This window comes from Salvelinus namaycush, chromosome 12, assembly GCF_016432855.1.
Source record: "Salvelinus namaycush isolate Seneca chromosome 12, SaNama_1.0, whole genome shotgun sequence".
In the NCBI taxonomy this organism is placed as follows: domain Eukaryota; kingdom Metazoa; phylum Chordata; class Actinopteri; order Salmoniformes; family Salmonidae; genus Salvelinus; species Salvelinus namaycush.
Genome location: NC_052318.1, coordinates 11,197,438 through 11,319,333, shown reverse-complemented (window position 1 = coordinate 11,319,333; position 121,896 = coordinate 11,197,438). Strand labels below are relative to the sequence as shown.

Sequence of the window (121,896 nt, the reverse complement as noted above, 5' to 3'; positions counted from 1 at the left end):
TTCGGATATAGCCACACTACACATTAGATCCAATGACAACTGCTTTGGGGGACATTCTGATTTACAGTAATGCCTTTAATCTTGCAAAGTAATGGAGACTCTGACAACAAGCTTATGTGTGTATCCTCACTCTCCGGGGGTAGAAAGGTTTATCATTTTATACACATTAATTCCACTTGATTAAAGTGGGATTCCTCTAGGCTCAGACAGTGAGGTCTGGTCCACCAGTCACCAATGGACTCAGCTTCAAGCCATCTGTCCAGCGAGAACCACGGTATAGAGAGAACCCCTGTGGTGAATCTTTACCATTAGTAAGACTGTGCCAGATGTTGGTCTAGTGGTCAACACAGCCGCTGCATATGCCCCCCAGCAGTGGTAGTTTGAATCCCTGTTGGGCCAGTTTCTGAGTGTGTAAATATGTATGTTTGATATGTTCTCTATGTCTAATAGGACTTGTCTCTATTCCAGGAGCCTCACATGGTGACTTCTAATGTCCTGGAATAAACCGGAAGCTGAACCATGGTCATTCTGCAACAGGTAGAATACCTTATTTCTCACTTGTTCTCTCTCTCAAACATACACTCACACACACAAACACACACCCACCCTGTGGACGACCTTTGCAAGTGAGACACAATTTAAATGCTAATAAGATAGGGGCTATGGTGTGTTATCAGCTGGCCCACCAGAGGACACAGTGACACGTAGCATGAGATAACATGCACCCTCATTCTCCGATCATCACCCCCCGTCACACTATCAATATATTTTCATCTGGGCCCATGGTTCTGGAGAAGGTTAGTCAGACAGGCTTTGTGGGGCTTTGAAGGTCACTTTATCTGTGTTTTTAAAGGGATAGTTCATCGATTACATTTTTGGGGTTTGGAGTGGGTAGTTTAACAAAAATAAAGTGTGAATTGCAGTCACTTCTTGTCCATAGACTGATTTCAAGGTAAGGAAACAAATGTATAAATATGTCAAATCTGTAAACTATCCCTTTAAGGAGTACCTCAATGTCAAGAGACTAGTCATGAATCATGCATTTCATTCCATCAGCAAGACATCTGTGTTGTCAGACTAGTAAAGCCTCTGTAATGCCTGAGTCTAGACAGGGAGGGATAGTGACATGGACGTTTCACCTCAACCTGGATTAGAAATGGATACTTTTTTCTTGCTGATGTTTTTGAGTGCTAACTGCATCCTTTTCTAGCAAAGCTGGTACCTGGGTTTTGGGTTGTCAAAATCATTCTTATTGCACTTCAATGCACATTTGGTTTAATTTACTCAATGAAACAATGTTTACAATGTTCGAAAAGAAAGTCGACTCCATATAAACATGTTTTTGTGTAGAGCAAAACTCATATTTTTTACTTATTCTGGAAAATGAATGGTGCTTTTTTTGATTGGTTCAGTCCTAAATATGTTGTTGTTGTCCGGTTTATTGCGTATATATGTGGTTAGGTGGTTTGTGAGAGATGGAATAACAGCACGGTCAAAGTGTGTCCAGCGTGTTACAACAAAACAAAAACAACATGGCAGCTTAACACTGGGAAGTGACAAAGCCCATTCTCTGGCTGGGCTGACTTCCTGAATCTCACCTTGATTGACAGCAAGGATTTCCAATAGGCTCCTCCCCTTAACCCTCTTATAAGGTTCTGTTTATCTGTTTACTTTGACTCCCCAACATTGGAGTAATTACTGATTTTGGCAAGGCAGGTTTATAAAGTGGCGTAGGCCTTGCTTTCACCGGTCATCATTTAGAGTAGTGATAACAAGGACAGAAGAAGGGAATGATGCATTTTCTAAATATTCAAACCTTCTTGAAACAGCACCACCTCCTCCTAGCAACAAGTGACAAGTTACATCACTTCCTATAAAGTCCGCAGTTGGACGAGGCTAAGCCTACATCAACCTAATTCCCCTTATTGGATGGACTGGCAGTCTTCAAAGTAGCCAACTTATTTCATGCATATCAATATGTGACTTTTTTATATCGATTGAACCTCTAATTTTTTATTGTTTTAGGAAGTGCACAGAAAATAGTTTTAATGTAATAAAAATACAATTGTGTCAGAAGGAATTATGAAGTGTATTAATTGTGAATTTTGCTCCACTAGTAGAATTAACATGACCTTAGACCAGACTGTAGGCAGAGTGAGATTTTATTGTATTACTATTGTGTTTGAGAAAGAAGACGAGTAGGCGGCCAGTACGTTGCAATAAACTTTAGTGAACTATTAACAGAATATATTTTACAAAGAATACATATAGGAGCAGTCAGCATAGCACATCAGGACGCACAACTGCAACGAGTTTCGACTATTAGAGTTATCCTCAGGCAGCTGCAATTTAGGGGCCTACCTTCCTACTGCCCTCATTACTATTGTTGCAATGTAATTTAAACACATTCCTCCCAAGTCTGTACTTCAGCAAACACAAATAAAGCTGGTTTGAAATGCATTTTCAATTTGCAAGTATATTGATGGCAGGTCCAGGGTGTAACGTGAGTCTTAAAAAATAAGCACATCCCGTCCTGGACCTAATGGACAATATATTGAAATCATGTGCTTAACATATTGGAATGGCAAATGTAATGTATTCAACTAGTAAGAAAATGGTAACACTTCATTTTAAGGGGTCCTTATTACAGTGTAATTACATGTGTAATTACACTAACAAGCATTGCCGTTAATTGTAATAACTCATAGTTAGACTGTAATAACATGTAACCGGTGGTAAATGCAGTCTGTAATTACAGAGGTGTAACAACAAATGTTTGTTACCATGCTTCTTAAAAATGTGCAAGCTTCCACTAAATTCACCAGTTTAGTGTTTTGGTTCTTCTCAGCACATCCAATTCAATACAAACTATCACAAGGTTGTAATCTCTTGTGGACAGATGCACTGGGTGTCCCGAGATTACATAGGCTCTAATGAGTAGGTAGTCATTTTAAATAAGAATTTGTTCTTAATTAACAACTTCTTAGGGCTAGGCCCCTTTTTTCTCAATTTCTGCCTGAATGACGTGCCCAAAGTAAACTGTGTGTTGCTCAGGCCCTGAAGCCAGGATATGCATATAATTGGTACAATTGGAAAGAAACACTTTGAAGTTTGTATAAATGTTTAAATAGTGCAGGAGAATATAACACAATAGATATTGTAAGAGAAAATCCAAAGAAAAACCAACCAGAATTTGTTTTTGAGAGACCATCCTCTTAGAAAATCAAGTAAAATGTCATAATGAAAATTAGCTCCCTGTGTGCAATTCCTTTGGCTTCCACAGGGTGTCAACAGTCTATGTTCAAGGTTTCAGGTTTGTAACTTCAAAAACGAATAAGAATTATCAGTTTTAGTACAGGGACAGTCTTGGAAATTCGTGTTTGCGCGCGCCATGAAGACAGGACGCACCTGCTAAAATCAGTTTCCTACTTCTTTCTGTAAGAAATATTATAGTTTGATTACATTTTAGGGTATCTGAGGAGTAAATAGAAACATATTTTGACTTGTTGAAACAAAGTTAAGGGGTAGATTTTCGGATTCCTTTTTCTGCATGTTGTATGAGTGGATTACTCAAATCAATGGCACCAACTAAACAGACTTTTTGGGATATAAAGAAGTATTTTATCTAACAAAACGACACTACGTGTTATAGCTGGGACCCTTTGGATGACAAATTAGAGGAAGATTTTCAAAAAATAAGTGAATATTTAATTGTTATTTGTGAATGTATGAAACCTGTGCCGGTGGAAAAATATTTTGATGTGGGGTGCTGTCCTCAAACAATCGCATGGCATGTTTTCGCTGTAATAGCTACTGTAAATCAGTTAGATTAACAATAATGTAAGCTTTCAGAGGATATAAGACACTTATATGTACCGAAATGTTTAATATCCATAATTTTTATGATTATTTATTTGAATTGCGCGCCCTCCAGTTTCACCGGAAGTTGTCCCGCTAGCGGGACGCCTAGCCCAAACGGGAACTGACTTGCCTAGTTAAATAAAAAATATTTAATAATAATCATTACCTACCTATGAATGCGCACTTCAAAATGTTCACTTAAAGTTGTTGGTAGCACTTGCCCTCAAAAAGTGTACCATCTGGGTTGAGTTTACTAAAACAGATCAAATGTAATTCAACCTCACTGATTAGGGTCTTCCATACAAGTGTCATCTTCAAGTGGGTGTCATCCTCAAGTGGGAGGATAAACAAAGTACACCACAGAGTACATGTACAATTTGCATAAATTGTAAAAACTTAATTACTAGGTGTTACACAGGATTAAATTTGTTAAAATCAAGTGTATCTTGAGAGGTACTTACTTGTCATTAATGTGTACTTAGATAGTACATTACCCATCCTGACAACCTGACCCTAATTGCAAAGCTTCTGAAAGCACCATCCAAGTGAGAGACAAAAACACACTAGTACACTACAGAGTACATGTAATATCTGCATAAGTACAATGTAATTACTAGGTGTTACACAGGATTAAGCTAGTTAAAATTAAGTGTACCTTGAGCCGTACTTAATTGTAATTGTAATTGTGTACCTATAAAGTATGTTACCCATCCTGACAATCTGATCATCAGCTAACAAATGTGCCATCTAAGTGAGAAAATAAACACACTAATACACCACAGAGTACATATCTGTAATATCTGCATTAGTACAAGGTCGTAACACAGGATTTTGCTATTTAAAGTTGTGTAACTTTAAAGTTACCTATGAGTAATTTCAATATAATTACATACTGCTCATTATCAAGGGGAAATACCTACAAACAAAAGATGAGATTTTCTTTTAGTCAACTTTATTGCAACATGTAAAAAGATCTTACATTTCTTACACAATTACAACCATTTTTATTGTTACATTAATAATCTGATTACTTAGATTAAACAAATATATAGGCCTATTCAATAACATAAAAATAACTATTCTAGTGCTGGTGAGTACTAGTCTAGATAGCCAATTTAGAAAAACGTGATTATCTTTTTCTTCCCTTTTAACATTACAAGTAACAATGGAAATCAACTCTGTAAGCATTTTCCCCATCCTGGAGCAGACACGGTAAGGACAAAGATTCAGCAGGAGGCAGGCAGGTAGAGGTGCAAATGAGTGTTGGATTTATTTACACAGCGCTGGTGTTTCAAAGATGAAGCTGATATTTACAAATATAAATACAAAGTTCTGACTTCAAAATGTTAGCTTTCAAAAGAAAAAGCCTCTCATCAGGAAAAACCTGTCTTAACCAATAAAGCGCAGCTGGGGTCTACCAGGCTCAGATCAGTGGTGGTCGGTGCCATTTAAGATTAGAGAGGATTTTTTTTATGAACATGACCTTATTTATTATTATAATTTTTTATTATATTTTTTATTTATTTATTGAATATTCGAAACATACAATATACTTGCATTGAAGCAGCTCAAGAACTACATCATACCAGTCATCCAACAGATTCCCATTCAGAGCAACACACAGAAGCATCCAGGGTTAATGCCCTGCTCAAGGGCACGTTGACGAATCTACCACCAGGCCACAAAACATGAACCCAAACCCTCCAAGATCCCCCCACAGTTCCCCAATAGCTGTCCCTCAACCATTCGAGACCCCTCCCACAGTTACATGTATGTGTGTGTTCTTGTATGTGTTTATTTGAATGAGAGTGTGTGTATCTGCATGTGTACAAACACCTGCACGGCATCAGCCTCAGGCAAACCGGCATTAGTTGTAAAAACACTGCCACTTAGTGTCATTCAAATGTACTTTTATTATGTTTTATTTGGACTTTTTTCAATTTTTTATTTTTACTTTTGTCTTTGACCATCATTCTATCTCCCACACAGCAACTCCACTCCCACTTGTCTCCAATTCCACATACCAACGCTCAGCTTCCCTCAGCCAATTTCTATGTTTGCCTGGTATGGTTCCCAATCACAGGCAGATGTTTATCGTTGTCTCTGATTGGGGATCATATTTAGGCAGCCATTTCCCCACTGGTTTTTGTGGGATCTTGTTTGTGTGTAGTTGCCTGTGAGCACTCACGTTTCGTTTGCTGTTTATTGTTTTTTGTGAGTTTCCTTTATTAAACATGTGGAACCCAAATCACGCTGCACGTTGGTCTGAGTATAATTCCAGTTCGTACGACGATCGTGACACAAACAATGTTTCCACTTGGAAAATTAGAATAGTATGAATGTATATTATAATTTTCTATAACCAAACATTCTAAATTAATGGGGGAATATGTTGTAATTACAGTAACTCCACTGATAAACATTGACAAACAATTGACACAATGAAGCAAATAGTGTGCACGAATTGGCGGGAGTCAGTGGCAGTAGTGGAGAGAGATGTACAGCGCGTCTTCGCCACACATCCCTCCCCTATTTTTGTGGTCTCTGCATTTGAAATTAAGCTCAAGACACGTTCGTTCCACATAAACAGCAACCTCATAAACATTGTCAGGACGTAGCAGTCGTCCCTTCAACTGAAATCATTACGGTTCAGTATTTCAACCCACCCCCCTTAAACGCACACAGTACCCAAACTAATGCCAGAATGGCACATTCCAAATGAGCACTGGGTACATGATACATACTGTATTGACCAACATGTTATGTCCATTTGTTAAATGTAGATTGGCAGAGCAAATAAAGGAAAATCCAGTGGAGGCTCCTAAGAGGAGGAAGGGGAGGACCAGCCTCCTCAGTGTATTTCAGATAAATGTCAATTGTTAAACATTAAAAAAGTTATAATTTTTTGATAAAACTATACTAAATATATTCACGTCACCAAATAATTTATTAAAACACACTGTTTTGCAATGAAGGTCTACAGTAGCCACAGCAGCACTCTTTGGGGTAGCACCATGGTGTAGCCAGAGGACCGCTAGTTTCCGTCCTCCTCTGGGTACATTGAGTTCAATACAAAACCTAGGAAGCTCATGGTTCTCACCCCAATCCATAGACTTACACAGTAATTATGATGACTTCCGGAGGGCGTCCCCCAACCTATCAGAGCTCTTGCAGCATGAACTGACATGTTGTCCACCCAATCAAAGGATCAGAGAATGAATAAAGTACTGAAAGCATAAGTTACAGCTGACTAGCAGTGCAGTGCATAAAATGTGGTGAGTAATTGACTCAAAGAGAGAGAAAGACAATAGTTGAACAGTTTTGATCAAATGAATTTCTTAAATTAAAGACAATGAAGAGAGAGCTAGCTATATTTCGTTGTATTTTTTTTAAACTTTCACTTTCACTTACTTAGCTAGCTAATGCAGCTCAAACAACCAGCTCAACCAGAGAGGTATGCTATGTTAGCCAGCTGGCTAAGGCTATCCAACACTAGAACTCTTCCAAGTCAAAGTAAGCTTTCGGTTTTATAAATTTATTGCCACCGGAGCCCGCCGGTGTAAACTGCTTGCTGTACACTGTACTGCATGATTGTAGTGGGTTTACTAACGCGCTATGTTGACTATGACGTTAGCTAATATGGAGACAGTGATGTAGGCTGTGTGTAGCGGTTATGGTATGAAGGTTTGGCTTGGAAAGGTTTTTTCACCTGGTCACAGCCAGCTGTTGTGTTGTGCACTTAAGTCCACAAGCGAAGGGAGAAGGTGAGAGGAGGAGAGCGTGTAGATGCAAGAATGAATTATACAACAAGTAAAGTGATCATGCTGTTTGTATGTGGCTGCTATGAAAGAGAACTGTGTGTGCGGGTGATCAGAGGTGTATTCATTCTTTCGATTATGTTGAAAAAACTTTTCTTAAACGGAAGCAAATGAAACATGGATAAACATACCTGAATTTCTCCAATAGAAACTCTCGTTTGCAATGGTTTGGACTAATGATTACACTCTAGATCAGCTAGATGCAGGCAAGAGTGTGCAAGGTGGTGTTGAATGTATCACTGTCTGTCACCTTAATTACTAAAACTTTCCTCTCGACCTGTGCACTTACGTTGTAAACGTTAATTCGTAGGTTGTAGCAACCTCATGATGGGTATAGGGAAAATTTGAGTGTCATGTAGTTGCCTAAACCTATCGAGCTGGGTGAATGAAATATGAATGACAGTCATCCAATATGCTGTAATAGAAATAAGGCCATGCTCATAAAATGGGCCTTTGTTGAAGCAGGTAAGAGAGCATTCTCTCCCGGACAATGCACAGTGGACACCAGGGTGGTTTCCAGACCCTCCAGCAGTGACACAACTTCCGTGCTACACCCAGAAAAATGTTGTGGTGCAGTCATTTTCTCTCCAAGCCTGCGGAAAGTGTCAGAGCACATGTTCTCCTCTCCAGGCTCCGGAGAGAGCTCTGTCATAGTCAATTTAGTGCCAGTCAATGTCAGGATGAAAACCTCTCACACCCCATCATAGGGAAGACACTCCTGCAGAGTGCCCCCATAGGAACAGCAGAGGAGCAAGAAGGAGACAGTTCGGCCTCCAACACGGTGTCCTCACCAGGGCCCGACTGGTAAACTTGACACCACACTTATAAATCCAAATCAAATATTACAAGCGGAGGTTTATCATGTTATTCACTTAGCCTTCCACAAAGATGAGAAATGCTTTTTCCTGATTTTTATGGAAACCCAAAGGAGTCATACCTAACCGTCCCAGTGGCCTTCCATAGCTTCCCTAAACACACCGCGGCGCACTCTGTCCATTGTGCTGACACAGCGCACTAGAGACACTGATTTTTTTTGCACCAACCTGTCACTCAGTCGTTTGAACTTTTTTATTTTTATATAGGGACATAAAACTAAAACTAAGGTGGCACAAGTTTCAACTGAGGGGGCTTAGACCCCTTTAGCCCCCTCGTGGAGCCGGGTACATCCTGAAGTCTGAGACCTTGTGGGAATCTGTGTTAGAGAAGAAGTATGTAGCTATAACAATTTACATTACCCTATACCAGTTATCATCATGATTTCTATAGTTTAGGCCTGCTACCTAGCTAGTTGTTGTCTTGTCCAGCTAACAATAACAGTGCTTGCTAACACTAAGTTAGCTAGTGTTTATCTACATTGAAAAGGAACTAACATTCTTCATAGTCTGTTGACACAAGTGGCTAGCTAGCTAGATAACGTTAACATGCTGGATGTTTCTCATGTAATACCCTTGAGGTATGGATACCTTGAGAACAAGGTTCAGGGAAGATAAGACCATCGAGCCCAGCTAACATTAGCTAGCATGGAAAACTTACTTTCTAACTCCTGTGTTGATGTTTTTTTCCTTTCATGGCAGTCTCTCATGTCTGCACACTGACCTTCTCGACATGTTCTTTGCGCACTGTCACATGACGTTAGTCTCCACAAACCCCTCTGAGCGTATTGTGCAGACGGGTAGATGTTGACATGATGCCTTAATTTCTGTGATAAATAAATCATTTCACTGATCCAACAGTGAAACACTTGCAAGGTTACATGATGGAATAAGAGTTTGTCCTATGAACATTTTAAGTGCATTTATAAACCATTATTTTACCAAGATTAATAGGCTTACAATTTGTCAAGCATGAATGACTCTCACAATTTTAACCATAACTGTTTATTAATGTGTCTAATAATGTTTAATTTATGGTTAAGTAAATGCATGGTTAATTTATTTAACAATTTAATGTATTTTTTGATGTCAACCATTTGCGAACTCGTTCATGCCATCGGGCCTGAGCATCAGACTACAGAGCCCTTTATTGCAGAATTGTGTCAATGAGGTGGTCGGTTTTATTAAATTAACTAACACTTTTCACATGGTTTGTGCAGGCTGAAATATGGTGAGTTGGGATATGGTTGGGAAGCTATCGGAAACTTTAACATTTTTAACAAGCATTTGTTGTTACACCTCTGTAATTAGACTGCAGTTACCTCCAGTTACATGTTGTTATTACAGTGTAACTGTATTATTACAATTAATTACAATACTTGATACAGGGTCATTCCATATGGAATTACACTGTAATAAGGCCCCTTAAAATTAAACATTATCAAGAAAATCTTTGTATGGGACTACAGCTCTTGAAAAAAAACTAGCACATTAACTTGCTGAAGGAGTTTCCTGAGAATTCCTTCCTGATTGCTGATTGTGTTTGTGGTTGCTTTCTAGGGGGACTATGTCTGGTTGGACCTTAAGACGGGCCGGGAGTTCGATGTCCCGGTGGGAGCCGTGCTCAAGCTCTGTGACTCGGGACAGATCCAGGTGCTGGATGACGAGGGGAGGGTAAGTCCACACGAGATGAGACGTTGACGGGACGTTGACACTACTTTGACAAGACGACGAGACATTAACAAGATTTTGACGAACAAGACTTTGGCCCTGTTCAAATGCATCCCTCCTTCCTCCCGTCCTTGAAGTAATCATGACATGACATTACTGGTAAAAGCAATGCCATGGAAAGCTTGCCTACACCTATCCATTCATGTTTTATCAGTGATTACTTAATGGAAGGAAGAAAGCAAGGAAGGGGAAGGAAAGGAGGATGCATTCAAACAGGGCCTTAAGCTTAGTCTAACAAGCCCACATGGACGCACAGTAGCCTATGACACCATAGTTCCTCAATGGCTGTGACTGTACTGTAACTGTTCTCCCATCAGGAGCACTGGATCTCGCCCCAGAATGCCACCAACATTAAGCCCATGCACCCCACCTCCATCCACGGTGTGGAGGATATGATCCGCCTGGGAGACCTCAACGAGGCTGGCATCCTGCGGAACTTGCTCATCCGCTACAATGAGCGTGTCATCTATGTGAGTCCCCCCTGCAATACTGGTCTTCTCGCTTTGGTACCACTAGAAGACCATCATTTTCAGTGGTGTAAAGTACTTATGTAAAAATACTTTAAAGTACTACTTAAGTTTTTTTTTTTTTTGTATCTGTACTTTACTTTACTATTGATATTTGAAAATGGTCAAATTCACAAATTTATCAAGAGAACATCCCTGGTCATCCCTATTGCCTCTGATCTGGTGGACTCACTAAACACAAATGCTTAATTTGTAAATTGAGTATGCCCCTGACTGTCTGTGAAAAAGAATATATATATATAAAGTCATGACGTCTGGTTTGCCTAATATAAGAAATATGAAATTATTTATGCTTTTACTTTTACTTTTGATATTTATGTATATTTTTGCAATTACTGTACATTTACTTTTGATACTTAAGTATATTTAAAACCAAATACTTTTAGACTTTTACTCAAGTCATATTTTACTGGGTGACTTAATTTTACTTGAGTAATTTTCTATCTTTACAATTGTATGACAAATGGATACTTTTTCCACCATTGATAATTTTACAGCGTATGAGTCCTTCAAATAACAAGGAAGTATGGTTTAGAACATATTCTATGAAACATAGTGACCTTGTTTAGTGACATGTAGCTCATGTTGTTGATGGACTGTTATAGGGTTTTCCATGTCTGTGTGGTTATTTTACTTACTTTCTTGGTTATACTGACATGTTATTTCCCCTGGCCTCCACAACCCCCCAACACCACTGGTTCCTTATCTTCCCTGCCTGGCTGTGGCTCAATAGTTTGAACCAGCTTCTTCTCCTCATATCCTTTCCTCAGTATCACTGCTCTGGCAGGACACATGATGGAAACGTGTTCAGTCCGTTGTGATATATGTGGTACTGGTGGTTAAGGAAGCTGTTATAGAGTATTGAGACCTAGCCCCTGTATGTCCCCCCCCCGTCCATTCCCTCATCAACTTGTGCCTGTTTTGTGCTTTTTCCTTATACCTCTTTCCTCTCCCTCTTCATCCCCCTCCCTATCTCTCTGTATAGACAAATTGTGGGGGAAGGGTGAGTACAAACTACAGAGACAAGCATGCTCTTTCCTATTTCTTTTTTTAAAGCTAAAAAGGAACACGCTAACAAGCTAGCCCATGACATTAATGCTAGCACTTCCACTACTTTCATTTTCTTCGCTGTCACTGAATGAATGGCTATATATAATCTCTGCTAGGCTGAAGGCCGAGCTCTGCTTCGTGCTTATCCTTTGATCCAGCTTGTTACGTGTGCTTTGACCATCGAAGCGTAAATGTTCAACACACGTGAACCTTTAGAACACACCACAGCTTTGGCCTGCAGGCTTGGAAGTACAACAAATCATGGGTTATTATGACTGATTATTATGTCTAGATTATGCACATTAAGGGGATTTTCAATCTCAACTTCCAATGATTTTGTAGTTCTAAATTTAAATGATCAATCTTCATCAGGCTCACAATACATTATCTCAGTGATCACGAGCCTAGTGACTAGCCTAATCACAATCCCAGTGAAAGAAAGTGACAAATTGTGCTATCGCTAGCAACAAATCATGCTATCACTAGCGACAAATCAAGTTACCGCTAAATCCTCAGGGAGAACATGGTTGCCCTCATCTTGGCATTTCACCTTGACCATTTCACCTTTTGACTTTGACCTCTGCCTGCAGACTTACACAGGGTCGATTCTGGTGGCGGTAAACCCTTACCAGCTGCTGCCCATCTACACTCCAGACCAGATCCGCCTGTACACCAATAAGAAGATTGGGGAGATGCCACCTCACATCTTTGCCATAGCAGACAACTGCTACTTCAACATGCAGAGGAACAACAAGGACCAGTGCTGCATCATCAGGTTAGTGTATTTGTGTGTGTGTGTGTGTGTGTGTGTGTGTGTGTGTGTGTGTGTGTGTGCGTGTGCGTGTGAGTGTTTGAGTGAGTGTTTGAGTGAGTGTTTGAGTGAGTGTTTGAGTGAGTGTTTGAGTGAGTGTTTGAGTGTTTGAGTGAGTGTTTGAGTGAGTGTTTGAGTGAGTGTTTGAGTGTTTGAGTGAGTGAGTGACTGAGTGAGTGACTGAGTGAGTGACTGAGTGAGTGACTGAGTGAGTGACTGAGTGAGCGAGCGAGCGAGCGCATATGGGTTTCTCTATTTAAGTGTGCATGTGTTTGAGTTTCTGTATTTACATGTGGGTGTGCGTGCATGCGTGTCTGTCTGCCTGTCTGCCTGTCTGCCTGTCTGCCTGCTTCTATACATAAAGTATTGCATCTCCTCCTGTGTTCCTCAGTGGTGAGTCTGGGGCAGGTAAGACAGAGAGCACCAAGTTGATCCTGCAGTTCCTGGCAGCCATCAGTGGACAACACTCCTGGATTGAGCAACAGGTCCTGGAGGCCAACCCCATACTGGAAGGTCAGACTCAACATTGAGATGAGACACTAGAATGGGCTATTAATGGCAGCCATCTTGGTCAAATTCCAAACCAGTTTAATTGAAAACATTTCCTGACCAAGATGGCTGTCTTGTAGTTATGTTTCCATGGAATCCAATGTCCATACCAGTATTCTATTGAATTTTGTGAGACTAACTACAGTATATCCACTCAGCAGCACTGATGAAATGTAATAGCTAGGGTGCTTGCTGTCTGTCGCTGCCTTAGCCAACTTGCCCTCATGTTACTTGGCAAGGCAAATGTGGTGTTGTGTAGAATACAGAGATACTGTACACTCGCTCCAAGCTACCTCAGGGGCAGGTTTGGGGTTTGTTTATGATTTGTAGGCTAGAATCTTAGAAGCTGTGTAGGAAAAGCTGAACTTGGGATGCATTCTTCAAAGAGTCCTTAAAAGACAGCTTCATGACTTGCGTGCTTTCCCTGGAACAAGTACAGGGATGAAGGAAACACCTTCCAGGCCATGAGTAGTGATCTGACAATTTGGTGTACAGCTTAAGTCAGGCAGGGCATTCATTCACCTGTCTATGCCAAGCTGGCATTAACACCTGGTGTGACCCGGAAATAACAAAACAATTGGGCCTCCTATCCATGTCTAAAGCCTCATTTATGTGGACTGTATTAGCTATGTCTCTGTTAGCTAATGTGACTATCTGACCAGGGTTGGAAACCCTGGTATACTGCATGCCACAATACTCTTCAGGTCTCAGGCAAGGTGGTTCATCATGTAAGCATTGTTCACTGAACTGCATCTGTTACACTAAGTCTGGACTTTAATCTTTCATCCATGCAGCGTTCGGGAATGCTAAGACCATCCGGAATGACAACTCCAGTCGCTTTGGGAAATACATCGACATCCACTTTAACAAGAGAGGTGCAATCGAGGGGGCAAAGATAGAACAGTATCTTCTGGAGAAGTCCAGAGTCTGCAGACAGGTAAGGGTCCAGGGAGAGGGGCTATAGGGTCTGCAGAGGTAAGGGTCCAGGGAGAGGGGCTATAGGGTCTGCAGACAGGTAAGGGTCCAGGGAGAGGGGCTATAGGGTCTGCAGACAGGTAAGGGTCCAGGGAGAGGGGCTATAGGGTCTGCAGACAGGTAAGGGTCCATAGGGTCTGCAGACAGGTAAGGGTCCAGGGAGAAGGGCTATAGGTTCTGCAGACAGGTAAGGGTCCAGGGAGAGGGGCTATAGGGTCTGCAGACAGGTAAGGGTCCATGGAGAGGGGCTATAGGGTCTGCAGACAGGTAAGGGTCCAGGGAGAGGGGCTATAGGGTCTGCAGACAGGTAAGGGTCCATAGGGTCTGCAGACAGGTAAGGGTCCAGGGAGAGGGGCTATAGGGTCTGCAGACAGGTAAGGATCCAGGGAGAGGGGCTATAGGGTCTGCAGACAGGTAAGGGTCCAGGGAGAGGGGCTATAGGGTCTGCAGACAGGTAAGGGTCCAGGGGGTGGGGCTATAGGGTCTGCAGACAGGTAAGGGTCCAGGGAGAGGGGCTATAGGGTCTGCAGACAGGTAAGGGTCCAGAGAGAGGGGCTATAGGGTCTGCAGACAGGTAAGGGTCCATAGGGTCTGCAGACAGGTGCGGGTCCAGGGAGAGGGGCTATAGGGTCTGTGCAGACAGGTACGGGTCCAGGGAGAGGGGCTATAGGGTCTGCAGACAGGTAAGGGTCCAGGGGGGAGGGGCTATAGGGTCTGCAGACAGGTAAGGGTCCAGGGAGAGGGGCAATAGGGTCTGCAGACAGGTAAGGGTCCAGGGAGAAGGGCTATAGGGTCTGCAGACAGGTAAGGGTCCAGGGAGAGGGGCTATAGGGTCTGCAGACAGGTAAGGGTCCATAGGGTCCATGGAGAGGGGCTATAGGGTCTGTGCAGACAGGTACGGGTCCAGGGAGAGGGGCTATAGGGTCTGCAGACAGATATGGGTCCAGGGAGAGGGGCTATAGGGTCCAGGGGGAGGGGCTAAATGGTCTGAAGACAGGTAAGGGTCCACGGGGAGGGGCTATAGGGTCCAGGGGGAGGGGCTATATGGTCTGAAGACAGGTACGGGTCCAGGGGGAGGGGCTATAGGGTCCAGGGGGGAGGGGCTATAGGGTCTGCAGACAGGTAAGGGTCCAGGGGGAGGGGCTATATGGTCCATGGGGAGGGGCTATAGGGTCCAGGGTGGAGGGGCTATAGGGTCTGCAGACAGGTACGGGTCCAGGGGGAGGGGCTATAGGGTCTGCAGACAGGTAAGGGTCCAGAGAGAGGGGCTATAGGGTCTGCAGACAGGTAATGGTCCATGGAGAGGGGCTATAGGGTCTGCAGACAGGTAAGGGTCCAGGGAGAGGGGCTATAGGGTCTGCAGACAGGTAATGGTCCATGGAGAGGGGCTATAGGGTCTGCAGACAGGTAAGGGTCCAGGGAGAGGGGCTATAGGGTCTGCAGACAGGTAAGGGTCCATGGAGAGGGGCTATAGGGTCTGCAGACAGGTAAGGGTCCAGGGAGAGGGGCTATAGGGTCTGCAGACAGGTAAGGGTCCATGGAGAGGGGCTATAGGGTCTGCAGACAGGTAAGGGTCCAGGGAGAGGGGCTATAGGGTCTGCAGACAGGTAAGGGTCCATAGGGTCTGCAGACAGGTAAGGGTCCAGGGAGAGGGGCTATAGGGTCTGCAGACAGGTAAGGGTCCAGGGAGAGGGGCTATAGGGTCTGCAGACAGGTAAGGGTCCAGGGAGAGGGGCTATAGGGTCTGCAGACAGGTAAGGGTCCAGGGAGAGGGGCAATAGGGTCTGCAGACAGGTAAGGGTCCATAGGGTCCATGGAGAGGGGCTATAGGTTCTGCAGACAGGTAAGGGTCCAGGGAGAGGGGCTATAGGGTCTGCAGACAGGTAAGGGTCCATGGAGAGGGGCTATAGGGTCTGCAGACAGGTAAGGGTCCAGGGAGAGGGGCTATAGGGTCTGCAGACAGGTAAGGGTCCATAGGGTCTGCAGACAGGTAAGGGTCCAGGGGGAGGGGCTATAGGGTCTGCAGACAGGTAAGGGTCCAGGGAGAGGGGCTATAGGGTCTGCAGACAGGTAAGGGTCCAGGGAGAGGGGCTATAGGGTCTGCAGACAGGTAAGGGTCCAGGGGGGTGGGGCTATAGGGTCTGCAGACAGGTAAGGGTCCAGGGAGAGGGGCTATAGGGTCTGCAGACAGGTAAGGGTCCAGGGAGAGGGGCTATTGGGTCTGCAGACAGGTAAGGGTCCATAGGGTCTGCAGACAGGTGCGGGTCCAGGGAGAGGGGCTATAGGGTCTGTGCAGACAGGTACGGGTCCAGGGAGAGGGGCTATAGGGTCTGCAGACAGGTAAGGGTCCAGGGGGGAGGGGCTATAGGGTCTGCAGACAGGTAAGGGTCCAGGGAGAGGGGCAATAGGGTCTGCAGACAGGTAAGGGTCCAGGGAGAAGGGCTATAGGGTCTGCAGACAGGTAAGGGTCCAGGGAGAGGGGCTATAGGGTCTGCAGACAGGTAAGGGTCCATAGGGTCCATGGAGAGGGGCTATAGGGTCTGTGCAGACAGGTACGGGTCCAGGGAGAGGGGCTATAGGGTCTGCAGACAGATATGGGTCCAGGGAGAGGGGCTATAGGGTCCAGGGGGAGGGGCTATAGGGTCCAGGGGGAGGGGCTATATGGTCTGAAGACAGGTACGGGTCCAGGGGGAGGGGCTATAGGGTCCAGGGGGGAGGGGCTATAGGGTCTGCAGACAGGTAAGGGTCCAGGGGGAGGGGCTATATGGTCCATGGGGAGGGGCTATAGGGTCCAGGGTGGAGGGGCTATAGGGTCTGCAGACAGGTAAGGGTCCAGGGGGAGGGGCTATATGGTCCATGGGGAGGGGCTATAGGGTCCAGGGTGGAGGGGCTATAGGGTCTGCAGACAGGTACGGGTCCAGGGGGAGGGGCTATAGGGTCTGCAGACAGGTAAGGGTCCAGGGAGAGGGGCTATAGGGTCTGCAGACAGGTAAGGGTCCAGGGAGAGGGGCTATAGGGTCTGCAGACAGGTAATGGTCCATGGAGAGGGGCTATAGGGTCTGCAGACAGGTAAGGGTCCAGGGAGAGGGGCTATAGGGTCTGCAGACAGGTAAGGGTCCATGGAGAGGGGCTATAGGGTATGCAGACAGGTAAGGGTCCAGGGAGAGGGGCTATAGGGTCTGCAGACAGGTAAGGGTCCATAGGGTCTGCAGACAGGTAAGGGTCCAGGGAGAGAGGCTATAGGGTCTGCAGACAGGTAAGGGTCCAGGGGGAGGGGCTATAGGGTCTGCAGACAGGTAAGGGTCCAGGGGGAGGGGCTATAGGGTCTGCAGACAGGTATGGGTCCAGGGAGAGGGGCTATAGGGTCTGCAGACAGGTAAGGGTCCAGGGGGGAGGGGCTATAGGGTCTGCAGACAGGTAAGGGTCCAGGGAGAGGGGCTATAGGGTCTGCAGACAGGTAAGGGTCAAGGGAGAGGGGCTATAGGGTCTGCAGACAGGTAATGGTCCATGGAGAGGGGCTATAGAGTCTGCAGACAGGTAAGGGTCCAGGGAGAGGGGCTATAGGGTCTGCAGACAGGTAAGGGTCCAGGGGGAGGGGCTATAGGGTCTGCAGACAGGTAAGGGTCCAGGGAGAGGGGCTATAGGGTCTGCAGACAGGTAAGGGTCCAGGGAGAGAGGCTATAGGGTCTGCAGACAGGTAAGGGTCCAGGGGGAGGGGCTATAGGGTCTGCAGACAGGTAAGGGTCCAGGGGGAGGGGCTATAGGGTCTGCAGACAGGTATGGGTCCAGGGAGAGGGGCTATAGGGTCTGCAGACAGGTAAGGGTCCAGGGGGGAGGGGCTATAGGGTCTGCAGACAGGTAAGGGTCCAGGGAGAGGGGCTATAGGGTCTGCAGACATGTAAGGGTCCAGGGAGAAGGGCTATAGGGTCTGCAGACAGGTAAGGGTCCAGGGAGAGGGGCTATAGGGTCTGCAGACAGGTAAGGGTCCATGGAGAGGGGCTATAGGGTCTGTGCAGACAGGTACCGGTCCAGGGAGAGGGGCTATAGGGTCTGCAGACAGATATGGGTCCAGGGAGAGGGGCTATAGGGTCCAAGGGGAGGGGCTATATGGTCTGAAGACAGGTACGGGTCCAGGGGGAGGGGCTATAGGGTCCAGGGGGAGGGGCTATAGGGTCCAGGGGGAGGGGCTATATGGTCTGAAGACAGGTACGGGTCCAGGGGGAGGGGCTATAGGGTCCAGGGGGGAGGGACTATAGGGTCTGCAGACAGGTAAGGGTCCAGGGGGAGGGGCTATATGGTCCATGGGGAGGGGCTATAGGGTCCAGGGTGGAGGGGCTATAGGGTCTGCAGACAGGTACGGGTCCAGGGGGGGGGGCTATAGGGTCTGCAGACAGGTAAGGGTCCAGGGAGAGGGGCTATAGGGTCTGCAGACAGGTAATGGTCCATGGAGAGGGGCTATAGGGTCTGCAGACAGGTAAGGGTCCAGGGAGAGGGGCTATAGGGTCTGCAGACAGGTAATGGTCCATGGAGAGGGGCTATAGGGTCTGCAGACAGGTAAGGGTCCAGGTAGAGGGGCTATAGGGTCTGCAGACAGGTAAGGGTCCAGGGAGAGGGGCTATAGGGTCTGCAGACAGGTAAGGGTCCAGGGAGAGGGGCTATAGGGTCTGCAGACAGGTAAGGGTCCAGGGAGAGGGGCTATAGGGTCTGCAGACAGGTAAGGGTCCAGGGAGAGGGGCTATAGGGTCTGCAGACAGGTAAGGGTCCAGGGAGAAGGGCTATAGGGTCTGCAGACAGGTAAGGGTCCAGGGGGAGGGGCTATAGGGTCTGCAGACAGGTAAGGGTCCAGGGGGAGGGGCTATAGGGTCTGCAGACAGGTATGGGTCCAGGGAGAGGGGCTATAGGGTCTGCAGACAGGTAAGGGTCCAGGCGGAGGGGCTATAGGGTCTGCAGACAGGTATGGGTCCAGGGAGAGGGGCTATAGGGTCTGCAGACAGGTAAGGGTCCAGGGAGTGGGGCTATAGGGTCTGCAGACAGGTAAGGGTCCAGGGAGAGGGGCTATAGGGTCTGCAGACAGGTAAGGGTCCAGGGGGAGGGGCTATAGGGTCTGCAGACAGGTATGGGTCCAGGGAGAGGGGCTATAGGGTCTGCAGACAGGTAAGGGTCCAGGCGGAGGGGCTATAGGGTCTGCAGACAGGTATGGGTCCAGGGAGAGGGGCTATAGGGTCTGCAGACAGGTAAGGGTCCAGGGAGTGGGGCTATAGGGTCTGCAGACAGGTAAGGGTCCAGGGAGAGGGACTATAGGGTCTGCAGACAGGTAAGGGTCCAGGGGGAGGGGCTATAGGGTCTGCAGACAGGTATGGGTCCAGGGAGAGGGGCTATAGGGTCTGCAGACAGGTATGGGTCCAGGGAGAGGGGCTATAGGGTCTGCAGACAGGTAAGGGTCCAGGGGGAGGGGCTATAGAGTGGAATAGAACAGTACATACTGGAGAAGTCTTGAGTTTGCAGACAGTTTCCCGTTTTGACAGTTTTCTTTTGTTTTTTACCCTATGAACTCAACCCTGCTGTGTTATTCTCCCCTCCAGGCTGCGGATGAGAGGAACTATCACATCTTCTACTGTATGTTGCGGGGCATGGCCCCAGAGCTGAAGACCAAGCTGGGCCTGGGCCTCGCCACTGACTACTCCTACCTCACCATGGTGAGTAGTGGGTGTGAGCGGGGTGTGTGTCCATGCGTCTAGCTCCTACTGTATATGTGTATACCGGTGTGTGTGTGCTTGCGTGTGTGTGCATGTGTTTATTTATATAACTCACAGTATATATCAAATCCAATGTTATTTGTCACGTACACAGTTTACAGCAGGTATAAAAGGTGCAGCAAAATGCTCATGAGCTAACTTCCTCAATATTGCAGTACAATAACCAATATCAATAGTAAAGAGTTTAATCAAAAATAATGGCTGTGATGACCTAAAGGATTACTCCAGCCTCCTGTCGGCCATGAAGGTGCTTATGTTCACAGAGACAGAGAACTGGGAGATCTCCAAACTACTGTCGTCCATTCTGCGCATGGGCAATAATGAATGTACTATACAGTATAGATAATGAATGTGCTATACAGTATAGATAATGAATGTACTATACAGTATAGATAATGAATGTACTATACAGTATAGATAATGAATGTGCTATACAGTATAGATAATGAATGTGCTATACAGTATAGATAATGAATGTACTATACAGTATAGATAATGAATGTGCTATACAGTATAGATAATGAATGTGCTATACAGTATAGATAATGAATGTACTATACAGTATAGATAATGAATGTACTATACAGTATAGATAATGAATGTGCTATACAGTATAGATAATGAATGTGCTATACAGTATAGATAATGAATGTACTATACAGTATAGATAATGAATGTACTATACAGTATAGATAATGAATGTGCTATACAGTATAGATAATGAATGTACTATACAGTATAGATAATGAATGTACTATACAGTATAGATAATGAATGTGCTATACAGTATGATAATGAATCTACTATACAGTATAGATAATGAATGGCTATACAGTATAGATAATGAATGTACTATACAGTATAGATAATGAATGTGCTATACAGTATAGATAACGAATGTACTATACAGTATAGATAATGAATGGCTATACAGTATAGATAATGAATCTACTATACAGTATAGATAATGAATGTGCTATACAGTATAGATAATGAATGTGCTATACAGTATAGATAATGAATCTACTATACAGTATAGATAATGAATGTGCTGTACAGTATAGATAATGAATGTGCTGTACAGTATAGATAATGAATGTGCTATACAGTATAGATAATGAATGTACTATACAGTATAGATAATGAATCTACTATACAGTATAGATAATGAATGTGCTATACAGTATAGATAATGAATGTGCTATACAGTATAGATAATGAATGGCTATACAGTATAGATAATGAATGTGCTATACAGTATAGATAATGAATGGCTATACAGTATAGATAATGAATGTGCTATACAGTATAGATAATGAATGGCTATACAGTATAGATAATGAATGGCTATACAGTATAGATAATGAATGTGCTATACAGTATAGATAATGAATGGCTATACAGTATAGATAATGAATGTGCTATACAGTATAGATAATGAATGGCTATACAGTATAGATAATGAATGTGCTATACAGTATAGATAATGAATGGCTATACAGTATAGATAATGAATGGCTATACAGTATAGATAATGAATGGCTATACAGTATAGATAACGAATGTGCTATACAGTATAGATAATGAATGGCTATACAGTATGTGTATGTCCCTCTCCAGGGGAACTGTACGAAATGTGATGGCCGTGATGACCTAAAGGATTACTCCAGCATCCTGTCGGCCATGAAGGTGCTGATGTTCACAGAGACAGAGAACTGGGAGATCTCCAAACTACTGGCGGCCATCCTGCACATGGGCAACCTGCGCTACGAGGGTGGGCAGAGGTGGCCATTTTGGAAAGAGAGTGTTGACGCACAATACAATGCCTTCAAACTCGACACAGGAGCTGGGCAACTATTTATAAAAAAGGCTTATATTCATGCACTGTTTGCTGCTCCCACAAGTGATCTTTTAAATATTGAAAGTGTTATAAAAGATCACTTGTGGGAGCAGCAAAAGTGAGGGGATATTACCCTTGAGGAAGTTGTTAATCCCTCTCTTGTTCTCACTTGAATTTGGTTACAGGTTTACAGAGGGGTAGTCTTCCAAAACTGACACGTGACTACAAGTTAGCTATTGGGTTAGAAGTTATAAATGCACTTGGATAATTGACTTGAAGGGTTTCATTCCAAAATGCTATATATCCATTTTCAGAAATGTTGGTAAATTAGATTGCTTAAAGAAATTATGAAAGAGATTGGTGTTTTTTCACTAACTAATCATGACATGGGGATGTTCAATGACAGACATGTATTTGTTTAAAATCTATCACTTGATGGTTTCAATTCAGAGAGACAAATAATCATGTTTTGTTGCAAAACACTATATATCCGCCTCACTAACAGATTAATAAGTAGTAGTGCTAGGTTTTACATAGCTAAATGTGATAAATAACTACATTTGTAATAAAGAACTGTACAAATGATACATTTGTGTCATCAATAAAATGTGTTTATTTTTTCATGAATCAATATAATAATATAAGATCCGTATGTAAAATATTTACATTTTAGTCGTTTAGCAGATGCTCTTATTCAGAGCGACTTACAGTAAGTGCATTCATCTTAAGATAGCTAGGTGACAACCACAAATCACAATCAAATATACAGGATACGAACATTCCATTCCAGCTAAACAATTGATATATAGCGTTTTACAACAAAACCCATTTTAATACACATCTGAAATGTAGAAATAAGAAATCTGAGAACAGTAATATTTTACACAAACATGAAGGTACCCATAAGAAATAATTTGGGATGAAAAAATACAGATGTGGTGGATATAACGTTTTGGAATGAAACTCTTCACTTGCTTTCCCCCTTTTCTCCCCCTTGCAAACACACACTCCAACAGCCCATACCTATGACAACCTGGATGCCTGTGTGGTGGTGCAATCTCCAGACCTGTCCACTGCTGCATCTCTGATGGAGGTGGGTAGTAGTAACTTACACCATCTCTGTGCTGGGTTTGTACTGTAGAGTTCATCACAGTGTTTGAGTATTGTATTGTTGTACTCTACTACAGTATGTTGTTGTATTGTTGTGTAGGTGGACCCTAAGGACGTGATGTCATGTCTAACCACGCGTACCCTGATCACCCGGGGCGAGAGTGTGTCCACTCCCCTCAGCATGGAACAGGGCCTGGACGTCAGGAACGCCTTCGTCAAGGTCAGGACCCTCACACACACGCATGCAATGGAACACGCACACATTTTAGTATCAAAGTGAGAACACACACTCTCACACACACACACTACTAAATCTGTTCCTTCACAGAAGGTTAATGTTCCTTCCTGTCTAATGAAAACTGTCTCTCCCAAAGTATCTACGGGTGCTTGTTTGTGTAGACACACACACACACACACCACAACAACAACACACACACACAGTGTAAATGAAAATGGTCCCTCCTGTCCCAGGGTATCTATGGGAGGCTGTTTGTGTGGATCGTGGACAAGATCAACGCGGCCATCTTCAGACCTCCGTCCTGTGAGAGTAAGATCGTAAGGAGGTCCATCGGCCTGCTCGACATCTTCGGCTTTGAGAACTTTACTGTCAACAGGTGGGTCCTCTCACTGACGCAAGCTTTGGGGATGTTTTGGCATTTGTTTCAAATTCTAAAGTCTAAAAGCTTTGTTGTCCATTTAGGGTACATTAGAACTGAACATGACATACCATGACATAATCATTGTTATGAATTCCATTCTCTGTTGAAAAATTGGATGACAATAGTATGTGCCCGACTAAAGTCAGATGAAAGCGACAGCCTCTTTATTTGATTTGGCGGTTGACATGTTCACTGCATGGTTTACCAGTATAGCTGAACTCGATTGGCTGTCCAGTGACCGGCTCTGGCTACATTCCTTCCCTGTTGCTTTGAGAAGCTGTGCATCAATTTTGCCAACGATAATCACACACAACCTCACACACACTTGAATCACACACACACTGACACGTTTTACTATCAAAGTGAGGACACACACACAACCCTAAATGAATTGGCTGCAGAATGACCCGCTCTCGCTATGTTCATTCTTCCCTGAAGCTTTGAGCAGCTGTGCATCAACTTTGCCAATGAGAACCTGCAGCAGTTCTTTGTGAGGCATGTGTTCAAGCTGGAGCAGGAGGAGTACAACCTAGAGGACATCAACTGGCAACATATCGAGTTCACCGACAACCAGGATGCCCTGGATATGATCGCCAATAAACCCATGAACATCATATCTCTCATAGACGAGGAGAGCAAGTTCCCCAAGGTACAGTACCAATATGGCATCTTACCATTGTCGGTCAATTCATATGCATATTGAGTTTAGGTATTGTAAGAGGGGGTGGACAGTTACAGGCACTATAAAGTATTTTTTTAAACCCTGTAACAAGGTACCGATTTTGTGACAGATTATCGCTAGGAGTCATGCAGAGAGGATTGCCGTATTGCATACCAAGACCACGGTGCAACTAAACATTTCAATTGTAACCTGATTATGACTTTGCCCTTGAATGGGTTATAAAGTGCTATTGAATTTTTTTTTTTTTGTGGTCACAAACTTTAAGGGTGTGTCCGAGATAGCACCCTAATCCTTAGCACCCTAATAATATAATATACCATTTACCAATCACTTTTATCCAAAGCAGCTTACAGTCATACATGCATACATTTTACGTACGGGTGGTCCCGGGAATCGAACCCACTATCCTGATGTTGCAAGCGCAATGCTCTACGAACTGAACTACATAGGACCATATAGGGAAGAGGTTATAATTTCAGACGCAGCCTAAATGTTTTTTCTCTGTTTGTGTCTCTCAGGGAACAGACGCCACCATGTTGTATAAACTCAACTCTCAGCACAAACTCAACACCAACTACCACCCTCCTAAGAACACCTACATGACCCAGTTTGGCATCCAGCACTTTGCTGGGGTGGTCCATTACGAGACCAGAGGTAGACCTATTCTAAGGCATTGGCTTCATACTCAACCCAATGCTTACATGTATACCTCTAAGTCATTGCAATCACATAAGAAAGTCACCAACGCTCCATGTAGTAGGATTTGGTTGGTTAACGGTCAGAAGAAAAAGTATTGAACTCCAGCAATCTACTAGTTGGTCAAATGCTCAATATCAAATCAAGCCCTAGCCCCTACACCATAGAAAGGATCTGGCAGGTGGAACCCCTAGCCCCTACACCATAGAAAGGATCTGCCAGGTGTAACCCCTACACCATAGAAAGGATATGCCAGGTGTAACCCCTAGCCCCTATACCATAGAAAGGATATGCCAGGTGTAACCCCTAGCCCCTATACCATAGAAAGGATCTGCCAGGTGTAACCCCTAGCCCCTATACCATGGAAAGGATCTGCCAGGTGTAACCACTATACCATAGAAAGGATCTGCCAGGTGTAACCCCTAGCCCCTACACCATAGAAAGGATATGCCAGGTATAACCCCTAGCCCCAACACCATAGAAAGGATATGCCAGGTGTAACCCCTAGCCCCTATACCATAGAAAGGATCTGCCAGGTGTAAGCAATGTGGTAATAGCTCCCCGTCGCCCTCCTATAGACTCCATGTACAGTTTCTCCACAAGTGCATAGGTAAGGGGTCGAGCTAGAGGTTGTTTTGGAATTGAGCATTACTGACTCCTGTGTTGTTTCAGGCTTCTTGGAGAAGAATCGTGACAGCCTCCATACTGACATCATCCAGCTGGTACACTCCTCCAAGAACAAGTTCATCAAGCAGATCTTTCAGGCTGATGTCGCCATGGTGAGAGATAACATGTCTGGTGGTCGCATAGTGATGATGTTATGATGACTCCTTGAATGTATTTTCCCCACTCACTCCGCCAGGCTGTGTCTACTAAGCAAGAGGGAGAAAGACTAAGAATAGGCCATGAAAGCAAATGGTAGAATTCCAGACAAGATTTCGACCATAGAATACAATAACTAGAATGTGCCTCCCCAGTCAAGTCAATGGGTCTGTAGTGGTTAGACCGGTGGCCATTTTATAAGTCTACTCACTTCTTTCTCTATGGTTATGACATCTTTTGTGGCCCATAGTCAGGGGCTTCCTGTTTCCCAGTGATGATGTCATCAAGCGATCACTCTCGATTCTTTCTCTTCTTTACTATTCTTCTTTCACATACTGTAGCATTAGGCATGGCTAATACCACCGCTCCCTTCTCTTCGTCTCTCAATCTTCCTCTGTCATTCTCTCCATTTCTCTCTTTGTGGTTGTGTTCTATGTTTCTGTCTGGCCTCAGTTTCTTTGTGGCTATCTGCCGCCCACCACTCCTCCTCCAAAGGTAAACAACGGCCATTCCTACTGTGGTAAAACCCAGATCCCACTGCTGCCACCAATGTCAAACCTTGTGTAGATTGTGCTTACCCCAAAACCCCCTCCATCCATCCATCCTCTGTGGAACTCAAACCTTTCTGTCCCTCTTTCTTTTCAGTCTTCACCCCAGTGGTACTAATATTAAAACAGTGATTCTCAAATATTTTATCCTGTGGCCACATCATTTGACACTGCAACCAAGCATGAACTGGCCACAACCCGCCAGGGGGTTCTGACCGACTATTTGAGAAACACTGTTATTTAAAGTGGCGTTTAGAGTTTACACCTACATTTAAACAATCTGTAGGATTCCCTGCTGTAAAACGTTCATTTAAATGTATGGTATACTGTATACAGTACTCATTCAAGGGTTTTTCTTTATTTTTACTATTTTCTACATTGTAGAATAATAGTGAAGACATGAAACAACACATATGGAATCATGTAGTAACCAACATTTTTTTTAAACAAATCAAAATATATTTTATATTTGAGATTCTTCAAAGTAGCCACCCTTTGCACACTCTTGGCATTCTCTCAACCAGCTTCATGAGGTAGTCACCTGGAATACATTTCAATTAACAAGTGTGCCTTCTTAAAAGTTCATTTGTGGAATTTCTTTCCTTCTTAATGCATTTGAGCCAATCAGTTGTGTTGTGACAAGGTAGGGTTGGTATACAGAAGATAGCCCTATTTGGTAAAGACCAAGTCCATATTATGGCAAGAACAGGTCAAATAAGCAAAGAGAAACAACAGTCATAGTTTTGATGTCTTCACTATTATTCTACAATTTAGAAAATAGTACAAATAAAGAAAAACCTTGAATGAGTAGGTGTGTCCAAACTTTTCACTGGTACTGTAAATGTGTGTGTGTGTGTGTGTGTGCGTGTTCGTGTGTGTTTTGGCAGGGTGTGGAGACCAGGAAGCGGTCCCCTACTCTGAGCAGCCAGTTCAAGCGTTCTCTGGAGCTGCTGATGAGAACCCTCAATGCGTGTCAGCCTTTCTTCGTCCGCTGCATCAAACCCAACGAGCTCAAGAAACCCATGGTGAGTCCAGCCTGAGGAACATACTAGCATGAAATATTGTGTGTTTGTGTGTGTGTGCGTGTGTACCTGCCTGTGTGTGTACATGCCTGTGTATCTGTGTGTTTGTGTGTGTGTTCGCATCCATGCTTGTGTGTGTCACGATGTTCGTTTACCATTCTCTTACGGCTGTTCACTTTGTTAACTCTGTCCGTCTGTCTGTCCATCTAGCTGTTTGACAGGGAGCTGTGTGTGCGTCAACTGAGGTACTCTGGGATGATGGAGACCATTCGTATCAGGCGCGCCGGTTACCCCATCAGATACACCTTCGGAGAGTTTGTAGACCGCTACCGCGTTCTCATGCCCGGAGTCAAACCTGCAAACAGACAGGTGAGCAGAGCTGGACCCTGTTGATTAGGCACCAAATGAAAGAAACCAGACTGAAACAGGGAGGGCCTCCTGGACTTGTCCAATAAGAAAATGATATTACTATGTTCTGTTACTCTACTTCAGGATGGTTATTGGTTGAGAGAGGTGTCATTCATCCCCTGCTGTTTTCTCATAGGAGGACCTGAGAGGGACATGTCAGAAGATAGTGGAGGCAGTTCTTGGACGAGATGATGACTGGCAGATTGGGAAGACCAAGATCTTTCTCAAGGTGTCTGGATTTTATAGATTGCAAATCGACATGCTTATCTGGTTGATAAACAACATATTTTCACCTACATTATTACACAAATTACGTATTACGATAAAACAATGCTCTCTCTCTCTCTCCTCTCCCCCCTATCCTCTCTATGTCGCTCCTCCCCTCCCTCTCCATTTCAGGACCACCATGACATGCAGCTGGAGATAGAGAGGGACAAGGCCATCACCGACAAGGTCATCCTTATTCAAAAGGCTGTAAGAGGAATGAAGGAAAGGTGAGGAAGAAGGGGAGAGAGGGGAGGGTTGAAAGTGAAGGGTACAGAGAGACAGGGGGAGAGGAGGAGGGAGGAGAAGGAGAGATGGAGGAGGGGTGGGGGACAAGGGGGAAAGGACAGAGGTGGGGAGTGAGGGAGGAGAAGAAGAGGGGAACAATGGAGGAAGGGAGGGTGAGGAGGGGGAGAGGGGACAGGCGGTGGGGGTGGAGAGCAGAAGTGGTGCAGTGAAGGATCCTCTTCAAGCTGATAACTTTATTTTGTTTATCCATATTTTATGGACATTTTTAAAAACTTTCTTCCTAATAATTCTAATTCAGATACTGCCGTTGAATTGACTGGACATGTTAATGCACATACTGTATGTTGCGGTTGAGCACTACAGAATGCTATCATATGTTTTTATATGCACCTCTCCCTCTCTCCCCCCTGTGTGTTTTCCAGGACTAACTTCCTGAGGGTGAGGAGGTCAGTGACACTCATTCAGAAGACATGGCGTGGCTATCGGTGCAGGAAGGACTACAGTGCAGTGAGTTCCTCTATCGCCATGGTTACTGACATTTCACAATCATCCATTTCCTGGACGGTTCACTTGGACGTATCCCTGGCCAGGAATGACATTCATTGGACGTTCCTTAAAAGCATGTTCCATAGTTATGGGTTGTAGTTATGTTGCTATAACGTTATTGTTGTGTTATATTGGTGTAGTTATGTTGTTAGAACGTTATATTTGTGTTATATTGGTGTTTGGTGTCTCCTATCCAGATGAGAGTGGGCTTCCTGCGCCTCCAAGCCCTCTATAGGTCAAGGAAACTTTTTGTCACCTACCGATTGGCCAAAACACACGTCACCCAAATACAGGCCCGTTGCCGTGGTTTCATGGTGAGGCGGTCCTTTTGGCGGCAGCTGCATGCGGTGATCACCATCCAGGCATACGCCCGGGGCATGATCGCGCGGAGGGTTACCCAGAGACTCAGGGCAGAGGTAAGATATTACACTACTCACATGCATACTCATACACACAGAGGTAGACACACACACAGCAAATCAACAGGGCTAAAGTAAGGCAGGAGGGGCAAAATATAAGACTCATACTGTATGTCCTATAGTGTAACAGAGCAGAAACTCAGTGACTGAAAACACACAGATATCTTTAGATTATTGTACTTTCATGGACTCAAGGCTATTTTATCTAAGCTCCTTCGCTTCTGCTTTTTCAATTTACTGAATATTTTGTTACCTGTTTACTTCCTGTTACATTACTTTGACATCTAGGAATATTTAAAAACATTTAAGAGATTTTGTAAGTAATTAAACAACTCTTGCCCCTTTCTCAGCACCGGCGGCGTCAAGAGGCGGAGGGCCAGCGTCTGGCTGAGGAGGAGCGCCTGATGAATCAGATGACGGCGCGGCGGGCGCGGGCTGAGGCCGAGAGGAGTCACCAGGAGCGCCTGGCCGAGCTGACCCGTCAGGAGGAGCAGAGGGAGAAGGAGGCACGGGAGGAGGCACGACGGAAGAAGGAGCTGGTGGAACAGGTATCTGAAGCAGCTAATTGGTTACTTAGAGGTGAATCTTAACTTCTACTTTAGACAAATGTTCACTTATTCATGCATTGGTGTCAATGAACCAAAATGGACTGTAATGTGACAATGACCATAGATGTGGCAAGACAGCACAAACAGGTCAATCTGGGACCAGGCTACACATACTGGCGCTACCTTGGACAATATCAAACATATAACACATTGTTTGTGTTAATAACTCAACCCAACAGGTGGAGCGGGAGAGGCAGCAGCCAGTGGACCACTCAGACATGGTGGACCAGATGTTTGGCTTCCTGGGGAACACAGGGGCACTGCCCAACCTGGAGGGACAGGGGCCGGCCGGCTTCGAGGTGAGTAGGGGTGTAGATGTAAGGTGTGTGTGTGTGCCTTGGTGTATAGGCTATGTCTGTGTGTGTGCGTGGGTGGGTGCACCTGCCTGTCTGCCTGCCTCCATGCATGCCTCTGTGTCTCTGTGCCTGCTTCCTTCCCTCCTTGCATGCCTCTGTGCCTGCTTCCCTCCCTCCGTGCATGCCTCTGTGTCTCTGTGCCTCCTTCCCTCCCTCCGTGCATGCCTCTGTGTCGCTGTGCCTGCTTACATGGGTGTGTTATAGGACCTGGAGGTGGCTCCACGGGCCGAGGGGGAGGAGGAGGACTTGGACGAGGCTCTCCCTCTGCCTGACGACGAGGAAGAAGACCTGTCGGAGTACAAGTTCTCTAAGTTTGCCGCCACCTACTTCCAGGGCACCAACACGCACACCTATGTGCGGCGCCCGCTCAAACAGCCGCTGCTCTTCCACGAGGACGAGGGCGACCAGCTAGTGAGTTGACCTGACTTTTGACCTTTGACCTATCGTGTGTTTTCGCCATTGTGGTCCTACAGCTTTTCACATGAGCCTGAGTCATGAGTTTCTCATTCAACATTAACACAACCCCACAAAAGCTACCCCCCTTACAAATGAATTATTAATATCCCCCAGAATTAGCATGTTTACATTTCCTGCACAAATCTTCATGGAGTTACACAATCAATTTCAGACACATTTAGATAAGTGATAACTTTCTGGGACAAAATACAATCTGAGATCAACCGCTCAGAATTTTTTGAAACATGACCTAAAAAACATAAGTCCATGAAACATTAACCAATTAAAAACTGCTCTGTAGCAATGAGGTTTGTGCACTAGGCTATAGGCCTAATACATAATCACTGCATGTTGGCTTTGCTTGAATTGCCCTGCCAATGTTGTTGTTCCAGACCATTTTGAAATTATATTTCAAGATTGTTGGTTTATCAAATCAAATTTTATTCGTCACATACACGTGTTTAGCAGATGTTATTGCGGGTGTAGCGAAATGCTTGAGCTTCTAGTTCCGATAGTGCAGCTAACAAGTAATATCTAAATCTAAGTTAAGAAATGGAATTAAGAATATATAAATGTTTGGACGAGCAATGTCAGAGCAGCATATACTAAGATACAGTAGAATAGTATAGAATACAGTATATACATATGAGATGAGTATTGCAAGATATGTTAACATTATTAAAGTGAGATTATTAAAGTGACTAGTGTTCCATTTATTAAAGTGGCCAATGGTTTCAAGTCTGTGTGTATAGGCAGCAGCCTCTCTGTGCTAGTGATGGTTATTTAACAGTATGATGGCCTTGAGATAGAAGCTGTTTTTCAGTCTCTCGGTCCCCGCTTTGATGCACCTGTACTGACCTCACCTTCTGGATGATAGCGGGGTGAACAGGCCGTGGCTCAGGTGGTTGATATCCTTGATGATCTTTTTAGCCTTCCTGTGACATCGGGTGCTGTAGGTTTCTTGGAGGGCAGGTAGTCTGCCACCGATGCTGTTGTGGGCGGTGCAGTTGCCGTACCAGGCGGTGATACAGCCCGACAGGATGCTCTCAATTGTAAACTGTAAAAGTTTGTGAGTATTTTAGGTGACAAGCCAAATTTCTTCAGCCTCCTGAGGTTCTTCACCACACTGTCTGTGTGGGTGGACCATTTCAGTTTATCCGTGATGTGTACGCCAAGGAACTTAAAACTTCCCACCTTCTCCACTGCTGTCCCGTTGATGTGGATAGGGGGGTGCTCCCTCTGCTGTTTCCTGAAGTCCACGATCATCTCCTTTGTTTTGTTGACGTTGAGTGACAGGTTGTTTTCCTGGCACCACATTCCCAGAGCCCTCACCTCCTCCCTATAGGCTGTCTCGCTGTTGTTGGTAATCAAGCCTACTACTGCTGTGTCATCTGCAATCTTGATGCTTGAGTTGGAGGCGTGCTTGGCCACACAGTCATGGGTGAACAGGAAGTACAGGAGGGGGCTGAGCACACACCCTTGTGGGGCCCCAGTGTTGAGGATCAGCAAAGTGGAGGTATCGTTTCCTACCTTCACCACCTGGGGGCGGTCCGTCAGGAAGTCCAGGACCCAATTGCACGGGGCGAGGTTCAGACCCAGGGCCTCGAGCTTAATGATGAGCTTAGAGGGTACTGTGGTGTTGAATGGTGAGTTGTAGTCAATGAACAGCATTCTTACATATGTATTCTTCTTGTCCAGATGGGATAGGGCAGTGTGATTGCGATTACATCGTCTGTGGACCTGTTGGGGCTTTAATCGAATTGAAGTGGGTTTAGGGTGGCATGTAAGGTGATATGATCGTTGAATAGTCTCTCAAAGCATTTCATGATGACAGAAGTGAGTGCTACGGGGCGATAGTCATTTAGTTCAGTTACCTTTGAATTCTTTGGTACAGGAACAATGGTGGCCATCTTGAAGCATGTGGGGACAGCAGACTGGGATAGGGAGCGATTGAATATGTCCGTAAAAACACCAGCCAGCTGGTCTGCTCATGCTCTGAGGATGCGGCTAGGGATGCCGTCTAGACAGGCAGCCTTGCAAGGGTTAACACGTTTAAATGTCTTACTCACGTCGGCGTCGGTATCACTGTGTTATCCTCAAAGCGGGCAAAGAATGTGTTTAGCTTGTCTGGAAGCAAGACATCAGTGTCCGCGATGTGGCTGGTTTTAAATACATACGTCTCGTGTCTGAGCCGTTGAATTGCAACTCCACTTTGTCTCTATACTGACGTTTTGCCTGTTTGATCACACTTGTAATAGATCATGTGTGGTATTACTTGTGAGGCACAGCAGAGTGAGCATAATAATTCGCTTTTTTTTTACTGGACTGATAGCCTGCATCTGGCGGTCAGTCTGACGGGAGGGAGCAGCGTGAGGCCGCCTCTAACCTGACTCACCTTCCCTCCTCTTTCCCTCCCTCTGTTGAGAAAAGGGGACACAGTCTTCCAGCTGATGGCGAAACTTAAGTGGCACTGCATTATTTCAGCCTCATGCACCAATTCATGTTGTTACTCCTATGATCAGAGAAAGGTAAATATTCCTTGATTTAAAGAGACACAACCCGCAAATAATAACAACACAAGCTTATTGAAACCCTGCTATACTGGTTGTTGCAGCCAGTGTGAGTGTAAGTTGGGAGAAAGTGCATTTTATGGCTTATAAAAGTGTTGAACAAGGTGTTGACAGTGCTGAATAACAACTTAAACATGAACTTACTTAAAAACAACAGCTCTTTGCTGTATTCGTTTAGTCTCTCTCTAGTCATGGTTTTGAAATCTTAAATGATCACTTTGCTGTGCATTCAAGGATTATTTTTACAGCCTATTTTCTTTCAATTAAGTCCTAGAAAACCAGATGTGGGGAGTTCCTTACTAATTTGTGACCTTAATTCATCAACCAAGTACATGGGAGGAGCAAAAACCTGCAGACACTCGGCCCTCCATGGAATGAGTTTTACAAGTGGTCTATGGCGTTAGGAAACTGTGTAGTCACGGTGATCTAAGCTATCTTACTGTCTAGCGATAGGCCTATAAGTGCACTTTGGTTTGCTCTATGGGCCTGCCCGATAGGCAGAGTTCTAGCTTCAGACATATGAAATGGTTCAAAATGGAAACACTTTGCATTCCCGGCGCTAGGGCTGCTTAATCAAGTGCACCTACCACCAACAGCGCAAAACAAATAAAGAAAAATAACAACGCAAGGCTTTATCGTTGGTTTTTTACAGAAATGTTTGGTGATCGACTAAGAATGCCTTTGAGATCGATCAACCGCTTGGTGACCACTGTTTAAGATGATTTGGGCGGGAAAGAAGTGGAGGGCGCTCAACCAATGTGAGTCGAGGTGCGACCACAGAAATAGATTATCATTGAAAAGGCGCAACACTCGCTCACCTTTAAAAACTCAGTTTTATTTAAAGTGGAACTGACAGCGTTTTAGCAACATTAAATCTTATTCAAATCTGTTCATATACACCCCCAGAAAGATTACCTTGTTTTACATTTTCTGACAAGCCAGCACTTGTCAGAAAATTCATAGAATGTTTGGGAATGATGTAGAGTAAAGCATTTGTGAAAAGTCTGTAGCAATATAGAGTGGGTAAGCGGCCGTGCTTTTGGACAATTAATAGAAACTGCAGTAATTAACATTTTATAAAAACTTCCGTCTTGTCCAGGACCAGAGTATGCAGACCGGTGCCATAGCCAATCAGAGCTACAGTAGGCCGATATGCTAATAAGCCATTTGCCACACAGGCCTGCCATCATTCAATTTAAACTGGACTGTGTTTTTACAGGCAGTAGCAACAGCACGACTTTAGAATGCATTCGCCAAAAGCCACCTGAATGGATTTCTGCAAATATGTAAATACCACGGGAGACATTTGGGAACTTCACAGTCCTATTGTTCAAACAATCATGAAAAGGTAGGATCTCTCTCCCTCAGTTGCCTAAGCACATCAAAAAGAGCAACAACTAAGGCTATCCAGACTGAGATTAGCTAAAATCCAACGAGGGAACATTAGATAAACCCTCTCAAACTTTTTCAGCAAGTTGGCCGTGAAAAATTGCACTGATAAGATGGGGAATAGTAGCCTACTCATCCTTCTGCAGCTTGCCTGATAATGCATACTTGTACCAACCCATGTTTTGACAACTGAATGGGAACTTGCCTGCCCGCACATTTGGTCAATGCCAAATACATTTGATTGACAACTAAGAGATATGCTAACTGTGGATAAGTCGTTCAAGTTCAGCATAGCTAGCTAGCTAGGAAAGAGATTCACATTTCTTGCTAACTAACGTAAACTCGTACGTCGCCTTGTTCCGTACAATTGCCCTTATTTTAGCGCCCCAAAACGTAATACTTCCAGATCAACTGTAATGTCAATACCATTGTAAAGCACAATTTCTCCCCTTTCCAACAAAATCAATTACATGACCTAAACACTGCCCGTTTCTGCATAATTCAAGCAGGCAATGAGCCCCGTCGGGTCTTTTTAAAAATGGCGGGTGGGGAACTAATATAACTAATGTAACTAATGCGTTATAGTGAGAAGGACAGATGTCGTGTGGGAAAATTGCTTTTTTCACTTGATCTGTCCAATTTATCACCTTATCGCCTCTAAAATGTAAATAAAACACTATAAAGAGTTTATATAATGTGTCATTACATACCTCGAATTTGAATCGGGTTTTTAGGGCGGTGCTAAAGTGATCTTAGAAGTAAACAGAGGCTTTGAGAATGATGATCGCATGCAATGATGACGAAAAAAATGACTAGGTATCCCCCCTTACCCCCGTCACTGTCCATTTCTTGTTTTTAAACGATGAGAGAAGTGCTACACCTGGTGGAGAGAGATTGTAAGACAGAAATAGTTGCTTTATGCGTGCTGTACGTTACGACATGACACGTCAAGATGTAACGGAGGGTCAGTTTTTTCAACCTTTCTCCAATACTATAGAGCCATTACCATGTCGATCAACGCTTGAATAGAAACCTAGTTCACACCCCCGATTTTGAAGTCAACACAGTCGCTACAGTCGCATTAGTTTTCTTTGTAGCCTCGTTCGAATGTCGCGGTTACGCACATTTGTACGGAATGGGGTGAGTTTACGTTAACCAAATGACACCTGCATCTTTAGCTGTAGCCACCAAAAAGCTATATGAGGGAAAAAAGTTGGTCACTCACCCACCCCTCCAATGACATCATGATATTCTCCCAGCAGCTGGCTAGCTAACATTACCTCCCAGCAGCTAGCTAGCTAACATTAGGCTCCGTGTTTTTAGCATGCTAAATAAATAGCTAACGACATAAATAGATACGCTAGCCCAGGGGTGTCAAACTCAATCAGAGCACGGGCCATATTAAAAAAACACATCGAGGCCAGACATAACCTATTTGTTTTACAAAATAACATGCAACTGCGATGCAAACTGGCCATTGTTCTGTTAAAAAGAATATAGCCCTTTATAATGTCCGCCTACATAGGATTCTGTGCATAGCATTTTAACATATTATGCACATCTGCAAGCATAGCAGCAAGGCTGGACAAATATGTTATTTTGTTTTAATATTGTAACGACCCTGGGTTTATAAGCGCGGATATCGTGTCTGGGCTCGACACGATAGTGCGCCCGGGCTCGAAGGTCGAGGGTTCGAGACCTGCTCCTTGCTGTTTCATTACATTGCTATCGACTGTGCCGCAAAAGCATGCTCGAGCGGCAGACTCGATATTCACGCTTATAACCCCAGGGTCGTTACACTATTAAAACAAAATAAGATATTTGTCCAGCCTTGCTGCTATGCTTGCAGATGTGCATAATATGCTGTGACCCTGATCAGAAGTATTTAGTAACTCCAAATAGCTATAGGTTGTTGTACCATTTAAACTTAAAACATATTTTACCTTTTTCTGCACTTCAAATCAAATGGTATTGGTCACATACACATGGTTAGCAGATGTTTTTGCGAGTGTAGCAAAATGCTTATGCTTCTAGATCCAACAGTGCAGCAGTATCTAACAGGTAATATCTAACAATTCCACAACAAAACCTAATGCACACAATCTAGTAAAGGAATGGGATAAGAATATATAAATATAAAATATATGGATGAGTAATTACAGAGCAGCTAAGATGCAACAGATAGTATAGAATAGATAGTGTAGTATACAGTATATACATATGAGATAAGTAATGCGAGATATGTAAACATTCTTAAAAGTGCCATTATTAAAGTGACTAGTGTTCCATTTATTAAAGTGGCCAATGATGGTTGTTTAACAATCTGTATATCACGGATCACTTGTGCGGTTAAATGCAGCTGTATGGTGTACTCCATTGTTTTTGTAGTTGAGTAGCCAACCTAGACTACTGCTCAAATGTTGCTTTAGTAGTCCTACATGTTTCTCCTTGCATGTTGTTTTGTTGCAGGTTTTGGTTGTTCATTGTCAAGCTTTAAAAACCGAAGCCAGACTGCAACATTTTAGTAGCCTAGCTAGGACTGTGGAATGTGTCGGTACACTTTCCCTCCGCTGCCGGACACACGAACGCAGCGCAATTGAAGTTGAATACACCGATGCGAGCGCATCAGGCTGTAATTTCCTAAAGTAAATAACTCAAATGTTGACTCATTTATACTCGCTTGTGTGTCCTATTCGGCCGGCAAGCCTTGTGTTTGACACATGTGCGCTAGCCTATTAGCCACGTTATGACTGACTTGTGATCATTGCCCTTGCTAGTTTGATTGTATTGACATTCCTGGCCTTAGTTACAAGTCATCCATTTTTGTTCAACATACTGAGTCATTGAAACTGAAACGGTGCATCCAGAATGGATGCAGGCAGCAAACAATGTACCAGCCCAGCTGTGATTTACAACCGGATAGCAATATTTTTTTAACTACCAAGAAATGTATTGGTGAATTATATTAATCATTCATTGAACTGCGTCCATCTATTCTGCCAACAATGCATTACTGTATGTCATGGAATTTTGAGTCAATATAACCTATTTTTAAAACCTCTTATAAAGTTGGTTTTGAAGCATAAATTAGGCTCCCGAGTTGTGCAGCGGTCTAAGGCACTGGATCTCAGTGCTAGAGGCATCACTACATACCCTGGTTCGATCCCGGGCTGTATCACAACCGGCCGTCCCATAGGGCGGCTCACAATTGGCCCAGTGTCGGCCGGGTTAGGGGAGGGTTTGGCCGGGGTAGGCCGTCATTGTAAAATAAGCATTTGTTCATAACTGACTTGCCTAGTTAAATAAAGGTTAAATAAAAAGTTAAACGCTGTCAGTTCCACTAAAGCTTCACATTTCATCCCTCAATGGCCTTCATCTGGTTCAAATGAAGGCCGTTGATGACCGAACTGTCAAGCTTTTTTTTTTTTACTTCGCTTAAATAAAACAATTTGTTTTTAATGGCCAGCAAGTGTTGTGCCTTTTCCTTTTCAAAGATGATTTGGCAGAAAATTAAGAACATGCTAATTTGGGGGATATCAAATTGTTTTTTGGACAAGCATACTAATGTTAGCATGTGACCGCAGCCAGCCAAACAAAACCAAAGATTGCTGTCAGTTTTAGTCTAAAGACTGCATGTAATCAATATGTAATTTAGCAACTTGGGCGAACAACCCCCCCCCCCCCCCCCCCCAGGCAGCGCTGGCAGTGTGGATCACAGTGCTGAGGTTCATGGGGGACCTGCCTGAGCCCAAGTACCACATCGCCATCATTGACGGCTCTGAGAAAATCCCTGTCATGACCAAGATCTACGAGACGCTGGGCAAGAGGACCTACAAGAGAGAACTACAGGAGCTCCAGACTGTGGAGGGAGAGGTGAGGGAAGGGAGAGAGGAAGAAATAGGTCCTACAAGAGAGAGCTGCAGGAGCTCCAGACTGTGGAGGGAGAGGTGAGGGAAGGGAGAGAGGAAGGGGAGAGAGGAAGAAAGAGGTCCTACAAGAGAGAGCTGCAGGAGCTCCAGACTGTGGAGGGAGAGGTGAGGGGGAGCTCTGGAGTGACGCTTCCCGTAGGTACAGATCCAGGATCAACTTCCCTTCCCCCAAACCGTGGTGAGAGAGGGGAGTAGAGAGAAGGGAAGGGATAGAATGTAGGTGGGAAGAGCAGGGGAGAAAGGGAGGACCTGAGAGGATGTGGAGTTGAGGAGTCGGGGGAGGAGTAGTAAAGTGTGCTTTTGAGGTATTCAGAGTAAAATGGGACAGGAGAAGATGTGACTTGGAGGGAGAACGTAATAGGAAGTGTTTGAAGCCTAATTTATACAACAACACAAATACGCAACATAAGAACGCAATTAGCCACGTAAAATGGCGTAGTTGTGTTGCTAATTGCATTCTTGTATTGTTTACTTATGTAAGGTAAAATTAGGCCTAAGTCAGTGTTTCTCAATCCTGGTCCTGGGGATCCATAGGTGTGTCCATTTTTGGTTTTGCCCTAGCACTCAGACACCTGATTCAACTAATCAACTTATCAAGCCTTTGATTATTGGAGTCAGGTACGTTGGTGCTACTGCAAAAAAAAAAAAAAAAGTGCACCCCTTTGGGTCCCCAGGACCAGGGTTTGAGAAACACTGGCCTAAGGGAGCGGTTAAGGAGATTAGCAGGAGGGCGTTGGTAGAATGGGTGGATTTTTTGTGTATGCCATCCAGGACACAGACGGACAGACCAGACAGACAGACAGACAACATAAAGCTCATCTACACCCCTCTCTCCCTCTTACAGAACAGCTCAATTGAAGGTGGTGGGCAGAAGAAGAACAGTGTGAGACACAAGCTGGTCTCTCTCACCCTGAAGAGGAAGTCCAAAATCACTGAGGAGGTTTGTGTCTCATTATAGCTATCATCATAATATACAGTATATTATAATAATATATATCAGTTAGCAGCGTCATGCTACCACCAACTGAGCCACACAATCCCAAAGATGGTGGGTTAGACCAACATTCGTGTTACTGCTTATGGATATGCCCATGCTAATATTTGACAGATTATATGGGTCATCTGATTTGTTATAGGAGTGTTCAGAATCTCTGGGCACCCCTGTAATTCAAACCCCGATGCCAACTCAGCATTTACCAATACCAATAACTTACAGAATGGAAGGAATCACCAATGACATGACTGTTCCCTGTTGGCCTCGCCTCTTTCTCCTCTATAGGTGACCCGGCGTTTGACTGACGGCGATTACAGCCTACAGGGGAACAGCATGCTGGAGGACCGGCCCACATCCAACCTGGAGAAGCTGCACTTTATCATTGGCAACGGCATCCTAAGGCCCGCCCTCAGGTGACCTACAACCCTTTGACTTATTCTACCAAATACTCAGAAAGACTCTTTCGCTTTCTCAATCTGTCCTCTCCATGCTCCCTTCCTTCATTTATGATCTGAGCTTCCACCATTTTGTTTTCACCCGTCACAAAAAAAGATTTAAGTAATGTATTGGACTTGTATTCTGAGTGGTATGCTAGTTTGGATATGGGGACACTAAACATCATCAGTATGTGTCCTGGTTCTGACTTACTACTTATGGTCCGTGTGATTGGCTTGTGGTTTTTGCTGCTCATGATCTGATGGTGGCTGTGATTGGCTGGCTGTTGTGTCCTTCACCAGAGATGAGATCTACTGTCAGATCTGCAAGCAGCTGACCCAGAACCCGTCAAAGAGTAGCCATGCCCGTGGTTGGATCCTGCTCTCTCTCTGCGCTGGCTGCTTCGCTCCCTCTGAGAAGTTTGTCAAAGTAAGATCCTCGTCTTTTTGATAACACACACACAGCGTATACACACATGTGTTCATACACATGTGTGCGAACACACACACACATGCACACACGCACATACACACACACTTACAAACACACACCACTCATCTGTCTAGGCCAATTTCTGTTGAATTCGAAGTAGATCCACTGAATATGCCCCAGAATGTCTCATTGATGTTAACTTTACCCCCTGACACTCTCCCCCCTCTCTCTCCCTCTCTCTCTCCCCTTTCTCTCTCCCCCCTCCACCCTTCCTTTCTTTCCTTCAGTATTTGCGTACATTCATGATCAGTGGTCCGCCGGGCTACGCTCCATACTGCGAGGAGAGGTTGAGGAGGACCTTTGTGAATCGCACCAGAACCCAGCCGCCATCTTGGCTCGAGCTGCAGGTACGCACAGATCTAGGATAATTGAACCACGGGGGAAGTTCTAAACCTGATTATTAGGGGCAAAACTGACCTTAAATCAGTGTCTAGGCCTCTAGAGGAAGCTTCGTTCCACTCACGTGTCTGCCATTATTCCTCTACCATCATATTCTGCTTTCGACTGCTATGACGTCTTGGCCCGAGACCTAAATACAGATAATGCCTTCGGGGAGCGGCGCAGATTTTTTGTTAATTGAAATCAATTTGCATGCCAGAAAAAGGGCAGTTATTACCAGATATACAGTATAGGTCATTTCTACATACTTTCTATCTCGTATCTTAGACTTTCAAGTGTAGCCTGGAGTTGTTTTTTAATCCAAAATAATCATCCCTCGCTTTCAGGCCACTAAGTCGAAGAAGCCCATCATGTTACCGGTAACCTTCATGGATGGTACCACTAAGACCCTGCTGACCGACTCAGCCACCACGGCCAGCGAGCTGTGTAATGCCCTGGCAGACAAAATCAGCCTCCAAGACCGCTTCGGTTTCTCCCTCTACATCGCCCTGTTCGACAAGGTACTTGACTGGACCTCACACACACGTATACATGCAGCCACGCATTCACTCACTCACTTTCACTCATTCATACATACACACACGGTCACAAACTTGTTTGAGAAGCTATCGAGCCCAATGTCAAATGTCGATCCATCCCCCCAGGTATCCTCATTGGGGAGCAGCAGCGACCATGTGATGGACGCTGTGTCGCAGTGTGAGCAGTACGCCAAGGAGCAGGGAGCCCAGGAGAGGAATGCCCCATGGCGCCTGTTCTTCAGGAAGGAGATCTTCACTCCCTGGCACAATCCTGGCGAAGACAGCGTGGCCACCAACCTCATCTACCAGCAGACAGTCCGTGGGGTCAAGTTCGGCGAGTACCGCTGCGAGAGGGTTAGTGGGGCATAAGGGCAGAGGGATGAAGGCATGTATGAGGAGAGAGGTTATTGTGGGGGGGTCAGATTTAGGGAATTTCACAACTATAGTTATTTTTAGTCTATTGGTCTATTTTCCACTCGTCCTCTCTCTGTGCTAGGTTGATTAATTATGTGAGATGGCGTTTTTATGTGAGATTCATTTCATGCTGATGTACAGTATGAAAGCACATTCAGGCCTAATGTTTTTGTAAAATATGAAAGTATTAAAGCTCCTTCCCCTTCTCTCCCACTCCATCTACCCACTCTCCCTCTCTCAATTTCCCTCTCTCTCGGTCAGGATGAGGATCTGGCAGAGCTGGCATCTCAGCAGTACTACATAGACTACGGCTCTGGGATTCTCCAGGAGCGCCTCCTCAACCTCATCCCATCCTACATCCCTGACCGCGAAATCAGCTCTGCCAAGACCAATGACAAGTGGGCCCAGCTAGTTGTCGCCGCCCACAAAAAGGTAGGTGTACCCCAAGGATCAGTTTCAGCGCCTTTCACTTTCGGACCCAAAATCAGTTTCAGTGCCTGTCTCATGCTCTTTGTCCTATGAACTATTTATCATTATATTCAGGGATGTAGTGGAGGGTAAACATGCATAAATGCTGTTTCCACAGTGAATAGCATTTAAACATCTACTGAGCCAAATTATAGTTTCTGAATTAGCTTTTATGTTAATCGCCACCCGTCATCTCAATCGGCATTCAGTGTTTACCCACCTTTGTTTTTTACCACTACAACTTGACTATATTGTCCTATGAACAGTACACACCCTCTCACACACAGTTCTCAAATAGTTTCGCTAACCCCTCCACTCCCCCAGGGAGTCTACACCCAGAAGAGGTTGGACCCTCAGAGGGTGAAGGAAGATGTGGTTGACTTTGCTCGTTTCAAGTGGCCTTTACTCTTCTCACGCTTCTACGAGGCCTTCAAATTTTCAGGTAAGTCTGTTGATATTTATGGCCAATGTACTGCAATGGATGTAACACTAATGATATTTCTGAGAAATACCTGTATCGTATCCATAATATCATGACTAAATGTAGGTTGAAATGACCTCTAAATCACTTTTGAACCCGTCAGGGCCCAGCCTGCCTAAGAATGACGTCATTGTGGCGGTGAACTGGACCGGGGTCTATTTTGTGGATGAGCAGGAGCAGGTCCTTTTGGAACTCTCTTTCCCAGAGATCACTAATGTGTCCAGTAGCAGGTAATGCTGCTACGATTCCTCTCTCCCAATAGACTGTAGTCATTATTTGTCAATGATAATTAGATATGTTTTCATTCACTTGGTTGTTACTACTATTCATTGATATCTTGTAATTATTTAAAACATAATTCAATAGTTTTTATAGTTTTTCCACAGTTGTAATGTACACAGCAACTGAATATATATACACTGCTCAAAAAAATAAAGGGAACACTTAAACAACACAATGTAACTCCAAGTCAATCACACTTCTGTGAAATCAAACTGTCCACTTAGGAAGCAACACTGATTGACAATAAATGTCACATGCTGTTGTGCAAATGTAATAGACAACAGGTGGAAATTATAGGCAATTAGCAAGACACCCCCAATAAAGGAGTGGTTCTGCAGGTGGTGACCACAGACCACTTCTCAGTTCCTATGCTTCCTGGCTGATGTTGTGGTCACTTTTGAATGCTGGCGGTGCTTTCACTCTAGTGGTAGCATGAGACGGAGTCTACAACCCACACAAGTGGCTCAGGTAGTGCAGCTCGTCCAGGATGGCACATCAATGCGAGCTGTGGCAAGAAGGTTTGCTGTGTCTGTCAGCGTAGTGTCCAGAGCATGGAGGCGCTACCAGGAGACAGGCCAGTACATCAGGAGACGTGGAGGAGGCCGTAGGAGGGCAACAACCCAGCAACAGGACCGCTACCTCCGCCTTTGTGCAAGGAGGAGCAGGAGGAGCACTGCCAGAGCCCTGCAAAATGACCTCCAGCAGGCCACAAATGTGCATGTGTCTGCTCAAACGGTCAGAAACAGACTCCATGAGGGTGGTATGAGGGCCCGACGTCCACAGGTGGGGGTTGTGCTTACAGCCCAACACCGTGCAGGACGTTTGGCATTTGCCAGAGAACACCAAGATTGGCAAATTCGCCACTGGCGCCCTGTGCTCTTCACAGATGAAAGCAGGTTCACACTGAGCACATGTGACAGACGTGACAGAGTCTGGAGACGCCGTGGAGAACGTTCTGCTGCCTGCAACATCCTCCAGCATGACCGGTTTGGCGGTGGGTCAGTCATGGTGTGGGGTGGCATTTCTTTGGGGGGCCGCACAGCCCTCCATGTGCTCGCCAGAGGTAGCCTGATTGCCATTAGGTACCGAGATGAGATCCTCAGACCCCTTGTGAGACCATATGCTGGTGCGGTTGGCCCTGGGTTCCTCCTAATGCAAGACAATGCTAGACCTCATGTGGCTGGAGTGTGTCAGCAGTTCCTGCAAGAGGAAGGCATTGGTGCTATGGACTGGCCCGCCCGTTCCCCAGACCTGAATCCAATTGAGCACATCTGGGACATCATGTCTCGCTCCATCCACCAACGCCACGTTGCACCACAGACTGTCCAGGAGTTGGCAGATGCTTTAGTCCAGGTCTGGGAGGAGATCCCTCAGGAGACCATCCGCCACCTCATCAGGAGCATGCCCATGCGTTGTAGGGAGGTCATACAGGCACGTGGAGGCCACACACACTACTGAGCCTCATTTTGACTTGTTTTAAGGACATTACATCAAAGTTGGATCAGCCTGTAGTGTGGTTTTCCACTTTAATTTTGAGTGTGACTCCAAATCCAGACCTCCATGGGTTGATAAATTTGATTGCCATTGATAATTTTTGTGTGATTTTGTTGTCAGCACATTCAACTATGTAAAGAAAAAAGTATTTAATAAGAATATTTCATTCATTCAGCTAGATGTGTTATTTTAGTGTTCCCTTTATTTTTTTGAGCAGTGTATTTACTGTGGCAGACCAGGGGGTTTGATCTAGACGTTTACACAGATCAGACATTGACACACCTCAGTTAAGGGTGTTTATTTAAAACAATAAAGAAAAAGAAACAGTTCTCCTCCAGGAGACCTCTTCCGGATTACTGCTTTCTGGGCACCGGGGAATGCTGTCTCCTCTGGGGTAGAACACCGAGCCCCTCAATTCTATCAGACTGTGAGTAAGTCTATCTGGTAGCAACCTCTCACTACCTACAACCCTCCTCTGGTTGTTCACCAGGTGAGGTTGGTTCCGGCGCCCCTCGGACCCCAACTTCGGATCCGTAGACACGGGGTTGGCAACCGCTTGCTTCCGGGCCGCGTGCGACGGTCCGTCCCCGCTCTCGTCGGTCACCGGCATTTGTACGAGCGTTACCACACTCCCGGAATCCAACAGAGTGTGGGGGTCGTGACCAGCGACTTTCACCGGGACCGTGGGTGCTAGTCGTTCGCTGTGGGCCCAACAGAAGATGACATAGTTTACTCCTGCGCCCAGCTTGTCTTCTGGGCCAGCTGATGGCATCAACTCTTCTCGACCCGGGCAACTCCATGTGAGGTGCCCCCGGGCGCCACACTCAAATCACCTCCTTTGGTCTCCGTCCACCTAAGGTTGTCTGCAGCAGGTGGACTCTGCCTCGGCTGTCTCTCCGTGGGTCTGCAGTCCTTTAGCCCGCCTGACTGTCAGATTGGGGAGTACGTGGTGGGGTTGTCCTTTCGTCCCCACCGACGGCTCTCGGACTCGGCCTGCGTCCCCTTCAGCAGGGCCTCAGTATTCTGGTGCATCTCCATGGCTCCCAAGAGGTCGTCCAAGGTCTGGGGCATACGTAGGCTTGCCGCCCTCTTCATGTCGTGAGGTAGCGCCCGTAAGAAGCGATCCATAACCACTTTGTTGACGGGGATGGCTACGTTTGTTAGGAGCCATGCCCTGGTGATGCACAGTAGGTCGCTCATCTGGGCTCGGGGGGAAGCTTCAGCCACGAACCTCCAGTTGTGGACCAGTTGGGCCCAATGGGCCAGGCTGTACCCGTAGCGGCTGAGTACCTCCCTCTTGAGACAGTCGGAGATATCCGCCTGTTCGGTGTTGAGGTCATAATGTCTTTTGAGCATCTCCAGACAGAAACGGGGCCAGCAGACTTGCCAACTTCACCTTGGGCCATCCTTCCCGGAGTGCTGTCCATTCAAATGTGCAGAAGTAGGTCTCGATGTCGTTAGCTTGATGCGACTCGGTCTGCGTTTCTCCTCGCAGCTTGCGGACATTCTTTAGACGCTGTTCTTCCAGCGTTGGTTCCTGAATGTCCTGTTGTGCTTGTTGGGCCCAAACAAACTGAGCTATCAACTCATCCATGAGTAAACGTCAACCCTGGTCTGACCACATTGTCAGATTGCCCGCATTCTCCACCACTTGTGGTAGACCAAGGGGTTTGATCTAGATATTTACACAGATCCGACACGGAGACACCTCAGTTTCAAGGGTGTTTATTTAAAACAATAAAGCAAAAGAAAAGAAACAGGTCTCCTCCAGGAGACCTCTGCCGGATTACCGCCTTCTGGGCTCCGGGGAATGCTGTCTCCTCTGGGGTGGAACACTGAGCCCCTCAGTTCTAGCAGACCGTGACGACCTCTATCTGGTAGCAACCTCTCACTACCTACAACCCTCCTGTGTGCTGCCCTTCTGGCAGCTTTATGGGCCCCGTACGGCTGGTGAGCAATCAGCCCTTGATTACTCACCAGCCTCAATCAGCCCCAATTAGTCCTGGCCGGAGGACCCGTCGAGACCTGGCACGTCCAGCAGAGGGAGCCACTGCCACGTGATGAGTCTCCCCCTGGTGGCTTGTCCGCGGTACGCCACAATATATACACATGTAAAGACCTAAATAAGATATAAAATATATATGAAATTATATTTTAATTGTGACATTGTTTTGATATTGTAAGAATCATTTCCCTTGACAGAGGTGGTAAGCTCCAGGGCCAGAGCTTCTCGCTGGCCACCATCAAAGGAGACGAGTACACGTTCACCTCCAATAATGCCGAGGACATACGCGACCTCGTCGTGACCTTCCTGGAGGGCCTCAGGAAGAGGTCAAAGTTTGTGGTGGCGCTGCTGGACTGCCCCAACCCCGGTAAGTAACCTACTAGCTCTTATTTACTTTATCCTATTAGGTTAATAAACAGGGGCAATGCACATTGGTCCACAATGGCAACACTTTTCAATTAAGAACAGGTCATGTCTTCCAAGTATGGTAAATTACTGTGATCTTGTAGGTGTTTTCTTATACAGACTACAATATGAGAAGCAACTCTGTGTAATTTTTATAATGTATGTCTCTTTTTCAAAGAGGGAATGGCTCCATTTCATGTTTTATCTTCTAAACCACAGCAGTGAAAAAAGCTATATTAATTGTGTTGTAATTGTGTGTTGATATTGATGTTTTAGGGTTAATCTGCTCTAACCCGCTGTATTTTTATATATATACAGTACCAGTCAAAAGTTTTAAAACACCTACTCATTCAAAGGCTTTTCTTTATTTTTACTATTTTCTACATTGTAGAATAAAGGTGAAGACATCAAAACTATGAAATAACACATATGGACTCATGTAGTAACCAAAAAAGTGTTAAACAATTCTTCAAAGTAGCCACTCTTTGTCTTGATGACAGCTTTGCACTCTCTTGGCACTCTCAACTAGCTTCATGAGGTAGTCACCTGGAATGCATTTCAATTAACAGGTGTGCCTTAAAAGTTAATTTGTGGAATTTCTTTCCTTCTAAATGCGTTTGAGCCAATCAGTTGTGTTGTGACAAGGTAGGGGGGTATACAGAAGATAGCCCTATTTGGTAAAAGACCAAGTCAATATTATGTCAAGAACCGCTTAAATAAGCAAAGAGAAATGACAGTCCATCATTACTTTAAGACATGAAGGTCAGTCAAAACGGAAAATGTCAAGAACTTTGAAAGTTTCTTCAAGTGCAGTCGCAATAACCATCAAGCGCTATGATGAAACTGGCTCTCATGAGGACCGCCACAGGAAAGGAAGACCCAGAGTTACCTCTGCTGCAGAGGATAAGTTCATTAGATTTACCAGTCTCAGAAATTGCAGCCCAAATAAATGCTTCACAGAGTTATTTGGTCTGGAGTCCAAATTAGAGATTTTTGGTTCCAACCGCCGTGTCTTTGTGAGATGTGGCGTGGGTGAGCGGATGATCGCCGCATGTGTATTTCCCACCGTAAAGCATGAGGAGGAGGTGTTTTGGTGTGGGGGTGCTTTGCTGGTGACACTGTCTGTGATTTATTTAGAATTCAAGGCACACTTAACCAGCATGGCTACCACAGCATTCGCAGCGATACGCCATCCCATTTGGTTTGGGCTTAGTGGGACTATAATTGTTCAACAGGACAATGACCCAACACACCTAAAGGCTGTGTAAGGGCTATTTTACCAAGAAGGAGAGCGATGGAGTGCTGCATCAGATGACCTGGCCTCCACAATCCCCCGACCTCGACCAAATTGAGATGGTTTGGGATGAGTTGGACCGCAGAGTGAAGGAAAAGGCGCCAACAAGTGCTCAGCATATGTGGGAACTCCTTCAAGACTGTTGGAAAAGCATTCCAGGTGAAGCTGGTTGAGAGAATGCCAAGAGTGTGCAAAGCTGTCAAGGCAAGTGGTATTTGAAGAATCTCAAATATAAAATATATTTTGATTTGTTCAACACTTTTTTGGTTACTACACGATTCCATATGTTATTTCATAGTTTTGATGTCTTTACTATTATTCTACAATGTAGAGAATAGTAAAAATAAAGAAAAACCCTTGAATGAGTAGGTGTTCTAAAACCTTTGACCATTAATGTATATATATTTTGTATTCTTTTTTTATTTTACCCCCTTTTTCTCCCCAATTTCGATCTTGTCTCATCGCTGCAACTCACCAATAGGCTCGGGAGGCAAAGGTCGAGTCATGCGTCCTCTGAAACATGACCCGTCAAACCATGCTTCTTAACACCCGCCCGCTTAACCCAGAAGCCAGCTGCATAAATGTGTCGAAGGAAACACCGTTCACCTGACTACCGAGGTCAGCCTGCAGGCGCCCGGCCTGCCACAAGGAGTCGCTAGATCGCGATGAGCCAAGCCCTAACCTACTATGTTTTATCATTTAATGGACTGTTTTTAACTTTGAAATTGACTTATTGACCATTTATACAACGGTTGCGTCTTATTCTGAATGCTGATTGGTTAAAACCGCATTCCAGCCAGTGTCTATTCCACAAGTTACCACAGGCTAAATCTATGACCTTAAAATGTCTATTTACTCTGTTCCATCTGACTGCGCAATCCACTGTCTCATCAGCCCAGCCAGGCAATTTCTAAACTTTTTTTTATTTTATTTTATTTTTTATTTCACCTTTATTTAACCAGGTAGGCTAGTTGAGAACAAGTTCTCATTTGCAACTGCGACCTGGCCAAGATAAAGCATAGCAGTGTGAACAGACAACAACACAGAGTTACACATGGAGTAAACAATAAACAAGTCAATAACATGGTAGAAAAAAAGAGAATCTATATACAATGTGTGCAAAAGGCATGAGGAGGTAGGCAATAAATCGAATAATTACAATTTAGCAGATTAACACTGGACTGATAAATCATCAGATGATCATGTGCAAGTAGAGATACTGGTGTGCAAAAGAGCAGAAAAGTAAATAAATAAAAGCAGTATGGGGGTGAGGTAGGTAAATTGGGTGGGCTATATACCGATGGACTATGTACAGCTGCAGCGATCGGTTAGATGCTCAGATAGCAGATGTTTAAAGTTGTTGAGGGAGATAAAAGTCTCCAACTTCAGAGATTTTTGCAATTCGTTCCAGTCGCAGGCAGCAGAGAACTGGAAGGAAAGGCGGCCAAATGAGGTTTTGGCTTTAGGGATGATCAGTGAGATACACCTCTGGAGCGCGTGCTACGGGTGGGTGTAGCCATCGTGACCAGTGAACTGAGATAAGGCGGCACTTTACCTAGCATAGCCTTGTAGATGACCTGGAGCCAGTGGGTCTGACGACGAACATGTAGCGAGGGCCAGCCGACTAGGGCATACAGGTCGCAGTGGTGGGTAGTATATGGGGCTTTGGTGACAAAACGGATGGCACTGTGATAAACTGCATCCAGTTTGCTGAGTAGAGTATTGGAAGCTATTTTGTAGATGACATCGCCGAAGTCGAGGATCGGTAGGATAGTCAGTTTTACTAGGGTAAGTTTCGCGGCGTGAGTGAAGGAGGCTTTGTTGCGAAATAGAAAACCGACTCTAGATTTGATTTTGGATTGGAGATGTTTGATATGAGTCTGGAAGGAGAGTTTGCAGTCTAGCCAGACACCTAGGTACTTATAGATGTCCACATATTCTAGGTCGGAACCGTCCAGGGTGGTGATGCTAGTCGGGCGTGCGGGTGCAGGCAGCGAACGGTTGAAAAGCATGCATTTGGTTTTACTAGCGTTTAAGAGCAGTTGGAGGCCACGGAAGGAGTGTTGTATGGCATTGAAGCTCGTTTGGAGGTTAGATAGCACAGTGTCCAAGGAAGGGCCAGAAGTATACAGAATGGTGTCGTCTGCGTAGAGGTGGATCAGGGAATCGCCCGCAGCAAGAGCAACATCATTGATATATACAGAGAAAAGAGTCGGCCCGAGAATTGAACCCTGTGGTACCCCCATAGAGACTGCCAGAGGACCGGACAACATGCCCTCTGATTTGACACACTGAACTCTGTCTGCAAAGTAGTTGGTGAACCAGGCAAGGCAGTCATTAGAAAAACCGAGGCTACTGAGTCTGCCGATAAGAATATGGTGATTGACAGAGTCGAAAGCCTTGGCCAGGTCGATGAAGACGGCTGCACAGTACTGTCTTTTATCGATGGCGGTTATGATATCGTTTAGTACCTTGAGCGTGGCTGAGGTGCACCCGTGACCGGCTCGGAAACCGGATTGCACAGCGGAGAAGGTACGGTGGGATTCGAGATGGTCAGTGATCTGTTTGTTGACTTGGCTTTCGAAGACCTTAGATAGGCAGGGCAGGATGGATATAGGTCTGTAACAGTTTGGGTCCAGGGTGTCTCCCCCTTTGAAGAGGGGGATGACCGCGGCAGCTTTCCAATCCTTGGGGATCTCAGATGATACGAAGGAGAGGTTGAACAGGCTGGTAATAGGGGGTGCGACAATGGCGGCGGACAGTTTCAGAAATAGGGGGTCCAGATTGTCAAGCCCTTGATCTCCAGAGGTTGATCTCCACTATAAAAAGCATCTAGACATTACCTCACATTTCTTTTAAACTAAGATTTTGTTTTAAACAGCGGATATTTGTATAATCTTTGCTGTCTGTCTCTCTGACTTTTGCAATATTGTTTCAGTATTCAAATTCGATCTCGAGCTGTCCCCTAGTAATGAATGTGTGTCTTGCATTTACCATTGTAGATAAATCTAACTTTTATAACTCCCGCACACGCGATACCTCCTTAAGTTGTATTTACCAACCACCACAAATGACGTTCCATCACAGGAGACATTAAGGTACATTGAATTGAATGTTGTGTTCCTGTAGCGGGCGGCGAGGACTCCACCTTCCTCAGTTTTTCCAAGGGCGACCTGATCCTATTGGACGAGCACTGTGGCGAGCAGGTCATGACCTCAGGGTGGGCCCACGGGGTCAATGACAGGACCAAGCAACAGGGGGACTTCCCGGCCGACTGCGTCTACGTCCTGCCCACCGTAACCCGGCCGCAGTATGACATCGTGGTGAGTGACCTCATAGGGTTACAAAATTCTCTGTACATTTCCAAAGTTCCAGGATCTTTTAGAAACAAATTATCATTAATGGATCATGTTGGAAATCTATGGAATCTTGAAGAATTTATACCACAGTATGACAATATGGTGGTGGTGTTGATGATGTCCTCAGGCATTCATGCTTCATACTGTCTTTACAGCTCTCATTCTGTAGTTTACTGAAGCTCTTTTTTGTGACTGTATGTCTTTCTTTCTCTCTCCACTCTCCCAACTTGTCTCTTTCATCCTCTCTACTCCCTTCCCTCTCCATTTCCCCTCCCTTTTCTCTCCATCTCACTCTCTCCCTCTCGTTTTCTTCCTTTGCTCTCTCTCCTTCTCCTACTTCCTTCCCTCTACATCTCTCTTCCCCCGCTCTCTCGCTCCCTCCCTCCCTCCCTCCATCTCCAACCCCCTCTCTCTCTCTGCTAGGCTCTGGTGACTATGACTCCAGACCAGAGAAGAGAGTCCATAAACCTGTCCCAGCTGGGCCTTGCTGAGAGTGAGGACAAGGTCAAGCCCTACACCCTAGAGGAGTTCTCCTACGATTACTTCAGGTAGCCACTCACTCACTCACTCACTCAATCAACGCACACACACACACACACACACACACACACACACACACACACACACACACACACACACACACACACACACACACACATTCTGTTCCACTCATCCCTCTCTGTTCCCTTCATCCATATTTCCCCCTCCCTTCTTCCTATCCACCCCTACTCCACCCCTCCAGATCCCCTCCCAAGAGCACTCTGAGCAGGGTGATGATCACTAAGGGCCGCGGGAAGGAGCGTCTGTGGTGCTGCGCCAGGGAGCCCCTCAAACAGCCCCTACTGAAGAAGGTGCTGGCCCACGAGGAGCTCTCCCAGGAGGCTCAACTGGCCTTCATCGATATCTTTACTGCCTTGCAGCCATTGTGTATCAATTACTTTTTCACGCTTCATGTCCAAATAATCTTAAAGTAACTTTATTTTGAACACTGTAGGATGATTTAAACATGAAATGTGAAATATGCTAATATCAGGGATATGAACTTGCATAGATCTTTTGACAAAAATGCTAAATAGTTAGCATTTGGAGACAGTGGCCAGGTAAACTAAAACAAAGCATGGATTGCTGTCTTACTTTGGCCATAGATTGCTTATGGGTAAGGAAACTATTGTGTAATTTGGGTAAACAATCCCTTTAAATCTGATGCAAACTTCAACATGTTATATTTAGCATTATGTATATTATGTTGTACTGCATCATAGTATTATGTCTGTGTTTAACGTGCCTAGTCTTGAGGTCAATGTCTGGTCATGGTCCTTGACCTCTCCCCTGCACCCTTGTTGAAGTATATGGGTGACTACCCGTCCAAGCGAGCGCGTTCGGTCAACGAGCTGACCGACCAGATCTTTGAGGGAGCGCTGAAGGCGGAGCCACTCAAAGATGAGATCTACTGTCAGATCCTCAAACAGCTCACTGAGAATCACATCAAGTATGTCTGAGACTACAGTCGACATACACATCTACTCTCCCAGGGAAGTTATGGTCATATGGGGATTGACCATGTTGTGTTGTGTTGTGTTGTGTTGTGTTGTGTTGTGTGTGTGTGTGTGTGTGTGTGTGTGTGTGTGTGTGTGTGTGTGTGTGCAGGTACAGCGAGGAGAAGGGCTGGGAGCTGCTGTGGCTGTGTGCAGGTCTGTTCCCCCCCAGTAACATTCTGCTACCCCACGTTCAGAAGTTCCTCCAGGCTAAGAAGCATCACCCCCTCGCCCCTGACTGCATGCAGAGACTCCAGAAGGCATTACGGTAGGGATAACCCACTTGTACAGTGTATTTACTTTAAGTGTTCCGACATTACACACATTACGTGTTTAACCATTTGGTTATAAGTATTTTTGCCATTTATAAAAGTTTCTCAGCCATGTAAACAGAGAAAAAAAATTATGACATATTTAGGCAATAGGGCTGAATCGTAATTTGAAATCCATGCCAGATTTAGGCAAAAGTTTGAGTTACTTGTGTGGATTCAGCTCCTAACTAGAGATCGACTCAAGATCCATGCCTCCTTACTCATATTCCTTCCTTTGTCTATCTCTTGTCTTCCCCTGGGTGAACTAACAGTCCAACAGTAATTGTAGCATGATGTACTACAGTACCTATAATGTTCTGTACCCATAGTGCTCTCTCCTTACCAATACAGTAACGGATCCAGGAAGTACCCACCTCACCTGGTGGAGGTGGAGGCCATCCAGCACAAGACCACACAAATCTTTCACAAAGTGTACTTCCCCGATGACACAGACGAGGTGAGAGGTCATTACAAAGTAGCAATGGCTCGTTGAGGCCCAAAACGTTGAGTCACAGGGACAAAAACAGCACACACGCTGACTTATTAATATCTGGAACATTTTGTGTGGTCACTTTATAAAAAATTGTGTAAATATGACAGTTTTTCCCCCACAGGCTTTCGAAGTGGAGTCAAGTACCAAGGCCAAAGATTTCTGTCTGAACATCTCAGGCAGACTACTCCTCAAGTCCTCCGAGGGCTTCAGCCTGTTTGTCAAGATCACTGACAAGGTACAGTACACTACTAGGATATGGTTGCAATGAGGTCATTAGGACATGCTTTGTGACGTCATGGTCAGGTTGTATACAGGTTGTTAAAGGATGTCTTTTAAACATGACATATTCAACTGGTTGTAATCTGCTTATATGACCAGATAACAACCAAAATATGACATATTTCCCTGAATTCTTTATGACTTCATGAAAAAAGACTTCACCTGGTTGTATGATGTCTCTGAGAAAAGTAATATTTTACACACAAATAGTGGTACCCATAAGTACTAATTTCTGATGAAAAAACACAAATGTTAAAAATTGGTGGATATACAGATGTAGGATGTTAATTTCAGCCAATTTGCTACAGCAGGAAAATAATCCTGCAGCAACAAGAAATGTAAATTATTAGGTGGATTAAAATTAATGGACATTTTTGTAGGGGTTGATACATTTTTCGTAAGGGAAAATCAAATCTGAAATTTCAAAGTGGAAATTACAAATCAAATCAAATGTATTTATAATGCCCTTCTTACATCAGCTGATATCTCAAAGTGCTGTACAGAAACCCAGCCTAAAACCCCAAACAGCAAGCAATGCAGGTGTAGAAGCACGGTGGTAGGAAAAACTCCCTAGAAAGGCCAGAACCTAGGAAGAAACCTAGAGAGGAACCAGGCTATGAGGGGTAGCCAGTCCTCTTCTGGCTGTGCCGGGTGGAGATTATAACAGAACATGGTCAAGATGTTCAAATGTTCATAGATGACCAGCATGGTCAAATAATAATAATCACAGTGGTTGTAGAGGGTGCAACAGGTCAGCACCTCAGGAGTAAATGTCAGTTGGCTTTTCATAGCCGATCATTCAGAGTATCTCTACCGCTCCTGCTGTCTATAGAGAGTTGAAAACAGCAGGTCTGGGACAGGTAGCACGTCTGGTGAACAGGTCAGGGTTCCTTAGCCGCAGGCAGACCAGTTGAAACTGGAGCAGCAGCACGGCCAGGTGGACTGGGGACAGCAAGGAGTCATCAGGCCAGGTAGTCCTGACGCATGGTCATAGGGCTCAGGTCCTCCGAGAGAGAGAGATAAAGAATTAGAGAGAGCATACTTAAATTCACACAGGACACCGGATAAGACAGGAGAAATACTCCAGACATAACACTGACCCTAGCCCCCCGACACATACACTACTGCAGCATAAATACTGGAGGCTGAGACAGGAGGGGTCGGGAGACACTGTGGCCCCGTCCTAAGATACCCCCGGACAGGGCCAAACAGGCAGGATATAACCCCTCCCACTTTGCCAAAGCACAGCCCCCACACCATTAGAGGGATATCTTCAACCACCAACTTACCATCCTGAGACAAGGCCGAGTATAGCTCACAAAGATCTCCGCCACGGCACAACCCAAGGGGGGGTGCCAACCCAGACAGGAAGATCACGTCAGTGACTCAACCCACTCAAGTGACGCACCCCTCCTAGGAACGGCATGGAAGAGCACCAGTAAGCCAGTGACTCAGCCCCTGTAACAGGGTTAGAGGCAGAGAATCCCAGTGGAGAGAGGGGAACCGGCCAGGCAGAGACAACAAGGGCGGTTTGTTGCTCCAGCGCCTTTCCGTTCACCTTCACACTCCTGGGCCAGACTACACTCAATCATAGGACCTACTGAAGAGATGAGTCTTCAATAAAGACTTAAAGGTTGAGACCGAGTCTGCGTCTCTCACATGGATAGGCAGACCATTCCATAAAAATGGAGCTCTATAGGAAAAAGCCCTGCCTCCAGCTGTTTGATTAGAAATTCTAGGGACAGTTAGGAGGCCTGCGTCTTGTGACCGTAACGTACGTGTAGGTATGGACGGCAGGACCAAATCGAAAAGATAGGTAGGAGCAAGCCCATGTAATGCTTTGTAGGTTAGCAGTAAAACCTTGAAATCAGCCCTTGCCTTAACAGGAAGCCAGTGTAGAGAGGCTAGCACTGGAGTAATAGGATCACATTTTTTGGTTCTAGTCAAGATTCTAGCAGCCGTGTTTAGCACTAGCTGAAGTTTATTTAGTGTTTTATCCGGGTACCCGGAAAGTAGAGCATTGCAGTAGTCTAACCTAGAAGTGACAAAAGCATGGATACATTTTTCTGCATCATTTTTGGACAGAAAGTTTCTGGTTTTTGCAATGTTACGTAGATGTAAAAAAGCTGTCCTTGAAACAGTCTTGATATGTTCGTCAAAAGAGAGATCAGGGTCCAACAACAACCTCTCCCTCAATGTGAGAAAGACAAAGGAGCTGATCGTGGTCTACAAGAAAGGCGGGCTGAACAGGCCCCCATTAACATCGACGAGGCTGTAGTGGTGCGGGTCGAGAGATTCAAGTTTCTTGGTGTCCACATCACCAATGACCTATCATGGTCCAAACATACCAAGACAGTCGTGAAGAGGGCACGACAAAACCTTTTCCCCCTCAGGAGACTGAAAATATTTGGCATGGGTCCCCAGATCCACAAAAGGTTCTACAGCTGCACCATTGAGAGCTTCCTGACCGGTTGCATCACTGTCTGGTATGGCAACTGCTCAGCATCTGACCGTAAGGCGCTACAGAGGGTAGTGCGATCGGCCCAGTACATCACTGGGGCCAAGCTTCCTGCTATCCAGGACCTATATAATAGGCGGTGTCAGAGGAAAGCCCATAAAATTGTCAGAGACTCCAGTCACCCAAGTTATAGACTGTTTTCTCTGCTACCACACGGCAAGCAGTACCGGAGCGCCAAGTCTAGGACCAAAAGGCTCCTCAACAGCTTCTACCCCCAAGCCATAAGACTGCTGAACAATTCATAAAATCGCCACCGGACAATTTACCTTGACCCCCCCTTCCTTTTGTACACTGCTGCTACTCGCTGTTTGTTTGTTACCTATGCATAGTTACTTCGCCCCCACCTACATGTACAGATTACCTCAACTAGCCTGTATCCCTGCACACTGACTCGATACCGGTGCCCCTGTATATAACCTTGTTATGTTATTCTTATTGTGCTACTTTTTATTTTAGTCTACTTGGTAAATATGTTCTTCTTCTTGAACTGCACTGTTGGTTAAGGGCTTGTAAGTAAGCATTTCACGGTAAAGTCAACACTTGTTGTATTCGGCGCATGTGACAAATAAAGTTTGATTTGATTAGGGTTTCTAGTTTGAGAAACAGACGCCTCACAAGTCCTCAACTGGCAACTTCATTAAATAGGACCGGCAAAAAAACACAGTCTCAACGTCAACAGTGAAGAGGTGACTCCAGGACACTGGCCTTCTAGGCAGAGTTGCAAAGAAAAAGCCATATCTCAGACTGGCCAATGAAAATAAAATATTAAGATGGGCAAAAGAATACAGGCACTGGACAGAGGAATTCTGCCAAGAAGGCCAGCATCCCAGGGGTCGCCTCTTCACTGTTAACGTTGAGACTCGTGTTTTGCGGGTACTATTTAATGAAGCTGCCTGTACTTGTGAGGCGTCTGTTTCTCAAAATAGATACTCTAATGTACATGGGGCCTCCCACTCCTCTTTCTATTCTGGTTAGTGCCAGTTTGCGCTGTTCTGTGAAGGGAGTAGTACACAGCGTTGTACGAGAACCTCTCAGAACAAGAATAGACTGACGAGTTTCAGAATAAAGGTATTTGTTTCTGGCCATTTTTTAAGCCTGTAATCAAACACACAAATGCTGATGCTCCAGATACTCAACTAGTCTAAAGAAGGCCAGTTTTATTGCTTCTTTAATCAGGACAACAGTTTTCAGCTGTGCTAACATAATTGCAAAAGGGTTTTCTAATGATCAATAAGCCTTTTAAAATGATAAACTTGGATTAGCTAACACAACGTGCCATTGGAACACAGGAGTGATGGTTGCTGATAATGGGCCTCTGTACGTCTATGTAGATATATATTTTTTAATCTGCCGTTTCCAGCTACAATAGTCAATTACAACATCAACTATGTCTACACTGTATTTCTGATCAATTTTAACAGACAAAAAATTTGCTTTTCTTTCAAAAACAAGGACATTTCTAAGTGACCCCAAACTTTTGAACAGTACTGCATATATAAAATGTTACAATTTAATAATATTCATCCAAATAATATATTACAGTGTGAGATGCAGATCTTAATAGTTTAAAGATACCTCTCTACTCTATCCATCCTCCTCTATAACTCCTACACACCAATTTGTTATTTTAGTAAGATTTCGCTACTGTCACAGAATATAATCTGAATGTGAGGATGATTCAACTGATTCTAGATTACAGTGCATTCGGAAAGTATTCAGACCCCTTGACTTTTTCCACATTTTCTACATTACAGCCTTTTTCTAAAATTGATTAAATTGTTATTTTCCCTCACCAATCTACACACAATACCCCATAATGACAAAGCAAAAACAGCTTTTAAGACATAACATTTTTGCAAACTGAAATATCACATTTACATAAAAATATTCAGACTTTGCTATGAGACTCGAAATTGAGCTCAGGTCCATCCTGTTTCCATTGATCATCCTTGAGATGTTTCTACAACTTGATTGGAGTCCACCTGTGGTAAATTCAATTGATTGGACATGATTTGAAAAGGCACACCTGTCTACATTAGGTCCCACAGTTGACAGTGCATGTCAGAGCAAGCCATGAGTTCGAAGGAATTATCCGTAGAGCTCCTTGACAGGATTGTGTCGAGGCACAGATCTGGGTAACAAGCTGACCAGACCGGACACGTCGCATGCGCGAAAATACATTTTAGAAATTATTGCACCCACACTGCTCGCGCGCGCCAACGAGCGTCTGCGACGCCAAGGGCTAAAATGGAAGTTGTTCCTATTTCTGACGCAGATCGCGCTGAAAGTCATCTCCTCATTGGTTTATAGAAGCAGGTACCCACGTGCCATCTCCTCATTGGTTATACCCACGTGGGTGATTGAAATACGAACTGTGTTGCCGGAAGTCATGATAATACAATGAAAGTTTAGATGCGATCACCATATAAGTTCAAAGATGAAAAAGCCTGGAAGGAGGAGAGATGACTAGAAATGATTTGGTTGGTTGTTTTATGTGTGGATTAATTGTCAGAGTAGAGGTCCTTGTGCATTTCAGGTAAAATAACAACTCAATGTTTATATCCCAGGACAAATTAGCTAGCAACAGCAAGCTAGCTAAATAGGACAAATGAACATTAGCTAGCAAGTGCAAGCTAGCTAGCTAAATTGCCATACGTGTTTAATGCTTTTCGACCTGTCCCCAAATTAATGTCATTGGTTCAGAGTTTGTTTTGATATTTTAACCTGCGTGTCGTGATTGCATTTGGTGTGGGGTGGCAAAATACATTTATGCACGATAGCGCACGATGGCGCACGCGCGCAGCCGGTTTGGATTCCGTGTAAGGGTCCAAAATAATTGCTGCAGCATTGAAGATCCCCAAGAACACAGTGGCCTCCATCATTCTTAAATGGAAGAAGTTTAGAACCACCAAGACTCTTCCTAGAGCTGGCTGCCCGGCCAAACTGAGCAATCGGGGGAGAAGGGCCTCAGGGTGACCAAAAACCCGATGGTCACTAACAGAGCTCCAGAGTTCCTCTGTGGAGATGGAAGAACCTTCCAGAAGGACAATCATCTCTGCAGCACTCCACCAATCGGGCCTTTATGGTAGAGTGGCCAGACAAAAGCCACTCCTCAGTAAAAGGCGACTGACCACTTGGAGTTTGCCAAAAGGCACCTAAAGGATTCTCAGACCATGAGAAACAATATTCTCTGGTCTGATGAAAACAAGATTGAACTCTTTGGCCTGAATGCCAAACGTCATTTCTGGAGGAAACCTGGCACCATCCCTACGGTGAAGCATGGTGGTGGCAGCAGGATCATGCGGTGGGATCAAGAGAAACTAGTCAGGATCAAGAGAAAGATGAACAGAACAAAGTACAGAGAGATCCCCTGTTGAAAACCTGCCCCAGAGCGCTCAGGACCTCAGACTGGGGCAAAGGTTCACCTTCCAACAGGACAACGACACAAAGCACACAACCAAGACAATGCAGGAGTGGCTTCGGGACAAGTCTCTGAATGTCCTTGAGTGGCCCAGCCATAGCCCGGTCTTGAACTCTCATCTCTGGAGAGACCTGAAAATAGCTGTGCAGTGACGCTCCCCATCCAACCTGAGAGAACTTGAGAGGATCTGCAGTGAAGAATGGGAGAAACTCCCCAAATACAGGTGTACCAAGCTTATAGCATCATACCCAAGAAGACTTGAGGCTGTAATCGCTGCCAAAGGTGCGTCAACAAAGTACTGAGTAAAGGGTCTGAATACTTATATAAATGTGTTATTTCAGTTTTTAATTTGCAAACATTTCTAAAAACCTGTTTTTGCTTTGTCATTATGGGGTATTGTGTGTAGATTGCTGAGAACATTAAAAAAATGAATTTCATTTTACCTTTATTTAACTAGGCAAGTCAGTTAAGAACAAATTCTTATTTTCAATGATGGCCTAGGAACCGTGTTGGGTTAACTACCTTGTTCAGGGGCAGAACGACAGATTTTTACCTTGACAGCTCGGGGATTCGATCTTGCAACCTTTCGGTTACTAGTCCAACGCTCTAACCACCTGTCGCCCCCTTATAGAACAAGGCTATAATGTAACAAAATGTGGGAAAAGTCAAGGGGTCTGAAAACTTTCCGAGTGCACTGTAACTCTATTGATATTTGTGTTTGACCTTTGCTGGTTGTTTCCAGGTCATCAGTGTGCCTGAGGGGGATTTCTTCTTTGACTTTGTGAGACATCTGACCGACTGGATCAAAAAAGCCAGACCTGCAAAGGACGGTAAAGACATTTGTTGACTGTAGAGGGCCCTATATTCAGTAGAAAGGTTACCCGCAGGAACGGAAAATCCAAGATGAGATCTCTTCTTTATCACCTTTAATTCTCCAAGACAAAACTTAGCTTTATTCAACACTGAAAAAGGATTGCTTATTTTCTCATACTTCTCTTCTCAAATTTTGCTCCAGAGAAACAACCATATATCATCTCAGATCTGTTTCACTCTGATCAAAATATGATTTTTATAAAGTCTCTCAAATTGAAAGAATTGAATAAACCAACTTTGGGCTGTGACACAAAATGACCCAAGTTGGTAGTTTGAGGGTTAAATAAGTCTATTTTCAACTTTCCTGTAGGCATCCAACATTATTGGGGTCAGAAAAAAATAAATAAAGAATGACACACCATATTAATCCTAAGGATTTATTGATGACCCAAATTTCAGCACCTTCAGGAGTGGGCCACATACATATTTTATCAAACATGGTGTTTCATGTTATAGGTTTGTCAACATGTTGTGGTTAAAGCTAGAGGAAGGTTAAGCTTGGGTTGGGGAACTTGCCATCTATGTTGATGTATTAATATGAGAAGTATGTCCTGAATCTCTCGGTATCGTCCATCTGCAGGTGTAGTGCCTTCACTGACCTATCAGGTTTTCTTCATGAAGAAATTGTGGACCAATACCACGCCAGGGAAAGACTCCATGGCTGACTACATCTTTCACTACTACCAGGTGTGTGTGTGCGTGTGGGTGTGCGCGTGCGTGTGCGTATTTGTCTAAGTGTATTGACCCTCCTCACTGCTCTTTCTTCAGGAGCTTCCCAAGTATCTCCGTGGTTACCACCAGTGTTCCCGGGAAGAGGTTTTCCAGCTGGGAGCGCTGATCTACAGGGTGAAGTTTGAGGAGGACAAATCCCAGTTTCCAAACATTCCCAAGATGTTGAAGGAGCTGATCCCTCAGGACCAGATCAGATACCTCTCGCCTGATGACTGGAAACGGGTGAGTCGGGAAATTTGAATTTCTGTTGGCATAAATAGTGTTTAACATGATTTTTGAATGACTACCTCGTCACTGTACCCCACACATACAATTATATGTAACATCCCTCAGTCGAGCAGTGAATTTCAAACAGATTCAACCACAAAGACCAGGTAGGTTTTCCAATGCCTCGCAAAGAAGGGCACCTATTGGTAGATGGGTAAAAAAAAACTGACATTGAAAATCCCTATGAGCATGGTAAAGTTAATAATTACACTTTGGATGGTGTATCAATACACCCAGTCACTATAAAGATACAGGCATTCTTCCTAACTTAATTGCTGGAGGGGAATGAACCTGCTTAGTGATTTCACCATGAGGCCAATGGTGATTTTAAAACAGTTACAGAGTTTAATGGCTGTGATAGGAGAAAACTGAGGATGAATCAACAACATTGTAGTTACATTGTAGTCCACAGTACTAAACTAAATGACAGAGTGAAAAGAAGGAAGCCTGTTATGGGTATGCTTGTCATCGGTAAGGACTAGGGAGTTTTTTAGGATGAAAAGAAACAGAGTACAGCTAAGCACAGGCAAAATCCTAGAGGAAAACCTGGTTCAGTTTGCTTTCCAACAGACACTGAGAGACAAATTCACCTTTCAGCAGGAAAAAAAACTAAAACGCAAAGCCAAATATACACTGACGACAACATTGAATGTTCCTGAGTTTTGACTTAAATCAGCTTGAAAATCTATGGAAAGACTTGAAAATGGCTGTCTAGCAATGATCAACAAACAACTTGACAGAGCCTGAAGAATTTTAAAAAGCATAATGTGCAAATATTGTCGAATCCAGGTGTGCAAAGCTCTTAGAGACTTACCCAGAAAGACTCACAGCTGTAATCGCTGCAAAAGGTTATTCTAAAATGTATTGACTCATTCTTCAATAAATTAGCAAAAAAGTCATAAAGCATTGTTTTCACATTGTCATTGTGTTTAGATGGGTGAGACATTTAATCAATTTTGAATTCAAGTTGTAACACAACAAAATGTGAAATAAGTCATGAGGTATGAATACTTTCTGAATGCACTGTAGTTCAGGGAACCACGCTTGGGTGATGAGTAACCTTGCCTTAGGCCTGAGGACTAGTGTTAGCTCCCAGAGCGAATGCCTAGGCTTTAGCTCAATGGGCTAACACAGTTTTGTAGCGTATAGGAATCCGGGGGGTTAAATCATATTTGGTCACACTCTCTGCTGCTTGTTTTTCTGTCTTACAGTCTATAGTGGCGTTTTTCAACAAGCAGTCGGGGAAGACTCGAGAGGAGGCCAAGCTCTCATTCCTCAAAGTCATCTTCAAGTGGCCTACGTTTGGTTCGGCCTTCTTTGAAGTCAAAGTAAAGATTTCTATATGAATTCTTGTTCTTGTGCAAATGGTATAGAATGATCATTGTTTGTGATTTTTCTTTTTTTACATTTGAGTCACCGTGTATATTTGAGTGCTGATTAGTACTTTGGGAGGTTTTTGTTCAAATGAATTTTCTTGATCAATGGGGTTAATTTCAGAATAGTTAATTCAATCTCAGTCGTGGACTATTATTATTGACCTGGTCAAAGAGTTGTTGTGCATTCCTTGCTACTTTTATTTTTTCAACTTGTTTTATAAATGTATTATCTCTGTCAGTTTATCTGTATAAGGGCCTATTGTCTGCCTCAATTCCAGTATCTATTTATTTATTTAATGAATTTTTAAAACATCACAAACTCAAGTTGTTTGTTATAGGTTTGTAAGATACCAATTGTGACTAAACTGATGTTTTCCTATTCAACAGCAAACCAGTGATCCAAACTTCCCAGAGATCCTCTTGATAGCAATCAACAAACATGGTGTCAGCCTGATCGACCCCAAGTCAAAGGTAAGTGTGTGCCTACATGCATGAGTGTGTGTGCACATGTGTGTTATGGAAGTTGTGTATGTGTGTGTTTACCGTGTAATTCTCCAATTCCCACCTCAACAGGACATCTTGACCACACACCCATTCACGAAGATCTCCAACTGGAGCAGTGGCAACACCTACTTCCACATCACCATCGGAAACCTGGTCAGGGGCACCAAGCTGCTGTGTGAGACCTCACTGGTGAGCTACTGGACGTTTCAACACCCACAACATGACATGACATAACATATGTAATAAAATTACATTATACATACTGTATCAACTAAAGTATTCTAAAGATGCGTACCAAAACAAGCACATGTCTTTTCCTACAAGCATTGACTTTGCTGATAATGACTTAATTGAGGAAATATTGACTTACTATAACCACGTTCCCATCCACAGTTTTTATGCAAGTAATGTCATACCGTATTTAAAAAAAATCACAACAGCTGTGATGGGAACAGGAAGTTTTGGTACAATATTATAAATGCCAACAGATAATTATTTTGTTTGTAATTTGTTTGTTTGACATGGTGGGATCTTTTTGTGTCTGTAAAATGAATTATGCAAGAAATGGCGGTGGAAATGCCTTTATGCGTAAATATTGATATAATAACCATCATATTGAAGTAAACTTGGAGTCACACAATGATATGGTGTGTGGTCCTCCTACTACGACTTGGGAAAACATGCAGTTTATTAGGCTACAGATTAAATAAGTTATGATGAACTTCACAGGGTGGTGAAAGTGCACGGTGATCTTGATGCTCCTTTCCAATAAATATTGAGGGTCTAAAATGTAATGTAAATGTAGGCGAAATATCAGCTTTTATATATGAAGGGTTTATTGAATAATTTGTTCATTTCATCTTGTAGGCTAGATTCCCTTTCAACAGAGTGTGTCTGCTCATGGAGGAGACTGGTGCTTCTGGCAACCCACTGCAGTTAGACTAGATGATTTGATGATGGTAATGCCAGACTTGATAAGAGTGCAAGTGTCCTATGGTCAAAAGTCACAGTCATGGTCTTAGCCTGAAATTAGCCTGTATGCAGATAGAAAAGCCTTTTCAATGGTATACGTGTGGTTCTGTAGCTTTGTTGAACTTTTAAATAGTAAATGCAGGCAGACCTGGGTTCAAATGCTGAGTGTTTGATAGGGCCTGTTTGGAGTGACAGTTGGGCAGATTAACTTTTGGGTATACTCCGTTGGCTCCATTGCACCAGGCAAGCTCAATCAAGCGCACTCTGAAGTATTTGAACACGTCTGATTCATATTCTGCAATTAAATATTGCAAGGCATTAATGTACCTTTGAACTGGTTTGTTTGTCTGTGTGACCACAGGGCTACAAGATGGACGACCTCCTGACCTCTTACATCAGCCAGATGCTGACCACCATGACCAAACAGCGCGGTTCCCGTGGCAACATCAAGTGATGTGGAAAGTCATGGATCCCGCTGTTGAGTGTATTAGTGTAGGCCTCGAGGGCTTTGTGATCTATCACACGGTTTCATCAAAACATAGAGGGATAAATACAACCCTTCCTCCATAACATGCTAAATCAATTACATGCATACATACACACACTCGCACACATACATGTGCACGTACCCATGCACACACACACAATCAATGACATACACACACGCATACACGCACTTGACAGATTCTCCCTAAGATGTAGATGGAAGAGAGTGGGAAGGACAGGAGCTTGAGAACCTCTGGTCTAATAGTCTATTGTACAGATACTGTTAATCTCAGCACTACAGACACAACGTTGATGCAACATCTCACAGCAAAGTCTGAGAGACATTGGAAATCATGCATCTCCACACACTATTGCGTTACAGAAATGTACATAGATCGTTGGTTATAGGGATGGAGGCATGATAGCAGTATTACGACAAGAATACTCTTTTTGCATTGTCGATAGATATGGTGACGATTTAAATGTTTGATTTATGTTTTGGCCATGACAATGTTTTGACTTATCGTCAGATGTTGGTTTATATCTTGGGTCCTGTCTTAACAATCACCAATTGCCTTTACTTGACCCAAATGCACAACCAACGATTGCAACTTTTTACATGGCAACTAATCAAGAGCTTTATTTAGAAAATGTTTTTATGCAAAGCATTTGATTGTAAAATGTCCAATAATGTGATTTATAAATGTTGGGCCTAACCCTATACAACTATGGCTTGTCCATACTATAGATGTCATGTGTAATCATTGCATTATATTGTTTTAGAGTTTAATTCAAAATTGGCCCTCGTCGCAGGCGGGCTAAATACTTTTTTTGAATACCCGATCAGTGTTATTAGTACATTTGATTTATTAATGAAGTATATTTGAAGTACATTTGATGAGAACAGTCAGATTGATCTCTGGACATTAGCTGGCTCTAGGACCTTGCATACAGTGTGTGTACCACATCACTGTAAAAACATTTAGTGGAAAGTTGACAATATTTAATAATGTGATATTTCTAACAAGCACATATTTAGCTGTTTGCCTAATGAATTAATCATTGAAGAAAATCTATTCTGTAAATAAAGACTCCCGGTCCATATGACTTGTCTTTAAAAAAGAAATGGTGGATCAAATCAAGGATTTTTAAGTATTAAAGGTCAACTCTGTTATGACATCATCATAGACAAAATATAATCTACATACAGAAATTAACAACAAAAATGTCAGGACTGCCATTATTGGCTCTTAATGATGGCAGTTTTGGCATATTAAAGTTATGTTATTGTTGATGTCTGTAAACAGGAAGTCACCCCACTGTGAATGGTGATGTCAAATTGCTTAGTCTACCTTAAAAAGTAATCTCAGTGACATTATTGTTGTGCACCGCTCTGTATAGTGGATATTCATTTAGGTCAAATTGTTCCTGTTTTTTAAATGTTGGTCCATGACACCAAATATTTTGGTATCAATAAAGAAATTACAAATATTTCCTTTCATGCCTAATGTTCATCACCCCAAAAGATGAATGAGCCTATTTCACTATCACATAAAGAGAAAACATGTGTGCATTTTACGCTCAAAGCAACAAAAATGTCACAAAACAGTTCAGTTAACTTCTGATGTTTATGCAAAAGTAATCCCATAGTTTACAATGTCATAGCGAAATGGGCTCATACAAAATACAATGGCTATCACCACCAACTGAGCTCTACTTTTAGACTATCATTTTAATATAATACTCTTCTGATTGTAACAGAATGACATAACTGTAAACAACAGATAATTATTTCTATAACGATCTTACAACCAAGATAATACTACAGGTGTCGTACGCCGATCACAAATCAGACTGGTATCTTATACTGTGATTCTTTGGCTAAACATACTTTTTTCCTAGGTATTCCTACAGCTTTGTATAGTGATTTAAAGGCTGCCGTGGCGCTGAGTTACTCATCAATATGTTGTCAGTCATAAAGAAATCTAACAGGTTTCATAATCATTACTAGAAAAAGTGTCTTTCAGCTACCAGAGCTGAAGTTGGTATTCTTCACATTGATTTGACAACACTGCACAGTAAAGCTGAGGCACAGTCAACTGGAGCGATGTAAGAGTTCTGCTATAATTTGGCTAAAAGGACAAAATATTGTACAACATTAGCTTCTTTTTCTTATCCTTGCCAGAAGGATTTTCATTTGTGTTGAAAAGCCTAAACAAATTTGTTAAAAACAATGACCTCAATATGAACCATATAAAATATAGATATATGGACCATGGAAATACAGTGTAATTGTTCTCTGTAGGTCACTTATGTCGTTGCAGTGATTATATGTTGCAAAGTTCTATGGACTTCACCTCGTTACAATGCCTTATGCTCAATAAAGTGATAAGTACTTATAAACATTGACCAGAACCAATCAAACACATTAATATATCTCCAGACATAAACAGAGGATTATCATATCCAAACCGGAGTTCTAATAGTACTAATTTTTCTTTGTGATACTTCAGCGCTGTTTCCAACATGCGTCCTTTGTTCTGATCTTCTCCATATTATGATTGTGTCCACATTTTTAAACAGGTGTAGACAATCAAAATACATTGTGATCAGATGTTCCTGCCGACCTCCGGAGGTAGTTAGGTCGTGTCTACACTTGACACTTACATGACTTCTGCTATCAGAATAGGAAGATCGCATTGAAAAGATGGGTCTCTAGACGCACAAATGTCGCTTTGTGGTCTGATTGTGTTCAGATCTGGCTGACCACTTCAGGAGGCGGATTTCTCCTCAGTCTGGACGCATCAGGCTGCTGAAAGTGCATACAATGGGTAACGTCATCAGCACTCCTCCCACAAGTCTCCAGAAAACGTATTTTGGGACCGAGAGGAACCTTTTCATTATAACGTTTTGTTTTTTTGGCTAGAGTTATGCTAATCCGTTTGCAATTCATTTTGCGTTGCTTGCTGGCTAGCTAGCTACAGTAGTTAACACAACGACTGATGGCACTAGCTATCATATTATCCCTATTCCACCGTTTGTAGAATGCATACTGGCATTTGAATATAGCGCGGGAAAAGGGAATGCGGACACGGTAGACGCATTTCAATGTAGGTGTAGACACATGACGCGTTTGGAATTCCATGATCAGAACTCTATGATCAGAATACTAAACCTGCATGAACTGTCAAGCCTAGACACGGCCTCAGGCACGCAGGCTGCATTTAGATAGGCAGCCCAATTCTGAAATGTTGCCCAATTACAGGCAAAAGAGCTGATCTGATTGGTCAAAACACCAATTAGTGGAAAATAAGACCCGATTTGTGCTTCCTGTCTAAACGCAGCCTTACAAGTGTAGACGGATCTGGACAGTGAAATAATTTACAAATCATCATTACCCCACCCTCTAAAACCATTCACAGGTGGGACCGTTGCTTTATGGCATCAATATGTGAATAACAATTCTGAAAGAATATCTGTCAAATAATTGACTTTACAGGGAATGACCAGGAAATCTGGTCACAATGAGGACACATAAGATACATTTTAATAGCATGTGTAGACTGAAAATGTGGTCACAATTTGAATGTGGACAAGATCAGGACACAGGATGCCTGTAAGCGGCAGGTATAAACGAAGCTTGAGAGGAGTGCCAGATCAGGACACAGGATGCCTGTAAGCGGCAGGTAGAAACGAAGCTTGAGAGGAGTGCCAGATCCCAGATGGGCAGAGTGCACTTTTTGGGACTACTTCATTGGTTCCCTTATGCCAGGAAAGGGCAATCAAGCACAGCTAAAGTATTTCAAAAGAAAACAAACACATACTAATTGAACCCCGGTCTGGTCATATTCACACATCTTATCGACCATTACTCACACACTAACAAAATGGTCAAGCATTTGTGGTTCACGTAACTCAACACTGCAGTGGCTGCTGAAATGGAAAGGAACCTATGGACAATGGAGGGTAATACAAGTTGAGAATATCTACAACGGACGTTCAATAGTGTAGTAATCTCTTCCCATCACCAGATAGTGTCTATAGTATGAACGATGAGTTGGTTGGTCCTTGAGGTTGTCTGGGCTGTTCTTCAGTCACATTTGACTTAAGGCAGGGCTGCCCAACCCTCTTCCTGGAGATCTACTGTCCTGTATGTTTTCAGTCCAACCCTACTTTAGCATATCTGATTCAGCTAGTTAAGGTCTCATTGAGCAGCTAATTAGTAGAATCAGGTGTGTTAAATTAGGTTTGAACTGAAAATCCAACCTCCAGGAAGAGAGTTGGGCAGCCCTGTCTTAAGGATTAATATCTATCCAATGAAATCCCTTCTGCAAGTGACACATCAGCACCACCTACAGCTCCGCTAGGCCTCACTCACTTAGTGTCTCATTCTCTCCCACAAATCTACAGGGGGTTGCCAGGTTGTGCTCTCGGTTTCCAGGTTGGGTCGATTCTGGTGAATTGCCAGTTTGGGGTCCGGGAAGTTGCCAAGTTGAAAGGGAGAGTGAGGAGTGGTTTGCTTCAACTGAGCCTCACAGAGGAGGTTGATGGATTGGTTATCAGTGCTCTGAGACGGTTGCCAAGTTAGGCTCAGTGGCCAGCGGGCTTCGAGCGGGCTCTCCCAGGATGTTGACACTGGAGACGGACCACACATCTGTCAGGGGGTGAGGTCAGGGTTTAGTGGTTGACAAAGGTCATTGATATATGATATACACTACCGTTCAAAAGTTTGGGGTCACTTAAAAATGACCTTGTTTTTGAAAGAAAAGCAAATTTTTTGTCCATTAAAATAACATCAAATTGATCAGAAATACAGCGTAGACATTGTTAATGTTGTAAATGACTATTGTAGCTGGAAACGGCAGATTTTTTTATGTAATATCTACATAGGCGTACAGAGGCCCATTATCAGCAAACATCACTCCTGTGTTTCAATGGCACGTTGTGTTAGCTAATCCAAGTTTATCATTTTAAAAGGCTAATTGATCATTAGAAAACTATTTTGCAATGTTAGCACAGCTGAAAACTGTTGTGCTCATTAAAGAAGCAATAAAACTGGCCTCCTTCTTTAGACTAGTTGAGTATCTGGAGCATCAGCATTTGTGGGTTCGATTACAGACTCAAAATGGCCAGAAACAAAGTACTTTCTTCTGAAACCCGTCAGTCTATTCTTGTTCTGAGAAATGAAGGCTATTCAATGTGAGAAATTGCCAAGAAACTGAAGATCTCGTACAATGCTGTGTACTACTCCCTTCCCAGAACAGCGCAAACTGGCTCTAACCAGAATAGAAAGAGGACTGGGAGGCCTCGGTGCACAACTGAGCAAGTGGACAAGTACATTAGAGTGTCTAGTTTGGGATACAGACGCCTCACAAGTCCTCAACTGGCAGCTTCATTAAATTGTACCCGCAAAACACCAGTCTAAACGTCAACAGTGAAGAGGCAACTCTGGGATGCTGGCCTTCTTGGCAGAATTCCTCTGTCCAGTGTCTGTTCTTTTGTTAATCTTTTATTTTTATTGGCCAGTCTGAGATATGGCTTTTTCTTTGCAACTCTGCCTAGAAGGCCAGCATCCCGGAGTTGCCTCTTCACTGTTGACGTTGAGACTGGTGTTTTGTGGGTACTATTTAATGAATCTGCCAATTGAGAACTTGTGAGGCGTCTGTTTCTCAAACTAGACACTCTAATGTACTTATCCTCTTGCTTAGTCTCTGTTTTAATCTCTGTTTTAAGCCTATATAGGGTATGTGCGTGTGTGTATTATGTTATCAAAGCTGGCCATGGGAAAGAAACAGGGTGACTCCTACAGACAACTTCTAACTCACCTGTCCTGAACTTGATGTAGGTGCCATGTTCTAGTGTGGGTTTGCTGCCCGAACAGAAAGCCAGGCTTTGTTCTCGCCACCTGTCATCAACAGTTAGTCATCGCCACAGGAAGTGACATCACCATTCAATACAAAACAGACTGACTTCATCCGAAGCTTCAATTTGACACAATCAATCTACGTTTTGTACGTAGACATATCAAAATACACCTTACGACGACCCTCGCACTCTGTATTCTAGTGGGCTGACTCACCAGTGGAAGATGAAGATGATGAAGATGATGGTGATGGACACCACGTCGGTGAGGACCCACATCAGATTGTACTCACCTGGAGTCTGAAAGAGAAAGACAGACAACCATTGTGTCTAGGAGTATTATTTTCACTAATCCAATCAATTTCAGTAAGGCTGCATTTGGGCCCGGCGTCACAATAAATCGTTTATTTCTCCCAAAGCGTGCACTTGTTCACTTCCCTTCATAGATTTAAAGAAAATTACTGGGAAAATAAATACCAGTATGGTGGAAACTCCCTGTAGCTCATGCTTACATCAAGCCAATGCTTTTACATTTGTGGAGAGTAGAGAACAAGTGCAATACTTCCAGAGGAAGGAAAGATTATTGGGATGCAGTAGTATTGGTCCTAGGTTGTTGTTCTCACCATAAGGAAGAGGGGTCTGGTGAGGTTGTTGTTCTCACCATAAGGAAGAGGGGTCTGGTGAGGTTGTTGTTCTCACCATAAGGAAGAGGGGTCTGGTGAGGTTGTTGTTCTCACCATAAGGAAGAGGGGTCTGGTGAGGTTGTTGTTCTCACCATAAGGAAGAGGGGTCTGGTGAGGTTGTTGTTCTCACCATAAGGAAGAGGGGTCTGGTGAGGTTGTTGTTCTCACCATAAGGAAGAGGGGTCTGGTGAGGTTGTTGTTCTCACCATAAGGAAGAGGGGTCTGGTGAGGTTGTTGTTCTCACCATAAGGAAGAGGGGTCTGGTGAGGTTGTTGTTCTCACCATAAGGAAGAGGGGTCTGGTGAGGTTGTTGTTCTCACCATAAGGAAGAGGGGTCTGGTGAGGTTGTTGTTATCACCATAAGGAACAGCTTAACTGGTGAGGTTATTCTCACCATAAGGAAGAGGGGTCTGGTGAGGTTATTCTCACCATAAGGAAGAGGGGTCTGGTGAGGTTATTCTCACCATAAGGAAGAGGGATCTGGTGAGGTTATTCTCACCATAAGGAAGAGGGGTCTGGTGAGGTTATTCTCACCATAAGGAAGAGGGGTCTGGTGAGGTTGTTCTCACCATAAGGAAGAGGGGTCTGGTGAGGTTATTCTCACCATAAGGAAGAGGGGTCTGGTGAGGTTATTCTCACCATAAGGAAGAGGGGTCTGGTGAGGTTATTCTCACCATAAGGAAGAGGGGTCTGGTGAGGTTATTCTCACCATAAGGAAGAGGGGTCTGGTGAGGTTATTCTCACCATAAGGAAGAGGGATCTGGTGAGGTTATTCTCACCATAAGGAAGAGGGGTCTGGTGAGGTTATTCTCACCATAAGGAAGAGGGGTCTACTGAGGTTGTTGAGGAACTGTAGAGCATTGGTGGTGACAGACTGAGCCCCAGTGCACCAGGCCAGAGAGTAGAGCCACGACTGGCTGATCACATACAGGTTGGTGCTGATGTTGGCCGCTGCATATTCACTGAGGGAGGAATACAACACACACACACACACAGCCAATTGACACACCTACAGCCAATTAATACATGCACACATACACATTTAATGCAAAGACACACACACTACCACACACACACACATTATCATATCTGTGGACATGGAGCTATAGTGCAGGTTGAGTTGGACAATGTGATTCTGCTGGAGCTCCTCAACTGGAGCCCGGGACGCCGATGTATGCTGGAGGTCAGGGTCCAGCTGCTGGACCAGGCTCCGCAGGTTTGAGGGCAGCCACAACACCTGACACACACACACACACACAATACACGTCATTAACTCTAAACACTAACCTCAATATTACAACATTTTGTATTTACAGTGTTACCAATGTAATCAAAATATCCCTTAAAACAGCTTAATTCCCAAGTTTAAAAAAAGGAACCTATGACATATAGGATAGATAATCCCAGCTTCCCCTCCCACAAACCTAACCATTAGTAGAGAAAATGTCAAACTGACCCAAGATCAGTTTCTAGGGGCAGCTTCACCCTACTCCTATTTATAAGATGAAGATGGACACAACGTCAGTGAGGACACACATCAGGATGGCAGGTAGCCTAGCAGTTAAGAGCTTAAGAGTGTTGGGCCAGTAACCAAAAGGTCGCTGGTTCAAATCCCCAAGCTGACTAGTTGAAAAACCTGCCGATGTGCCCTTGAGCAAGGCATTTAACCCTAATTGCTCCTCTAAATCGCTCTGGATAAGAGTGTCTGCTAAATAATTTAAATGTTATAACATCTCCCTCACTTGGTGTGAGTGGATGGAAGACTCATTCTGGATGACCTCCAGGGTGCGTGTGATCCAGGTGTCCCTGTAGGGGTGTCCCTTAGGGGGCCGGTAGAGGTCAAAGATAACCTGTTTGCCTCTCTGTGAAGCCAGCTCCAGAAAGTCCTTGAAGGTGCAAACAGACTGGTTCTGCGCCTGCGCTCGGTCCTCGGTACCCAGAGACCAAGCCGTGCCGAACGGGTCACGCTGCAGAATCACCAGGGGCAGAGAGACAGTCAGTATACGGAATGCTATGGCATAATGGTAAATCATATTGACAATGTAATATCACATTGTATTCCATAAAGCAGGGGGTTGTGCAATTGATAATCTCCCACCCCCTATCGATAGTACGTTGATGTATTGTCAAAATGTCAATAACTTCCCTATCCGTCATCTTATTATGTTGTCCTAGCTACTGTCATTGGACACAAACATGCCCTGGTTTCCCATCATACCATGTCCATGAAGCTAAATGATCATGATCTTTATTAAAAAAGCAGTTCAAGACTAGGCTTAATTTCCGTGTCTCTGTAGCGCCCCCTGAGTCTTCCTGAGGTGCGGTGGCAGTTGGTGACTCACATGGAGGAACCAGGCCCCGGCGTTGAGGGTCTCCAGCTCCCCCCAGGTGAACATGGCCGCAGGGGCGTCCGTCCGGTTGGGGAACACCTCCTGCACGTTGGTGGTCCTCCTCAGGGTGTGGTCGTGCATCAGGAAGGGCACCCCGTCATAGCTGTGGCAACGAGAGAATGCTTTGGCAGTTACAGAGTTGACAGTTAAGGAGTTGGCGGTTAAGGAATTGAAGGTTAAGGAGTTGACGGAAGTGCATTAAGATGACTCACCGTCAAAGAGAGCCAGGTACTTCATCATTTATTTATTTATTCATTCAGGTATGTAAAGTCCAATACAAATACAAATGCCCAGGACTAGCGTGGGAAAGAACCCGATGACAATGGCTTACTTATGATACGAGCTCACTAGCTATGTTGGGTTTACCTTCCATAGCAAGCTTGTTTCATAATACCCACGACTGGTGAGGTAGACTAATGTTGGGACACGCTTAGGTACACTAGATCAGGGTTCCCCAACTGGCGGCCCATGGGCCGTGATTTTATTTGTCCCCCCCCAAGTTTTCTGAGCAATATAAACTCAGCAAAAAAAAAACGTCCCTTTTTTAGGGCCCGGTCTTTCAAAGATAATTAGCAAAAATCCAAATCACTTCACAGATCTTCATTGTAAAGGGTTTAAACACGGTTTCACATGCTTGTTCAATGAACCATGAACAATTAATGAAAGGGTCATTAAGACACTAACAGCTTACAGACGGTAGGCAATTAAGGTCAGTTAGAAAAACTTGGGACACTAAAGAGGCCTTTCTACTGACTCTGAAAAACACCAAAAGAAAGATGCCCAGGGTCCCTGCTCATCTGCGTGAATGTGCCTTGGGCATGCTGCAAGGAGGCATGAGGACTGCAGATGTGGCCAGGGCAATAAATTGCAATGTCCGTACTGTGAGACGCCTAAGACAGCGCTACAGGGAGACAGGACAGACAGCTGATCGTCCTCGCAGTGGCAGACCACGTGTAACAACACCTGCACAGGATCGGTACATCCGAAACATCACACCTGCGGGACAGGTACAGGAGGGCAACAACAACTGCCCGAGTTACACCAGGAACGCACAATCCCTCCATCAGTGCTCAGACTGTCCGAAATAGGCTGAGAGAGGCTGGACTGAGGGCTTGTAGGCCTGTTGTAAGGCAGGTCCTCACCATACATCGCCTATGGGTACAAATCCACCGTCGCTGGACCAGACAGGACTTGCAAAAAGTGCTCTTCACTGACGAGTCGCGGTTTTGTCTCACCAGGGGTGATGGTCGGATTTGCGTTTATCGTCGAAGGAATGAGCGTTACACCGAAGCCTGTACTCTGGAGCAGGATCGATTTAGAGGTGGAGGGTCTGTCATGGTCTGGGGCGGTGTGTCACAGCATCATTGGACTGAGCTTGTTGTCATTGCAGGCACTCTCAACGCTGTGCGTTACAGGGAAGACATCCTCCTCCCTCATGTGGTACCCTTCCTGCAGGCTCATCCTGACATGACCTTCCAGCATCACAATGCCACCAGCCATACTGCTCGTTCTGTGCGTGATTTCCTGCAAGACAGGAATGTCAGTGTTCTACCATGGCCAGAGAATAGCCCGGATCTCAATCCCATTGAGCACGTCTGGGACCTGTTGGATCGGAGGGTGAGGGCTAGGGCCATTCCCCCCAGAAATGTCCAGGAACTTGCAGGTGCCTTGGTGGAAGAGTGGGGTAACATCTCACAGCAAGAACTGGCAAATCTGGTGCAGTTCATGAGGAGGAGATGCACTGCAGTACTTAATGCAGCTGATGGCCACACCAGATACTGTCTGTTACTTTTGATTTTGACCCCCCCCTTTGTTCAGGGACACATTCTTCCATTACTGTTAGTCACATGTCTGTGGAACTTGTTAATTTAATGTCTCAGTTGTTGTATCTTGTTCATACAAATATTTACACATGTTAAGTTTGATTAAAAATAAGACCAGTTGACAGTGAGAAAACGTTTCTTTTTTTGTCGAGTTTATATACTGTGACTTCAGAAAGTATTCAGACCCCTTGACTTTTTCCACAATTTGTTACATTACAGCCTTATTCTGAAATGGATTAAATAAATAAAAAATCCCTCAGCAATCTAGACACAATACCCCATAATGACAAAGCAAAAACAGCAGGTTTTTAGAACTGTTTGCAAATTTATAAAAAATAAAGAAATACCTTATTTATATACGTATCAGACCCTTTGCTATTACACTCGAAATTGAGATCAGATGCATCCTGTTTCCATTGATCATCCTTGAGATGTTTCTACAACTTAATTGGAGTCCACCTGTGGTAAATTAAATTGATTGGACATGATTTGGAAAGGCACACACCTGTCTATATAAGGTCCCATAGTTTACAGTGCATGTCAGAGCAAAAACCAAGCCATGAGGTCGAAGGAATTGCTCGTAGCGCTCTGAGACAGGATTGTGTCAAGGCACAGATTGGGGAAGGGTACAACATTTCTGCAGTATTGAAGGTCCCCAGGAACACAGTGGCCTCCATTCTTAAATGGAAGTAGTTTGGAACTACCAAGACTCTTCCTAGAGTACTGCACTGCATCTCAGTGCAAGAGGTGTCACTACAGTCCCTGGTTCGAATCTAGGCTGTATCACATCCGGCCATGATTTGGATTCCCATAGGGCGGCGCACAATTGGACCAGCGTTGTACGGGTTTGGCCAGGGTAGGCCGTCATTGTAAATAAGAATTTGTTCTTAACTGACTTTCCTAGTTAAATAAAGGTTCAATTAAAAAATTTTAAAGTCTCTGAATGTCCTTGAGTGGCCCAGCCAGAACCTGGACTTGAACCCGATCGAACAGCTCTGGAGAGACCTGAAAATAGCTGTGCAGCAAAGCTCCCCATCCAACAGAGCTTCAGAGGATCTGTAGAGAAGAATGGGAGAAACGCCACAAATACAGGTGTGGCAAGCTTGTAGCGTCACACCCAAGAAAACTCGATGCTGTAATCACTGCCAAAGGTGCTTCAACAAAGTACTGAGTAAAGGGTCGGATGTCAGTCTCAATGTCAACAGTGAAGAGGCGACTCCGGGATGCTGCCCTCCTAGGCAGAGTTCCTCTGTCCAGTGTGTGTTCTTTTGCTCATCTTAATATTTTATTTTTATTGACCAGTCTGAGATATGTAGTATTCTTTGCAACTCTGCCCAGAAGGCCAGCATCCCGGAGTCGCCTCTTCACTGTTGTCGTTGAGACTGGTGTTTTGTGGGTACTATTTAATGAAGCTGCCAGTTGAGGACTTGTGCGGCGTCTGTTTCTCAAACTAGACACACTAATGTACTTGTCCTCTTGCTCAGTTATGCACTGGGGCCTCCCACTCCTCTTTCTATTCTGTTAGAGCCAGTTTGCACTGTTCTGTGAAGGGAGTAGTACACAACGCTGTATGAGATCTTCAGTTTCTTGGCAATTTCTCGCATGGAATAGCCTTCATTTCTCAGAACAAGAAGAGACTGACGGTTTTCAGAAGAAAGTACTTTGTTTCTGGCCATTTTGAGCTTGTAATCAAACCCACAAATGCTGATGCTCCAGATATTCAACTAGTCTCAACAAGGCCAGCTTTATTGCTTCTTTAATCAGAACAACAGTTTTCAGCTGTGCTAACATACAGTTGAAGTCGGAAGTTTACATACACTTAGGTTGGAGTCATTAAAACTCGTTTTTCAACCACTTCACAAATGTCTTGATAACAAACTATAGTTTTTGCAAGTCGGTTAGGACATGTACGTTGTGCATGACACAAGTAATTTTTCCAACAATTGTTTACATACAGATTATTTCACTGTATCACAATTCCAGTGGGTCAGAAGTTAACATACACTAAGTTGACTGTCCCTTTAAACAGCTTGGAAAAATCCAGAAAATTATGTCATGGCTTTAGAAGCTTCTGATAGGCTAATTGACATCATTTGAGTCAATTGGAGGTGTACCTGTGGATGTATTTCAAGGCCTACCTTTAAACTCAGTGCCTCTTTGCTTGACATCATGGGAAAATCAAAAGAAATCAGCCAAGACCTCAGAAAAAAAATTGTAGACCTCCACAAGTCTGGTTCATCCTTGGGAGCAATTTCCAAATGCCTGAAGGTACCACGTTCATCTGTACAAACAATAGTACGCAAGTATAAACACCATGGGACCATACAGCCGTCATACCACAGGAAGGAGAAGCATTCTGTCTCCTAGAGATGAACGTACTTTGGTGCGAAAAGCGCAAATCAATCCCAGAACAACAACAAAGGACCTTGTGAAGATGCTGGAGGAAACAGGTACAAAATTATCTATATCCACAGTAAAATAAGTCCTATATCGACATAACCTAAAAGGCCAGTCAGCAAGGAAGAAACCACTGCTCCAAACCTGCCATAAAAAAAGCCAGACTACGTTTGCAACTACACATGGGGACAAAGATCGTACTTTTGGAGAAATGTCCTCTGGTCTGATGAAACAAAAATATAACTGTTTGGTCATAATGACCATCGTTATGTTTGGAGGAAAAAGGGGGAGGCTTGCAAGTCGAAGAACACCATCCAAACCGTGAAGCACGGGGTGGGCCGCATCATGTTTTGGGGGTGCTTTGCTGCAAGAGGGACTGGTGCACTTCACAAAATAGATGGCATCATGAGGCAGGAAAATTATGTGGATATATTGAAGCAACATCTCAAGGCATCAGTCAGGAAGTTAAAGCTTGTTCGCAAATGGGTCTTCCAAATGGACAATGACCCCAAGCATACTTCCAAAGTTGTGGCAAAATGGCTTAAGGACAACAAAGTCAAGGTATTGGAGTGGCCATCACAAAGCCCTGACCTCAATCCCATAGAAAATGTGTGGGCAGAACTGAAAAAGCGTGTGCGAGCAAGGAGGCCTACAAACCTGACTCAGTTACACCAGCTCTGTCAGGAGGAATGGGACACATTTCACCCAACTTATTGTGGGGAGCTTGTAGAAGGCTACCCGAAACGTTTGACCCAAGTTAAACAATTTAAAGGCAACGCTACCAAATACTAATTGAGTGTATGTAAACTTGACACACTGGAAATGTGATGAAAGAAATAAAAGCTGAAATAAATAATTCTCTCCTATTATTCTGACATTTCACATTCTTAAAATAAAATGGTGACCCTAACTGACCTAAGACAGGGAATTTTTACAAGGATTAAATGTCAGGAATTGTGAAAAACCGAGTTTAAATGTATTTGGCTAAGGTGTATGTAAACTTTCGACTTCAACTGTAATTGCAAAAGGGTTTTCTAATGATCAATTAGCCTTTTAAAATGATCAACTTGGATTCGCTAACACAACGTGCCATTGGAACACATGAGTGATGGTTGCTGATAATGGGCCTCTGTACGCCTATGTAGATATGCCATTAAAAATCTGCCTTTTCCAGCTACAATAGTCATTTACAACGTCTACACTGTATTTCTGATCAATTTGATGTTATTTTAATGGACAAAAATGTTTTGCTTTTCTTTCAAAAACAAGGAAATTTCTAAGTGACCCCAAACTTTTGAACACATACACACACTGAGTGAACAAAACATTAAGAACACCTGCTCTTTCCATGACAGACTGACCAGGTGAATCCAGGTGAAAGCTATGACCCCTTATTGATGTCACTTGTTCAATCCACTTCAGTCAGTGTAAATGAAGGTGAGGAGACCGGTTAAATAAGGATTTTTAAGCCTTGAGACAATTGAGACATGGATTGTGTACTGTATGTGTGCCATTCAGTGAGTGAAGATTTAAGTGTCTTTGAATGGGGTATGGTACTAGGTGCCAAGCGAACCGGTATGTGTCAAGAACTGCAGCGCTGCTGGGTTTTTCACGCTCAACAGTTTCCCGTGTTTATCAACAATGGTCCACAACCCAAAGGACATCCAGCCAACTTAACACAAGCGTGGGAAGTATTGAAGTCAACATGGGCCAGCATCCCTGTGGAAAGCTTGACACCTTGTAGACCCTGACGAATTGAGGCTGTTCTGTGGGCAAAAGGCAACTCAATATTAGGAAAGTGTTCTTTGTTTTGTACAGTTATTTTTTGGATGTAAAATACTGTAAAACCACCCGCAAATCAGCTCCAAGTGATTTTAATTTAAGAAATCTGATCCAAAGTATTCCCATGCATAATAGAGAGATATGTGACTGTATACAAATGTAAGCAAGGTTTGTATCTGTTTGAGCATCTTGTGGTCAATTTGTAGTCTACAAATTATTTGTAATTACAGCGCCTTCAGAAAGTATTCACACCCCTCGACTTTTTCCACATTTTGTTGTGTTACAAGGTGGGATTCAAATGTATTTAAAATTGTCATTTTTTTGTCAATGATCTACAGAAAATACTCTAATGTCAAAGTAGAAGAAACATTCTAACATTTATAAAAAATGTATGAAAAATAAAACAATAATATATATTGATTACATAAGTATTCAACCCCCTTGATCATTGCTAGACAGACATTTTTAGGTCTTGCCATAGATTTTCAAGACAATTTAAGTCAAAACTGTCATCATGGTAAGCAACTTCAGTGTATATTTGGCCTTGTGTTTTAGATTTTTGTCCTGCTGAAAGGTGAATTTGTCTCCCAGTGTCTGTTGGAAAAGCAGAATGTACCAAGATTTCCTCTAGGACGTTACCTGTGCTTAGCCCTATTCCTTTTCTTTTCATCCAAAAAGACTCCCTAGCCCTTGCCGATGACAAGCATACCCATAACATGTTGCAGCCACCACCATGCTTGAAAATATGAAGAGTGGTGCTCAGGGATGTGTTCTGTTGGATTTGCCCCAAACATAACGCTTTGTATTCAGGACATAAAGAGAATTTCTTTACATTTTTTTACAGTATTACTTTAGTGCCTTATTGCAAACAGGATGCATATTTTTGAATATTTGTATTCTGTACAGGCTCCACCTTTTCACTCTGTCATTTAGGTTAGTATTGTGGAATAACTACAATGTTGTACATCCATCTTCAGTTCTCTCCTATTACAGCCATTAAACTAACTGTTTTAAAGTCACAATTGGCCTCATGGTGATTCATTGTTGCATACAGAGTGAGTCCATTCAACTTACAATGTGACTCGTTAAGCACATTTTTACTCCTGAACTTATTTAAGCTTGCCATTACGAAAGGGTTGAATACTTATTGACTCAAGACATTTATGCTTTTCGTTTTTAATTAATAGGTAAACATGTCTAACATAATCCCACTTTGACATTATGGGGTATTGTGTGTAGGCTAGTGACACAACCATCCACTCAAGAAAAAAACTAACCGGCCTGAGGCTGAATGTAGTTGATTATCCCCGAACTAGATGGAAACGGAGCATTAAGGTGTGAGGAGGGTGGACAACCACCACTGACCTGATGGTGACGTCAGTCTCTAGACCTTGCCCTCCAGCCTCCACCGCCTTCTCAAAGGACATGAGAGTGTTCTCTGGCGCAAGCTGGGGTATAACACACATGCAAATGATTTGAACATATGGTTACCCTAAACAGAGGTACTACTGACACAGATGATAAATACCAGGCACAAACATCAGTTCAGCAAACTAGCGCATCTCACGATAGCTAATAACACAGCCCAAAAGTTGACTTATACTGACAACGGTAATAAATGATCAAACTACCACACTTCTTGTACTACTACATCACGTGTTGTTTACAGGGTAGCCTTAGTAGTATGGCCTTGCTCAAGTGAAAATCGTCACATTTTTCACCTTGTCGCTTGGGTTTTCAAACTAGCAACCTTTCAGTTACTGGCCCAATGCTCTAACCACTAGGCTACCTGCAGGCAGTTAGTATTGAAAAGAGTTGATGAGAATGGGTTAGTGTTGATGAGAATGGGTTAGTGTTGATGAGAATGGGCTTTAGTGTTGATGAGAATGGGCTTTAGTGTTGATGAGAATGGGCTTTAGTGTTGATGAGAATGGGCTTTAGTGTTGATGAGAATGGGCTTTAGTGTTGATGAGAATGGGTTAGTGTTGATGAGAATGGGCTTTAGTGTTGATGAGAATGGGCTTTAGTGTTGATGAGAATGGGCTTTAGTGTTGATGAGAATGGGCTTTAGTGTTGATGAGAATGGGCTTTAGTGTTGATGAGAATGGGCTTTAGTGTTGATGAGAATGGGCTTTAGTGTTGATGAGAATGGGCTTTAGTGTTGATGATGGCTTTAGTGTTGATGAGAATGGGCTTTAGTGTTGATGAGAATGGGCTTTAGTGTTGATGAGAATGGGCTTTAGTGTTGATGAGAATGGGCTTTAGTGTTGATGAGAATGGGCTTTAGTGTTGATGAGAATGGGCTTTAGTGTTGATGAGAATGGGCTTTAGTGTTGATGAGAATGGGCTTTAGTGTTGATGAGAATGGGCTTTAGTGTTGATGAGAATGGGCTTTAGTGTTGATGAGAATGGGCTTTAGTGTTGATGAGAATGGGTTAGTGTTGATGAGAATGGGTTAGTGTTGATGAGAATAGGTTTTTAGCTATGGATAAGAATGGGTTGGCATTAATGGCGTTGCTGATGAGGCCTACCCACCATGGGTGCCCCTCTGTGCCCGATGAGGGCTGGTGCGAGGCCCAGAGTGCCCTCCTCTTTAAGGCAGGGTGAGTACATGCCCAGGGGCACCAGGTAGAGGGCACACAGCACCGCCATGTACAGCCCCATGATGAGCACCTGTCCAACTAGAACACACAGACACACTGTTTACAAAGGGATACAGTTATTCATTTGTGGTTGATATATGGAATCTGATGGGAATTTCCTCAAGACTAAAGAAAGAATAAAAATGATAAGTAAAACAAATAATTATATTTAAACAGAACAAAACATGAATATCTACAGATGTATTCTTTATTATATGCAGACATCACTGTTGAGATAGAAAACCTCCCTAAAAAGTTTCACACATCAGAGATGTTCACTGTTGAAATAGAAAACCTCTAAAGTTTCCTTCCTTGCCCTAGTTTCCAATCAAATCAAATGTATTTGTCACACACATGGTGAGCAGATGTTTATGCGAGTGTAGTGAAATGCTTGTGCTTCTAGTTCCGACCATGCAGTAATATCTAACAAGTAATATAACCTAACAATTTCACAACAACTTCCTTATACCCACAAGTGTAAAGGAATGAATACAAATATGTACATAAAAATATATGAATGAATGATGGCCGAACGGCATAGGCAAGATGCAGTAAATGGTATAGAGTACAGTATATACATATGAGATGAGTAATGTAGGGTATGAAAACATTATATAAAGTGGCATTGTTTAAAGTGGCAGTGATACAATACATCAAGATGGCAAGATGCAGTAGATGGTATAGAATACAGTATATACATATGAGATGAGTAATGTAGGGTAAGTAAGCATTATATAAAGTGGCTAGTGATAAATTGATTACATCAATTTTCCCATTATTAAAGTGGCTAGAGTTGAGTCAGTATGTTGGCAGCAGCCACTCAATGTTAGTGATGGCTGTTTAACAGTCTGATGGCCTTGAGATAGAAGCTGTTTTTCAGTCTCTCGGCCCCTGCTTTGATGCACCTGTACTGACCTCGCCTTCTGGATGATAGCGGAGTGAACAGGCAGTGGCTCAGGTGGTTGTTGTCCTTGATGAGCTTTTTGGCCTTCCTGTGACATTGGGTGGTGTAGGTGTCCTGGAGGGCAGGTAGTTTGCACCCGGTGATGTGTTGTGCAGACCTCACTACCCTCTGGAGAGCTTTACGGTTATGGGCGGAGCAGTTGCCCTACCAGGCGGTGATACAGCCTGACAGGATGCCCTCGATTGTGCATCTGTAAAGGTTGTGAGTGCTTTTGGTGACAAGCAGAATTTCTTCAGCCTCCTGAGGTTGAAGAGGCGCTGCTGCGCCTTCTTCACCACGCTGTCTGTGTGGGTGGACCATTTCAGTTTGTCCGTGATGTGTACGCCGAGGAACTTAAAACTTTCCACCCTCTCCACTACTGTCCCGTCAATGTAGATAGGGGGCTGCTCCCTCTGCTGTTTCCTGAAGTCCACGATCATCTCCTTTGTTTTGTTGACATTGAGTGTGGTGTTATTTTCCTGACACCACACTCCGAGGGCCCTCACCTCCTCCCTGTAGGCCGTCTCGTCGTTGTTGGTAATCAAGCCTACCACTGTAGTGTCAAATGCAAACTTGATGATTGAGTTGGAGGCGTGCATGGCCACGCAGTTGTGGGTGAACAGGGAGTACAGGAGAGGGCTGAGAACGCACCCTTGTGGGGCCCCAGTGTTGAGGATCAGAGGGGTGGAGATGTTGTTACCTACTCTCACCACCTGGGGTCGGCCGGTCAGGAAGTCCAGGACCCAGTTGCACAGGGCGGGGTCGAGACCCAGGGACGAGTTTGGAGGGTACTATGGTGTTAAATGCTGAGCTGTAATCGATGAACAGCATTCTTACATAGGTATTCCTCTTGTCCAGATGGGTTAGGGCAGTGTGCAGTGTGATGGCGATTGCGTCGTCTGTGGACCTATTGGGGCGGTAAGCAAATTGAAGTGGGTCTAGGGTGTCAGGTAGGGTGGAGGTGATATGGTCCTTGACTAGTCTCTCAAAGCACTTCATGATGACGGAAGTGAGTGCTACAGGGCGGTAGTCATTTAGCTCAGTTACCTTAGCTTTCTTGGGAACAGGAACAATGGTGGCCCTCTTGAAGCATGTGGGAACAGCAGACTGGGATAAGGATTTATTGAATATGTCTGTAAACACACCAGCCAGCTGGTCTGCGCATGCTCTGAGGACGCGGCCGGGGATGCCGTCTGGGCCTGCAGCCTTGCGAGGGTTAACACGTTTAAATGTTTTACTCACGTTGGCTACAGTGAAGGAGAGCCCGCAGGTTTTGGTTGCGGGCCGTGTCAGTGACCCTGTATTGTCCTCAAAGCGAGCAAAAAAGTTGTTTAGTCTGTCTGGGAGCAAGACATCGTGGTCCGCGTGGTTTTTCTTTTGTAGTCCGTGATTGACTGTAGACCCTGCCACATACCTCTCGTGTCTGAGCCGTTGAATTACGACTCCACTTTGTCTCTATACTGACGCTTAGCTTGTTTGATTGCCTTGCGGAGGGAATAGCTACACTGTTTGTATTCGGTCATGTTTCCGGTCACCTTACCCTGATTAAAAGCAGTGGTTCGCGCTTTCAGTTTTGCGCGAATGCTGCCATCAATCCACGGTTTCTGGTTGGGGAATGTTTTAATAGTCGCTGTGGGTACAACATCACCGATGCTAATAAACTCGCTCACCGAATCAGCGTATTCCTCAATGTTGTTGTTCACCGCAATGCGGAATATATCCCAGTCCACGTGATCGAAGCAATCTTGAAGCGTGGAATCCGATTGGTCGGACCAGCGTTGAACAGACCTGAGCTTCCTGTTGTAGTTTCTGTCTATAGGCTGGGAGCAACAAAATGGAGTCGTGGTCAGATTTTCCAAAGGGAGGGCGGGGGAGGGCCTTACATGCGTTGCGGAAGTTAGAATAACAATGGTCTAGGGTTTTGCCAGCCCTGGTAGCACAATCGATATGCTGATAGAATTTGGGGAGCCTTGTTTTCAGATTAGCCTTGTTAAAATCCTCAGCTACAATAAATGCATCCTCAGGATGTGGTTTCCAGTTTACATAGAGTCGAATGAAGTTCTTTCAGGGCCGTCGATGTGTCTGCTTGGGGGGAAATATACACGACTGTGATTATGATCGAAGAGAATTCTCTTGGTAGATAATGCGGTCGGCATTTGATTGTGAGGAATTCTAAGTCAGGTGAACAAAAGGACTTGAGATCCTGTATGTTGTTATGATCACACCACGTCTCGTTAATCATAAGGCATACACCCCCGCCCTTCTTACCAGAGAGATGCTTGTTTCTGTCGGCGCGATGCGTGAAGAAACCAGGTGGCTGTACCGACTCAGATAGCGTGTCTCGAGTGAGCCATGTTTCCGTGAAGCAAAGAACGTTACAGTCTCTGATGTCTCTCTGGAATGCTACCCTTGCTCGGATTTCGTCTACCTTGTTGTCAAGAGACTGGACATTGGCGAGTAGTATGCTCGCGAGCGGTGCGCGATGTGCCCGTCTACAGAGCCTGACCAGAAGACTGCTCCGTCTGCCCCTTCTACGGCGCCGTTGTTTTGTGTCGCCGGCTGGGTCCGATCCATTGTCCTGGGTGGTAGGCCAAACAGAGGATCTGCTTCGGGAAAGTCGTATTCATGGTCGTAATGTTGGTGAGTTGACGTTGCGCTTATATCCAATAGTTCCTCCCGACTGTATGTAATAAAACCTAAGATTTTCTGGGGTAACATTGTACTGCATAGTTTTCTAGGAACGCGAAGCGAGGCGGCCATTTCTGTCGGCGCCGGAAGTCAACAATCGAAGTCAGTATTTGCCTTATTCTACTCTGTAATTAGCATATTATGTATACAGCTGCTCAAACAAGCCCCACCTACTCAATCACAAGTCTCACCTTTCCTATTGATGTCGTAGAAATGCAAGGTTATTGGCCAGGACAGGAGTGTCATCAGCAAGACTCCTCCCACGTGTAAATATGGTGCCGTCACCTATTAAGAACAAACATATTGCAGGAGGTGAAGTAAAGAGAAAATAAAGAGAGAGAGATGACTATAATAGAAGAAAGAAGGGAGGCCCCACCTGGAAAGAGAGGAGAAGAGTGGTCCACTCTTTGCTACATAGGTCAGACAGCACTGCTATGGCCAGAATGGAGAAGGCTAGACTCACCAGGACCCCAATCTGGCAACACATCCGGAGGAGTAGTACAGTTAGGACAATAGACAACCATTGGCACCTTACCCTTTTCACACTAATGAGCACTTCATTTTGCACTGAGCCGAGCACAATTAATTTCCCCTTCATATTTTCAGGATCTATCCATAAATCTGCAGCATTCAGCATTTCATCAGTCTTTTCTTCTACCAGGTAGTCAGCAATTTCATCTAGCTAAAGTCATTAATTTCATCTGGACATGGAAAAATGGATGGAATGATTCTAAAGCTTATAAGAGCAAAGAGGATGTCTAGGAGAGACAGGGAGGATAGGAAACACGATATAGAGAAGTAGGCAGAGGAAGTTGAAATTGGGCAGGGGAAGGCGTGTGGACGTTACCTTGTGGCCCCAGTGTAGGTACAGCTTCTGTCCCTCTGACAGCAGACACACAGCCAACAGCTACAAATTAAAACACACACAGATCATCAGAGAGCTATGTCCAGTATAGCCTGGTACTGTATAGTACAGTATAGCCCTGGTACAGTATATCCCTGGTACAGTATATTCCTGGTACAGTAAAGCTCTGGTTCAGTACAGTATATCCCTGGTACAGTACAGTATAGCTCTGGTTCAGTACAGTACATTCCTGGTACAGTACAGCTCTGGTTCAGTACAGTATAGCTCTGGTTCAGTTCAGTACAGTATATTCCTGGTACAGTACAGCTCTGGTTCAGTACAGTATAGCTCTGGTTCAGTACAGTACATCTCTGGGACAGTACAGTATATTCCTGGTACAGTACAGCTCTGGTTCAGTACAGTACATTCCTGGTACAGTATAGCTCTGGTTCAGTACAGTATATTCCTGGTACAGTACAGCTCTGGTTCAGTACAGTACAGTACAGCTCTGGTTCAGTACAGTATAGCCCTGGTACAGTATAGTACAGTATATTCCTGGTAGAGTACAATATAACTCTGGCTCAGTACAGTAAAGCCCTGGTAAAGTACAGCTATGGTTCAGTATAGTACAGTATATTCCTGTTACAGTACAGGTCTGGCTCAGTACAGTAGAGTATATTCCTGTTACAGTACAGCTCTGGCTCAGTACAGTAGAGTATATTCCTGGTACAGTACAGTATACAGTACAGTTCTCATCACTAAGCTAAGGACCCTGGGACCAATCACCTCCCTCTGCAACTGGATCCTGGACCGATCCCCAGGATCACGCGCCGACCCCAGGTGGTAAGGGTAGGTAACAACACATTCGCCACGCTGATCCTCAACACGGAGGCCCCTCAGGTGTGCGTGCTCAGTCCCCTCCTGTACTCCCTGTTCACTCATGACTGCACGGCCAGGCACGACTCAAACACCATCATTAAGTTGGCCAATGACACAACAGTGGTAAGGCTGATCAGCGACAACGATGAGACAGCCTATTGGGAGGAGGTCAGAGACCTGGCCGTGTGGTGCCAGGACAACAACCTCTCCATCAACGTGATCAAGACAAAGGAAATGATTGTGGACTACAGGAAAAGGAGGACCGAGCATGCCCCCATTCTCATAGACGGGACTGTAGTGGAGCAGGTTGAGAGCTTCAAGTTCCTTTCCGTCCACACCAACAAACTAACATGGCCCAAGCACACCAAGACAGTCATGAAGAGGGCACAACAAAACCTATTCACCCTCAGGAAACTAAAAGGATTTGGCAATGGTCCTGAGATCCTCAAAAAGTTCTACAGCTGCAACATCGAGAGCATCCTGACAGGTTGCATCACTGCCTGGTACAGCAATTGCTCGGCCTCCGACCGCAAGGCACTACAGAGGGTAGTGCGTACGGCCCAGTACATCACCGGGGCCAAGCTTCCTGCCATCCGGACCTCTATACCAGGCGGTGTCAGAGGAAGGCCCTAAAAATTGTCTAAGACTCCAGCCCCCCTAGTCATAGACTGTTCTCTCTGCTATCATGGCAGGCAGTACCGGAGTGCCAAGTCTAGGTCCAAGAGGCTTCTAAACAGCTTCTACCCCCAAGCCATAAGACTCCTGAACATCTAATCAAATGGCTACCCAGACTATTTTCATTGCCCCACACCCCTATTCTATGCTGCTGCTACTCTCTGTTATTATCTATGCATAGTCACTTTAATAACTCTACCTACATGTACATATTACCTTAATTACCTCGACACCAGTGCCCCCGCACATTGACTCTGTACCGGTACCGGTAGCCCTGCTATTGTTATTTACTGCTGCTCTTAAATTATTTGTTATTCTTATCTCTTACTTTTAGGTATTTTCTTAAAACTGCATTGTTGGTTAGGGGCTTGTAAGTAAGCATTTCACTGTAAGGTCTACTACACCTGTTATATTCAGCATGTGACAAATACAATTTGATGTATAGCTCTGGTTCAATACAGTATATCCCTGGTACAGTACAGTATAGCTCGGGTTCAGTATAGTACAGTATATTCCTGGTACAGTACAGTATATCCCTGGGGGGGATCCCCAGATTGATCTGTGACTGATTTATGCTTGCCCTCCAACCCCCCTTGTGGAGCCCCACAAACAAACACACACCCCTCACCAGCAGCAGAGTGACGTAGCTGAAGAAGGCGGCAGCGATGACCAGCAACACCACAGACCAGGGGAACCAGAAACCCAGGTTCCCAAAGTTAAACCTGGAGAAAAAGAGGGGAAATCGGAAGGAAGCGAGCGAGAGAGCGAGAGCAAGGATGGCGATGAGAGTTGAGAGAGGGGATGTGTGTGTGTGTGTGTGTGTGTGTGTGTGGGTGTGTGTGGGGTACTCAGGGCTCAATTGTCCCTCTAAACACTGACATCAATGCAAATGTAATCAAAAATCATATTAAACACTTATCAACAATATCATGCTTTTAAATTCACTGTTAGGCTACGTTTTTTGACCTCACTGTGATGATCAATTTGAAGAAAGAAGTTCAACAACAGGTTGAAACTGGAAAACATGGTCCTCGTGGATGTTTTTCCAAACAACACAATTGATGTTGTTTCAAAGCCAAATAACGAATGATTAATTTAAAGCATTTAAGACGTTGAATGTAGATCACTTACAGTGGGGGAAAAAAGTATTTAGTCAGCCACCAATTGTGCAAGTTCTCCCACTTAAAAAGATGAGAGAGGCCTGTAATTTTCATCATAGGTACACTTCAACTATGACAGACAAAATGAGAAAAAAAATCCAGAAAATCACATTGTAGGATTTTGAATGAATTTATTTGCAAATTATGGAAAATAAGTATTTGGTCACCTACAAACAAGCAAGATTTCTGGCTCTCACAGACCTGTAACTTCTTCTTTAAGAGGCTCCTCTGTCCTCCACTCGTTACCTGTATTAATGGCACCTGTTTGAACTTGTTATCAGTATAAAAGACGCCTGTCCACAACCTCAAACAGTCACACTCCAAACTCCACTATGGCCAAGACCAAAGAGCTGTCAAAGGACACCAGAAACAAAATTGTAGACCTGCACCAGGCTGGGAAGACTGAATCTGCAATAGGTAAGCAGCTTGGTTTGAAGAAATCAACTGTGGGAGCAATTATTAGGAAATGGAAGACATACAAGACCACTGATAATCTCCCTCGATCTGGGGCTCCACGCAAGATCTCACCCCGTGGGGTCAAAATGATCACAAGAACGGTGAGCAAAAATCCCAGAACCACACGGGGGGACCTAGTGAATGACCTGCAGAGAGCTGGGACCAAAGTAACAAAGCCTACCATCAGTAACACACTATGCCGCCAGGGACTCAAATCCTGCAGTGCCAGACGTGTCCCCCTGCTTAAGCCAGTACATGTCCAGGCCCGTCTGAAGTTTGCTAGAGAGCATTTGGATGATCCAGAAGAAGATTGGGAGAATGTCATATGGTCAGATGAAACCAAAATATAACTTTTTGGTAAAAACTCAACTCGTCGTGTTTGGAGGACAAAGAATGCTGAGTTGCATCCAAAGAACACCATACCTACTGTGAAGCATGGGGGTGGAAACATCATGCTTTGGGGCTGTTTTTCTGCAAAGGGATCAGGACGATTGATCCGTGTAAAGGAAAGAATGAATGGGGCCATGTATCGTGAGATTTTGAGTGAAAACCTCCTTCCATCAGCAAGGGCATTGAAGATGAAACGTGGCTGGGTCTTTCAGCATGACAATGATCCCAAACACACCGCCCGGGCAACAAAGGAGTGGCTTCGTAAGAAGCATTTCAAGGTCCTGGAGTGGCCTAGCCAGTCTCCAGATCTCAACCCCATAGAAAATCTTTGGAGGGAGTTGAAAGTCCGTGTTGCCCAGCAACAGCCCCAAAACATCACTGCTCTAGAGATCTGCATGGAGGAATGGGCCAAAATACCAGCAACAGTGTGTGAAAACCTTATGAAGACTTACAGAAAACGTTTGACCTCTGCCAACAAAGGTTATATAACAAAGTATTGAGAAACTTTTGTTATTGACCAAATACTTATTTTCCACCATAATTTGCAAATAAATTCATTCAAAATCCTACAATGTGATTTTCTGGATTTTTTTTTCTCATTTTGTCTGTCATAGTTGAAGTGATGAAAAATGATGAAAATTACAGGCCTCTCTCATCTTTTTAAGTGGGAGAACTTGCACAATTGGTGGCTGACCAAATACTTTTTTGCCCCACTGTATACACATATTAGATCTTATGCATACGCATATACAGTGCCTTCAGAAAATATTCATACCCCTTGACTTATTCCACATTTTGTTGTGTTACAGCCTGAATTCTAAATGGATTAAACATAATTGTTTTCAGCCATCTAAAGCACACACACAATACCCCATAATGACAACGTGAAAACATTTTTAGAAATGTTTGCACATTTATTGAAAAATAAATACAGAAATATATCATTTACATAAGTATTCATACCCAAGTGAATACTTTGTAGAAGCACCTTTGGCAGCGATTACAGCTGTGAGTCTTTATGGGTAAGTCTCCAAGAGCTTTCCACACCTGGATTGTGCAACATTTGCCCATTATTCTTTTCAAAATTCTTCAAGCTCTGTCAAATTGTTTGTTGATAATTGCAGGTCTTGCCATAGATTGCAGGTCATTTTCAGGTCTTGCCATAGATTTTCAAGTAGATTTAGTCAAAACTGTAACTCGGTCACCCAGGAACATTCACTGTCTTCTTGGTAAGCAACTCCAGTGTAGATTTGGCCTTGTATTTTAGGTTATTGTCCTGCTGAAAGGTGAATTAATCTCCCAGTGTCTGGTGGAAAGCAGACTGAACCAGATTTTCCCCTAGGATTTTGCCTGTGCTTAGCTCAATTCCATGTATTTTTATCCTAGAAAAACTCCCTAGTCCTTAACGATTACAAGCATACCCATAACATGATGCAGCCACCACTATGCTTGACAATATAGAGAGTGGTACTCAGTAATGTGTTGTATTGGATTTTCCCCAAACATAAAACTTATTATTCAGGACAAAAAGTTAATTATTTTGCCACATTTTTTGCAGTATTACTTTAGTGCCTTGTTGCAAACAGGATGCATATTTTGGATTTTCTTTTTATTCTGTACAGGCTTCCTTCTTTTCACTCTGTCAATTAAGTTAGTATTGTGGAGTAGCTACGTTGTTGATCCATTTTCAGTTTTCTCCTATCAGCCATTAAACTCTGTAACTGTTTTAAAGTCACCATTGGCCTCATTGTGAAATCCCTGAGCGGTTTCCTTCCTCTCTGGCAGGAAGGAAGTACTCCTGTATCTTTGTAGTGACTGGGTGTATTGATACACCATCCAAAGTGTAATTAATAACTTCACCATGCTCTAAAGGATAGTCAATGTCTGCTTTTGTATTTTTACCCATCTACCAATAGGGGCCCTTCTTTGCGAGGCATTGGAAAACCTCCCTCGACTTTGTGGTTGAATCTGTGGATGAAATTCACTGCTCGACTTAGGGACCCAACAAAAAATTGTATGTGTGGGGTACAGAGATGAGGTAGTCATTCAAAAATCATGTTGAGCACTATTATTGCACACAGAGTGAGTCATTGACTTTTTAAGCAAATTTGTACTCCTGAACTTATTTAGGCTTGCAAATTGCCATAACAAAGGGTTTGAATACTTTTTGACTCAAGACATTTCAGCTTACATTTGTAATTCATTTATAAACATTAAAAAAAAAAACATAATTCCACTTTTGCATTATAGGGTATTGTATGTAGGAAAGTGACAAATAATATAAATGTAATCAATTTTAAATTCAGTCTAACACAAGTCAAGGGGTGTGAATACTTTCTGAAGGCACTGTATATGAGCCCAAGCATGAAAAAAAAAAAGATTTAAAATAATGTTGTGCGGTTATACAATACATAACCTAATAGCCTACCGCATATTACACATGCCAGAAAAACATAACAAAATACATAGATTTAAGATGTCTTTGGTACATAATTGGTCTAGTGTAACGCTCTGGGTGTCGGGGGTGTGAAGTCAGGCGCAGGAACAACAGCGAGTTCAATACAGTGCTTTTAATGCACAACCGGCAAACAATGTCCACACGGAAACACTGGGTGTAACAAACAAATGTCCCATACACGGAGGACAAAAACCCAGTCCAAAATACAATCGATGAACGAAACAAACACTACGTTCATCTACTCCCGAATCCAAAATTACAACTGAACAATCCCGCACAAAGAAACGTACGGGCTGGCTGACTAATAAAGCCCAACTAATTATAATCACCTAAACACAGGTGTAACAAATAAACACATAAGGAGGGGGAGGAAAAAGAGTCAGTGGCAGCTAGTAGGCCGGCGACGACGACCGCCGAGCGCCACCCGAACGGGAAGGGGAGTCACCTTCGGTCGGAGTCGTGACATCTAGCCTATACGCCAAAACAAAAAAATGATAGTAATGGCCTTTGAGTGTGGACTGTATTATTACGCATACTGGATGGACTGTTACCTTATGCTACACTCCAAACTTTCTATCCATGCGTCTGGGAGAGAATGTATAGGCCAAGGCGATGCTGTTGGTTCATTGATTGTGCAGGTCGGTTTACCGAGTTAGCCTACAATTATAGTGAATTTTATATTTGATTTTGAATAGCCTAGTAATAGGGCCTTTTTTATATTTTATAATTAATAGGCTGACAATACCTTTAGCTACAGAATATCTCCTCTCTCTTCTTATTCCTTTCTCGAGCGTGCAGAGATGGGGCCGGTCAACAGTTTAATTAAATATGTTTCGTGTTACTATCGATGTTCCTGTACAGATTTCTCTTGGTTTGGTCCCAAATTAAGCACTGGGTAGCTTTAGGAACATGGTTGGCGAGCCCATGACATACAGAGTTTGGGCGGAATATCACCTGTCGCACAGCGAGAGGCTGCATGCTCCTCAAACAGTGGTTAATGTGTGAAATGAAAGAAGTGTTCTTATAAGCCCAGACATTTCCACAATCCTGTGTGAATGCAGAATATTGATGGTTGCCACTAAAAAGAGCAGAATCCCAGCTGCTACTGTAAGTCAATTTCTCAGCTGCTCCACTATGTTATAAAACCAGAGGAGCCTACCCAGTATAATTTAAACTAAGGGAAAGCTGCCTCCATTCGCTATTCCAGTGCATACGGATGACATGTCTTTTTCCCCCTGCCCGTTCCCTTGTTCCCCTGTTCCTGCCCATTTGATAATGCACCATTCCAACTCGAAAACAAATGTTACATATTAGTAAAGACAAGATTACATTTAGAATAGTCTGATGGGTGAAAATATGATCGCTTCATGAGAGAACAGGGTGTGCAGCCTGAGGCAAAGAACAGAGCAAGATTTTTATGCGACTTTTTCAAATAGTCAATAGCAATAGTTGTGGCTATAGAGTAGGAGGTAATGTTGTTAATGTGATGCAGGAGAGGAGATTCTCCTGACAGGAACACCACTGAATCTCAATGACATACCCCTGCCACAGAGTTGTGGTCTGGCCTTGCATATGTGTGTGTGTGTGTGTGTGTGTGTGTGTGTGTGTGTGTGTGTGTGTGTGTGTGTGTGTGTGTGTGTGTGTGTTTGAGTCCTTATATATTTGAATGCTTGTTCATACTTAGATTTGTGTTTACATTACATTGTGAATATGTAATAGTCAGACCTACCAGTCAAAATCATTGTAGTCATTCTGAGCTTCACTCCAGAAGTAGAGGAAGACCAGTGTGAGACAGAATGTCACGATGAGGAGTGCAAAGCTGGCACATTCCAACTGCAGGGGAGAGAAACACAATAAGTCCCACATAGTGACTTCATAACAAATGCATAACCCATATACTGTTGGCATGGAAATGTACACTAACAAGTAATTACCAGTGATGAGGATTGAACCCACAACATATTGGTGGCAAGGCAGGGATTCACGGCCAGAGCCACTACATTCGCCAAACCTTTTTCACTTCTATTTGTGTTTTCCCCTGACATATAAGGTAAACAACTCAAGCCTGGGCTAACATTAGTCAATGGACTGTCACACAGCAAGTTGTTGTTTTGCAGCAATAAAAGGAAAACTCCACCCAGAAACTATTAGTCCATTGTTGCTATAGTCCCAAAAATGTTTTGCATGTCAGCAATCAAGTTTTCAAGATATATAACTTTCAAAATACAGAAATACAGCCGGTATTTCTCTATTTTGAAAGTTATATATCTTGAAAAGTTGATTGCTGACATGCAAAACATTTTTGGGACCTAATCAACAGTGGAACAATGAAACAAATACCAAAAGATGGGTGGAAGTTTCCTTTAAATGCTCTTACAAAACATAAGAGAGTGCTGTTCTTTGAAAGGGCTGAATGTATGCATTTATTGCCTTGAATGCTTTCCATACAGTTGAGGGAGTGCACATTGAACTCTGAGGAGAGGGAGCAATGCGAAGAAAAGCTCCTTACTGGCTAAAGTGATTGTAAAACTGTGACTGTCAATATCTTTCATGGCTTACATCATTTTTACTGAGTGAGGGAGAGAAAGAAAGAGAACTTGTGTGTGGGCACGCATTCATGTGTGCATGTGAGAGAGAGAGTACAGTGTAGTAGTAGTAGTAGTAGTGTGTGAGTATAGTCTCTTTCAGGGGTTTAAACCATCCTGTGAAATGACCAGATATTCAACAAACAAAAATAACTTTTCACATCAAATGATCTCACTTGGGAACTCAATCCCCCCGTCCCTGCTTGACCCCTGACATCCCTGACCTTGCTGCAGCAGCAGTCTCCCGGCGTGGCACGGGTCCTCTGGTAGCGTCTCCATTGACAGCCGTAGAGGCCAGCCAGGCATGAGACAAAGGGCTGGTGCTCGTAGCGCTGCAGCAGCCGACAGCGCACCACAGGCAGCTTCCCCAGGGTGGTCAGAGAGGGGGCCATGGCTCACACACACAACGCCATCACGATCACACACGAGAGAGAGAGTGTGGAAGAAGTGGATGATGAGAGGAGCGTGAGGACCTGGGAATGAAGCGAGTAAAGGGAGAAATAGTGTTAATATTGTAGCGACACAAACCAAAGCCTAACTGGCTACCCAGACTATTTGCATTGCCCCCCCTTTTATGCTGCTGCTACTCTGTTTATTATCTATGCATAGTCACCTTAATACCTCTACCTACATGTACATATTACCTCAATTACCTCGACTAACCGGTAGCCCCGCAGATTGGCTCTGTACCGGTACCCCCTGTATATAGCCTCGCTATTGTTATTTTACTGCTGCTCTTTAATTATTTGTTACTGTTATTTTTAAATTTTATTACTTAACACATTTTTCTGAAAACTGAATTTTTGGTTAAGGGCTTGTAAGTAAGAATTTCACTGTAAGGTCTACACCGGTTGTATTCAGCGCATGTGACAAATAAAATTTGATTTTATTTGATCTTGTCAAGGGGTTTCAGATTTCACAAGGTCCCGGGTTCAAGCCCCGCCTTCATCACAAAAGGTAGAGATGGTGGAGAAGGACAATGAGTAAAAAGAAGTCAAGTCTAACCTTAAACCTGGCTCCCAAACATTTAACAACTGCTGTAGGCCTAGATTATGAATCAATCAAACCATACTAGGTAGTGATGACAGGCTAGGTGAAGGACAAGCCCCATTCTGACACACATCGTCATTTTCACAATGCTTCAGTTTGGTATGGTTACAGTCTCTGAATTTGGGGATTTCCCTCTGAGGGATCCACAACGCACTAACTTCTACCTTGATTGTGGGCTAGTGGGCTACTATGTGTTAGTTGACCACCATCTATTATGTTTACTGTTAAATGACAAAGAAAGATTAGCCATGGATTACTGGAAAAGCATTGTATAACAATTTATCCAAAAACAAATCATTTTGACTGTCAAATGTTTTCTTTCACAATATCAAAATAGAAACATCTCCTTGCTTTAAAGTCAAAACATATTTTTGGAAAGTTCATATGCTGAGCTAGCCATTAAAAAAAGTATGGTCCACAGATCTAATTGAATCTGAAAAACCCTTTAACTAGAACATAATATGGAAAAATAGGACTTTGGCATTCCCTAATCCAAACCATAAATGTATACATAAATGTGTTCACAGACTGTATTTAACACCAAGGAAACGTTTTATGATGAAATTGGTCCCAACTCCCAACTATTCACTGTGTCCCCTAAATCAGGTAGGCACATTCCTTCATATGATGTGGGAGTGCCCTGCAGTTAAAAATGCTCCTGGGGCAAAGTTACAACATTAATTTTGAAGTGCATGAATTTAAATATTCAATGCTTTGCACCTATTGTTTTATTTGACAATGATAGCACCTTGAATCACTAAATCAATCAGAGAAAATAATTGCTGGCAGGCATCAATGCAGCGATTTTTGGGGGGGGATCTAAATGGCACCTCACTCTTTCCCATTTAACCAGGGGATACAGTTACTACTAGAAGTTATAACAATAAAATGATCAACAGCGAGAATGAATGTGCTAGTCAAGGAACAATTGAGACTCTGGGGATGGGACTGATAAGCAACCTCGTTTGGTGGGTGGAATGGGAAGGAGTGAGAGGCATGCTTTCTTCGGGTCGGGTAAGTGGGGCATGGTTTCTTCGGGTCGGGTAAGTGGGGCATGCTTTCTTCGGGTCGGGTAAGTGGGGCATGGTTTCTTCGGGTCGGGTAAGTGGGGCATGGTTTCTTCGGGTCGGGTAAGTGGGGCATGGTTTCTTCGGGTCGGGTAAGTGGGGCATGGTTTCTTCGGGTCGGGTAAGTGGGGCATGGTTTCTTCGGGTCGGGTAAGTGGGGCATGGTTTCCGGGTGGGGAGGGAGGATGCGGGCGGGTGGATGGATGGGGAATGGATTGGGGTTATTTTGTATGCATTTCTTTGATTGTTTTTGTACCTGTAATCCCCCTCTGTAAAATGACTAAATTCAATTAAAGAAATTTCACAAAAAATAAACTATTGTTGGTATTAATTTTTCATTTTTTTCTTAATATACAGTTGAAGTTGGAAGTTTACATACACTTAGGTCGGAGTCACTAAAACTCGTTTTTCAACCACTCCACAAATTTCTTGTTAACAAACTATAGTTTTGGCAAGTCGGTTAGGACATCTACTTTGTGCATGACACAAGTCATTTTTCCAACAATTGTTTACAGACAGATTATTTCACTTATAATTTACTGTATCACAATTCCAGTGGGTCAGAAGTTTACATACACTAAGTTGACTGTGCCTTTAAACAGCTTGGAAAATTCCAGAAAACGAGGTCATGGCTTTAGAAGCTTCTGATAGGCTAATTTACATCATTTGAGTCAATTGGAGGTGTACCTGTGGATGTATTTCAAGGCCTACCTTCAAACTCAGTGCCTCTTTGTTTAACATCATGGGAAAATCAAAAGCAATCAGCCAAGACCTCAGAAAAAAATTTGTAGAACTCCACAAGTCTGGTTCATCCTTGGGAGCAATTTCCAAACGCCTGAAGGTACCACATTCATCTGTACAAACAATAGTACGCAAGTATGAACACCATGTGACCACAAAGCCGTCATATCGCTCAGGAATGAACGTACTTTGGTGCGAAAAGTGCAAATCAATCCCAGAACAACAGCAAAGGACCTTGTGAAGATGCTGGAGGAAACAGGTACAAAAGTATCTATATCCACAGGAAAACGAGTCCACAGAAAACCTGAAAGGCCGCTCTGCAAGGAAGAGGCCACTGCTCCAAACCTGCCATAAAAAAAGCCAGTAGTCTGGTTTGCAACTGCACATGGGAACAAAGATCGTACTTTTGGAGAAATGTCCTCTGGTCTGATGAAACAAAAATAGAACTGTTTGGCCATAATGACCATCGTTATGTTTGGAGGAAAAAGGGGGAGGCTTGCAAGCCGAAGAACACCATCCCAACCGTGAAGCACGGGGGTGGCAGCATCCTGTTGTGGGGGTGCTTTGCTGCAGGAGGGACTGGTGCACTTTACAAAATAGATGGCATCATGAGGCAGGAAAATTATGTGGATATATTGAAGCAACATCTCAAGACATCAGTCAGGAAGTTAAATAGGTCTTCCAAATCGACAATGACCCCAAGCATACTTCCAAAGTTGTGGCAAAATGGCTTAAGGACAACAAAGTCAAGGTATTGGAGTGGCCATCACAAAGCCCTGACCTCAATCCTATAGAAAATTTGTGGGCAGAACTGAAAAAGCGTGTGCGAGCGAGGATGCCTACAAACCTGACTCCTTACACCAGCTCTGTCAAGAGGAATGGGCCAAAATTCACCCAACTTATTGTGGGAAGCTTGTGGAAGGCTACCCAAAACGTTTGACCCATGTTAAACAACTTAAAGGCAATGCTAGCAAATACTAATTGAGTGTATGTAAACTTCTGACCCACTGGGAAAGTGATGAAAGAAATAAAAGCTGAAATAAATAATTCTCTCCTATTATTCTGACATTTCACATTCTTAAAATAAAGTGGTGATCCTAACTGACCTAAAACAGGTAATTTTACAAGGATTAAATGTCAGGAATTGTGAAAAACTGAGTTAAAATGTATTTGGCTAAGGTGTATGTAAACTTCTGACTTCAACTGTATACCTTAATCTGTTGTTGGTGCCTAAACTACATAACGCGATCGTTATCTGACAACCAATGACATTATGCACACATGCCATGCACTATGCTGAAAATGACAAATGTGTCTACGTTATTGGAAAAAATATTTGCATATGAATTGTAGCCCATAGGCTGCAGAAGTTAACGCCTTGATGTAACTTGTATAGCCTATGTAGGCCTATAGTAGCTGCCCTATGGCGCGGAAATTTCCTCGGGTAACAACAGTGTTTACCTGATACAATAGGCTAGCCTACGTGGACGGCTGTTCAAGTTCCAGCTAAAAGCACCTATGATACAGAGTCGTCGTGCAGGAAATCGTAAATCCCCTAACATATTGACGAATTGGACACATTGTCTGTTTAGGGAACTAGTCAGAGATACGTCTATCCTGTAAGACTGAAGTTATTCAAATGCTAAGAATGTCTATATGTAATATTCAATGCTCATAATTGACACACATGCAAGTTATTCCCTATCTAAATCCTTTATCCGATACTTTACTCCTTTAAATAACCTACCTCAGAAAAGAGTTCCGTTTGATTTCCTGAATTTCCGAAATCCTTGATGTGATGGTTACTCCAGGGTAAGCCGCAGTGCGTTTAGTTCCTCTTCTCGGTAATGCACGCCAGCCAGGTAAAGGATACCGTGCTATTTCTAATTGACATCGACTGCCACCTGTTGCAAATGGAGATATGCTTTCGTGTACAGTAGCGCTATTTCTTTCATCCGGACAATTCCCCCTCTACTGCACTGTCCTTTGATGTTGAATAACGACAGATACAATGATGGATACAATGTTACAATTTCCCGACTCTGTAGGCTACTCTTATCACATTACAGTGTGTGGAGTAGAATATAGACTTTTCGTTACGGACAATATTGTAATCAGAGTTTCAATATTAGCTGACTATATTTCGTATGAAAAAACGTGTGTTATGCAGGGTGGAAAGCCCTAGGACAAATATGTGCTGTTCATTTGAATGTGTATTGTGGAGGCGGGGTTTAGGGAATTAAATTGTAATCAAGTTCTTCAGTCTTACGTAACGTAAATCTTACAGCTGCAAATTTACAGCTTTACCAAAGATTTTGTATAACTACCCCAAGAGAGACCGCAGCCTGTCGTTTCCAACGGGAGCAAATTAATCACAGTGGGCAGAACAAGCAAGGAGGTGGGCAGAGCCAAGAACGAGCTAGCGAGATCGTATTGGCGCGTTCGGGCATTCCCGTCAGGGAACACCTACTTTGAAGTGCGCGTGTACAATAACGCAATTCACCCTTGCACTCCTTCTAAACAATGCAATTTTTAAAAACTTTGGCAAAGGGTAAAGTTTACAAAACGGAGTCAACTCTGTCCGTAACACATTGTAGTTTTGGGAAGAGAACGTGTATTGAGATTAAATGTTCTATCGATGAGAAAATTATCAGAATGTCTGCCAAAATCAATCTCAATTTTCTCCCACTGCCGGCCACTAGGCTTTACCATATCTGGTAGTCGGTGGAAACGCAAACCGGATGCTTCAGATTTACACATCAGGTGAAACATCTGGCCCATCTGTAGATTTACTGTGTGACATAATCAACTTTCAAAATAAAGGGCCCTAAGAAGTATTTCAAACTGTGCAACAAAATGGGAAAAAGGTGGCCACAGACCATTCTAAAAGCATCTCTCTGTGTGTCCCTTTTTTCTCACACACTCAATTTGGTCACTATGAATTCTGAACAATAGTCTAATTTACAAAATAAACTAAACCATGATATTGTGGGGATTTCTGCTAACTGCGACAGTGTAACCCCCCTTGCGGGCCTCCAACCCGGGTCTTCAACAGGCCGACCTGCTAACCACTGCTCAAACAATGGTCTAACCCTTTTGGGGGGATTGTAACAGGCCTAAGGCAAGGTTTGTTACACTATCCCCTCCTTTCGGGAGAGCGTGTCCCTATGCTTCTCCATACCAAGTACATCACACTTTACTATACAAAGTCCCTCACATGTGCACGCCTCTCCGATGGTCCCCAAAGCAGCATTCCACCGCTGCCACCAATGTAGCAATTTTTGCTAACAGCAACAGTGTAACCCCCATTGCGGGTCTCGAACTCAATAATTATTTCTATAGGCTTGCTGCTTTGAATTTCAATTTTATTGACAAGACACCTCTTGAACAAAAAGTCCTGCATATTCTCAGTAATATACATGTCTGGTACATATTGTAAATCAAATGAAAGACATAAAAATAGAAACAGATCCATGTTTTGAAAGATGCCATTTACTGGGTGGATTACCCAGATAATCCAATATTATAGTCCATAATCTCATAAAAGACCTCTCCATTGCAAAGCAGATGCTGGGCGTGTGTAAGACTCTAACTATGAAAAAAGGGGTAGAACAAAGGACATGTTTCATGTTAGACAGCGCCATAGGAGTCTACTGCCATCTCAGGGAAAGCTCTGTTGGAAATCTGTCTGTTCTCTGCTGGTGTTTGAAGTATATGAGGTGCATTCAAAGTTGTTTGAAGCTGTGACACCAGCAGGTACCTGTTCCTTGTACAGCTTTCCCTCCCTCAATCCTAACCTTTAACCATTAGTGAGGAAAATTCTAAACTGACCCAAGATCAGCATCTAGAGGCAACTTAACCCTACTCTGTTTGATCCACAACAGCAAACTACACTCAAATAAAATTTTATTGGTCACATACACATGGTTAGGAGATGTTAATGCGAGTGTAGCGAAATGCAATAATATCTAACAATTCCCCAACAATTACCTAATACACACAAATCTAAAGGAGTGAATGAGAATATGTACATATAAATATATGGATGAGCGATGTCCGAGCGGCATAGGCAAGGTGCAATAGATGATGTAAAATACAGTATATACATATGATATGAGTAATGTAAGACATGTAAACATTATTAAAGTGGCATTATTTAAAGTGGCATTGTTTAAAGGGACTAGTGATCCATTTATTAAAGTGGCCAGTCATTGGGGCTCAATGCAGGCAGCAGCCTCTCTGAGTTAGTGATTGCTGTTTAGCAGTCTGATGGAGATAGATGCTGTTTTTCAGTCTCTCGGTCCCCGCTTTGATGCACCTGTACTGACCTCGCCTTCTGAATGATAGAGGTTGTGGACAGGCAGTGGCTCGGGTGGTTGTTGTCCTTGATGAGCTTTTTGGCCTTCCTGTGACATCGGGTGCTGTAGGTGTCATGGAGGGCAGGTATTTTGCCCCCGGTGATGCGTTGTGCAGACCGCACCACCCTCTGGAGAGCCTTGTGGTTGAGGGCGGTGCAGTTGCTGTACCAGGCTGTGATACAGCCCGACAGGATGCTCTCAATTGTGCATCTGTAAACGTTTGTCAGGGTTTTAGGTGACAAGCCAAATTTCTTCAGCCTCCTGAGGTTGAAGAGGCGCTGCTGCATCTTCTTCACCACACTGTCTGTGTGGTTGGACCATTTCAGTTTGTCTGTGATGTGTACGCTGAGGAACTTAACTTTCCACCTTCTCCACTGCTGTCCCTTCGATGTGGATAGGGGGGTGCTTTGTCTGGTGTTTCCTGAAGTCCACGATCATATCCTTTGTTTTGTTGACGTTGAGCGAGAGGTTGTTTTCCTGACACCACACTCCGAGTGCCCTCACCTCCTCCCTGTAGACTGTTTCATCGTTGTTGGTAATCAAGCCTACTACTGTTGTGTCGTCTGCAAACTTTATGATTGAGTTGGAGGCATGCATGGCCACGCAGTCGTGGGTGAACAGGGAGTACAGGAGGGGGCTGAGCACGCACCCTTGTGGGGCCCCAGTTTTGAGGGTCAGGACAGTGGAGATGTTGTTTCCTACCCTCACCACCTGGGGGTGGCCCGTCAGAAAGTCCAGGACCCAATTGCACAGGGCGGGGTTGAGACCCAGGGCCTCCAGCTTGATGATGAGCTTGGAGGGTACTATGGTACGATCTTTGTACGATCTTTGTCCCCATGTGCAGTTGCAAACCGTAGTCTGGCTTTTTTATGGCAGGTTTAGAGCAGTGGCTTCTTCCTTGCTGAGCGGCCTTTCAGGTTATGTCGATATAGAACTCGTTTTCCTGTGGATATAGATACTTTTGTACTTGTTTCCTCCAGCATCTTCACAAGGTCCTTTGATATTGTTCTAGGATTGATTTCCATGTTTTGCACCAAAGTACGTTCATCTCTAGGAGACAGAACACGTCTCCTTCCTGAGCGGTATGACGGCTGCATGGTCCCATGGTGTTTATATTTGCATACTATTGTTTGCACAGATGAACGTGGTACCTTCAGCCATTTGGAAATCGCTCCCAAGGATGAACCACACTTGTGGAGTTCTACAAAAAAAGTTCTGAGGTCTTGGCTGATTGCTTTTGATTATCCCATGATGTCAAGCAAAAAGGCACTGAGTTTGAAGGTAGGCCTTGAAATACATCCACAGGTACACCTCCAATTGACTCAAATGATGTCAATTAGCCTATCAGAAGCTTCTAAAGCCATGACCTTGTTTTCTGGAATTTTCCAAGCTGTTTAAAGGCACAGTCAACTTAGTGTATATAAACTTCTGACCCACTGGAATTGTGATACAGTAAATTATAAGGGAAATAATCTGTCTGTAAACAATTGTTGGAAAAATGACTTGTGTCATGCACAAAGTAGATGTCCTAACCGACTTGCCAAAACTATAGTTTGTTAACAAGAAATTTGTGGAGTGGTTGAAAAACGAGTTTTAATGACTTTGACCTAAGTGTATGTAAACTTCCGACTTCAACTGTACATAAAAAAAACGAAATACTGCGTAGTTTCCTAAGGACTCGAAGCGAGGCGACCATCTCTGTCAGCGCCACACCTGGATTCAGAGAAACAGTAGAATGAAGAATGATTATATCTGATAGAAGTCATAACCAACCAATCACAGCAACTCCAAAGTGTGATATAAAACAGGTTATACAACGGGTGGGTCTAATCCTGGACGCTGATTGGTTAAAACCGCATTCCAGCCGGTGTCTATTCCACAAAGCTACCACCGGCTAAAGCTATGACATTGAAATGATTATTTATTCTGTTCGATCTCACTGCACAATCCACTGTCTCATCAGCCCAGCAAAACAATTTACAAACTTGTTCTCCACTGTAAAAAGCATCTAGACATTATCTCCAATTTACTTTAGACTAGCAATTGGTTTTCAATAGCAGTGATTTGCATAAACCTTGCTGTCTGTCCCTCTGACATTTGCAACATTGTTTCAATATTGAAATTCAAGCTCCAGCTGTCCCATAGTAATGAACGTGTAGGGGTCGGGAGTCGGGACGAGACAGACAGGCAGGTAACGTTTCTCAGCCAGTCATGAATCCACATTTTTATGAATATATACAAAGAAATTTCACTAGAAAACAGCTTAAACAAATGAAAATGCAGCTACTTTGATGTTATTCTTGCTGCACTGTTTGATGTAACTGTATGTTAGCCGTAGTTGGCTAGCTAGCAAGCAAGGGATAAGAACGTTGCCAGCCAGTATTGCAATAGAACATTTAGAACGAACGACTGGGTTCGTAGATACAGAACAAAAATACTTAAATACTGGGTCGCGTCTCTGGTAACCGAACCGATAGAACCGGTAGTAACCCTAAATTTGTGTCAGGACTATAGATCTCATGGAAGGTTGAAATAGTATGAATAAAATCATCAAAATAAAAATTTATGAAAATATGTCAATCATTATTTGATTATGTTGGTAACCCGTTGAATAAAAGTGATAATGCCATCGAAGTTGGTGTTTGAAGGATATAACCTTTACTTAATACCCATCCCGGATCCGGGAGCATCCTCATCAAAAAAGCTGACTAGCATAGCCTAGCCTTTCGGGACAGGGATATCATATAATATAATTTTCATGAAATTACAAGTCCAATACAGCAAATGAAAGCTAAACATCTTGTGAATCCAGCAATCATTTCCGATTTTTAAAATGTTTTACAGCGAAAACACAATATGTATTTCTATTAGCTAACCACAATAGCCAAAGACTCAACCGCATATTTTCACCATGTTTCTACCGCATAGGTAGCTATCACAAAACCGACCAAATAGAGATATAATTAGTCACTAACCAAGAAACAACATCAGATGACAGTCTTATAACATGTTATACAATACATTTATGTTTTGTTCGAAAAATGTGCATATTTGAGGTATAAATCATAGTTTTACATTGCAGCTCCCATCACAAATAGCACCGAAGCAGCCAGAATAATTACAGAGAGCAACGTGAAATACATAAATACTCATCATAAAACATTTATGAAAAATACATGGTGTACAGCAAATGAAAGATAAACATCTTCTGAATCCAGCCAATATTTCAGATTTTTTAAGTGTTTTACAGGGAAAACACAATATATATTTCTATTAGCTCACTACAGTAGCCAAACACACAACGCAATTTACTCCCCGCCAAAATAGCTTGCACAAAACCGACAGAATAGAGATAAAATTAATCACTAACCTTGAACAACTTCATCAGATGACAGTCTTATAACATCAGGTTATACAATACACTTATGTTTTGTTCGAAAATGTGCATATTTAGAGCTACAAATCCTGATTATACATTGTGAATACGTAGCATCGATTCACCAGAATCTCCAGAGATATTTTGGACACTCACCTAATCTGACCAAAGAACTCATCATAAACTTTACATAAAAATACTTGTTGTATGGCAAATGAAAGATACACTGGTTCTTAATGCAACCGCCGTGTTAGATTTTTTTAAATAACTTTACCATAACAAACAGCTTGCGTTATTGCGAGACAGCGCTCGCCAAAACGGCAGAGAATAGGAATCAACATTTTCCACAGAAATACGAAATAACATCATAAATTGTTCTTACTTTTGCTGAGCTTCCATCAGAATCTTGTACAAGGAGTCCTTGGTCCAGAATAAATTGTTGTTTGGTTTTAGAATGTCCTTTTCTTCTGTCGAATTCGCGCCAACAATGCTAGCCAAGGTTGATAACGTTCCCACCCTCTCTTGACGCAAAGAATGGAAAACTCCAAAAGTCCCAATAAACGTTGAATAAACTGATAAAACTCGGTTGAAAAAATCTACTTTACGATTATATTATCACATGTATCAAATAAAATCAGAGCCGGAGATATTCGCCGTGTAAACCGAAAGCTTTTCAGAAGCTAATGTCGAGCTCCGCCTCGCGCCTTGGTAGAGAAAGGAAATTCCTGACCTGCCAAAAGCTCTTGTTCGACCTCAGATCAAGCTAGACACCCCATTCCACCTTCCACTGCCTGTTGACATCTAGTGGAAGGCGTATGAAGTGCATGCATATCGATAAATATAAGGCAATTGAATAGGCAGGCCCTGAAACAGAGCCTCGTTTTCAGAATTTTCACTTCCTGTCTGGAAGTTTACTGCCAAATGAGTTCTGTTTTACTCACAGATATAATTCAAACAGTTTTAGAAACTTGAGAGTGTTTTCTATCCAATAGTAATAATAATATGCATATTGTATGATCTAGAATAGAGTACGAGGCCGTTTAAATTGGGCACGATTTTTTCCAAAGTGAAAACAGCGCCCCCCTATTGACAAGAAGATAATACTGGCACGGTTTGCCGACCCTCGACTTCATCCTCGGGCCTAACAACACCTGTGCCAATATATCCTCCAAACACCGGCTTCATCAAATCAAATCAAATGTATTTATATAGCCCTTCGTACATCAGCTGATATCTCAAAGTGCTGTACAGAAACCCAGCCTAAAACCCCAAACAGCAAGCAATGCAGGTGTAGAAGCACGGTGGCTAGGAAAAACTCCCTAGAAAGGCCAAAACCTAGGAAGAAACCTAGAGAGGAACCAGGCTATGAGGGGTGGCCAGTCCTCTTCTGGCTGTGCCGGGTGGAGATTATAACAGAACATGGCCAAGATGTTCAAATGTTCATAAATGACCAGCATGGTCAAATAATAATAATCACAGTAGTTGTCGAGGGTGCAGCAAGTCAGCACCTCAGGAGTAAATGTCAGTTGGCTTTTCATAGCCGATCATTAAGAGTATCTCTACCGCTCCTGCTGTCTCTAGAGAGTTGAAAACAGCAGGTCTGGGACAGGTAGCACGTCCGGTGAACAGGTCAGGGTTCCATAGCCGCAGGCAGAACAGTTGAAACTGGAGCAGCAGCACGGCCAGGTGGACTGGGGACAGCAAGGAGTCATCATGCCAGGTAGTCCTGACGCATGGTCCTAGGGCTCAGGTCCTCCGAGAGAGAGAAAGAAAGAGAGAAGGAGAGAATTAGAGAGAGCATACTTAAATTCACACAGGACACCGGATAAGACAGGAGAAGTACTCCAGATATAACAAACTGACCCTAGCCCCCCGACACATAAACTACTGCAGCATAAATACTGGAGGCTGAGACAGGAGGGGTCAGGAGACACTGTGGCCCCATCCGATGATACCCCCCGACAGGGTCAAACAGGAAGGATATAACCCCAACCACTTTGCCAAAGCACAGCCCCCACACCACTAGAGGGATATCTTCAACCACCAACTTACCATCCTGAGACAAGGCCGAGTATAGCCCACAAAGATCTCCGCCACGGCACAAACCAAGGGGGGGCTTCATGGGCATTATCACGTAATTATAATGAAATACTGTTCATGTGATAGAAGGCATTGCCATACCCAATTACAGAAGCCAACTGGCCACTATGTTTCAGCCAATTACTGGACACAATGCTAGTTTCATAACAGAGGCTATGTTACCTAACCTGCACTTGTGTCATACACTCAGGAGAAAGTGTCTTAGCACAAACTTACAGGCTGTGGCCACCCAATTGAAAGGCAAAATCCACACAAAGTAATCCTCCGAAACACAGCGATTCAAAGCTGTGATTGTCCCTAATTGCCCTAACGAGTTGTTCTAATGAGGCCATGACCTCACACAATAACACCAATGTACTGCCCAGTGCCCACCCATTCTCTCTCTGAAGAGAAAAACAAAACTAACAATGCGGTCAGTTTAAATGTAATCAACTTCCAAATGGTTTATTTAATAGATTCACACACTTATACAGTACTGTATGTTGGTCTATGTATGGGAACTCAAAAGTACTGTCATGAGTTACCGGTACTGGGTTACCAATGATTCCAAGGAGCATCAGTATCAATTGTGCCTACTGTTTGACATACTAAACTAACTTCATTTGAGTAAATTGAACTCCTAAATAAGGAATGTTGTCATTTTTATGAGCTACATTGATACCATTTTCCTCTTAAACGTTTTCACACCATCATGGCACTTTTGTTTTATTCTGTGTTGTTACAGCATTCACCCCACATAATGTATTGTGCATTTAATGTGTTTTTTTTTTTTTAATATCGAAAACCCATGATAATTTTGTAATAATCGAACTGAAACCAACCAACCCCCAAAAGCAATAATCACTCAGCACTACTAAAGTCACTGATGCACAGAGCAGACTGGATTTTCCTGAGGTAATGGATTGTCCTGATAGCACGGCGGAGGAACGAAGCTCCTTAATAGTCTCCAGTTGGCTAAATGCCCAGAGGCCACTATGTCCTCGATCAAACCATAACACACAAAAACACAATTTTAACTCTTGCCATATATTTTGTGAATTTTCCACAGTTGCATCCTGTCAGAGCTAATAATGGTGGAGTCCACACCACGAATTGCTCCACAGGGTGGTTGAGGCACTGTCTTTTTCACAGTGTGTCTGACTGGAACATAACGGTTCCTTGCTCACAGCTCAGCCTGATACAGTGACAGCAGAACATCAAGTCCCTCACCGATGTATTCTCTCCTTTGTGTACTAGACTTCTTGGTCAATGATGTTCATGACGTTCTTCTGAAAGTGAGGAATCATTTGTGAAGGAGAGTGTATTCTGGGAGATTGTGTGTGTGTGTGTGTGTCATATCACACAAACACTTGAACCTGTAGTAAAGCCTTCATAGCGCTGTAGTAAAACCTAATAACAAACTTAAACTATGAATGACTTAACAGGAATTAATCATAAACACTGTCACGACACAAACATATTAGGTAGGCATGTTTGCAGGTCTGATCTGCCAGTATTGACTTAGTAAATAAGTATACTGTAGGCTCAGTGGTAAAACTGTTTGCTAATCCACACAGCATCACATGACACAGTTTGGGCAGTCAATAGTGTTACACAATTTGTTACACAACTAACACCACTGCCTTCATTAGGCCCTGACAAAATACCTAGGAATGAATGGTGTATTTCATCCAGTATGGGGCAAATTCTAGCTTCCACTTACATTTTAATTTAGGGCTCTATTCAATCTGTATCGCATAATAGAAATGTAAAGGTAATTTTATGATCTGATTGGTCAAAAGACCAATTATTGAAATAAAGATCAGAATTGGGCCTCTGTCTAAACGCAGCCTGTGTCTCAAATTTACATCAATGCATGACCAAGTACAATTTTGTCTTAAATAGAAGTTCGAATTTGCCCTTTTATCAGTAGATTTTATCAAGAAGACATGAGCAGGGCCAACTATCATTAGTTAGAGAGGGGAAGGAATGAGAATCTTCATAGTTCTTCATACTTAAAACAAGAGGGGTCACTCTTGTTCAAGCAACATACCTCTACCGCTCATCACCCAGCTCATATGAAACAGAAACGTTAAAGTAGCTTGTAAAGGATACATTGTATAGGAATGTATTCCTTTTCTGAACGTTGAATGGATATGTGTAGCTGTTACATATTATCTGATAGCAAGTAAGCTATCATTATACTTTTACAAATCTGGAGCATATTCATTTGAAAAGACAACTAAAAACGAAACATTAGGTAATACAACCGTATAGCCTAAGGCAAGTAGAAGTTATTTTCTTCAATAATCAATTTATTTAACTAGGCAAGTCAGTTAAGAACAAATTCTTATTTACAATGACGGCCTAGGAACAGTGGGTTAACTGCCTTGTTCAGGGGTAGAACGACAGATTTTTACCTTGACAGCTCGGGGATTCGATCTAGCAACTTTTCGGTTAATGGCCAAGCGCTCTAACCACTAAGCTACCTGCCGCCCCAATATCAATGGGTATATCATTAATTGAAATTCCATTGAACAGCAGAAAATATCCCAGTCTGTGCCTTTAATGATGTGCTAAGTCTGAAAATAAAAAAAGCCCCTGGAATGGATACAGCCTAATAAATAAATCATAGTTGAATTGTGATATGTGGCATGGCTACTTTAATTGTGTGTGTGGTGCGCCCTCTGCTGTTCTTCCGGACACAAATAGTGAAAGCAACTTCCGTTTGTCGAGCTAGCCATTCGGCTCGCGGCGGACTTTGATACATGTTGTCACTGACTACACAGAGAGGTGCATTAAGTTACCCAAATTTACGGTTGTTGAGAGAAGCGGAAAAAGAAACGAAAAAACGAATTTCTCCGAGAATGACAGACTTGGGGATTTCACTGGCACTATTGGCGACAACAGTACTTCTCTGCGAGGCGACGCGCAGACTGATCTCGCGCCTCTTCTCTGGCAAGGATTATGCGATTTACCTAGTGGAAATTGTCTCGACCTACCAGCTCTGTGCATGTACGCACGAACTCAAAGTCCTGGGCATAGTTGGCAGAATCGAACCGCATATAGCACTCACACTGACTTTCATAATCACGGTGGTCCACGTAATAACTTTTCACGGGGCGTTCGCCAACCCAAATGGTGCTATCGAGAACGTTTACCGCAAGAATATCACAGGGAAAACTGCGGTGGCGCGCATAACTTGTATGTTTATAGGTGGGAAAGCTGCGCAGCTCCTCGTGCCCCACATTTGGTCCTTGGGTCTATCCGACCACCACCTCAGGCACAAACGGTTCGGATTTAAATGCTTCAGTCCCATCAATGGGTCCCTGTTGGAGGCCGCTGGTGTGGAGCTGGCTTGCACTTTCGCTGTCCAAGCCGCAGTCCTCCACATTCATAAACTAGACGAGAGATTCCACGCCCCTGTCATCGCTGCTGTCATTACATCACTGGTTTACTCAGGTTTGTCAAATTGATTTTCATTATGATCATCGCCACACTTTAATAAGTCAGAAGTATAATAGCCTAGTTATCTGCTTGTGCCCTCATGTCATTTATACTTCAATTAAGCTAATTGAATTTGTTTGCAATTACTAGACTTGGGACTGGAATAGAAATGGAGACTTGGATTGTGTGTAAGCAGGCAAGGAGAGAAGGGGGGCGTGGGTGTATGTAATGCATTTACACTAACCTATATGAACATGAGAGGAACTATCCTACTGAGATGTCAATTAACTTTCACCCTCTACTCCCCCCAATCTCAGGGGGTCATATTTCAGGGGCTGTTTTCAACCCAATCATGGCCTTCTCCGTCCAGTTCCCCTGCAGTGGACACACCTTCCTGGAATATGCTTTTGTCTACTGGCTAGGACCAGTCATAGGTAAAGTACTTGTGCTATTTTTCCTACTAGCTGTAAAGGAAATGGTAGCCTGGACAACCAGACTGACAACAGCGCTCACACTTCGTCATACGTGAAGTGAAACAGAATGTGAGTTGTCATGATATCGTTCTGGTTCCACTAGGATAGAGAAATGGTAGCCTGGTCCCAGAACGGTTTGTGCTATACAATTTTTGTATTTTACCAGGTAAGTTGACTGAGAACACATTCTCATTTACAGCAACGACCTGGGGAATAGTTACGGGGGGGAGTGAATGATCCAATTGGAAGCCTGGGATGATTAGGTGGCCATGATGGTATGAGGGCCAGATTGGGAATTTAGCCAGGACACTGTGGTGAATACACTTACTCTTACAATAAGTGCCATGGGCTCTTTAGTGACCACAGAGTCAGGACACCCGTTTAACATCCCATCTGAAAGACAGCATCCTACACAGGGCAATGTCCCCAATCACTGCCCAGGGGCATTGGGATATGTTTTTAGACCAGAGGAAAGAGGGCCTCCAACATCACTTCCAGCAGCATCTGGTCTCCCATCCAGGGACCAACCCTGCTTAGCTTCAGGGTGGGATGCAGGGTGGTATCTTGCTGGCTCGTATGCTTCTAGCTCAAAGCCTATGGTCATTTGCATGACAATGAGGTACCAGGCTAGAAAAATGGGTTCTTGTGTAAGACAATTGAGTTTCACCCTGCCCTGGGGTTTGGGACAGGGCTGGACTACAGAGGAAAAACTTGCTCCCAAGTGTACCCTGTATAATCTCTATCTATCTATATTCACAGGCATGGCAATGTGCATCCTGCTCTTTGACAAAATCATCCCACTCCTATCTGGGAAAAGCACAATGGGCCTGGGCATCCCTGTTGTCCAGAAGAAGAAGATACAGTAACACACAACTGAGATTGTGGCTTAGCCCTCTGAGTAGGCCCTTTTATATATGGATGGTGCCAGGGCGGCCATTAGTTTTTGATCATTATGGTCACCTTAACATGACTAGGTCTAAGGGCGTTCACACATACTAAGTCTTAACTTTGATCATTTTACCCCCCACCCCCCCAAAAAAAGAAAAACTGTAGTGGGCATAAATCTATAATCTATCAAATTATCAATATTGGTGCCTGCCACAAACAAAAAACAGTATTCTGTCTATGCTTAGGGCTAAGTGCTCATCCATGCAACAAACAGTTGCTACTCATTTTCAATTTATGCTGCCCTAAAGAAGGGCCATAACATCAGCTGTTGATCAGTAAAACATTTTTACTTAATGTAAGATTTTTATATGGAAAATGTGCTGAGAAAAGGCTCCCTGGACTTTGTCATTATGCAATATTTGTCATTAGTGCAGGGTTACCTCTAATGGCATAACATGTTCCTATATGAAACTATCCGAAACTGTCATGACCTCATGAACTGAAATTAACCTTCTACTATGGATGACTCCGAATGCATTGTATGCCATTGCTGTAAAGTATTCAGACCCCTTGACTTTTTCTATTGTTACGTTAGCCTTATTCTAAAATGTATTAAAAATGTTTTTCCCCCCTCAATCTACACACAACACCCCATAATGACAAAGCAAAAACAGGTATTGACATTTTTGCTAATTTATAAAAAAAAAAAATAGGGAAATATGACAGTTACATAAGTATTCAGACCCTTTACTCAGTACTTTGTTGAAGCACCTTTAGCAGCGATTACAGCCTCGAGTCTTCTTGGATATAACGCTACAAGCTTGGCACACCTGTATTTGGGGAGTTTCTTCCATTCTTCTCTGCAGATCCTCTCAAGCTCTGTCAGGTTGGATGGGGAGTGTTGCGGCACAGCTATTTTCAGGTCTCTCCAGAGATGTTCAATCAGGTTCAAGTCCGGGCTGCTCAATGACGTCCAGATACTTGTTCCAAAGCAACTCCTACGTTGTCTTGGCTGTGTGCTTAGAGTCGTTGTCCTGTTGGAAGGTGAACCTTCGTCCCAGTCTGACGTCCTGAGCACTTTGGAGCAGGTTTTCATCAAGGATCTTTATACTTTGCTCCGTTCATCTTTCCCTCGATCCTGACTAGTCTCCCAGTCCCTGCCTCTGAAAAACATCCCCACTGCATGATGCTGTGTCGTGGAAATTCATGTATACTGAGAGAGATTTGGACAATTATTCAAACAAATCAATCTTTAACATTGATTCATTATTGCAATAATGAAGCTGGTCGACCGCACACTCTGAAGTGTGTGTTGCAGAGAGCTTAACCTTCCAGAGGAATCCTGGTTCTTATATAGCCGACATTAAATGCTTAGTCATGGCTGGTTCCACCCCTCCCATGCAGATCAGGAGACTCAGACACTTTGGGTTCATCTTGTGATTATCTGCACCTGGTGCCGTTTTAACCCCCAACCCGGCTTTGTTTCTATATCATCCTTTTATTTGGGCAACTGAGGGATTTTGTTCTACTCCTCCAGGCTCTCTGTTACACCCACCACATCTTGTCTATAGAATGCAGTCTTTAGGTTTTATCACCAAGTCAACGGTCAGCTCAAGCTCTCTCTAGTGACCATACGCTTAGATTAGCTACAAGGAGCTAGAGTGTAGACCATAAAAACATATCATTAGAACAGAAATGTCCCACTCTTTTTCAAATATATAATTGTTAAATATCAAACAAATCAGGTAAACACGGAATTTCTCACAGCTGCCACCATTATTCACCGTAGGGATGGTGCCTGGTTTCCTCCAGACGTAATGCTTAGCATTCAGGCCAAAGAGTTCAATATCGGTTTCTTCAGACCAGAGAGTCCTTTAGGTGCCTTTTGGCCACCTCCAAGCGGGCTGTCATATGCCTTTTACTAAGGAGTGGTTTCCATCTGGCCACTACCATAAAAGGCCTGATTGGTGGTGTGCTGCAGAGATGGGAGAACCTTCCAGAAGGACAGCCATCTCCAAAGAGGAACTCTGGAGCTCTGTCAGAGTGACCATCGGGTTCTTGGTCACCTCCCTGACCAAGGCCCTTCTCCCCCGATTGCGCAGTTTGGCCCGCGGCCAGCTCTAGGAAGAGTCTTGGTGGTTCCAAACTTCTTCCATTTAATAATGGAGGCCACTGTGTTCTTGGGGACCCTTCAATGTTAAGAAAATGTTTTGGTACCATTCCCCAGGTCTGTGACTCGACACAATCCTGTCTCGGAGCTCTATGGAGAATTCCATCGACCTCATGGCTTGGTTTTTGCTCTGACATGCACTGTCAACTGTGGGACCTTATATAGACAGGTGTGTGGCTTTCCATTTGAATTTACCACAGGTGGACTCCAAGTTGTAGAAACATCTCAAGGATGATCAATGTAAACAGGATGCACCTGAGCTCAATTTTAAGTCTCATAGCTTTGTCATTGTGTGTAGACTTGAGTACATTTTTATTTAATCCATTTTAGATTTAGTCTGTAATGAAACCAAATGTGTAAAAAGTGAAGGGGTCTGAATACTTTCCGAATGCACTGTACCATGTTGTTGTATGGACCTTATACCCCGGATGACTACACCAGTACAACATACTCAATATGAGCAGAATGAAAAGACATGTCCCTAAGGGAGAGGCTATACAGACACGCTGGTGCCCAAATTGATGTCTGTCGAGCAGCAAGAGCAGTGGAGACAAACATTTGGTTCAGTCGGAAACCTGGTCTCAGACTAGACGTAGTATTTACATAGTAAATGAAAATCCGAGACACGAGACAGTATGATAAGTTACATAAGACAAATGGCAAAAACAAAAAGTACGGTAGTTGGTTGGGGTGGATGGGTGATAGTATATCGGACGTCTATCAACCCAAATGCTGCGAGCTCGAATCAGACAAATTTGAGCTAATTAGCAACTAACTGATTTACTACTTTTCATGTTAGGGGAAGGGTTAGCTAACTCTTTAACCTAACTCCTGAACTTAACCCTAACGTTAGCCACCTAGCTTGAATTTGTTTCATACATTTTGCAAATTCGTCACATATGGTACGTTTTAGCAAATTATTAACATAAGAATTGAAATTCGTAACATACGAAATTGGTGATGGACGTTCAAACATATACTAAAACATACTAAAATTACATACAGAATAATAAAAAAATGCTCTGACCACAGCTCAGCTGCAGCTAGTCGTCCTGAGCCCTTCAGCTAGCTAGCTAGTTTAATGATTGTGGCTAGTAACTTCAGCTAGAATTGGAAACTTGTCTAAGTTGGGACTTGGGAGTTTTCAGAAGCATCCAGTTAAAATCGGAGTAATAGTTTATTTAATAAAAACATTTGAACGCTAGATGCTCACTACAATAAAAATTTGCTTCAGCAGTCACCCTGGCCTGATTGGCTACACTATCTAGTGAGCAGTGTAGGTAGACTGTTTCATGGTAACATCCAGATGTTTATGACGAATATTACAAGTTAATTCTCATGTAGGCTGCTATCCTCCTCAAAATAAAATCAAGTGTGATTAAACAAATTGGAGATTGTGACCAAAACAAGTTATTTCTCCCTCGTCCATTGACAAACAGCACGTTTATTTACAAGGGCTTATCAGGACGACTGACTGAACCAAACAGTCTGTCTCTACACTCGACCCTCAACTGCGTGACATACAGAGCGATGCAAAAGTATTCAACCCTTTGGCGTTTTTCCTATTTTGTTGCATTACAACCTGTAATTTAAATGTATTTCTATTTGGATTTCATGTAATGGACATACAAAAAGTCCAAATTGGTGAAGTGAAAAAGATTATTTTTTTAGACATTTTTGAAACAAGTAAACAAAAGGGGTTGCATACATATGTATGCAACCCCTTTGCTATGAAGCGCCTAAATAAGATCTGGTGCAACCAATTACCTTCAGAAGTCACATAATTAAATAAAGTCCACCTGTGTGCAATCTAAGTGTCACATGATCTCAGTATACATGTTCTGAAAGGCCCCAGAGTCTGCAACACCACTAAACAAGGGGCACCACCAAGCAAGCGGCACCATGAAGACCAAGGAGCTCTCCAAACAGGTCAGGGACAAAGTTGTGGAGAAGTACAGATCAGGGTTGGGTTATAAAAAAATATTCTAAACTTTGAACATCCCACGGAGCACCATTAAATCCATTATTAAAAAATGGAAAGAATATGGCACTACAATAAACCTGCCAAGAGAGGGTCGCCCATCAAAACTCATGGACCAGGCAAGGAGGGCATTAATCAGAGAGGCAACAAAGAGACCAAAGATAACCCTGAAGGAGCTGCAAAGCTCCACAGCGGAGATTGGAGTATCTGTCCATAGGACCACTTTAGCTGGGCTTTACAGAAGAGTGTCAAGAGAAAAGCCATTGCTTAAAGAAAAAATTAGCAAACATGTTTGGTGTTGGCCAAAAGGCATGTTGGAGACTCCCCAAACATATGGAAGAAGGTACTCTGGTCAGGCGAGACTAAATTTGAGCTTTTTGGCCATCAAGGAAAATGCTGTCTGGCACAAACCCAACACCCCAAGAACCCTATCCCCACAGTGAAACATGGTGGCAGCATCATGCTGTGGGGAAGTTTTTCCATTGGCAGGGACTGGGAAACTGGTCATAATTGAAGGAATAATGGAGGGTGCTAAATACAGGGAAATTGAGGGAAACCTGTTTCAGTCTTCCAGAGATTTGAGACTGGGACGGAGGGTCACCTTCCAGCAAGACAATGACCCTAAGCATACTGCTAAAGCAACACTCGAGTGGTTTAAGGGGAAACATTTAAATGTCCTGGAATGGCCTAGTCAAAGCCCAGACCTCAATCCAATTGAGAATCTATGGTATGACTTAAAGATTGCTGTACACAAGCGGAACCCATCCAACTTGAAGGAGCTGGAGTAGTTTTGCCTTGAAGAATGGGCAAAAATCCCAGTGGCCAGATGTGCCAAGCTTATAGAGACGTACCCAAAGAGACTTGCAGCTGTAATTGCTGCAAAAGGTGGCTCTACAAAGTATCTTTGTAGAGGGGCAGTGACTAGTTATGCACGCTCAAGTTCTGTTTGTCTCATTTCTTGTTTGTCACAATAAATAAATAAATAAATAAATAAATAAAAAAGGTGTGTAAATCAAATGATACAAACCTCCCCAAAAAATAAATCTTAATTCCAGGTTGTAAGGCAACAAAATAAGAAAAATGGCCAAGGGGGTGGGGAATACTTTCACAAGGTACTGTACATCCATTTGGGCACCAGGACTCCCTAATGTCATCAGTCATTGTGACATACCTCAGTAGAAAGAAATTCTGCATCACAAATGGAGCCAGGCGTTTGCAGCCCCTCAAGTTTAATATGAACTTTGTTCCAAACGATGGAGTACCTTAGTCTTTGCATGTGTGCTGGATTTTCAACAAGCGTCAACTGTCCCATTTTAGAGTCATGGTACCATTCCAGGTATAAATGTCTAAAAACAAGGGTTATGTTATGACTAGTCTGGATCATGATGATTAGACATTTAAGGGGTCATATGTTCATGTCAAACAATGCATTATAACTGCAAAGGTCAGTTTGCTCTTTGGCAGAAAGAGAGAGCAAACTAATGTTTAGGCAGACCCGGGCATTACCTTATTGCAGTTACATAACAGGGAGTCTTTGAAATGGCATCCTATTCCCTATATATAGTGCACTACTTTTGACCACAGCCCTATAAGCCCTGGTCAAAAGTAGTGCACCACACACACACTAGTGAATAGGGCGCAGTTTTAGACAGTCATAGAAAACACAAAAAAATGCCTCTACTCAATCACTACTCCACATGTTGATTGTAGAATGAATTCTACAATGCTGTTTGGCCAGCAGTACCTCGGTAGCTTCTCAGGCCAAAGAAGAGTATTCCATTTGTTAAATGATGCATATAGATTGTTTTGTTCTTTAAGAGAGCTGTATTGCTGTCAGTGGTGATTGTGCTACATAATTCAAAAATAAACTTCTTTTTTTAAAGGACATGAGGATTAGGGCGGCATTTAAATTTGCGTCTGTATTTCTCGGTATGTCTAGATTTTTATCCTAGTAGTCGGTCTACGAGCTGCCTCTTTCAGTGTTCTGCTGCAATTCAGATGGGCAAACGGTGCATCAAATTTCACATAACTACCTACAAGCTGAAATGTATTTCATGAGACAAAGACACTGTTTTTGCTTTAGCTGAACAGAAGCTTGTTTAGTTAAAGAATTGCTAAAAAAGGGAAAAAGTTCATGTTCAAAATAAAATGTTTTAAGATATAAACAAATCTTCCGAAATATGGGGATTCTCTCAGAATACACCATCACAATATTACCACATATCCCAAAAGCCATAAAAAGTAATGCTTAAGGAAATTGCTTAAATTATATTGGGCATTTTCACCACTAGAAAACATGGAACTGTTTGTATAACCATGTTATCGTATAAATCAGTATTTTAATCTCTGGGGAAGGCGGTAAGCTGGGTGGAGTGTCCGTCCAGTACAGTTGGCTTTAGAGATTCAATCGCCATAATTGATCATTACAAACGAAATAAACAGTCAACACCGCACAACATCCTTTACTGTAGAACTTGCTAGCTCAGAATCTGATCCTGAAGATGACAAAAGTATTTTAAGTGAACTCACTTTTGAAGTGTGAATATAAAACTTTGTTTCCTCCAAACAGTTTAAATTGTTAGCTGGTTGTTCAGCAACATCCACATTATCCTGCATTTTTTAGAACTAGTGGAAACCGATATCAGTTAGCAGTACATTCCAAAGCAGGATAAAAAAAAACACATTGGGAACCAGTAGCCTAATGCAATTTTTCATTAAGTAATTCCACATTTAATTCAACAATGCTTTCCCTCTGATTAAAATGCACACTGTGTGCAGAAAGTCTAGGGAAGGCTATTTCCCTTCTGATTGAGAAGGAACAAAGAGAGCTGGGATGGTGATTGGGTGCTGAGTGGTCACTATTTCAGCATAAATCCTCTCCCTCTGAATCCATTCTTTCTCTGCGTGTCAGTATAGCCAGACCCCCGCACAAAGCTGCCTCTTTCTTTCAACAACTGGGGGGGGGGGTGTAGAGTGGCTGGGCAGTGTGGGCACCAACCCATCCGGAAGAGAAGCAGTCCTACAGAAATCCACACCATGCCACTCAACCAGGGTGCCAGTTGGCAAACAAAGTATTTTCAGCAAACAAATGTTGTTATGGCTCTAGAGCTGGTCTGTGGCAGCCAACTGAACATCCCACCAGCATTACATCTCAAATCCTTATCCTGCAATTGATCACTTGTTAAACGCAGGTTGATAATTACAGTAGAAGGTTGATAAGATTTACAAGTTGCTGTTTGAAAGTGTGCTCATTTCGGATGACAGATGATGTTCGACTACCAATTCATCCACTCTCGCTCTCTCACACACACTTTGCTTTATACAAAACCAAGTTTTATTATTTGAACATACAAAGCTCAAAATAAATCTGCTGGCTGGTCTATTCTTTCAGTAACAAAAATGGAAACGTTTCACAAAAAAGTGAGTTGTTATTTGCTTTAGTCCTCCAGACTTCGAGGCCTATCGTGACCTGCCAGTAGAGATTAGCCGGGTGAGACTTAAAATTATTTATCTGTACTCATTCAGAGACCCAGTGCCTTGGCTCTGCTTGCATCTGTGTTACGCAATCAGACCTTTAGGCCCCCCCACACTTCAATTCCACCCTAATACCCCCGTTTTCAAAAAGCTTTCGGTCAGGAGGGTGCGAACAAGGGCCTCTGTTCCATCTGCAACACAAGATCACATTTCACAAGGCTGATTAGTGGCCAGGAACTGGACCTGACAATGGTGACATCATGGCCATCTCACCATTAGTCCAAAAAATGCTAAAGAAAATGACTGCTTAAACATGCTATAGGTGGCCTTTGGGTAAGGGACTGGAGCGTGTGTGTCAATGATTAAATCACACTGTAAAGTCTAGGGGGAACTTGTGCAACGGGTGAATGGAAGGTGGAATTTATCAGTTGCAGGCCATCCTAGGCAGTCTCTGCCAACGAGCATATTAGAACTGCCCAGCTTGATTACAGTACAGGGATCGTTAGCGTGACGCACAGGAACAGAGCAGTTCATAATCACACTAAATCATTTACAACAGCACAGGAGTATAGAGCCAATCATAATCCCAAATAATTGAGGCATAATAGAAGTGTTTCCCTAACCGCTGTTCAAGGACACCCAGCCGTTACACTTAGTCTATTCCAATACTAACACACCTGACACAGCTAACAAAAGAGCTTTGACTAGTTGAATCAGGTGTGCTAGTGATGGAAACACTGAATTACATGAGTCAACCAGCTGGAGAAGTCTTCTATGTACAGTACCGGTCAAAAGTTCAGACACC

General features: G+C 43.6%; 4 protein-coding genes across 5 annotated transcripts in view; 2 read left to right on the top strand and 2 right to left on the bottom strand.

The window, feature by feature from the left end:
• The first annotated feature begins 519 nt into the window (after positions 1-519).
• Positions 520-66,803, top strand: LOC120056455 (unconventional myosin-VIIa-like). 2 transcript variants are annotated; one of them, XM_039004624.1, is made up of 49 exons: positions 520-537; positions 10,112-10,225; positions 10,600-10,752; positions 12,450-12,634; positions 13,062-13,183; positions 14,014-14,156; positions 19,777-19,890; positions 21,571-21,724; positions 22,807-22,883; positions 23,001-23,120; positions 23,372-23,514; positions 23,998-24,208; positions 24,760-24,895; positions 25,610-25,716; positions 27,195-27,332; positions 27,540-27,698; positions 27,874-27,966; positions 28,137-28,231; positions 28,673-28,757; positions 28,994-29,212; positions 29,566-29,763; positions 30,003-30,122; positions 30,384-30,590; positions 38,288-38,467; positions 38,521-38,541; positions 39,395-39,463; positions 39,803-39,930; positions 40,255-40,381; positions 40,672-40,791; positions 41,170-41,343; positions 41,488-41,715; positions 42,037-42,207; positions 42,568-42,685; positions 42,828-42,954; positions 46,703-46,872; positions 51,334-51,527; positions 51,987-52,111; positions 52,306-52,463; positions 52,899-53,052; positions 53,211-53,366; positions 53,761-53,866; positions 54,024-54,137; positions 60,863-60,950; positions 61,574-61,680; positions 61,762-61,947; positions 63,204-63,314; positions 63,756-63,839; positions 63,942-64,061; positions 65,206-66,803. In XM_039004624.1, the coding sequence occupies exons 1-49, from the start codon at positions 520-522 to the stop codon at positions 65,296-65,298; spliced, it is 6,540 nt and encodes a 2,179-aa protein (XP_038860552.1). In that variant the 3' UTR covers positions 65,299-66,803. The 2 variants fall into 2 exon arrangements, with proteins under 2 accessions (XP_038860552.1, XP_038860551.1); XM_039004623.1 differs by having other exon boundaries at positions 63,204-63,320.
• A 3,086-nt stretch (positions 66,804-69,889) lies between these two features.
• On the bottom strand, positions 69,890-96,379 carry LOC120056770 (glycerophosphodiester phosphodiesterase domain-containing protein 5-like). The gene is made up of 15 exons (XM_039004977.1): positions 96,164-96,379; positions 95,132-95,235; positions 89,567-89,660; positions 87,388-87,447; positions 87,004-87,015; positions 86,732-86,825; positions 82,803-82,948; positions 81,633-81,715; positions 74,218-74,368; positions 73,618-73,842; positions 72,955-73,112; positions 72,690-72,837; positions 71,410-71,492; positions 71,156-71,235; positions 69,890-69,984 (listed from the first exon to the last, which is right to left on the bottom strand). Exons 1-15 carry the CDS (start codon positions 96,377-96,379, stop codon positions 69,890-69,892), a joined length of 1,749 nt encoding a protein of 582 aa, XP_038860905.1.
• A 15,013-nt stretch (positions 96,380-111,392) lies between these two features.
• Positions 111,393-114,091, top strand: LOC120056454 (aquaporin-11-like). The gene is made up of 3 exons (XM_039004622.1): positions 111,393-112,120; positions 112,423-112,539; positions 113,338-114,091. Exons 1-3 carry the CDS (start codon positions 111,427-111,429, stop codon positions 113,442-113,444), a joined length of 918 nt encoding a protein of 305 aa, XP_038860550.1. The 5' UTR covers positions 111,393-111,426; the 3' UTR covers positions 113,445-114,091.
• Positions 114,092-120,319: 6,228 nt separating this feature from the next.
• The window catches only part of LOC120056892 (methylosome subunit pICln-like), an 18,492-nt gene continuing 16,915 nt past the window's right edge, over positions 120,320-121,896 (bottom strand). Inside the window, exon 8 of the mRNA XM_039005155.1 lies at positions 120,320-121,282. Coding sequence (XP_038861083.1) covers position 121,282 — 1 coding nt within the window. The 3' untranslated portion in view covers positions 120,320-121,281. The remainder of the gene's footprint in view (positions 121,283-121,896) is intronic.

Coding starts and splice junctions, on each gene's coding strand:
- LOC120056455 (XM_039004623.1), top strand. Junction 22,884..23,000: donor CTGCTGCATCTCTGATGGAG/GTGGGTAGTAGT, acceptor ATTGTTGTGTAG/GTGGACCCTAAGGACGTGAT. Junction 51,528..51,986: donor GGCCGCAGTATGACATCGTG/GTGAGTGACCTC, acceptor TCTCTCTGCTAG/GCTCTGGTGACTATGACTCC.
- LOC120056770 (XM_039004977.1), bottom strand. CDS start 96,379: ATGGCCCCCTCTCTGACCACCCTGGGGAAGCTGCCTGTGGTGCGCTGT. Junction 95,236..96,163: donor CGGGGGGATTGAGTTCCCAA/GTGAGATCATTT, acceptor TCTCCCCTGCAG/TTGGAATGTGCCAGCTTTGC. Junction 71,236..71,409: donor ATCATCTTCATCTTCCACTG/GTGAGTCAGCCC, acceptor TGTTGATGACAG/GTGGCGAGAACAAAGCCTGG.
- LOC120056454 (XM_039004622.1), top strand. CDS start 111,427: ATGTTGTCACTGACTACACAGAGAGGTGCATTAAGTTACCCAAATTTA. Junction 112,121..112,422: donor TACATCACTGGTTTACTCAG/GTTTGTCAAATT, acceptor CCCCAATCTCAG/GGGGTCATATTTCAGGGGCT. Junction 112,540..113,337: donor CTGGCTAGGACCAGTCATAG/GTAAAGTACTTG, acceptor CTATATTCACAG/GCATGGCAATGTGCATCCTG.